This window comes from Giraffa tippelskirchi, chromosome 6 (assembly GCF_054371585.1).
Source record: "Giraffa tippelskirchi isolate mGirTip1 chromosome 6, T2T-mGirTip1v1.2.pri, whole genome shotgun sequence".
NCBI classification, from domain to species: Eukaryota; Metazoa; Chordata; class Mammalia; order Artiodactyla; family Giraffidae; genus Giraffa; species Giraffa tippelskirchi.
The window spans coordinates 52143526-52287704 of record NC_137280.1 but is presented as its reverse complement, the minus strand read 5'-3'; the positions used below and the strand labels follow the sequence as shown (position 1 = coordinate 52287704).

Genomic DNA, 144179 nt, shown 5'->3' with positions numbered 1-144179 from the left:
TCATATTATATATGTAAATCTGCTGGCTTCTAAAAAATTTGCTATTTTGGATCCAAATCCTATGTTCCATCCTTCCAGCAAGTAAGTAGACAAGATTATCAATAAATGAAAAATATAGATCTGACATCCTCCTCACAATTTTTGAGCTATTTTATTAATGTGAAATATGTTTGACAGAAAAAATATCTACAGTATAATTGCACATTGGCAAGGAGTCCAAAATTTGAAAGGATTTCTTTTAGTCTTGATGCATGGGATAAGTCCCATTTTGTGTTCAATATGCAACAGATATTGTGGGCTGTTCTAGTGCAATTCATGTTCAAGAGAGTTGCACTGAAATAAATACTTTTCAATGCTGGATGTATAGCTACTAGTTCAAGTCCTTTTCTTTATTTCTTAGAGAAATGGAATTAAAAAAACAAATGCCACCTGAAGGTAAATATAACATCACAAATGTGCCCAGGTCTGGGAGTTACTGGAATGGTCAGTTCCTCTAAATAAGAGAGCACTACTTTCAAATATTTTAGTTTAATCTAGAATTAGTAGGGATTCTAAGAATACTTAGAGTGCTTTAAACAAATTGTGTCCTCACCCTCATTAACCTTGACCCAAGATTATACTTCAAGAAGGCTAAAGACCTAAGATTTCACCCCAATTGTCTGAATTGTAAGATTACTTGTAAGAAACATTTTCTTTATATCAGGTTTTATCCTTTTAATTTGTCTGTAAAGACAATTCACCTATGAAATATTTAAATTCCAAATGGATTTTTAATGAATAGTTGACACCAATATGTGAAAGTCAGCATGATAGCCATTGCCATAACATAAAAAGCAAGTAAAGAATCAATAACTTCTGAATGTCTAGGGAGATAGTCTGAGGATCAAAATTGGCCTTAGAATGAAAAAGATTCATGTAGAAAGTCAGTTAAAATATCAGTCTATTAAAATGTTGAGCATAATTGCTGTGTTTCTTAAACTTGGGGACCTCTGAATCACAGTAGAATAAAATAGATAGAAACCAGACCGTGAAAACACTTAGGAAACTCATTCTGGACTTTAGCACAAAAAGAAATGCTCTTAATTAATTTGTTGGCATAATGAATCCAGATATTGGATTCCTATTATGAGAAAAGAGTCCTCTCTAAAACCAAGAAAGTATTACTTCAGCTATTCTGAAACCCAGAAGAAAATTTGGAACATAGTGAATATTATTTTTACTTGAAGATCTTTACCAAACCTAAACAGCAATGTGTCTGTCAATATTCTGGAAATTATCAATTGAATTAGTGGACTGAGAATGGGATTCCATTTAGGGTCTCTATGAATTGTATTATTTGGCATTGAAAATATATTGTCACATTTTTCAGTTGACAAAAGCAAGTTGCTATTTTTAACTCTGAGGTGACATCAGTTTGGAATAATCTGACCTCCTGCAATATATTTTACTTTTGTGTAATGAAAGTTATAAAGAGGATTTACTGACTTTTATTATTACAACTCCACCTCTGGTTCTACCCATTGTATTTCCTAATTATGCTCAGAGGATGGCTTCTTATCAAGGTGGTTTACTTATGAATAATGTTCTTTGTGTGGCTTTTGTAGTGGACAAGTTAGATTGCTTCTGACATCAGCTAGCAGTAAATTAGCTTTTAGTTCTAGAAGACTGAAAGATTTACTTTGTCAACATCCTTGCATTCAGATGAAAATAACTTCCTTTAGGTTTTATTTGCTTTTTACCTGAGGCACTGAATACTTCCCAGAGTTCCAAACAGGCTCCTAATTGCATTTAAGGAGACAAAGTATACTTTTCAATACCTCAGGTTGTGAAATTTGTTCTTTGTTTTGTTTTCAAACTTATTTAAAAAGATACTGATTAGTCACATTTTTTTTTTAACAAGAGTTGCACTTGGCTAGGGAGTTTGAACATGACCTTAAGGTGCTCAAGGATTCCACAAAAATAAATTCTAAAACATTATGTGAAATGATTTAAGTAAAAAGCACTGGATTCCAAGTAGATATTAATAGTCGGGAGAAAACAATATGGTGCATATGAGAGAGAAATAATCTTTTCCTTATGGACACTGTAACTGCAGAGAAATAATTCTGATGAAGTGGGATTCATGCTAATAGATTACTTGCTGGAAAATTTTAAGGATGACTGGTATTTTTAAAAAGCATATATGTTAGTATTAAACTTTCCTACTATTGTGTATGGAAATTGTAAGTTTTATTCTAAATCAAGCCTCTTTACTTCCTAAAGATTAACTGAAAAAATAGAATAGTGTATTTATTTGAAAGTACACTCATTATGGTGATTGAGGTTGTTAGGTGAGACAAACGTTTAGAATAGTTGCTGTTAACACTTTATGATTTTTGGTGGACTAATTCTTTGTAATCATTTGGAAACTTACTAACATAAAATATGTTAAATTTATTTTGTAACTTATGATTAAGAAGATCATAGCAAACATTGCCACTGTGTCTGGAAGAATTTCAGCTAAGGTAAGGGAAGGAAAAAAAAAAACCAAACTAACAATGTTAACTCATTTTACTTATTTTTAATTAAAAAAAATCTTATTGGAGTATAACTGCTTTCAGTGTTGTGTTGGTTTCTGCTGTACAACAATGTGAATCAGCAATGTGTATACATACCCTTCCCTCTTGAGCATCCTTCCCACCCCTCCCGCCACATCTATTTCCTCAACACTAGTTTGTTTTTGAATTTCTCAGAACTTCTCTTTGGTTGCACATTCAGCACAGGGTTATTTAGCGGGTCACACTGGTTCAAGGTAGCATGAAGTTATCTATGTGTTTTCCAGAGGTAGTCTTAAAAGTCATATTGTCTACATGAAAAAGAAATACTGAATTCAAATACTTTATTGAAGAAAGCATGTTCCTTCAATTTAAAAGATGGCGTTCTGCCAAACTGGATGATTCTTTTTCATTAAATGCAATAGTTAAACAATCTGTTTTGTATGTGTTCTGTCACCATCAAGAGTAGAGTCAATAGTTCATTGCTGGGCAGTGCCAGCCCAGGAGGAGACCAAGGTTCACAAGAGGGAAGGAAACTTAGACCAGGCATGCTGGACCCTGTGGAAGTGGTAGCAACAGCTGAAAAAGAGGACCCTTTATTTTGGAAATAAAGTTAAAATAGTTGTGGGAATTCCAGGGAAGTCTCAATCTGGAAGAGCATCCCCCAAAATTGATGCTTTTGAACTGTGGTGCTAAAGAACTCTCGAGAGTGCCTTGGACTGCAAGGAAATCAAACCAGTCAATCCTAAGGGAAATCAACCCTGAATATTCATTGGAAGGACTGCTGCTGAAGCTGAAGCTCCAATACTTTGGCCACATGATGTGAAGCGCCAACTCTTTGGAAAAGACCCTGATGCTAGGAAGGATTGAGGGCAGGAAGAGAAGGGGGCAACAGAGGATGAGACGGTTGGACGGCATCACCGACTCAATGGACATGAGTTTGGCAGACTCCGGAAGATAGAGGACAAATAGTAGAGGAGACAATATGACTTTTAAGACTACCTCTGGAAAACACATAGATAACTTCATGCTACCTTGAACCAGTGTGACCCACTAAATAACCCTGTGCTGAATGTGCAACCAAAGAGAAGTTCTGAGAAATTCAAAAACAAACTAGTGTTGAGGAAATAGATAGAGGACAGGGAAGCCTGGCATGCTGTAGTCCATGGGGTCGCAAAGAATCTGACACGACTGAGTGACTAAACAACAACAATGGTGGCATACAGCTTTCAACGTGCAGAGTAGGTTTAAAGAATGCCCAACAAGTGGACCAGGTTGTCCAAAGACTCCAACTGATGGATACAAGCCTAACGAAAATGCAGATGATGCCTGGCAGCTGAGAAATGAGTTGGCAGGTAAAGAGAAATCACAGTCAATGAGCTGGAAGGACAGGCATGTTTCTTCTCTGGACTTGACTGCTCTTGAGCAAATAATGAGTAAATGGTGGATCTAGAAGATCTGAGTGCAAAGTACTTGAAATAAAGGGTCCAAGAGGATAACAAGTTCAGGGAAGTTCAGCTCAATGACATGGTCATAATAGCAAATAGTCTTTATTAATTGGAGAAGGAAATGGCAACCCAGTATTCTTGCCTGGAAAATTCCATGGACAAAAGAACTTTGCAGGCTACAGTTCATGGGGTCACAAAGAGTTAGGGATGACTTAGCAACTGAGCATGCACTCTTTATTGATTATCTATTGTGGGTCAGATTTTGAGTTAAGCCATCAACACATGTCATTTACTTGGCAGGACTGCTTTAGAAAGTATTTTTATCTCATTTAGGCATGAACAGATGTTGAGTTTGTTTTTGTTTTTTGTTGTCATGGACAGAGAGTCTGTCCCGCTTCCTTCCAATGTAGCTCTGACAACTTGCCCCAGGTCCAGATATCATCCTGAGTATTTTTTTCTACTTTTGCTCTCTAAGTTGTAAAGATTGGGATATACAACTTGCTCAATGGCATTAAAAAATACTTTAACAGCTATATAGCGAAGTGACAGATTTTAGGTAGGTTTTTGTTAAAATACTTGGTGGATATTAAACATATCAGTTTTCCTTTACTATTTAACTGAACCTAGAATTATTTTAGTGTCAGTACAGTTCAGTTTAGTTGCTCAGTCGTGTCTGACTCTTTGCGAACCCATGAACCGCAGCATGCCAGGCCATCCTGTCCATCACTAACACCCTGAGTCCACCCAAACCCATGTCCATCGAGTGGATGATGCCATCCAGCCATCACATCCTCTGTCGTACCCTTTTCCTTCTGCCCTCAATCCTTCCCAGCATCAGGGTCTTTTCCAATGAGTCAGCTCTTCACATCAGGTGGCCAAAGTATTGGAGTTTCAGCTTCAACATCAGTCCTTCCGATGAACACCCAGGACTGATCTCCTTTAGGATGGACTGGTTGGATCTCCTTGGAGTCCAAGGGACTCTCCAGAGTCTTCTCCAACACCACAGTTCAAAAGCATCAATTCTTCGGCACTCAGCTTTCTTTATACTCCAACTCTCACATCCATACATGACCACTGGAAAAACCATAGCCTTGACTAGATGAACATTTGCTGGCAAAGTAATGTCTCTGCTTTTTAATATGCTGTCTAGTTTGGTCATAACTTTTCTTCCAAGGAGTAAGCGTCTTTTAATTTCATTGCTGCAATCACCATCTGCAGTGATTTTGGGAGCCCACAAAAATGAAGTCAGCCACTGTTTCCACTGTTTCCCCATCTATCTGCCATGAAGTAATGGGACCAGATGCCATGATCTTAGTTTTTTGAATGTTGAGCTTTAAGCCAACTTTTTCACTCTCTTCTTTCACTTTCATCAAGAGGCTCTTTAGTTCTTCTTCACTTTCTGCCATAAGGGTGGTGTCATATGCATATCTGAGGTTATTGATATTTCTCCCGGCAATCTTGATTCCGGCTTGTGCTTCCTCCAGCCCAGTGTTTCTCATGATGTATTCTGCATATAAGTTAAATAAGCAGGGTGACAATATACAGCCTTGAAGTATTCCTTTTCCTATTTGGAACCAGTCTGTTGTTCCATGTCCAGTTCTAACTGTTGCTTCATGACCTGCATACAGGTTTCTCAAGAGGCAGGTCAGGTGGTCTGGTATTCCCATCTCTTTCATAATTTTCCACAGTTTATTGTGACCCACACAGTCAAAGGCTTTGGCATAGTCAATAAAGCAGAAATAGATGTTTTTCTGTAACTCTCTTGCTTTTTTGATGATCCAGCGGATGTTGGCAATTTGATCTCTGGTTCCTCTGCCTTTTCTGAAACCAGCTTGAACATCTGGAAGTTCATGGTTCACGTACTGCTGAAGCCTGGCTTGGAGAATTTTAAGTATTACTTTACTTGCATGTGAGATGAGTGTAATTGTGCAGTAGTTTCAGCATTTTTTGGTATTTCTTTTCTTTGGGATTGGAATGAAAACTGACCGTTTCCAGTCCTGTGGCCACTGCTGAGTTTTCCATATTTGCTGGCATATTGAGTGCATCACTTTCACAGCATCATCTTTCAAGATTTGAAATAGCTCAATGGGAATTCCATCATCTCCACTAGCTTTGTTCACAGTGGTGCTTCCTAAAGCCCACTTGACTTCACATTCCAGGATGTCTGGCTCTAGGTGAGTGATCACACCATCATGATTATCTGGGTCGTGAAGATCTGTTTTGTTCAATTCTTCTGTGTATTCTTGCCACCTCTTCTTCATATCTTCTGCTTCTGTTAGGTCCCTACCATTTCTGTCCTTTATCGAGCCCATCTTTGCATGAAATATTCCCTTGGTATCTCTAATTCTCTTGAAGAAATTTCTAGTCTTTCCAATTCTATTGTTTTCCTCTATTTCTTTGCATTGATCACTAAGGAAGGCTTTCTTATCTCTCCTTGCTATTCTTTGGAACTCTGCATTTGAATGGATATATCTTTCCTTTTTTCCTTTGCTTTTCACTTCCCTCCTTTTCGTAGCTATTTGTAAGGCCTCTTCAGACAGCCATTTTGCTTTTTTTGCATTTCCTTGTCTTGGGGATGGTCTTGATTCCTGTCTCCTGTACAATGTCACAAACGTCCATCCAAAGTTCATCAGGCATTCTATCATATCTAGTCCTTTAAATCTATTTGTCACTTCTACTGTATAGTCATAAGGGATTTGATTTAGGTCATACCTGAATGGTCTATTGGTTTTCTCCACTTTCTTCAATTTCAGTCTGAATGTGGCAATAAGGAGTTTATGATCTGAGCCACAGTCAGCTCCCAGTCTTGTTTTTGCTGACTGTATAGAGCTTCTCCATCTTTGGCTGCAAAGAATATAATCAATCTGATTTCGGTGTTGACCATCTGGTGATGTCCATGTGTAGAGTCTTCTCTTGTGTTGTTGGAAGAGGGTGTTTGCTATGACCAGTGCATTCTCTTGGCAAAACTCTATTAGTCTTTGCCCTGCTTCATTCTGTACTCCAAGGCCAAATTTGCCTGTTACTCCAGGTATTTCTTGACTTCCTACTTTTGCATTCCAGTCCCCTATAATGAAAAGGACATCTTTTTTGGGTGTTAGTTCTAGAAGGTCTTGTAGGTCTTCATAGAACTGTTCAACTTCAGCTTCCTTGGTGTTACTGATCAGGGTATAGACTTGAATTACCATGATATTGAACGGTTTGCCTTGGAAACGAACATTCTGTCATTTTTGGGATTGCATCCAAGTACTGCATTTTGGACTCTTCTGTTGACTATGATGGCTACTCCATTTCTTCTAAGGGATTCCCGACCACAGTAGTAGATATAATGGTCATCTGAGTTAAATTCACCCATTCCAGCCCATCTTAGTTCACTGATTCCTAGAATGTCGATGTTCACTCTTGTCATCTCCTGTTTGACCACTTCCAATTTGCCCTGATTCATGGACCTAACATTCCAGGTTCCTATGCAATATTGCTCTTTACAGCAGCAAATCTTGCTTCTATCACCACTCCCTTTCACAACTGGGTGTTGTTTTTGCTTTGGCTCCATCCCTTCATTCTTTCTGGAGTTATTTCGCCACTGATCTCCAGTAGCATATTGGGCACCCACTGACCTGGGGAGTCCATCCTTCAGTGACCTATCTTTTTGCCTTTTCATACTGTTCATGGGGTTCTCAAGGCAAAAATACTGAAGTAGTTTGCCATTCCCTTCTCCAGTGGACCAGTGTAACTTTAACAATTATGACAGTTCATAAAGCACCAGGGGGAAAAAGACATTGAGTTAAACTAGCCAAGCATGGAGCATGGAGTCTGCTATAAATATCAGAGATGAAGTTGTCATAAATCACTAGATTCAGAACATAAAATACCCTTGTACATGAAGTGTACATAAACTGCTACATTTTTAAGTGACGTGTGCATCATAGCAGTACAGCAGCAAACTAAGCTTAGAAGAACTCGCCGGCTTTTCCTTTCAGTTATCAAGCATCAAATGTGTCTTTAACCATTGCTTATAAAACCATCATGAAAGAAAAACATCCTAAGTACAGACTCAGTTCTATGATGATCATAGGAGAGAAACTATATATGTACATATATATATATGTGTGTGTGTGTATATATATATATATACACACACATACACATATATATATATATATAATATCCATTACAGAGTGTCTTCTTGGAGATGATGAATAAAGAAGCCTGCATTTATGTTGTACACTAATTATGATATCATCTTTATCCAATAACTTGAGAAATCAACATTACTATTTTTGAACAAAAGATGGAAACAACTTGAAATTGTTTAGGTTGCAATTAAGAGTGCTATTCCTGTTAGAGCCTTGCAAAATAGATCCAGAAAGAAATAAGTGAGTTTATAAAGTATAGTTTGGTTATATGTGGACAAAGTCCAGTTAAAAATTTTAGAAACCATTCTCTGTCAGAGAGAAGTCAATTTCTATACACCCAAAAGAGTGTGAGTTTGCAACTGTCGATAAATACTATAAATCTATAAATACACTAATTACCGTATACCAAATGGCATAAATGACTTGTTTAATATTACTTAACTGCAAGAAAGATGTTTTACTGTCCACCAAAAATATTGAGGGTCTTTCCTGGTGGCTCAGGGATAAAGAATGTACCTGCAATGCAGGAGATGCGGGTTTGATCCCTGGGTTGGGAAGATCCCCTGGAGAAGGAAAAGGCAAACCACTCACCTATTTTTGCCTGAAAACTCCAGTGGTCAGAGGAACTTGGAGGCTTACAGTCCATGGGGTCATAAAAGAGTCAGACATGGCTTAGCGACTAAACAACAGCAAAAAAATATTGACTGTAGTTATTATATTTATCAGAGCCCTAAAGCTGAAAACCTAATGATTGAACAACATTCTCCAGGAACTAATACAAATCAGACACTTGTTTTCTAACCGTGTCTGTCAGTGAAATGAAGCTTAAATTTGTGTTAACGGAGATCTGAAAGCTTAAATCATCTAATCCAAGTAAAAAAAATTTTTTTTTAAATTAGAAGGTGGAGGGAGGCTCTGATTTCACACTGGTGTTACTTTAGGCCTAACTAGTAGGGAGAAAGACTTTCAGTACATTCTAACAGAGAAAAAGGGAAAAGAGAAATAAACAATGATGGGAAAGTGCAGCCACATGAAGACTCAGAAATCAATACATATTCCATATGGAGCACACTTGCATTGTTGCTTACTATGTAAAATGACTACATTGAAAGTAAGATATACATATCTCATATCCTTTTATTTTCCTTAAGATTTGCTTTAAAGAGCTAAGGATATGCATTCCCCTTACATGTAGTTAAACAAATAGAAGGATAAGGAAAAATGCATATGTAGACTAAATATTGTCATTTAAAAATAAAGTGAACATAATTTATTTAGTGCCATTATATTTAATCTCTAATTTAGGCTTCCCAGGTGACACAGTGGTACAGATTCTACCTGCCAGTGCAGGAGACGTGGGTTTGATTCCTGGGTTGGGAAGATCCCCTGGAGGAGGGAATGACAACCCTTTCTAGTACTCTTGCCTAGGAAATCCCATGGACAGAGGAGACAGGTGGGCTATCGTTCACAGGGTAGGTAGCAAAGAGTCGGACATGACTGAGCGACTAAACAACAATAATATGAAGAAAAGCATTACTAAGATGATAAGAATTCTGGGACTGTCCCGGAAAAACCTGATAGATTGGCTTAAACCTAAACTTTAAACCTAACAATCAAGACTACACTTTACAAGTAAAATAAAGGAGTCTGAGTGTTATACCCTTAATGTTTTATACATTTGCTTCATATTTAATGTGGTTTGTTATGTATTTATGTTTCCAAAAATGAAATGTATTTATATAACATGAAAGAAAAATTAATAAATAACACTGAATTAGTTACTGAAGAAATAACGAGTCAGGTGGATATAGCTGTGAAGTCAGAATTACTCATGGTTTTTGTCCTTAGTTCTGCCATCCTTGAACACTCAGCCAAGATGCTAAAATCTGCAGAAAGCACCTGGTCATCAGGTAGCAGCCAACTAGTTAACAGGAGTCTTGGAGAAAGTTCTCAGTTCCAATGGGACTTTCCAATCTTCAAGCAGTGACAGAAATTTCACTACTGTCATACAGCAGAAAGCCAAGTACTTTTAAACATAGATCAAGATTTTTTAAAAAATGGGAGAATTTCAGATATCAGTGTTTTAGAGATAAAATTGCCTCCTCAAATTGTTCTGGGTGACACCTCAACTGCTCATTTCTATGCCGTCTCACAAGCTTTACCTCATCAGGAAATTCCATCTATTGATAGTCTGTTGTAAAAGTAGCCATGTTTATTATTCACTCAGGTAAAACAGGGCAAATGAATCTATTTAATAGTAATTAAATGGCTTCTTATGAAGGCATTTTTATGTGCATTTCCAATAGAGATAACTTAGAGCATAGTCACAGAGTGATGAAAATGCTAGAAATAAGGAAGAAGCTTTACTTATTTTCTGTTTCTGATGCACATGTCAAATTATTTGTCCCCTCTATCAGTTAAAAATACAGCAAATATTAAGGAAAATGATAGAATTTTCATTAGCAAAAATACTTTTGAAAATATTAAGTTAATTACTAATTTTTATAAATTTTAATTACAATAAATACTTTTACTTTTGTCTAGCTTAAGCATGCAAATAAAAAATATCAAATAATTTGAAATGGTATTTAAACATATTCTGAAAATATTCTGATATATTTTTAAAATGTATACATTTGTATGCCTGTGTTCAATTTTTAAGATAACAGTTTGAGATGATATTCTGGGATCAGCATACAGAAGCACTAATGTTACCTGTATCAGTCACTTAAATTGTTTTCCCTCAGAGAATTCTTCAAAGAAACTTTAATATATGTATCTTTACTTTTTTCACATTTTATTTCAGAAACCTTCACTGGGTATTAAACTTCCTCAGAGACTTTCAACACTTTATTTTTCTCAAGTGATTCTATAACTTTAGAAAAGACACAATCCAATCTCTTAGAAAATGGCCTTTGTTATAAAAAATGTCCTCATTTCCTCCTCTAGAAAAGATACACTAAAAATAAACCTAGCTTTTTTGCTGCTTTCCTGTCTTCTTCACCATCTCTCTTCCTTCCTCCTGGTGATTAGTAGCCATTCAGTCATGGTTCTTTCACTGTCTTTGAGAATTGGTTCCATTATTTACAGTACTATCTCCGGAGCTGACATTTTTTTTCCATTTTCAATATTAAATATTTTGTTTCAATTTTTGGAACTGCAAGCCCAAACATTTTTCCTCTATATTTGTCAGTCAAAGGATTGAAAATCATTTAACCAAAATCAGTTGAAAACTTTACATACTTATAATAATTTGTATTGGTTACTACTGAACGTGGCAAATAGTCTATTTGATTCACTCAGCGCCCGTTACAACTCCGTGCTCCCATCCTTTCGTCTATGGTAAAGCTGGAAAATTAAATTCTAAAACCCCCGCCTCTTTCAAGGGCCTGGGGATACAATGTGAGTAAAGAGATGGCGTAGGTGAGAGGTAACTGATAAGCTGGTCACTGGAAAACAACGTGGTAAGTGCTCTGAGAGGAAGTGTATGTACAAAGGGCTCTGGGCACACATAGGAATATTTACCATTTCTTAACTCATTTCATGTCTACAATTTCTGGAGGTAAAGTTGATATAGGGATGTTCCTGGCGGTCCAAAGGTTAAGATTCCATGCCTACACTTCAGGGGACATGGATTTGATTCCTGGTTGGGGCATCACCGACTCCATGGACATGAGTTTGAGCAAGCTCCGGGAGTTGGTGATGGATAGGGAAGCCTGGCATGCTGCAGTCTATGGGGTTGCAAAAAGTCAGACACGACTGAGCGACTGAACTGAACTGAACTGAACCGGGGATCTAAGATCCCGAATGCTCTGCTGCATGGCCAAAATAATTTTTTTAAGTTGATATAAACACATTAATTATTGCCATGTGCCAACTGCAAAGCTTGTCCTGACAGCCTGGTGCTTTGCTGAGAAGGAAGTATGGAAATTTCCCCCATTGCTTACTTTAGTCCTGTGAATTTGAAGAGATCATTTTAAAATGGCACCAGAACGTGTTCCAAAATAAGAAACCAAAATCATTGTCCTTCTACTATGTTCTGTACTTTATTTCCCCTCTTTAAACTTTCTGTTTACAGATCCTTGGAGTCATCTTGAGTTCAATTCTTTCCTCATATCTAGGCTGTCACCCAGTCCTGTCAGTTCTTCCCTGGCACTGCACTGTATTTTTCTCTTCTAAATTCTTTCTTTTTCCTTGCATTAGCCAAGGATTTTATCTTAATATTAATAATACTGTAGTTGCTCACTCTTGTCCAGTTCTTTGTGACTCCATGGTCTGCAGCCTGCCAGGCTCTTCTATCCATGGAATTCTCCAGGTAAGAATACTGGAGGGTAATCATTCCCTTCTCCAGGGGATCTTCCCAACCCAGGGATTTAACCTAGGTCTCCTGCATTGCAGGCAGATTCTTTATGGGGAACCACGAGGGAAGTCCAAAGATCTTATCACCTTCACAAGCTTTACAAAATTTCCTGTCTGATATTTTGGATTCTATTTTGTCCTTCTAACTCCACCTCTATCATAGTCTGCGATTACTTTTGCTAATGACCGTCTCAAAACTCTGAAATATTGTGTGTTGCATGCAGAAGACTGGGTGATTGACCTTTATGCATCACTCCCTCCCTTGTTGCCTTAGAACTCTGCAAATGCCTCCCACCACAGCCTTGGTTGTGTAACTGGCTTTAGCAGTGAGATATGGCAGAATGAGTATGCTAGCCAGTTCTGCATCAAAGCCTGAGAGATCATATATCCTCCATTGATATCCTGTGAGCCTGTGGTCCATCAAGAGGAAAGCATGACCCTGGTAACCACTATGTTCCCAGAATTGACAGGAAGGGGCACACCTGAGCCTGAGCTGGAAGCCTGAAGTCCGGCGTGACCCAACCCCTCTGGTGATGTTAATTTTGATCACCCAGCCAATATGTTGTGCAATTTTGGCACTGTATTGTTACCAATCAGTAATCTGTAGGGAAGATTCCTTACCACCATGTAAATATACTCTTTGTATAAATTTTTCCTAGATTGACTACCCATTGATGGTTCTTGCTTGATCCGATCTTTACTATGATGGATGCAAAATTATTACCATTCCCTCCATATTTATCATTTGACTTTTCCTCCTATCATCTGCTAGTCTGCTTATCTGTCATCTATCTATCTATCTGTCTGTCTGTCTATCTATCTAATGTGGCTCCAGTGGTAAAGAATCTGCCTGCCAATGCAGGAAATGCAAGAGACATGGGTTCAATCCCTGGGTCTGGAAGATCTCCTGCAGTAGGAAAAGGCAACCTGCTCCAGTATTCTTGCTTGGAAAACCCCATGGATAGAGGAACCTGGCAGGCTACAGTCCATGGGGTCACAAAGAATCAGACATGACTGAGCACACATCTGTCCATACATTCATCAATCATCATCTATCCATCAATAATCTATTCATTATTGGTATGAACTGATATTCTTTCTTTCAATGGTTTAAATTCTTTAGTGTTCTTAATTATTTTGGTTCTCAAATTGTCCTGGATTTGATCAGTGGAAGCCCCTTCCTTCTGGGTCTTGTCTTTCACAAATGTACCCATCAGTTTTTAAGGACTAATTTAATTTGTGACATCAAAAGATGCTCTGTGCCCTGGTGCTGGGATCACCCTTTGATCTGTGGAGTGCTAGTTCCTTTTAGTGGGGGTGATATTAGAGATCATGTTTTAGGTGTTTAGTGTAGCACTATGCTTTTTATTTTTAAAACATCAATAATGCTTTTGGTGATAAAAGCATTAAATTAAAAACCATATTAAACCATATTAAACCATATTAAATTATGGTTAATGATATTTATATTGAATCATTTACATATCAATGAGCTTATCTGAAGATGTTCTGTACACATATTTTTAATATGAAATTGGACACCGATTTTCATACTGTCAAAGAAAAAATGTGTTTAAAAAAACTATGACTCCTGTGAATCTATTTTGTGCAAATCATAAGGTATCTAACCACAAGCTGCCTTGGAGATAATGTCTCACAAACGGGTCTTTTGTGGTCAGCCTCTGCTGTCTGCTATGGGATTTTTTTCAAAGTGAACCCTTTGCTTGGCTTGGCTGATGTGGCCACTAAGGTCTGAACTAGAGAAAAACGGGCTAAATTTTTAAGCTTATCCTTACTTAAGAGGAATGAGTCATCTTGGATCTGAATTACATAGGACCACAGAAAATATACAGTCTTGCTTTCTCTTGGCTGCATTGAAACAGTCATCTTAGGAATATTTTTTTCCCTTAATTCTTGGCAAAGTCACCAGGCACTGGAGAGCTGGCCGGAATAAACTCTTGTGGTAGAAATTCTGACACAGGTTCCAATCCAGGTACAGCCTCCTTTTCTCCAGCAACTGGGGAAATGAGACAGGACTGGAAGAGGTTTTCTACAACCAGGTCTGAATAACATCACACATAAAATACAGATCACGGTGTACAAATTCTCTCTTTTGATTATCAAGTTCTTTCTTTTCATTTTCAAGCTGCTTTTCTCAGTGGTGTTATAAAATTGTCTGAAGTACAGGAAAAATCTTCTTGGTTTTATTGCTATTTTCAGTGAATTATTTCCCTAAGCTTTCAAAGAAACTTTCCTTTTTCTTTATTAGTTAGAATAGTTGTGTTCTCATTTTCTTTAAGATTTTCAAAGCAATGATCAAATGAAAGTATTGAAAGTTTGATGAAAATCACTTGTATCATACAATTCTGGAAGTAAAACACTTTTATTAATATTACTCTAATAAACATCTTTCTGTGGCTTTATATTTTAGTAACATTCTGACATATCATGGCTTACTTTTTTGTATCATTAACAATTATTTTGACAGCTTTCATTGATTTTAGAGCATCCAAGTAGCCAAATTTTAAAAAATAATTTTTTCAACACTTGAATGCTCATAATATAATTTCTCATTTAAAGTTTGTTGGTATTGTAAAATGACTACAATATAGGAAAGACTAAGTCTAGACAATACTAAAATATTATAATAATATAATAATGAAAGTCAAAGTGTTAGCTGCTCAGACGTGACCGACCCTTTGCGACTCCATGGACTGTAGCCTGCCAGGCTCCTCTGTCCATGGGATTCTCCAGGCAAGAATATTGGAGTGGGTTGCCACGCCCTTCTCCAGGGGATCTTCCCAATCCAGGGATCAAACCCATGTCTCCTGTGTCTCCTGCATTGCAGGTGGATTCTTTACCCATTGTGCCATAGTTTTGCTTGGTTTCCATTACACACTTACCTGTTCTCCTCTTTAATGCTCTGACTACTCTTCCTTAGTCATCTTGTAAGTTGACTATTCTCTGCCCATTCCCATCACTCCTCAAGGTCCCATGATAAACCTTCTTCCATTCTCAGTGCACATATACTCTCTGCATAATTCTATTAGTTCCTGAACAAGGGTTCTTAATCTAGAATCCAAAAGGACATTCAGAGTATTTAAAAACATTGCTGTGTGTAAGTTCATTTTCACCATAGCATTCACCAGCTTCTTGAAAGCAAGGATGACAAAATTAATGATAATAATAATAAACAATGATTGATTTATATATACTATTGATTCCCATATTGTTATCCTCATTGTAGTCTCGCTCCTGTTTTACCACACTGAAATCTACCTGTACCCTCCAAATCCTCCTGGGTTCTTGTTCAGTGACTATTACTACCATCTGTATAGGGGCCCATGCTGGTAACATCAAAATTTTATGTGAGTCTTTTCCTTTTCCTTTAACCCATTCAACACATGCAATAGATCCCAGAGTTCTATCCATGCTACCATGCCAACATTTCAAGGGTCCTTCCACTCCTCCATACCCAGTTTAAAAGCTACCGATATTTCCTGCTTCTGTAACAGTTTTCTAAGTGGGCTCCCTGCTTCCAGACGTAGCCCCTTCAATCTCTTCTCCATCCAAGGAGTCTTTTCAAAAAATTAAACTGATTATATTATAGTTTAGTGTTAAAACTGGTGTTTGCTTCCATGATTCAAAGAATAAACACAGACTGTACCTTTGCATACAGGATTTTATGACCGTTCTCTGCAGGCATCAGGTAAGAATCCCTCATTCTCAGTCTGTGTGCTAGTCACACTACATTCCTAGATATTCTAAGATCTCCTGATCCTACCTCCATACTTTGACAGGTATTGTTCTTTCTCCTTGCAAAACTTGTTTTTTCTCCACCGTTCCTCTTACGTATCTTCATGCCTCTAGTTGGACCTTAGTTTCACTAAATGCGATCATATGCCTAATGGACAGAGATTAGTTAGACACATCTCCTAGGTAACTCCACAGTTCTCTATAAGTCCTCTGGCACAGCACTGTGCAGACCCTTTACCATCAATGTACCACTTTACATTTGTGTGATCTTCCACTGTATCTCTCACTCCAACCATCCCCAAATATATAGCCAAGTAAAATCAGTCCTTGCTGTGCAAATGCAGCTTTAAGACAAGCCGTGTAGGCAAACCTTCAACCAGATTGCCAATACTAAACTCATCTTATGGGGAAATTCTGGAGCTTCCACCTGACATTTCCTCTAATTTGTTTAAATGTATTTACCTGTTGTTTCTGTATGGCTGCAAATGTTCCAATGGCAGGGATAGATCCCCCCAAACTCCCACCCTGTGTCTTCTATTTCATCCCTAATACAAACCTGCCACAGTGCACAGTATATATTATACGATTCATAAGTTTTCTGAATATTAATATATGTATGACCTACAATTTCAAACAAAGCTGGGCTGCAGGTAAAAGTTTATAGTGAGTAAATAGAGTGCTCCTTCTAGTTAAAATACATTCACCAATGCCCCTTGGATCATGCAATTTAACAAGCCACAAATCCTAATTGTAAAGTTTTTTTTGCATTGTGACCACACATTCATTCATAGAAATTTTGTCAAATGCCTTCATGAAACCCACATGCATTCTGTCTACAACTGATATTACTACTGAACTTTCAGAAAACAAATAGAATGTGAAAAGCTCAGACTCTAGAGCAGCGTTCATCCCTGAATAGCACATAGACTAGGGAAACGTGTGTGTCACTGAACACCTCACAACGTCACAGGGGCCATAAGAGAGATCCAAGGAAAGTGATCTGGAGGAACAAGGAAACAAGGAAAAGCAACCGCCCAACTCTGCCATTGGTCCACCATTTTATTTCTTGGATGTATTTTGGAAGGAAAGCTATGATAAACCTAGACAGTGTATTATAAAGCAGAGACATCACTTTGCCAACAAGGGTCTATATAATCAAAGCTATGGTTTTTCCAGGAATCACATATGGATGTGAGAATTGGACCATAAAGAAGGCTGAGCACTGAAAAATTGATGCTTTTGAATTGCAGTGCTGGAGAAGACTCTTGAGAGTCTGTTGGACTGCAAGGAGATCAAACCAGTTAATCTTAAAGGAAATCAGTCCTGAATATTCATTGGAAAGACTGATCCTGAAGTTGAAGCTCCAATACTTTATCTACTTGATGCAAAGAGCTGACTCATTGGAAAAAAGCTTGATGCTGGGAAAGGTTGAAGGTAAAAAGGGAAATGGGTGGCAGAGGATGAGATGGTTGGATAGCATCGCCTACTCAATGGACATGAATTTGAACAAATTCCAGGAGATAGTGGAAGATAGAGGAGTCTGGCATGCCACAGTCCACAGGGTTGCAAAAATCAGACATGACTTAGCATCTGAACAGCAATAACATACCAATCTGGTTTCCAGTGATTACTAATTTCCTTTCCACTGGCTCACATCTCAAATAATTAACCAGTTCCTCTGGAGCTTTGCCCTAATTCTATGAGAACACAAATTCGAGGAATAAAAAGCATGGAAAGAAAAGATGATCCATATGTGGATTTGTTGAAGATATCTTCTAAAACTTTTTGAAAGCAGGGTAACATTTATTTTTCTCTACTGTTTCCTTAATGACTACTGATGGTAGCTGAGGGCTCTCTGGGACAAGTTCTTGCAGTACGTTTGAACAATTCATCTGGGTCCAGAAAATTGGATTCATTTGAAAACCCTCTTGCAATCTCTTCACTAATCTTTCAGTTTCAATTCCCCATCCTTGATATATTTTCTACTCTTTCCAGTCTGAAGATTATTCTCTTTGACAGGAAGGACAGAAATAAAATAGGAGGCTCCTATTTCCTTTCTCTCTTTCTTGTTTTGTTAACTTTATACCATCTGTCCATAATCAATAGGATTACTTTTTCATACTTTCCTTGGTCAGGACAGAACTATAAAACATGCTATTTTCGGCTTCTTCTGAATATTAGTCTTTATAACAGGATGCTAGACTAGATACTGAATGTTCATATATTAACATTTCCTTAGTTGTCACTTTTTTCTAGATTAAAAAAAAATGTTTCAAATAATCTAACATTAACTCTATATTCATTTGTAGATACTAGAATCTCATTTAGTGTTCATGTTGTATCCTCTTTCAGAGATGTCTAGCTGAGGTGCTGTAGGGCTAATTTTCCTCTAGGCACCATGACATTAAATGGGCAGGGGAAACTCTTTTTCTCTAGTTCCAAGGACACTCCTCTTTCCAGACGTCTCTCTCTCATCTTTTCATTAACAATAGAATTATTTTTCCCAGAGGAAGTACTGTAATCCCTTTAAGTGTCCTTCAAGAGATTTTCCACACAAATAAAGCAAATACATACGTATAAATTTGCAAATACACATGCTAAATACTAGCGTATTTGTATGCTGAGGCTGCCATAACACAATGTTACAGACTGGGTGGAAGGTAGACGTCTAAGAACAAAATGTTGGAAGATTTGATTTCTTCTAAGGTTGCTTTCCGTGGCTCGTGGATAGTTGCATTCCTCACTATGTCCCCACCTGATACCACTCAGTGTGTGTATATTGTCTGTGTTCTAATTTCTTCTTATAAGGAACCAGTCATATTTCATGAGGAACCCCACCCATACGACTTCAATTTACTTTCATTAACTCTTTAAAGACCCTGTCTCTAACTACAGTCACATTCTGAGGCACTGGGTTTAGAATTTTAAAATATGAATTTGGGAACTCAAAAGTCACCTCACAACAAATATTTTGCCAAAAACACAGTTCTCATATTTCCCTTAAAAATATATTTTAGTCATCTCTGATCTCTTAAGTTATGTATGTTGTTGTTGTTTAGTCACTCAATCGTGTCTGACTTTTTGCAACCCCATGGACTGTAGCCCACCAGGCTCTTCTGTCTATGGGATTTCCCAGGCAAGAATATTGGAGTGGGTTTCCATTTCCTTCTCAGGGGATCTTCCTGACCGATGTATCGAACTTGCACCGCCTGCATTGGCAGGTGGATTATTTACTATTGAGCCACCTGGGAAGCCCAAGAATTATATATATAAAAAAATATATATATATATATATAGTTCTAACTTTTTAAAACATACTTTTTTTGATATAAATGTGTCATAATAATCTTTACCATTCCTTTAATGACAAAAACGTTTTCAAATATAAAAAGGTATTTCAGTGAATAATATTGAATATAGGTCATTTTACATATAAGGAAATATGTGTAGGATATATTCCCAATAGTGGAATACAAATAGGGCAAAAAGGAACAGTGATTTAAAAATATTCTTTGTAATTAGTGTTGAATTGCCTTCCATATAGTTGTACTAATTTATATTTTCAGCAAAACGTATGAAACTGCCTTTGGGTTACCACATTGTTTAATGTGTGCCAATACATGTGAATGAAAACTATATTTTTTTCTAATTTTTTATTTTTCCTTCATTATAAGGGAGCTCAATTGTCTCTCATGTTTAGGAGTCATATATTTGTATATCGTTTTCCGTGATCTGCTTTATCATATACTTGGCAAAATTTGTACTGTTTTTAATTTTAATTTTCTCTTTAATTGAAAGAAATATCTTACACATTAGGGAAATTAACATTTAATACATTAAAGAAATTAACTTTGTCATGTGAGGCTGCAAATATTTCTCATTTGTCTGTTGTCTTTTGATATTTTTATTTTTGTTTGTTTATTCAAGCAGAACTATTATACTGTTGAAGTATTATATAGTTGAATTTATCAATATATTTTTATGAGGTTTCTGGAATTTTATGCTACTTAAAAAGCCTTCACAATTCTGAGATTATAAAAGAACTCCGTATGCTTATATTTTTCTACTAATACTTTATGTTTAATTTTTCATCTATAATTCTTGAATCTATATGGAATTTATTGTATGTGAGGTAGAAATATAAACTTGTTTATTTTTACCAAATGGCTAACCTATTATCCCAATGACTAGTTTACTTAGAATCCATATTTCCTGACTTAACTTGAAATGTTCTCTTTATCAAATGAAAAAAAACAGCCTGATATATTTAGAGGATTTTCTATTCTGTTCTGTCTAGTTATAAGCATATACTACTCTGTTTTTAGATAGTTAGCTTTATAATGTGGTTTAATAATTTACAGACAGCAGAGACATTACTTTGCCAACAAAGGTCTGTCTAGTCAAGCTATGGTTTTTCCAGTAGTCATGTATGGATGTGAGAGTTGGACTGTAAGAAAGCTGAGCACCAAAGAATTGATGTTTTTCAACTATGATGTTGGAGAAGACTCTTGAGAGTCGCTTGGACAGCAAGGAGATCCAACCAGTCAATCCTAAAGGAAATCCACACTGAATATTCATTGGAAGAACTGATGCTGAAGCTGAAGCTCCAATACTTTGGCCACCTGATGCGAAGAACTGACTCATTGGAAAAGACCCAGATGCTGGGAAAGATTGAAGGCAGGAGGAGAAGGGACCACAGAGGATGAGGTGGTTGGATGGCATCACTGACTATGGACATGAGTTTGAGTAAGATCCAGGAATTGGTGATGGACAGGGAAGCCTGGCATGCTTCAGTCCATGGGGTCACAAAGAGTTGGATATGACTGAGTGACTGAACCGAACTGAACAATTTATAAAGACACTTCTAGTAATTTTTTCTAGAATTATTATGTATATATTTAAAAACAATTGATCAGATTAACATTGGTGGGGCTGATGGAATTCCAGTTGAGCTATTTCAAATCCTGAAAGATGATGCTGTGAAAGTGCTGCACTCAATATGCCAGCAAATTTGGAAAACTCAGCAGTGGCCACAGGACTGGAAAAGTCAGTTTTCATTCCAATCCCAAAGAAAGACAATGCCAAATAATGCTCAAACTACTGCACAATTGCACTCATCTCACGCTCTAGTAAAGTAATGCTCAAAATTCTCCAAGACAGGCTTCAACCGTACCTGAACCGTGAACTTCCAGATGTTCAAGCTGGATTTAGAAAAGACAGAGGAAGCAGAGATCAAATTGCCAACATCTGTTGGATCATCAAAAAAGCCAGAGAGTTCCAGAAAAATATCTACTTCTGCTTTATTGACTATGCCAAAGCCTTTGACTGTGTGGATCACAACAGACTCTGGAAAATTCTTAAAAAGATGGGAATACCAGACCACCTGACCTGTCTCTTGAGAAATCTGTAGGCAGTTCAGGAAGCAACAGTTAGAACTAGACATGGAACAACAGACTCGTTCCAAATTAGGAAAGGAGTACATAAAGGTTGTATATTGTCACCCTGCTTATTTAATTTATATGCAGAGTACATCATGAGAAATGCTGGGCTGGATGAAGCACAAGCTGGAATCAAGATTGCTGGGAGAAATATCACCTCAGATATGCAGATGACGCCACCCTTATGGCAGAAAGCGAAGAATTAAAGAGCCTCTTGAGGAAAGTGAAAGATGAGAGTAAAAAAGTTGGCTTAAAACTCAACATTCAGAAAACTAAGATCATGGTATCTGGTCCCATCACTTCATGGCAAATAGATGGGGAAACAGTGGAAACAGAGGCAGACTTTGTTTTCTTGGGCTCCAAAATCACTGCAGATGGTGACTGCAGCCATGAAATTAAAAGAAGCTTGCTCCTTGGAAGAAAAGTTATGACCAACCTAGACAGCATATTAAAAAGCAGAGACATTACTTTGCCAACAAAGGTCCAGGTAGTCAAGTTTTGGTTTTTCAGTAATCGTGTATGGATGTGAGAATTGGACTATAAAGAAAGCTGAGCACCGAAGAATTGATGCTTTTGAACTGTGGTGTTGGAGAAGACTCTTGAGAGTCCCATGGACTACAAGGAGATCCAACCAGTCCATCCTAAAGGAGATCAGTCTGGGGTGTTCATTGGAAGGACTTATGCTGAAGCTGAAACTTCAATACTTTGACCACCTGATGTGAAGAACTGACTCATCTGAATAGACCCTGATGCTGAGAAAGATTGAAGGCAGGAGGAGAAGGGGATGACAGAGGATGAGATGGTTGGATGGCATCACCGACTCAATGGTAATGAATTTGAGTTAACTCCAAGGGTTGGCGATGGACAGGCAGGCCTGGAATGCTGCAGTCCATGAGGTTGCAAAGAGTTGGACACGACTGAGGGACTGCTTTGACTGGCTGACTGACCTCATTATGCTGTTATTTTTTTCCTTTTTGGGAATATAAGTGAACTTTCCATTTGTTTAAATGGGTATGTTTTTGTGTCTTTCAGCAAAGTTTTCTTCTTATAGATGGTTCCTATTACTTGTTAAATTTACCTTCAGTACTTCAGCTATTTCTTAAATTTATTTATTTATTTGGCTGCATCAAGTCTTAGTTGGGGCATGTGGCATCTTCACTGTGCCATGTGGGGTTGTTCACTGTGGTGCACAGACTCTCTAGCTGTGGTGCACAGGCTTAGTTGCCCTGTGGCATGTGGGATCTTAGTTTCCTGATCAGGGATTGAACCTGCATCTTCTGCATTGCAAGATCGATCCTTAACCACTGGACCACCAGGGAAGTTTCATGCATTTCAGCAATTTTTTTTCTTTTGCTACTATCAAAGATTTTTCCTCCTATAACTGGTTTTTACTTGCATTAACTAGACTCTGAAGCAGCTTTCCATATATTTTATTATGGTTCTTAGAGCACTATGATATTTTCTGTAATATGTGCAAGTTTACATATATTCCCATATAGAGAGATTCCTCCCTTATTTTTCTTGCTATAGCACTTAGCATAATACTGTATCAATACAGACATTTATAAACAATGTTTAAAATTTTTTCTATGTAGTTATGTTCCAGAATAAACTGAGATCTTGTTTTTAAAATAATGGTTCTATTTTAAAAATACCTGTTTTTTTTTATGTAAAGCATCTATGTTTAAATCTCTTGATCTCCCTGTTATTTAAAAATAAAACATTTCATTGATATATTACCATTGCTGTTTTACTTCAGAGAAAATCATAAATAAACATGAAAATGAAAGTGTGTAATATTAAAACTGACTTAGGAAAATAGAGTTCTTTAATATCTTTGGCCAAAACAACATCACAACAAGAAACTGATGAGTTTTTCTGTGGGTGCAGATGATCACAAACAAGCTCATTTTATTTCATGTTTACATCAAAATACAAATAATTGTATTAGTACATGCTCCTAATCCATTCTTGGCTTGAGAATTGTAAGCTCATAGAAAGAGAATTTGTTCCCAGAGCTTTTTCAGCTACAACACTCTCTGTGTGGACATGTGGGTACAGTTTCTCATTCTGGGACTTGTAATAGTTATTATGATGTATTATAAGAATAAGCATTGTTGAATAAATGAGCACTTTCCCCCTGAGGATACCGTAAAATATATGAGGCTAAATAATCTTAGTAGAAATTTTGGTTGCAAACTAACCAAATAACTTTATCACAATAACAGCTCTAACATGTCATTAGATAGTGTCTCTATGTGACTCATTTTTATATTATTATCTTTTTACATAGATCATCAGTGTGATGTAATTCACATTTTTTTTTTTTTTACTGATTTCTTACATTAGATAGACTTTTCTGACCAACTTGATTATAGACTCACTGATAGTAGGGTTTATTCAGGATATATCTTTTTTTTCCCTTTCTACAATATTCCCCATTCATCAGCTCCTACAGTTTAGAGTAGTTCTGAGCCCCCAGTAACCAAAAAAATTAATATTTGTTGGAAAACTTTAGTTTTGAGAAAATCAATTAATTAAAAGAGATGCTTTAGTGGGTTTTCTTTGGGGGAAGGGGGGCAGAAACGAATCACATAAAAATATTGAGTCTTTAGACTGTTTGTGCTGTGCTCAGTCACTCAGACATGTCTGACTCTTTGTGACCCCATGGACTGACTGTAGCCCACCATGCTCCTCTGTCCATGGGGATTCTCCAGGCAAGAACACTGGAGTGGGTTGCCATGCCCTCCTCCAGGGTATCTTCATAGCCCAGGGATGGAACTCAAGTCTCCTGCATTGCAGGCAGATTCTTCACCATCTGAACCACCAGGGAAGCCCTTAGACCATTTACTCCTATATTATTTCCACTTTCATCAAAAGTCTGGCATATAGACCTAGTGAAAGTGAAAGTTGCTCAGTCGTGCCCTACTCTTTGCAACTCCATGGACTATAGAGTCCATGGAATTCTCTAGGCCAGAATACTGGAATGGGTAGCTGTTCCCTTCTCCAGGGGATCTTCCCAACCCAGGGATCAAACCTAGGTCTCCTGCATTGCAGATGGATTCTTTACCAGCTGAGCCATGAGGGAAGCCCAAGAATACATCTAGAATGTTAATAAATACAGGGAAGTAAGGTGGTTTTAGAAAAGGCAGAAGAACCAGAGATCAAATTGCCACATCTGCTGGATCATTGAAAAAGCAAGAGAGTTCCAGAGAAACATCTATTTCTGCTTTATTGACTATGCCAAAGCCTTTGACTGTGTGGATCACAATAAACTGTGGAAAATTCTGAAAGAGATGGGAATACCAGATCATCTGACCTGTCTCTTGAGAAACCTGTATGCAGGTCAGGAAGCAACAGTTAGAACTGGACATGGAACAACAGACTGGTTCCAAATAGGAAAAGGAGTATGTCAAGGCTGAATATTGTCACCCTGCTTATTTAACTTATATGCAGAGTACATCATGAGAAACGCTGGGCTGGAGTAAGCACAAGCTGGGATCAAGATTGCCGGGAGAAATATCAATAACCTCAGATATGCAGATGACACCACTCTTATGGCAGAAAGTGAAGAAGAACTAAAGAGCCTCTTGATGAAAGTGAAAGAAGAGAGTGAAAAAGTTGGCTTAAAGCTCAACGTTCAGAAAACTAAGATCATGGCATCTGGTCCCATCACTTCATGGGAAATAGATGGGGAAACAGTGGAAACAGTGTCAGACTTTATTTTTGGGGGCTCCAAAATCAATGTTGATGGTGATTGCAGCCATGAAATTAAAAGACACTTACTCCTTGGAAGGAAGGTTATGGCCAACCTAGATAGCATATTTAAAAGCAGAGACATTACTTTGCCAACAAAGATCTGTCTAGTCAAGGCTATGGTTTTTCCAGTGGTCATGTATGAATGTGAGAGTTGGAAGGTGAAGAAAGCTGAGCGCTGCAGAATTGATGCTTTTGAACTGTGGTGTTGGAGAAGACTCTTGAGAGTCCCTTGGACTGCAAGGAGATCCAACCAGTCCATCCTAAAGGAAATCAGTCCTGGGTGTTCACTGGAAGGACTGATGTTGAAGCTGAAACTCCAATACTTTGGCCACCTCATGCGAAGAGTTGACTCATTGGAAAAGACCCTAATGCTGGGTAGGATTGGGGGCAGGAGGAGAATGGGACGACAGAGGATGAGATGGTTAGATGGCATCACCGACTCGATGGACATGGGTTTGGGTAAACTCTGGGAGTTGGTGATGGACACAGAGGCCTGGCGTGCTGCAATTCATGGGGTCGTAAAGAGTCGGACACGACTGAGTGACTGAACTGAACTGAACTGAAGCTCTGAGACTCTCAATGAAAAGTGTGCCCACACTTACTGCTGTACTATTTACTGCAACTGTACAATAAATTAGTATTTTTCTTAAATTTTTTAATTGAAGAATACTTGCTTTACAGAATTTTGTGGTTTTCTGTCATACATCAACAAGAATCAGCCATAGGTTCTGGCTGATAAATAGTATTATCAGTATTGCTCTGATAATATCATTATCAGTTTATCAATTTATCATTATTTATCTGATAAATAAATTAGTATTTCTACCTTAAAACAATAATCTGGCCTCTGGCTCTAAGAGCATCTCCTGTTTTAGACCAATGATCCCACCAAATTACACCTAAATAAAAACTAGATAAACATAGATAAGCAAACAGCTGTTTAATGAGTAAGAAAAGAATAGTTGCATACAACCAGGTTTTAAAGAGCCAAGATTTCAGAGAAAGGAGAAATGCTTTGAAGCTATGAATTCTCTGCTTTTTCCCCCCCTTTTGGTAATTTCTAATTCCTAAACTGCATCAAGTGAAAAGTGGTAAGTACAAGCAGAAAGCTTCAAGTTAGAAATTTCAGCAGTGTTTTCAACAGTCTCAGCAGTCAGAGGAAGAGAAAAGAGAAATGCATATATAGGGCTCACTAATTAGGAAAAGACCCTAGAATTCCTGTCAAACTGTGTGAAAGTCTGCCCAGAGCTAGAAATAAAAGCAGAGGGTACACAGCAGCTCTCACATAGACTGAAAACATTGATGAAATTAAAGAGATCATTGTTCACTCCGACTGTTTGTCAGAAGTAAAGCAAAGCCTCTCTGGAGGAAGATACTGTAATCCAGAGCGTCACAAAATGTCAGGACCAAACAACTGAAAATGAAGAGAGAAAATGAACAACAGAAACAGATCACCACATGGTCCAAGTATTGGAAATAGTAGAAACAGACTGGAACATAATAGGTTTGTGGACTACATTTCTCTGATAAAGTTCTGCGTCTGGTTATTTGAATTTCACCAGAAAATTAGAATTAGTAATAAAAAAAATTAAATGTACATTGTAGTCATAAAAAAATACACTAATTGAAATGTAAAATGCAATAAATTGCTGAAATGATAGAATGGGCACAGGATTTAGAAACTGGAATATAGCTGAGTGTAAAATATCCAGATACAAGCACATAGAAAGAAGGAAGAAAGAGAATAGAAATCACATGGGATACAAAGGCAAACTACAATGCACATATAATTGAAGTTTCACATTGAGAGGAGAAAGAACGGAATAAAAGCAATACTTGCAGAAAAGCATGCTGAAAACATTCCAAAACTGAAGAAAGATACCAAACTACAGATTCAAGAAGTAATATGAAACTCAAGCAGAATAAAGAAAAAACATAACTAGGCATTTATAAAATGCTGAAAACCAAACACAGAGCTTATAACTATCCAGAAGAAAAGGAACAAAAATAAGATTGTTAGTTAACATTTCAAAGAGTGAAAGCCAAAGGAAAATAAAACATCATCTTGAAAGTGGGGAACAAAAATAATTGCCAATCTATGCTCTGCCAAGATAGTCTTAAAAAAAAAAAAAAGATAAAGTAAACATACTTTCATACAAACAAATACTGAAAGAACTTTTTTGCTATTTGAATAATATTAAAATATATGAAAGGCTCTTTCATAACGAAAATGATCCCTGATGAAATAATATAAATTCAAGAAGGAATAGATAAACAACAAGGACCTACTGTATAGCACAGGGAACTATTCAATATCTTGTAATAACAAGTCTGAAACAGTATATATATGTGTGTATATATACATATATATATGTATATCTATATACAACTCAATCACTTTGCTGCATACCTGAAACATTGTAAATCAACTGTATTTCAATTAAAATGCAAAAAATTCAAATATAAGTAAAAAGAAGTGCAAGAAGGAATACAATGTATTACAGATCAACTCTGAGTCTAAAATCTCATGAAAATAGTTGTTCAGTTGTATCCTGCTCTTTGTGACCCCATAGACTGTAGCCTGCCAGGCTCCTCTGTCCATGGAATTTTCCAGGCAAGAATACTAGGAGTAGGTTGCAATTTCCTTCTCCAGGGAATCTTCTGGACCCAGGGATCAAACCTGGGTCTCCCACACTGCAGGCAGATTCTTTACCATCTGAGCCACCAGGGAAGTCCCAGTAAATATCATCAGCTCAAAAAATCCCAAATCTCATCAGTATATCTTTTATATAAAACATGGTAACACTCTGAGATATGATTCATCCTGAAGAAAAACTCCTCTTCATTTATGGATCTATAAAATTGGAAATTTTCTACTTCCACAATAAAACTGTAGGAGAAGCACAGACATTCTCATTCTGAAAGGGAGAAATTGGAAGGAATAAAGGAATCACTGGTTCCAAGTAAGTTAGAAACCCATCCAGAAAAATTCCCCTCACTTTCAAAACCTGAAAATAATTCTCTGTGGTTCCATGCTTCACCCTCTGGACCCACAGTGGCTCTGCTAGGCTTTATCCTCAGAGTTATCTTCCCTTTTCCTGAAGGGTAGTATACATTTGCAGGTGAGTAGGTCTATCAGCCATTTCCCACCTGAGAAAATTCAGAAATCTGACAGTGTTCTCCTTCGGTCTTGCTTTTGTTTATTTCAGTCCAAGTTGAAAATGTTTCTGCTGTTATAACATTCTCAAACATCTTATCCATCTCCCCTTTCTGTGATGGGCTCTAGGACATTGGACAAAGTCCTCCATAAATCTTTTCTGGAAAAACTCCATCTATTTATTCCTGGATTCTGCTGAGGTGGATCCACGTGTCATCCAGCTAATCACTTCATGCAAAGACAATCCAGTCATGCGCTTGAACTTCTTTCTAGGGCACACTTTCTCAACCATGAATTACTTAATTTTAGCATCCTTTGCAGTCTGAATATACCAAGAACCTCCCAAATCATCAAGTGCTGGTTCCATTTTGCTTGGCAATTTATCACTTTTTCTCTCACATTTTACCATAAGCTACAAGAAGAAATCTGGCCACACCCTCAACACTATGCTTGGAAATCTCTCCAGCTAAATATCCAGTTTTATCACTGATAAGTTCTGCTTTCCATACAACAGTAGGACATAATTTAGCCCAATTTTCCTACTGCTATGTAACAATGAATTTCCTTCCCTTTAGCTTACAGAAATATGCTCCTAGTTTCCTTCTGAACTCTCTCATCAGAAATCCCTTTAATGCTCATGCATAGGTCTACCAACATTTTCTTCAAGACAATCTAGGCTTTTTCTATCATGCTTCTTAAACTTCTTCTATGCAATGCCCTTTGACTAATTTTACAGACGCTTCCACAATTTTAGGTGTTTGTTACAGCATGACTCCATTTCTCAATATAAATGTAAGAGTTGGCTTTCTAGGGCTACTGTAACAAATTACTATGAAAGTGGCTTAAAGAGAAACTTAATCTTTCACAGTCTGGAAAGTAGACGTTTTCAATCAATGTGCCAACCTGGCCATGCTTCCTGAGAATACTCCAGAGGAGAACCCCACTCTGTTTCTTGCAGCTTCTTTTAGTCTTCAGCTATGCCTTGGCTTTGTGGTTGCATAATTCCAGCCTGTACATCGTTTCCTCATGACTTTCTCCTCCTCATTCTGTGTCTTCTCTTCTGTTTCTTAAAGGACTTTTCATTGAATTTAGGGTCCACCCTATTCTAGAATGATTTCCTCATCTTAACATCTTTATATTAATTACATCTGCAACGAGCTTTCTTTTTTTCTCTTATATAAAGTCACATGCACTAATTCCTGGGATAAGGACATGGACACATCTTTTTTGGGGGGCCGGGGCAGCAGTCAACTCAGTACAGCCTCTAACACATTTAAGTCCCCAGACTGTGACTTGATCATTAAGATATGTTATGGCTTTTCTCCTTTCCCCACTTTATCACTTTCTTTCTGGGATCATTTTCCAAATAAACTCTCTGAACTCTAATTGTTGTCCCAGGATGTGTCTTGAGGGGAATCCAAACCAAGGAATACAGGTGAAATAAATTATGTGAAAACGTAATATAACTTATATGATAGCATAACAAGTGTGAGAAGGTAAATGAATTTAAAATATTCAAAAATCTTTCATTTTTGATCTTCCTGGGTCAGGAAGAACCCTTGAGAAGGAAATGGCGCCTCATTCCCATATTCTTGCCTGGAAAATCCCATGGACAGAGGAGCCTTGTGGGCTACAGTTGAAAAAAGTCAGACACGACTGAAGGACTAACACTCTCACTTTTTAATAAGTCAAGAATAAATGTTCTGATCTCTAGGGTAAAAAATAAAAGAATGTAAAGCATACAGTTAATGCAGGAGGAAACTGAACAAAAAGTTCCTGATATTCTTTTCCTGAAAAGAGGGCACAGAAGAGGGGGAAAGAGAACTGAGAAGTGATAGAAAACTAGAGATAAAGTAGAATGACATAGATTTCAGTGCAAATACCTCAGCAAATGTGTCAAATGTAAATATAATTAATAGTCTAATTAAAAGATAGATACTGTCATAGTGGTTATTAAAAAATATATACTGTTACTATTAATAGAGACACACCTTAGAGACAAGAAAACAGAAAAGTAGAAAGTACAGAATGGGAAAAGGCATAATAGGCTAACATTGTAAGTAAATGAATATAGCTACACTAATCCTATAAAACAGATGGCTAAGCTAGAATCATTGGTAGAGATGAAACAATGATAAAGTATCGAGAATAGTTCTAAGTTCACAGACAACTAATAAAAGTGCTAATAAGAGTTTGTTCAATTTCTCTTTTACCAAACAAGGATGTTAGGGAAAAAAAACAGATTATCATTTTCTATCACCATCCATTTTATGAATGAGAGATTTTATAACACTAATAGGATGAAAATATTCTGAGAATAAAGAACATCCTTTAAAAAATTAAATTTATGAAAAACTCACTACACTGCCTATATTGTTTTTATTGTACTGCATATTAGAAAAGCAAATTTTGTTACAAACCCACTAGTATTTTGCAAATTGTCCTCTACCAATACTCTTTTCTCCATCAAAAACTATTAGCTTATCAGACTATTCATGTTTTATAATAATTTAAGCAATCTCATTTTAACTAAATAGTAAGCACAACAATGTAATACTGAATCTGTTTTTCCCAGTTTCTTGTATAATTTTGATTTATAAAATGAAATATTGTTAACTTCCCTTCCAAAATATTTGAATTATTTTAGCTTGTTTCATGAGTAGAATTCAAGAAAAGCATTTTACTAATTCTCAGTTTTCAGCTGGAAAATCTACGTTATTGCAGTTGAGTCTAACCATTATTTCCCTATAGTTTTTCCCCTCTTCCCAACCCCAAAATTCCAGTGCTTTCCAAAGATACCAGGATTTGATATATGTCTTTCATAATTTTACTTCCTTATCATATATATATGTATATAGAATTTAAAAGTATTTTTATAGATATGACATCACACATAATCACTCAATTGAAATTAATTGAACTTGGTCCTTTCTCTGAGGTACTTCTAAATGGACAGAATATCTTTGCATGTTTGATGGTTTTTCCCTTTATGAGGGAACAGTTATCGTAAACATTTCTTGTGATACGTCTAAACTTTTGTTTTCTACCAGCAAAACATACCCAAAACAAAACATCGCTTATTTGATCAGAAACCAGAGTCTTATCTGAAGAGGGAGGAAGTTTCCAGAGATGAAATCTCTCTAAAAAGTATAATCTGCCCATTGAACTGTATTGTTTAAGCGAGTGTACTGTCATCCATCTTAATCACAAAATTAAAAAAATGTTTTTGTGATTACTCTAGTTACTTGTCATTGAACCACCTAGCTTTAAAAGACTTACCTGAAATAATCAAATGTTTTATTCTGTGATTTGTAATGTGGTTTAAAGTCCCAATAGTCTCAGAAGTGGTGTTTACACAGTCCAAATTAAAATGTAAGCACTGGAGAACTAGATTAAATTATGTATCGCCTGTGTCTCTTCTTCAAAGTTCCAAACTCACATTGCCTTTGAAGTTGAGTATTAAACTGCCCCAGGTGATGCTGAGTTTTTCTTATCTGTTATAAACTGGTATCAGTATCTAGTAAGTTTTTTTTTTTTTAATCACACTTACCAAATTCATTTTCTGAGGTGTGCCAGAGCCTTGTTCTGAAGAGATAGGAAGCTTTCTTTCTCTTTTGTTAAGTAAGGATTCTACTTCAGAGTGAGAAAAGTAAGTCCTGGCCACCCCACTATACCCAGGCAAAGCAATAGGATGTTTGCCTATTTTTATTAAATTCTTCAAATATCCATAAGAGGCAGGTATTGTCTCAGATTTTATAGATGAAAGATCTGAACTCAAAACAAAGTTATTTCCTTCAGATCCCTCAAAACTAGATTTGATCCCATTATAGTTTACATATGTTGTGGAAGGCTCATGTGGGATCTTTTGGTGTTCCATTAAAAAAAATCTAGTCTTAGCCCCCTGTCATGATTGTTATCCATCATCTGTTGCCCACATTCCCTGCATTCTCCAAGTTGTGTCCCCAGCAAATGCTTTCTCTTTGTCCTAACGGGCTTAAGTGGAATCAAATATTGTAAAACCCAAGAGTGAAGGCATGGCTGGCTCTTAGACTCTTAGAACACTCAGGGTCTAAGAAGAATAACATTAACTTTGGCAGTGAGCTCAGAATCCAATCAAGATTTAGTGAGCGATGGGGGAGGGGGCAGGCTACCGTGATCCTCCCTCTCTCTCTCTTTTTTTAATATTGTTATTTATCATTCCAAATATATAATGACCGTAACATCATTTTAAATGGTGACACAGTATTTCATTATTTACTATATCTCTTCCTAGATTTTTTAAATGGCCCCCAAATTGTCACTTTATTCAACAAACACATTGCAATAAACATAATTGATGAATAAATGTTAGGTGACATCTTTATGTACTTAATAAAAGCAGTTTATTTTGTGTTGGTGTATAGTTGATTAACAATGTTGTGATAGTTTCAGGTACACAGCAAAGGGACTCAGCCATACCTACTCAGGTATCCATTCTCGTCCAGACTGCCCTCCCATCCAGGCTGCACATAACACTGAGCAGAGTTCCCTGTGCTATACAGTAGGTCACCACGATCCTCTCTTGCTTGGGTGTCAATTGGCTTGTTTCTTATTTATTCTTTCATGTCTGGACAGCTGCTTCCTGGGCCAACAGTCCTTACTTCACACAGGAATTCCTGCAGGCCAGATAACTCCTCTGAATTCTATGAAAGAATGCAAAAGTGTTAGTCGGTCAGTCATACCCACCTCTTTGTGATTGCATGGACTGTAGCCCATCAGGCTCCTCTGTCCATGGGATTCTCACTGGGGGCAGATTCTTTACAATCTGAGCCACTAGAGAGGTTTCCCTAGAGGAACCTGGTGGGCTACAGTCCACGGGGTCACAAAGAGTTGGACACAATGGAGCAATTAAGAACGAATTCTAAAATAGAGGGTATGTCATGATTATGTCAAACAAAGATTCATTTAACAAACGTAGCTTCAAAAATCTATCACTTCTTGAGGTATTTCTTTGGTGGCAATCACTAAGGTCTTTTAATCGTATTAATGTTTCACTTTTTAAAAGATACCGATTGTCTTCTAGGCTTCTCAGGTGGCACTAGTGGTAAAGAACCCATCTGCCGGTGTAGGAGATGCAGGAGACTTGGGTTTGATCCCTGGGTCAGGAAGATCCCCTGCAGAAGGGAATGGCAACCCACTCCAGTATTCTTGCCTGGAAAATCCCAGGAACAGAGGAGCCTGGTGGGCTACAGTCCATGGGGTTGCAAAAGTTGGACAGGACTGAACAACTAAACAACAAAAACAATTCCGTTTTTCATATCCATGTTTCTTACCTGTTTCTTTGTCCTTAGGATTGTACTATGCACATGGCCCTGGCCATACTTGGGTCAGAGACTTGACCTCTATCCTGCCTGTGGTTTTCTATATTGTGGTCAACATGGTGGTTCTAAGCCAGAGCTGGGCTCCTTTAAAAACCAATGTTTGGGTACCGCCCTGATCAGGAAAGAGTCAACTTGGTGTTTTACTCAGTGAAAGGTTATAGGAGAAGGTCTGCTTGTTCTGAGGGTGTTAACTGTGACAGAAAAGACAGAAAAGAAGGAAGGAAAATCTTGTTTTTGGCACAGAAAGCCTGTTCCAGGAGCCTGGTTGAGAGAACACTGTCAGCCCCAAAGGTGGATCTCCTCTTCTGGGGCTACAGCTCTGAAAGGGACAGGACAGCCTTCCCACTCTGGACTAGACCAGGTTACTTCTAACTGAAGGGTGATTTCTGGCTCTCCCTGAGGTGACTGTAAAGAGAGGGTTTGATGATACTGAGGAAGATAGAATTACAGAACTGGAATTTTCTGGTAATACAACCATTCAGTGACTCTGTTTTTGACTTAACCACAAATAAATTTGGGAGGGCTTGTTAAAAGTTCTCTTTTTTCTTAACAACAACGAAAATCAAGAAACTCCGACGTTTGAAAATATTGCTATGCTGTAGGACTGATTTCTCTCTCTCACTCTTCTGTTTTTTTTTTCACTCTCTTTCTTACTTTTGGAGGGAGGGGATTCCCTTTGATGTTATGCTCTTTCCTTGGCCCATATAGATACATAAAGACATTGTGAGATAACTGCTGCTGCTGCTGCTAAGTCGCTTCAGTTGTGTCCGACTCTGTGTGACCCCATAGATGGCAGCCCGCCAGGGTCCTCTGTTCCTGGGATTCTCCAGGCAAGAACACTGGAGTGGGTTGCTGTTTCTTTCCCCAAAGATTGTAGGTTTCAGGCTAATGTTGCTGAGTATCATAGACTTTCCATTTAAAGAAATAGATGAATCCAAGGATCAGGTTTCTGTAAACACTTGAAAAGCATATAGGATATATGATATATATAAATATATATTTAAACTCCACTGAAAACATTTTGTATTTAATCTTCCTTTTCTTCCTCCCTATACTGCCCCACTTTTCTCTTTTTCTCTTCTTTTCTCCCCACACCCCTGGTTTTTTCAGGAGCTGGGACACGCAGTTCTATTGAGATGTTTTTTTGTTTTTTTTCCATTATTCATTTGGTTTCTGTATTTCTCCATGCACAAGGTACTTTCACTTTTTTAAAAAAATGAGAAAAAAACAATGTTGTCAGTATCAATAAATCTGCATCCAGAGAGAGTCACTTCCTATCAAGGTTTCAAAAGTGCTTCATGGCTTTCCGATCTCCTGTCTGTGCTAATCAACTCTGATGTTTCACATACACAGGACACAGGATGCCAGCTTCTCCACCAGCTCTGCACTCTGGCGTTCCATTTTAGGAATGAGAACCTGGATTATTTATTTATAACTGCATAAAGTCCTGTTGTTAAGCTTCTCTCCGTGAAAAGCAGAGAGTGGTTTGAGCCAGATGGGGAGAGCCTAGGCAGGATGGTGGCTGGACTGTGTGGGAAGAAGAGAGCAATTTTACTTCCCCCAATAAATGAAATAGCCTAATTTGACCCTCCACTGGTAACATGATAACCGATTAATACATTCACGGGGAAAGATTATACCATCTGGTTTTAGAAAATGGAAACTAGGAGTCAATTGCACTTAAATACTCTTTGGGGCATTTGTTTTTTCCTCCTGTATAGCCAAAACTAAGTGCTTGTGTAGCAAATGAAACTTATAAAGAAAGACTGTGAAACCAAATTGGTTCATATTTGTAATGTTTCTTTAACTCGTATACATCAGATGCTGTAAGCATTAATTGCCTGACATAATAGTTGTGAGAAATAATTTTTAAAAGTAGTGATTTTCCCAGTCTCTTTAGATTTTCTTTCTCCCTGGTCAAACCTTAGTAACATTTTATTTTTTCATTCTTGAAAGCGGATCTAGGTGGTGTAACTTCCTTTATCTATACAAGAAGGCCATTCATTCACACAGCAGATGACACAGGTAGTTTTTTCCTCAGGACTTTTAAAGAGCAGTTTTAGCCCAAATCACATAAGTTATTGCTATCTAATAATATGCAATTTACCAAAATTCCAGCTTTTAGAATACATTAAAGTCCAAGAGAAAGCTACCCACATTTAGAAACTAGTGTATACAGATATCAGAGAAGGCAATGGCAACCCACTCCAGTACTCTTGCCTGGAAAATCCCATGGACAGAGGAGCCTGGTAGGCTGCAGCCCATGGGGTCGTGAAGAGTAGGACATGACTGAGCAACTTCACTTTCACTTTTCACTTTCATGCATTGGAGAAGGAAATGGCAACCCACTCCAGTGTTCTTGCCTGGAGAATCCCAGGGACAGCGGAGCCCGGTGGGCTGCCGTCTATGGGGTCGCACAGAGTTGGACACGACTGAAGCAACTTAGCAGCAGCAGCAGCAGCAACAGTATACAGATATGATGATAATCTTAAGGCTTCATAGTGATTATTGACTTGGAATTCAACTTCAGTATTCACCCTGCAAGTGGTTTGGAATGTTCAAAAGTGAAACAAGAATTGTACTTGTATAAAGTAGGAACTGGAATAAAATTGCTTCTTGAGCATGAACCAACTCTGTATCCCTCTAACATCCAAATATTTGGGGGAAGAAAGTGAGCCTAATATTCTGGAGTCAGTGGACATACTTAACTAAGATTAAGTATGATTTTTTTTTTAATTCTTACAAATGTGGACCCTGATGAAGACTGGCTTCTATTGAGCCCCACTGATTTAATTTGGGCATACTGTAATTTCGTGGGCTGGAGTAGAAACAGCGATTCGGTGAGGCCATCATAAGCTCATTAGAGACACACTGTGAACACTTAATGGGTACAACCCACAGCTTTTTGCATGCATTTTACAGTGATTTCCCTCTTGCCATGCCTGCTGCTTCCTGCTCTATGCTGTTGATAGTAGGGTCATTTCCAAACACCCCAGAAAATGAGAGGTATTTTTAAAAGAAGATTGAAGTCATCAAGAAACACTGAAAGCCAACATTTCAGGGGTGTGTGGTACACTGATGGGATAAAAAAACTTCTCATGTATTGTTAATCATGGCAAGATTGGTTAGCTGTTAAGTAGTGTAGAGTGCAACTAATCAAAAGCTCAAACATCCCACACAATGGAACAGAAATAATTGCTCTCCCTGAGCTTCTATTGTTTCCCACCTTGGCCTCCCCTGGACTAATAAAAGGTTTAATTTTAAATTATGTGAAGGAAATGTCAGCCGCACAAAGAAATACAAAATGCAGCTGCTTGGCTCACCATCAGGTAGAACACAGAATGGATTAGACCTTAATAGGCTTAAGAGAAATGAAGCCTAAACAAATCTAGACCAGCAGCAACCCCCACCCTAGCACCATGCATATTTTTCTCTTTACCCCTAATTGACAGGGCCACATACACACAAAAAGCCTGGGTTCCAACACCCTGGCCCTTCAGATGAGAAGGTTCTGATAAGGTATGTATTCTGTGCTTATGGTACCAGCTATGCACAGTGGGTGATTTGGTTCAAACAGAGACGTTTATTCTGATGCTTCACAGGAAGAATGGGGGAGGGGAGGGCACAGGAGACAAAGATCACTTAAAGGCTTCCTGCATTCAAATGTGTGGGGTTTTTTTTTTTCACTTTTACTATCTTCAAACAAACTAAGATAAATTTTCAGTCCAAAACTTGTTTTTGAAGTTTCAGTTTACTAAGAAGAAACTACTGCTACATGAATATATGGAGGACAATTCTACTGAAATCTTCTAAGTTGCGGATTTTGCAACATAATTGGGCTAAAATTTCAGATAACAACAGCAGAAATAAAAATATAAATTAGGAAAGTAAGCACAGTTAATATTTATTGTTCTAAACTTATGGTTACCAGGGGATAAGGAGGAGGAGGGATGAACTGGGAGATTGGGATTGACATGTGCACACTACTATATATAAAATAGATAGCTAATAAGAACTGACTGAATAGCACAGGGAGCTCTACTAGTACTTGGCAATGGTCTATGTGGGAAAAGAATCTAAAAAAAGAGTGGCTATACGTGTAGTGTATGTATAACTGACTCACTTTGCTATACACCTGAAACCAACACAACATTGTTAATCACTATACTCCAATAAAACTTTTTAAAAAAATTCATTGTTCTAAATAACCAAAATGCCACGGGAATTTTGGAAGATTTGATTATCATTATTTATTTTATTACCCATCCATGAATATGTATTATTTACTCACTACTTTCTTGTATTAAGTGTTATGGTGGTGCCAACTGCAGTAAATAACATATCTGAAAGAATGAGGATCTATTTCTTTTTTTTTTTCATACACAGTATTATAAAACATTCAGGGTTCATTCATACACAGTATTATAAAACATTCAGGGTTCATTTCCTTTAGGATTGACTGGCTTGATTTCCTTGCTGCCCAAGGGACTCTCAAGAGTCTTCTCCAGCACCGCAGTTCGAAAACATCAATTTTTCGGTGCTCAGCCTTCTTTTTGGTCCAACTCTCACATCGATACATGATTATTGGAAAAACCATAGCTTTGAGTATATGGACCTTTGTCGGCAAAGTGATGTCTCTGCATTTTAATACACTGCCTAGATTTGTCATAGCTATTCTTAGAAGGAGCAAGCGACAGAGAATGAGACGGTTGGATGGCATCACCAACTCAGTGGACATGAGTTTGAGCAAGCTCCAGGAGATGGTGAAGGACAGGGAAGGCTGGTGTGCTGCAGTTCATGGAGTTGCAAAGAGTTGGATGCAACTTAGTGACTGAACAACAAGTACTATAAAATAGATGAAGAGCAATTGTATGCTGTACCAAGTAAAGAGCCTGGACTGGACATGTCACTTACCCACTCCAGGCCACTCAAATGAAGGAGATAACACCTCCTTGGCTGGTTGTGAGAAAAAGAGAAGATTAATAGGTGTGTGAAGGACCTACCACAATCCTAGCTATATAACAAGTGCTTGCTGCTGCTGCTAAGTCACTTCAGTTGTATCCGACTCTTTGTGACCCCTGGACTGCAGCATGCCAGGCTTTCCTGTCCTTCACCATCTCCCGGAATTTGCTCAAACTCAGGTCCGTTGAGTCACTGATGCCACGCAACCATCTCATTCTCTGTCTCCTCCTTCTCCTTCTGCCCTCCATCTTTCCCAGCATTAGGGGAAATGATGAGGAAAAATTTACACTTTTCTCACAGTGTAACCCTGATCATCAAAGTATGTGCTAGAATACCGTATGCCTTCTAACATTTTATATCTTATATTTTCCTTCTCTTCCAGTCTTTCACCACATTGTCAGAGAATTATTTTTTCTAAACCACTATTCTGTTAATGTAAATTTCCTACTCAAAATCACTTGTCTATAGCTAGAATTTTCAAGTATTTTAAGTATTTTAAATAGAAAAATCCCTCACAAATTCACAATAAGAAGAAAAAACACTGTTTTAGTATTATAAACTATACATTCAACTTTGTAATATGAACTTATTATGAAGCAAGTACATAAGAACATGGGACTATTTTAAAGAATGTTAACAATTTTAATATTTCATGCATATATTTAAATCAACAGCAAGGAACGATAAAATCTGGTATTAGTCTCACCCCAGAAAGAAATTATTTTGAACTTTTGGTTGTACAGAATAGAAAAACTACTATTCACAAATACAAGCTGTCAAATGTTAATAGGTCTTTTTATGTAGCAGTTGATAGTCTTGTGGTTTAAGCAATTTAATCTGGAAACTTGAAAGGAATAGTGGTAAATTTTGTTTGTTTTGCAACTGCTAGTGTTTCTTCTGCATTTTGGCACAAGTCAGCAACTGAATCACCCAGATAATGTAAAATTTTATTTTGAGCAGACCAAAGCTTTTACAATTTGCAAACATATTATCAAAAAGATTCGGACACGACTGAGAGACTTACATAGCACACATTTTGACTTAAGTTCCACAGAATACTTCGCCCATGCCTGTTTCATAAATATATATACACATACATATTATTATTATCTTTTGAGATTTTTCATTTGGATGGAATATTTTGGTCTCTTTCTGCCCTCCCCAGCCACCCTCCAAAAAAACAAAAAGAACAATTGTCCATTGTGATGAGTAGTGTGCTTCTGGAATCTGAAATATCTGAGAGGGGATTTGCTTCTTCCTTATCTGTTTATAAATGCTTGGCAAGACACAAAATTCCAAGGACAATTTCCTCAAATTCTGTCTTCTGGTTTACTCTGTTGAAGATAAGAAATCTGAAGGCAGTCTATTATTTTCCTTTGTTAATCCTTTTCTCATCTCTCAAGACACGTACATGATTTTCTCCCTGTCTTTGGAGGTCAGCAGTCTGCTGGTTTATGCTTTAGCCTGCATCTGTCTTTTTGCCGTCATTTCTACTGATACCTGGTGAGTCTCTTCCGCTCCTATTTGGCCACTGAGAGCACTTTCAAATTGGCCCCTGTGTTCCCTGGACATACCCCATTCTTTGAGGCCCCCCACTCCTTTTTTTTGTTGTTGAGCACATTCTTACCTCTAACATGTCAAGATGCTCTAGGATCATCTCATCTCGTGTATTTGCTGCCCCAGCCCTGGAATCGATCATTTCTCCAAATAGCTCTTGTTCCTTTAATTGAAAGATAGTATTAGAAACCAAGTTCTGGGCATTAGGTGTGCCTGTTACTATTGGAGTCTGATTGTTTCAAGGCCCTCAGTGAACAGAGCTATGAAATGTATACTCACCTTACATATACAGAAAAACGTTAAAATGTTAGTCACTTAGTCATGTTTGACTCTGTGACTCCAGGGACTGTAGCCCACCAGGCTCCTCTGTCCATGGAATTCTCCAGGCAAGAATACTGGAGTGGGTAGCCATTTCCTTGCCAGGGAATCTTCCCAAACCAGGGATCTAACCTGGTCTTCCTCACTGCAGGCAGATTCTTTACTGTCTGAGCCATGAGGGAAGCCCCATATGTATAGATGTCTCTCATTATTTCTGTATCCATCTATCTGCATCTGTGTGAGTTTATAGTGAGGCCACTGAGTCTAATGCAATATCACATGGTTTGTTCTAGCACCTTTCCTAGACTTTTCTGTAAATGCCTTTGCAACAGTAAGAAATCTGACTCCCACCATCAACCACACATTTATTTATTTGTTTAGTCTCAATATAGTTATGCTGCAGTTTCATAATTTTTTTACCCATATCCCTGAAAGTGGGAATGGCAACCCACTCTAGTATTCTTGCCTGGAAAATCCCAAGGACAGAGGAGACTGGTGGGCTATAGTCCATGGGGTCACAAGGAACTGGACATGACTGAAGTGACTTAGAATGTATCCCTAAAAATCATTTTTTCAATTGTTATCATTGTAATTTTTTCTAAAGAGACTTTTAAAAAAATCACTTTAGAACAATTTTATTGTTAGGATGTTTCAGTATTTAAACTTACAGTTAATAATATGCTTTATCTAATGGAAGAGTATTTTGCTTTTATAAAATCAAGGATGATTAGCTTTTGTTTCCTTTGAGATGTTTACATCAACACTAATTCAAGTCAACCAATAACAGTGATAAAGGCCTATAAATGAGCGCAATTATCACAAATAACAGAACGATCTGCAATTTAAGGACCATGCTTTAACAAAATGGACAGCTTATATAGCATTGACCAATGTAATTTTGAAAGATAAGTTTCTTAATTATTATTACTTATTAAAATTAGAACAACCATTTGAGAACATTTAGGAAACAGTTTTTTTTCATCCTGTTTTCCCATCACATCATGTGTGGTATGGATGGACTGGGTAGGGAGTGAGGCTGGAGATGACTTAGAAGGGTGCTGGGTTTTATGATGCTATGGTGTCATAGACTGAACGTTTGTGTCCTTCCTCCCAAATTTATATGTTGAAACCCTAATCCCCAATGTGATGGTATTAGGAGGTGGGACCTTTGGGAGGATAATTGAAAGCAACTTTTTTGCTCATTTCTGTTCCTCTCTAATGGAGAAGGCAATGGCACCCCACTCCAGCACTCTTGCCTGGACAATCCCACGGATGGAGGAGCCTGGTAGGCTGCAGTCCATGGGGTCTCGAAGAGTCGGACACGACTGAGCGACTTCACTTTCACTTTTGACTTTCACGCATTGGAGAAGGAAATGGCAACCCACTCCAGTGTTCTTGCCTGGAGAATCCCAGGGAAGGCAGAGCCTGGTGGGCTGCCGTCTGTGGGGTCACACAGAGTCGGACACGACTGAAGCGACTTAGTAGTAGTTCCTCTCTAACCTTAAAATAACCTAATTACAGGAATGAGATCAATAGGTAATTTAACCTAACTCTCCTGAATGCACAGCATACCTTGACTAATCTCTTCATTCTCTTCCTAGATTAAAACATGTAAAGGATGAAGAATTAAGCAGTTAAAGAATGACTAGCTCTCTACCCTCAACAGACCCTTTAACAATCCTGCAGGCAGATCATGTAGGCAAAATGACATCTGAAAAGAGTCAGCCAGTTTACATGCAGTGGAGAAGGATGCAGAGTCCAACCTCTTGTCTTGATTGTTCACTGAGATTCTTTCCTTTCAACTGTCAGGACTGAGTAGAATCTTCAGAGTTGGTCTTGGGACATAAGTCCAACTTCTTCCCAGACTGAAGACTTTTCTAAAGTATCTTTCCTTTCTAATGACACTTGCCTCTCTATTACTGGCTTTTGAGTTTGGTTGCATAATAAGGTTTAGATTGGGTTATTAAGGCAGGACCTTCATATGGGATTAGTGCCCTTATAAGAAGAATGAGAGATTTCTCTCCCTCCACAAGCATGCACTATGGAAATGCCACGTGAGCAATCAGCTACGAGGTGTCCAACTGCAATCTAGGAAGTGAATCCACTGGCACAATTTTCCAGCATCCGGAACTATGAGAAATAAATGTCTGTTGTCATATACTCCCTGGTATTTTGTTATAGCAGCTTGAACAGACTGAGATAGTAATTCATGATTTCTAGATAATTTGTTAATTTATAAATTTTGGAAGTTAACTGCTGTCGTATTATTCAATTGCAACTACATATGTAAAATGTACTTACTTTACACTAAAATATCACTATATGTCATTTTGTTCTTTGGAAATTGAGGTATGTAAACAATGAAAATAGCATTAATCATCAATAGATCTGAGAAATTCCAAGTATAGTCCCATATTATGGTTTCTTCTAGAGTTCTGTATCAAGCATCCCACAAAATATAAGACCACGTGAAAATATCACATAAAGCAAGAACAATGGATGCTTTGTCTTGACTGAATTAGCAAATTGCATTTTCTGGTAGCTGACTCATATGACATTTTTGCAATGTAAGCAGCAGAAAGTTTAATAAACTCCTTCCGGATAAAGTAGCTTTTCCAACACATGTGACACACTCAAGTATTTGAATATCAACAAATTTAAAACTAAATCATGTTTTTAAAGATAACATTAAGTTGTTCAGTACTTGAAGACAGAAGTGTAAGGGTTTATTTTCATACACACTCTTATACTATATTGCAGAATTTTATTATTACTAGCAAGAATCATAGAAGCTCTTTTGAAAAATTCACTGGGTAAAGCATGGTGGAGTTGAAGATATTTAATTACAACTAAAAAGAATTCTCAAGAACAAATAAATAGGATCAAAATAATTTTGCCTGTGAATGATTTTGTGTAAAAGTAGAGTAAATTGATTTTATTTTGTATCATCACCATGGCCAACACCAGTTAAACTATCAAGTGACAGCAAAGTTGATTAGTCACATGAATTTGAGTGAACTCTGGGAGATGGTGAAGGACAGGGAAGCCTGGCATGCTGCAGTCCATGGGGTTGCAAAGGGTCAGACTTGACTTATCAACTGAACAACAACAACGACAACAACAACAGAGAGTTTAGATATCTTGATTTCCCAAACATCTTGCTGCTTTCAACACCCAAAAAATGAAGGGATGTATCTGGTGGTCTGGTGTCTCCAGCCCTTCACCAAGGAAGAGGGCTGGCTAACCTACTTGGTCAGAGTTTGTTTGTCACTTACGTCTCTTTTGCATTAATGAACTCCAGGTTTCCATCCATGAAGCTGAGATGGTTCTGTTAGCTTCTGTAAATCTGACCTTACAAATGTCAGGTTATGGCTTATTTATAACTGTATGACATGTAGAGAGAGGAATGTACATTCTGATGATGTGCTGTTTGTCTATTTTGGTCTTTGTTGATCCCATTTCCCTGTAAGATTGTTGTGGAAAAAAATGTGATCTTTATGCCAGATTATTTTAAAAGATACTATTTGAGCTTATCATATTGCAAATTTTTAGAAAACATTTTCAATGTCTTCATGTCTGGGGAGAAAATAATGTATTATACAAATATAAAATAATATAGTAACTGTATAATTTTAGTTACATAGATACAAAACTATATACTAGTTACTAGTGTATGTTTTAGTGTAGTCAATAGATAAGTCTAGTAACCATGGTTTCAGATGTGTAAGATGAACAAGTTAACAAGAGATTTTTGTTGTCCAAAGCTAGGGTACATATGATGCCATTTATGAATGGCAAAAAGACACCCCTTCTGGGAGGATGAATTACGAGAAGGCAGCCCCTCTTTCTGGCCAGTGTTGTTTGCCAAGCCAAGTTGGGCTGAATAGCAGTCCCTCTTCACTCTGACACGGGGACATGTGTGTAGGGAATAAAATGCCAACCACATACAGAGGCCCTGTGCACTTTACCAGAGGAGATGTGAAATTGTTTGTGACTAGCATGGCCTAGCTTTGAGTTAATTTTCAACATGATTTGCATCTGTTAATTAGATAATTGGTGACCTTATTTTGATTTATTATGAAGAAGACACAGAAATGATAAGGCAAAAATACGTAAAAACCATTTATTGGGAATTTTCAGCATACCTGGCCCTGAGTTAAACATCTGGCTCTGAAATTGAAAAGAGTGAATCAGAGCATTGATTTTTCTAATTATAAAAAAATTACAGAGAAGAATTGATTCCTCTTATCTTAAATAATAACTATGAAGATTAAGTAGTAAAGGCAAAAGATATAAATCATAAAGTGTTTTAAAAGCACATGAGTAATACTATATTTTTAATAGTTTAGGAATTATTACTTTTAATATGTATGAATAGTAATAGCAATATCCACAAAATAATAAATTATGCCTAACAAGAAAAGAAGAAATGGTTCAATGTCATGTTTGTGTTGAAAAGTGGTATAATTTAAGCCTAATAGTTTTATTCACTTTCAAAAATCAAGATTCTTTAGATCAGATTAGGAACTCTATTTTTATGTGATTTTTTAAAAATCCCCAATTATCAGCTTTTTAAGGGATTCTGTAAAATCCCAAATTATCAACTTCCCATATAGACCTAAGTTCATTATGTTTCCATTTACCTTTGAAACTCATCTAAGCCCTTTTCATCAAGACAATAATCTGAACACTTTGTATTTTCAGGTTAAAAGAGATTTGAGTACTTTAAAAATGAATTGTAACAAAATGATGATCAGTCTCTATGGATAATAGTATTGAGAGGTCACTTTTCACTTTTCTCCTCTATCTGCAATTTACAGATTCCCACAGTTAAGTCATGATTTTCTAATTCAATCAACAGAAAATAGTGTTTAATTAATGAACAATGAGTTTCTTAATTTTTGGCTACTATCTATATTAGCCCCAGCTAAAGAAAGTACATTGAATTCTGAATTGTGAATAAACAATACAAAATACATATTCATTTTGTGTGTCTGAGAATACTTGATATAGATTACTTACTGACTTCATTTCCTTCAATGAGTATTTTTTCATTCTCTCATTTTTATTTCATATCTATGTGTATCCATTCACATTTAAACCCAATCTCCTCAGGCTATGTCCATAAAAATTCTTACTGTGTGCTCCATATGCAACATATTTCAACAAATTTTTCACACCAGATCTGAATTATAAGCATGTAAAACTTTTGTGAACTGGGCTTTAAAATATCAGAAACAATACAGTCTATCCAAGTTGACAGCTGATATCTGATCTGAAAATAGTGTATTTCCCTTCAGATGTCGGTCTCTGTCACTTTGCATTGCATTGACATAAACTGCTTTGCAAGAGAAGAAAATACTGTGAAAAATAAAATTTTTTATAAATATAATAGCCAAAAAAAAAAAAAACCAAACAAAAATCAAGCTATTCCTTGTTTTTAATATCTGAAATTCCACCTCCCTACATGAGTGTGATAATCTGTTGCAACTGTTTATAAATGATATATTAGGCTCCTATTGTTTCTCTAACAAATTGCCACAAATTTAGTGGTTAAAATAACACAAATTGGTCTGGAGGTCAGAAGTCCAAAATGGGTCTCAATGGTCTAAAGTCAAGGTGTGTTGGCAGGGCTATGTTTCCTTTTGGAAGTTCCAGGAGAGGGTGGTATAATAAAAATTGTTTAGTCTTTCTTTGCCCCAGGTTCCTGGCATAGAGCTCTTAAAATGCTTGTAATCTCCTGAGTGATAAAAGTGTCTTTGGTATGCTAATGAGATGGCTCTGAACATCTCCAAAATAGCTTCAGGATGGGTGCTTGTCACAGGAAAGATCAAGCTAAGATTAGAGTTGGGATTTTAGCCCCACCAGTCTGAGAAGATGGAGACTGAATTTAATTGCTAATGGCCAATGATCTAATGAAGTACTCTTCAACCTCTATTTAAAATTCCTAGACAATGGGGTTTGGAGAGTTTCCTTATTGGTGAACACATCAAGACTGTGGGAGAGTGGCCAGTCTGGAGAGACTTGGAAGTTCTGAAGGACCACCACCCTATCCTTTGCCCTAAGCATCTCTTTCATGTGACTTCTGGAGTTGTATCCTTTACAATAAAGTGGTGATGGTGAGCGATCTTCCTGGAACTTCTCTGGTGGTCTAGTGGCTAAGACTCTGAGCTTCCAATGCAGGGGGTCAGGATTCAATCCCTGGTCAGGGAGGGAATTAGATCCTGCATGCTGCAGCTAAGGATCCCACATGCCACAACAAAGACCTGTGGCAGCCAAATGAATAAATATTAAAAAAAAAAAAAAAAAGAATAAATGGTGGGTTTTTTTCTGAGTTTTCTGAGCTGTTCTGGCAAATTATTGCACCTGAGGAGAAGTCATGAGCTCGGGAAACTACAGTCACCCAGACAGGACTGTCAGCATCCTGGACACTCCATTGCAACTGACGTCTGAAGTGGGCACATCTGCAAAATGGAGCCCTCTGTCTGTGGGGTCTGATCTAAACCTGAATTGAATTGAATCAAAATGCTGGACTCCTAGCTAATGTTAAACAACTGGGGAGCTATTCTTGGTAAAGACACCATATATTTGGTATCAGGGAACCAACCTCTCACTGAGAATCCATTTTCTTGCCTTTTTCAGCATTTAAAGCCTTGTGCTTTCCTGGCTTCATGGCCTCTTCCATCTTCAAAGCAAGCAGTGCCTGGTTTAGTCTTTCTCAGATCACATAACTCTGCTTTTCTGTTTCTTTTTCCACATTTAAAGGACTCTTGGCATTGCCTTGGGCTCAATGGATGATCCAGGGCAATCTCATTTTAAGGTCAACTATTTAGCAACTATCATTCCATTTGACACCTTCATTTCCTCTTGTAATATCTTCATGAGTTTGGGGGAATTAGCATGTGGATATGTTTGCAGGGGTACTATTTTATTTACTACAAATGGTGACAGCAAGGAGTAGGCTCTTTCATAGAAAATCATGTGATAACTGGAACATTCAACATATCACGTAAATGCCAGAAGGTTGTCCAGATTATTTTGTGATGCTGGCTTTTTGGTAGGTTAAATGACCACTTGAATATGTAAAGAAGAAAAACTATCTGCTAACCCCTCTGGAAACTCTGCTTCTGATGCTTGTTCTGTTCTGGTAACCTTGGACTAATCATGTCAACACTCTAAGTGTCCTCATCAGTGGGGATTATAATACCAGTCATCATTCAAGAGATGGCATCACTGACTTGATGTACATGAGTTTGAGCAAATTCCAGGCATTAGTGATGTACAGGGAAGCCTGACATGCTGCAGTCCGTGGGGTTTGGAAGAGTTGGGCACAACTGAGCTACTGAAATGACCGATTCAAGAGTCATTGAGAAAATGAAATGAAATAATATATGCGGAAATATACTGGGAATCCGGTAACACGTCATGCACTGCATTGTATGCTCTGAGCTTGGGGCTTCCCAGGTGGTGCCAGTGGTAAAGAACCTGCCTGCCAGGAGACGCAGTTTCAAGCCCTGGGTGGAGAAGAACCCCTGGAGGAGGGCATGGCAACCCATACCAGTATTCTTGCCTGGAGAATCCCATGGACAGATGAGCCTGGCAGGCTACATTCCATAGAATCACAAAGAGTTGGACACGACTAAGATGATTTATCACGTACGCATCATGCCATTAGCTTGAGCTTAGCAAACTCATAAAACAAGATTATTTGTTATTATAATACACTTTGCTATAAGGCTGTTGAAACTTCAGGATAAGTAAAAGGGAGGACACAATCCTCAAAACAAATGTTTCCATAAAACTGTTATATATCCCCTGCTCTCTACACCCCCTCCCACTTCCATGCCCTTGTAGCCCTCCTGCCCCAATCAGGTTTGAGAGAAACATAACCAAAAGGAACAAAATTTTGGAAAACAGCAGAAGTATCAAAATATGGGAACATTTATGGAGCCACTGTTTTTTCTCCTATGAAGAGAAAAAAATGATGAGAACTTAATAAGAGTCGTTAAGAATTTGAAGTCTCATGGCACAAGGAATGGTGACAAAATAAGAAACTAGCTTAAGGATAAGAGGTTTAGTTTAGACCTCAAAAATAACTCCTCCAAACGAAAGTCAATTGCAGTTGAAATGGGATGCTAAAAGAAGTTTTATATTTTCCTGCTTTAGAGGTCTTTTGAAGAAAGAAAATGAAGTTATTCTTACATCCTGTGAGTGGTAAAGGACTTTAAGTAATCTCCAACTTTACTTGAAAGGTAACAAAAATAGGTCCTTATGGAAGAAACATTTTCAGGACCAAAATATATTTGGCCTTTTTCATAATGATTTTGGCTATCCTTGAAATTCTATTTTTCCAAATAAACTTTTAGAACCTGGCAAATCCTCTTGTGATTTTGGTTAGAATCACTTCAAATTTAAAGATTATGTGTGGGACAAGGAAATCTTCTATATTGTGTGCTGCAATCCATTGACCTGGGAAGCTCTTCACTGACATGAGTTCTTTTTAATGTCCTTCAATAACATTTTATATTTTGTTTCATATGTTCTTGAACCACTTAGGATTATTCCTTCTTCAAATTGGTATCATGACTACCTAGCTTTTTTATAAAATACATGGTACAAAGAGTAAATAAAACACATATGGTAATGTAACAAGATAATGAGCAAGATAAAATGAATAAGAGGTCAAGAAAATGTATGTGATATCTAATTTTTTCAAAACACTAGAGCCCAAATTATATATGATTATGTATCCATATTATTGGGTGTGTACATGCTCGGTCACTAAGGCATATCTGACTATTTGTGACCCCATCGACTGTAACCTGCCTGGATTTTCTGTCCATGGGATTTCCCAGTCAAGAATACTGGAGTGGGTTGCCATTTCCCCCTCCAGGGATCTTCCCAACCCAGGGATCAAACCCAATCAAATCTGCCTTGTCCCCTGCATTGCAGGATTCTTTACCACTAAGCCACCTGGGAAGCCCATCCATATTATTCAGTTTGGTTCAGTCATTCAGTCGTATCCAACTCTGTGAGATCCCAAGAATTGCAGCACACCAGGCTTCCCTGTCCATCACCAACCCTTGGAGATTGCTCAAACTCATATGCATTGAGTCAGTGATGCCATCCAACCATCTCACTTTCTGTTGTCCCCTTCTCCTCCTGCCTTCAATTTTTCCCAGCATCAGGGTCTTTTCCAGTGAGTCAGTTCTTCACATTAGTTCAGTTCAGTTGAGTTCAGTCGCTCAGTCATATCGAACTATTTGCGACTCCATGGACTGCAGCACGCCAGGCTTCCATGTCCATCACCAACTCCTGGAGTTTAATCAAACTCATGTCCATTGAGCTGATGATGGCATCCAACCATCTCATCCTCTGTCATCCCCTTCTCCTCACACCTTCAATCTTTCCCAGCATCAGGATCTTACCAGTGAGTCAGTTCTTCACATCAGGTGGTCAAAGTACTAAAGTTTCATCTTCAGCATGAGTCCTTCCAATGAACACCCAGGACTGATCTCCTTTAGGATGGACTTGTTGGATCTCCTTGCTGTCCAAAGGACTCTCAAGAGTCTTTTCAAACACCACAGTTCAAAAGTATCAATTCTTTGGTGCTCAGCTTTCTTTATAGTCCAACGTTCACATCCATACATGACTACTTGTAAAAACATAGCTTTAACAAGACAGGCCATTGTTGGCAAAGTAATGTCTCTGCTTTTTAAAAATGCTATCTAGGTTGGTCATAACTTTTCTTCCAAGGAGCAAGTGTCTTTTAATTTCATGGCTAGAATCACCATCTGCAGTCATTTTGGGGCCCCCCAAAATAAAATCTGTCACTGTTTCCCCATCTATTTGCCATGAAGCGATAGGACCAGTTGTTTCCTGACGTGCATACAGGTTTCTCAAGAGACAGGTCAGATAGTGTTCATTGGAAGAGCTGACATTGAAGCTGAAACTCCAGTACTTTGGCCACCTCATGCGAAGAGTTGACTCATTGGAAAAGACCCTAATGCTGGAAGGATTGGGGGCAGGGGAAGGGGACGACAGAGGATGAGATGGCTGGATGGCATCCCTGACTCGATGGGCATGGGTTTGGGTAGACTCTAGGAGTTGGTGATGGAAAGGGAGGCCTGGCGTGCTGCAATTCATGGGGTCGCAAAGAGTCAGACACGACTGAGCGACTGAACTGGACTGAACTGAACTGATGGGACCAGATGCCATGATCTTAGTTTTCTGAATGTTGAGCTTTAAGCCAACTTTTTCACTCTTCTCTTTCACTTTCAAGAGGCTCTTTAGTTCTTCTTCCATTTCTATCCTAAGGGGGGCGTCATCTGCATATCTGAGGTTATATATCTTCTGGCAATCTTGATTCCAGCTTGTGCTTCATCCAGTCCAGCTTTTCTCATGATGTACTCTGCATATAAGTTAAATAAGCAGAGTGTCAATGTACAGCCTTGACATACTCTTTTCCCGATTTGGAACCAGTCTGTTGTTCCATGTCCATTTCTAACTCTTGCTTTTTGACCTGCATACAGATTTCTCAAGAGGCAGGTCAGGTGGTCTGGTATCCCCATCTCTTAAAGAATTTTCCATAGTTTGTTGTGATCCACACAGAAAAAGGCTTTGGCATAGTCAATAAAGCAGAAGTAGATATTTTTCTGGAACTCTCTTGCTTTATCAATGATCCAGGAGATGTTGGCTATTTGATCTCTGTTTCCCCTGCCTTTTCTAAATCCAGCTTGAACATCTGGAAGTTCATGGTTCACATACTGTTGAAGCCTGGCTTGGAGAATTTGGGGCATTACTTTGCTAGCCTTTGAGATGAGTGTAATTGTGCAGTAGTTTGAGCATTCTTTGGCATTGCCTTTCTTTGGGATTGGGATGAAAATTGATCTTCTCCAGTCCTGTGGCCACTGCTGAGTTTTCAAATTTGCTGGCATACTGAGTGCAGCACTTTCACAGCATCAACTTTAGGGATTTGAAATAGCTCAACTGGAATTCCATCACTTCCACTAGCTTTGTTCGTAGTGATGCTTCCTAAAGCCCACTTGACTTTGCATTCCAGGATGTCTGGCTCTAGATGAGTGATCACATAATCATGATTATCTGGTTCATGAAGATCTTTTTTGTACAGTTCTTCTGTGTATTCTTGCCACCTCTTCTTAATATCTTCTGCTTCTTTTAGGTCCATACCATTTCTGCCCTTTATTGAGCCCATCTTTGCATGAAATATGCCCTTGGTATCTCTAATTTTCTTGAAAAGATCTCTAGTCTTTCCCATTCTGTTGTTTTCCTCTATTTCTTTGCATTGATCACTGAGGAAGGCTTTCTTATCTCTCCTTGCTATTCTTTGGAACCCTGCATTCAAATGGGTATATCTGTCCTTTTTTCCTTTGCCTTTCACTTCTCTTCTTTCCACAGCTGTTTGGAAGACCTCCTCAGACAACCATTTTGCCTTTTTGCATTTTTTTCCTTGTGGATGGTTTTGATCACTGCCTCCTGTATAATGCCACGAACCTCTGTCCATAGTTCTTCAGCCACCTTATCTATCAGATCTTATCCCTTGAATCTATTTTTCACTTCCACTGTATAGTCGTAAGGGATTTGATTTAGGTCATACCTGAATGGTCTAGTGGTTTTCTCTACTTTCTTCAAGTCTGAATTTTGCATTAAGGAGTTCATGATCTGAGCCACAGTCAGCTCCCAGTCTTATTTTTGCTGATTTTATAGAGCTTCTCCATCTTTGGCTTCACATCACATCCATCTTTGGCTTCTCCATCTTCTTTTTTTTTTTTTTTTTTTTTAATTTATTTTAGTTGGGGGCTAATTACTTTACAATTTTGTAATAGTTTTTGCCATACATTGACATGAATCAGCCATGGGTTTACATGTGTTCCCCTTCCTGGGCTTCTCCATCTTCATATCAGGTGGCCAAAGTATTGGAGCTTCAGCTTTAGCATCAGTCCTTCCAATGAATATTCAGGACTGATTTCCTTTAGGATTGATTGGTTTGATCTCCTTATAGTCCAAGGGACTCTCAAGAGTCTTCTCCAACACCATAATTCAAAAGCATCAATTCTTCAGTTCTCAGCTTTCTTTTTAGTCCAACTCTCACATCCATACATGACTAATGGAAAAACTATAGCTTTGACTAGTTGGGCCTTTGTCGGTAAAGTCTCTTCTTTATAATATGCTGTCTAGGTTGTTCATAGCTTTTCTTCTGAGGAACAAGCATCTTTTAATTATTATACATTATCAAATTTCATGTTTTAATATCCTTAGCAGGAGATAGAAATTGTGGTACTGCTATAAGAGAAGGCCTTATATTTTAAAAAAGAAAATAATGCAAAATAGCAATAACAAGTGTAATCTGATTCCACTTGTGGTATCTGCACACTGCACAACTCCAAAGCATACCATCCCACTAGAATACAATGTAAGGGGCCTTCTTAGGTGTGTAAAAAAATCTATTGATTTGAGTATATAGGTATGAAGCAAAGCACAAATGGATAGTCATCACAAAGCTAATGTTGCTTATCCTTATCCAGAGTTGAGATTCCAAGTAGTCTTTATCTTTTTTCTTTACATAATATATCATATTTGAATATTTTAAAAGGAGTGTTTGTTGGGACCTCCCTGGAGGTCCGGTGGTTAAGACTTTGCGTCTCAGTGTCAGGGGTGCCAGTTTTATCCCTGATCAGGGAGCTGGGATTCTAGATGCCACAAGGCCAATAAGCCAAAACCTGAAACAGAAACAATATTATAACACATTCAATAAAATGTAAAAAATTATCCACATCAATCTTAAAAAAATTAAATACTTGCCTATTATTTATATCTTAAGCAAAAAACAAACCACAAACAACAGGTTTTTTTGTGGAGTGGGGAGGAAATAACAGCTACTAGAGTTAAATGGAGCTTTCCAGCTGGCTTAGTAGTAACGAATCTACCCGCCAATGCAGGAGATGCAGGAGATGGGGGTTTGATCCCTGGGTTGGAAAGCATTTTTGGAGTAAGAAATGACAACTCACTCCATTATTCTTGACTAGAAAATTCCATAGACAGAGAAGTCTAGCGGCAGCATAGTTAAACACCCCAAATTTATCCCTTTCCTCTTTCAGCCATCAGTCTACTTATTCTCAATGTCACTTAAGGAAGTTTTTGTTTTTCTCTTCCCGGGTTTAAAATGATAACCCCTATACTCTACTCTTTTGATGGTCTCCCTCCTAAAATGAATGTTGTCTTCAAAATGGTTGTTGGCACTATTTGAAATTCTATGTTTGATACTTTTTTTTTTGGCATCTAGTAGGGCAAACTGCCCTGGCCTCCCTTCTCTTAAAGCCTCTAGGCCAGCACATACCCTCATGGGTACAAAAGGGTAGCAATGCCATTGATCTCTGATTTAGTTTTGCAGTTTTGGAGCAACTTATCTAACTGGTACACAGGAAATACTGATAATTGTGTCTGTTTGGGGGAAATATACAATTTTAGGTTAACTTTTATTGTTTAGAGCCATAATATATGACTCACGTCCCTATTGCTAAACAAGTAACCCTTCATTAAATCTAAAGTGAGTAGGACCATGTAATCAAGAGCTGTAAAGAGTTTATTTACTTGGCCCTTTTTGTTGCTGTTTAATAGCACATTTGTGGCCAGTTTTATTGTTTGAAACATCTTTATAAACTATTACTTTAAACAGAAAATTGATTGTAATATGGTTATCTAAATTATCTTGTCATTAGATCTATTTTAAAATTTTTCACAGAGAACACTATTTTAGCAAAATTAAATAGAGAAAATTGTGGGCAAAACATGCAACAACGATTTATTTTGCAAAACAGCATATAACTGCTCTCTAATTACTAGCCTTTGAGGCATTTACAGCTAAATTAAAATCATCATTAGCTGTTAAATGTGTTTGCTTTGATTAGTTCCTGTTTTATGAGGTTTCAGGCTGGAGTAATTTTGTGGCATTGTTATTAATGAATTTAATGTTAAGTGGGAAAACAAAAAAACTTTTGTATCTGACATGTATCGACTCTGGAATCATCAGTTTAGATTTTGTCAAAAGTCACAGAGATCTTCTGTAATATGCTACCAAGTGTTGAAAATGACCATAGTCAAAGGAAAAGGTATCTTTAAAGGTAGTGTAATGGAAAAAGAGACAATAAAGCCTTAGTCCCTTAATCACCACAGCCTAATAATACAATATGTTATGGAAAGCTGGACAGACCTGTTCACAGCCATATCTCATCACTCTGTTAATTTGGACCAGTAACATAGCCCACCTACACTTGAGGTTCTTCATCTGTGAAAATGGGGATATTCACAACTTTCCTGAAGGGTAGTTTTAAGAATTATGTAAGTAGCATAGTGTCTGGTTCATCCACTCTTACTCTTTTCCCTTTTCTTTACAGATGATCTAAAGATTAGAAAAACAATTTGAAGCATCTATCCAAAGATAAGCTAATGGATTTAGTGTATTCATGCTATTAATACATTGAACTTTGGAGAGAGACATAGCTTGAGTATGAGAGCTTCCTATCTGAAATAGATCATGGCAGGAAAAAAGTATGTCTTTAATAGGTTATTGGAATTTTTGCATCAATGGGAAGATGGCTCTTTTCAAACATTATCATTTTATGATTTCTGGGAACATGCGTAATTGTATAAAAGCTTGTTATTTTCTTGCCACCCAAATCTAGGGATTAAGCTTCATTCCTTTACAGGTCCAGATGTTAAGGTATGAGAAAGGTGAAATAGAAAAAAGAAACAATGAAAAGGGAGTAAGGAGATGGACAAGTTATCATTGTTCCACTTAAAAGGTTATCACACCACTCATGCCAAGTGATTACTATTAAAAAAAAAAAACACATGTTTGTCAAGATTAATGTTCAAAATGTTGATATTATATTAGGCATTTATAGTTTATTCTAAAAATAACTACAGAATGAGAAAGTAAATCTAAACACTTACTATGCTATAGGAAAAACGGGTGGATTTTTGTGTGTGGCAGCCAACTGAACAGCTGGCCCTATAACATTCTTGTTCTTGGAGACATCTAAGCTCTCTGAAAGCTGTGGCATGCTTAATTATGAAATAGGAAGAATTGTACCTACTTCCCAAAGTTGGGATCACAGAAAAAGATAAAGAAAACAATAATGTGCTATTTGTGTTACTGATATTCTCTCCTACTTACTGGTGAAAAAAATTACACAAACAGAAAACAACCAGAAAGATTGCAGGTAGAAATGTCTCAAATGTTTCAAGGTGAAAGTTGAATGACTATTTATATTCATGGTGCAGATCAGATACTCAAGGTTCCTGAAATTTTCATAGGACCAGCCGTTATCTGCACTTGTCTCAATCCATGGGGTTGCAAAGAGTTGTACGTGACTTAACCACTCAACAACAAAGGGTGAAATTAGAGGCTTCCCTGGTGACTCAGTGGTAAAGAAACTGCCTGCCAATGCAAGAACTCTGGGTTGGGAAGATTTCCTGGAGAAGGGAATAGTAACCCATTCCAGTATTCTTGCCTGGAAAATCCCTTGGACGGAGGAGCCTGGAGGGCTACAGTTCATGGGGTCACAAAGAGTTGGATACAACTTAGTGACTAAACAGCTACAAGGGTGAAATTAATGAGCATTTGAGAGCTCTAGTTAGCATTCATTCTGATATGAAACCACTGCCTTTTAGATAAGAAAGGTTGAGGAGTAGCTCTCCATCATAAACTTTACACAGATTTCATATTAAGCTCTTTTTCCCTAAAATTTTAAGTTTTCCGTTTTAGGAGAGTAGAAGCATTTAAGCTCTTGTAGTGGCATGCAGACCGATGTAAGTGTTGTGTTTGTGGGAAAACTTGTTATTGGGAGGAATGCTTTGTGGAGCTGAGTCACGTGCTATATTCTACTGCTGAACAGAGTTTTCTCTGGTATAACTCAAGAGTCACATCCGAGAAATCTCAAGTTATTAAATACTTGAGCCACAAAGGCAACTTTAATTTTAAAAAAATGATTTGGATTGGAGAGCAGCAGGCTGAGAATAACAAAATAATTTTTCCTCCAGGGATGTTTGATAATAACGATTTTTAAAAAGTTATAAGTGTACAGCTTATCTAAACATGACTGAGATAATCCACTGTTTGATGAGTAATTCCAGATGTTTGTTAAATTGCAATCCATCACCACCAACACAAGGTTAGCCCAGCAATTCTTATATATATTCATGTATTCCTATATAAGAATAGTTTGCATAGGTTGACATATGCTTCATTTCTCTGTGAGATTCCATATCTTAAAACAATTTTTTTTGCAAGACCAGTGTAATGGTAATAAGCAACCTTGGTTTTCTGTGTATCATCATAGTTTATTTTCTTAAGAATTCTGTGAGGTTGGTACTATTACTAGCAACCAGTTTTAAAGAGTAAGCATCTGTGTCTCAGAATTAAAGTCAATTGTCAGTTTATCTGAGGAAGCGAGTTGGAGAGCTGGGAGTTAAACCCAGGCTGTGGTACAACCCATTTGTAGGTACAACACCTACCAATTACAATTATGATTTCCCTTTATTTTTTATTTCTTTCACTTTGTTTTCAGTTCATTTCAGTCACTCAGTCGTGTCTGACTCTTTGTGACCCCATAAATCGCAGCATGCCAGGCCTCCCTGTCCATCACCAACTCTCGGAGTTAACCCAAACCCATGTCCATCGAGTCAGTGATGCCATCCAACCATCTCATCCTCTGTCATCCCCTTCTCCTCCTGCCCCCAGTCCTTCCCAGCATTAGGGTCTTTTCCAATGAGTCAACTCTTCGCATGAGGTGGCCAAAGTATTAGAGTTTAAGCTTCAACATCAGTCCTTCCAATGAACACCCAGGACTGATCTCCTTTAGGATGGATTGACTGGATCTCCTTGCAGTCCAAGGGACTCTCAAGAGTCTTCTCCAACGCCACAGTTCAAAAGCATCAATTCTTCGGTGCTCAGCTTTCTTCACTGTCCAACTCTCACACCCATACATGACCACTGGAAAAACCGTAGCCTTGACTAGACGGACCTTGTTCGCAAAGTAATGTCTCTGCTTTTAAATATGCTATCTAGGTTGGTCATAACCTTCCTTCCAAGGAGTAAGCGTCTTTTAATTCCATGGCTACAATCACCATCAGCAGTGATTTTGGAGCCCAAAAACATAAAGTCTGACACTGTTTCCACTGTTTCCCCATCTATTTCCCGTGAAGTGATGGGACCACATGCCATGATCTTAGTTTTCTGAACGTTGAGCTTTAAGCCAACTTTTTCACTCTCCTCTTTCACTTTCATCAAGAGGCTCTTTAGTTCTTCTTCACTTTCTGCCATAAGGGTGGTGTCATCTGCATATCTGAGATTATTGATATTTCTCCTGGCAATCTTGATTCCAGCTTGTGTTTCTTCCAGCCCAGCATTTCTCATGATGTACTCTGCATATAAGTTAAATAAGCAGGGTGACAATATACAGCCTTGAAGTACTCCTTTTCCTATTTAGAACCAGTCTGTTGTTCCATGTCCAGTTCTAACTGTTGCTTCCTGACCTGCATACAGGTTTCTCAAGAGGCAGGTCAGGTGGTCTGGTATTCCCATCTCTTTCAGAATTTTCCACAGTTTATTGTGATCCACACAGTCAAAGGTTTTGGAGTAGTCAATAAAGCAGAAATAGATGTTTTTTTGGAACTCTCTTGCTTTTTCGATGATCCAGCAGATGTTGGCAATTTGATCTCTGATTCCTCTGCCTTTTCTAAAACCAGCTTGAACATCTGGAAGTTCACGGTTCACGTATTGCTGAAGCCTGGCTTGGAGAATTTTGAGCATTACTTTACTAGTGTGTGAGATGAGTGCAGTTGTGCGGTAGTTTGAGCATTCTTTGGCATTGCCTTTCTTTGGAATTGGAATGAAAACTGACCGTTTCCAGTCCTGTGGCCACTGCTGAGATTTCCAGATTTGCTGGCACATCAAGTGAAGCACTTTCACAGCATCATCTTTGAAGATTTGAAGTAGCTCAACTTGAATTCCATCACCTCCACTAGCTTTGTTCATAGCGATGCTTTCTAAGGCCCACTTGACTTCACATTCCAAGATGTCTAGCTCTAGGTGAGTGATCACACCATCGTGATTATCTGGGTTGTGAAGATCTTTTTTGTACAGTTCTTCTGTGTATTCTTGCCACCTCTTCTTAATATCTTCTGCTTCTGTTAGGTCCATACCATTTCTGTCCTTATCGATCCCATCTTTGCATGAAATATTCCCTTGGTATCTATAATTTTCTTGAAGAGATCTCTAGTCTTTCCCAATCTGTTGTTTTCCTCTATTTCTTTGCATTGATCGCCGAGGAAGGCTTTCTTATCTCTCCCTGCTATTCTTTGGAACTCTGCATTCAGATGGGAATATATTTCCCTTTCTCCTTTGCTTTTCGCTTCTCTTCTTTTCCCAGCTATTTGTAAGACCTCCTCAGACAGCCATTTTGCTTTTTTGCATTTCTTTTCCATGGGGATGGTCTTGATTCCTGTCTCCTGTACAATGTCATGAACCTGTGTTCATAGTTCATCAGGCACTCTGTCTATCAGATCTAGTCCCTTAAATCTATTTGTCACTTTCACTGTATAATCATAAGGGATTTGATTTAGGTCATACCTGAATGGTCTAGTGGTTTTCCCTACTTTCTTCAATTTCAGTCTGAATTTGGCAATAAGGAGTTCATGATCTGAGCCACAGTCTGTTCCCGGTCTTGTTTTTGCTGACTGTATAGAGCTTTTCCATTTTGGCTGCAAAGAATATAATCAATCTGATTTTGATGTTGACCATCTGGTGATGTCCATGTGTAGAGTCTTCTCTTGTGTTGTTGGAAGAGGGTGTTTGCTATGACCAGTGCGTTCTCTTGGAAAAACTCTATTAGCCTTTGCCCTGCTTCATTCTGTTCTCCAAGGCCAAATTTGCCTGTTACGCTTTGATTTAGTGACTTTTAAAAACAAAATATTTTCTTGGCTGTGCTGAATGGCATAGGGGATCTTAGTTCCCCCACCAGGGATCAAACCTGCACTCCTTGCATTGGAAGTGCAGAGTCTTAACCACTGGGCTGCCAAGGAAGTCCCCCAGTGATTTTTAATATAGAAAAGTAGAAAAATAATATAATCTCCACCTGTTTTATCTATGACTCTGATGTCACAGATGACATTTTATTTCAGGTCCTGTTTGTTTTTCATGTAGTTGCTTGTTGTTTCTTTTTTAGAAGTAAAATATAATAAATGAGTGGGCTTCCTGGGTGATGCCAGTGGTAAAGAATCTGCCTGCCAATGAAGGAGACATAAGAGACTCAGGAAGATCCCCTGGAAGAGGGCACGGCAACCGACTTTAGTATTCGTGCCTGGAGAATCCCATGGACAGAGGAGCCTGGTTGGCTATAGTCCATGGGGTCGCGAAGAGTCAGACACAACTGAAGCAGCTTAGCATGCATGCACATAATAAATGGAGTAAATCAAGCAGCAAGGGGACTGGCTCACTTGGATGGTCGTGCTGGTGGTGATTTTGACTAAGCGCTGTTCTTAACATTTTGCCAAACTGAGTAAAAAAATCTATTTCTTCCAGGTGGTATTTTCTACTTAATTACATTGTTTTTTTCTGGGTATGGTTTAACTCTTCAGGGTTTGGTTCGTAAAAATACTGTTGCACATTTTTCTTGGTTCTTGTATCTCTGGTTTCAAGATGGTGGCTCAGAACATTCATATGGCTGGCTCTTACAAAACACCATAGAAATGAAAATAGAGGTGTCTGAACGTGAATAAACCCACAATAGCAAATAGGAATGAAGGGCAACAGTGGACTGAAGTTATTAATATGGTTCTGGAAGACAAAAAACAGATGTGTGTATGGTGACAGATGAAACAAAGCAGAAATAACACAAACCAGAATAAACAGAGAAATAGTTTAAAAAGTGATGTTCAGGGCTATTTTACAGGAGGCTTCATGAAGACCCTCCAAAAACAGTCAGTAGGTATAAACAAGGGGCACTACCCAGGAAGGTGAAAAAATGGTCTCATCATGTGACAACATCTATGATGTGTCAGTCCAACCAAGGTCCCTTAAACGTAGCACAATTGTGAGCTCAAAGTTTGCACCATGAGAAGAAAACTGAAGGACCATCCTCTATCATAAATGAACCAATCTGCCTAGAAATAGCCAGGATTCTAGTGTGACTCTATAACAATGGAAATGTCAGAGTAAAGGTCTTATTCCAATCTGAGGTGCCCTTGCCTGCTGTCATATGCTACAGAAAAATAAGCAATTGACACAATCACCCACAAACCCAAGAATCAAATACTGTAACCATAATGTAAGAACTGAATTTTATGAAAAAAGGAAAAACTCAAAACCAGGAAAAGTTCTTAGAAATTAAAACTAAGACTGCTAGGAGTTAAAAATGGTACAGTAGTGACTAGAGCTATAAATAAAACTATCTCCCAGTTTTTAAACAGACAATTTCAGACTGAAACTATAAAAGGTATTTGAATACTGTGAGAAAACGTTGACATCCCTCTAGCCAGAGGTAATCTTTCAGCTTTCTTAGCTAAGTATATCATTATTTTTGTTAGTAGAATCTTAAATATTCCTCCATCCTGCACTACTGATTTTTCCCAGTCTAACAACCTTTTAAAAATTTAGCAATGCATCTTTGATATCTTTCTCTTTCACAAAAAGATTATTAACCTCATTTTTAAGCAGATTTTTACATATAATTCTTATACCATATAACTCGCCCATTTAAAGTATATGATTCAGTGATTTTTAGTGTAATTAGTCATGGATATGTGCAATAATCATCATGGTTAGTTTTAGAACATTTTTGTAGCCTCAGAAAGAAACCTCATATCACTTAGTAACAGCCCTTATTATCCTATCACATATCTTCAAACTGGGGCTTCCCTGGTGGGAAAGTAAAGAATCAGACAGTAAAGAATCTGCCTGCAAAGAGGGAGACCCAGGTTCAATCCTTTGGTCAGGAAGATACACTGGAGAAGGGAATGGCTACCTACTCTAGGATTCTTGCCTGGAGAATTCCATGGACAGAGGAGCCTGGTGGGCTACAGTCCATGGGGTCACAAAGAGTCGAATGAGACTAACAATTTCACTTTCATTCTCAATTAATCCTGAGCAAATGCTTACCTTCTTTTTCTCTACAAACTTCCCTATTCTGGACTTTCATATGAATGTGATCATATAATATATGGAGTTTTGTGACTGCCTTCTTTCATTAAACATAATATTTCTAAGGCTGATCCCAGTTGCTGCATGTATCAATACTTCATTTCTTTCTATGTCTATGTGCTAAGTTGTATAAAATGCTACATTTTGTTTATCCATCTCATCTGTTGACGAATATTTGGGTTATTTCTACCTTTTGGCTTTTACGGATAATGTTGCTGTAAACATTCACACACCAGTTTTTGTGTGGACATATGTTTTCATTTGGATGAAACAGCTGGGTCATGTGGTAATTCTATGTTTAATTGTTTGAGGAACTGTCAGTTTTCCAAAGTAGTTGCCCCATTTTAGCTTTCTACTGTCAGAGTCAGAGTAGGAGGGTTCCTACTTTGCTACATCTTTGTCAACACTTATTTTTATCTGATGTTTTGATTCTACCCATCTTGCTGCATGTCAAGTGGTACTCACTGTGGTTTTGACTTGATTTCCCTGATGACTAATGATTCCAGGCATCTTTCATGTGTTTATTGGGCATTTGTCCCTTTTGCTTGGAGAAGTGCCTGCTTTTATCCTTTGCCCATTTCAATTGTTCTACTTACTTTTTATTACTGACTTATGCAAGTTTATATATTCTCACCTGATATCTTTGGGTGGCCATCATTCAGCCTACTACAGAGTCCAACACTGACACTTTTGTGCAAAAATCGATATCCTACATTCTTAACTTTCAGTTAACAGTGTGCACATGACTGCAAAATCTCTAATTCCATCCTAGATGACTTCATAAGAAATTCTGTAGACCTATGATATTTATGAAGGACATATCTTGAATCCATAAGTTTTCAATATGCAGAAATGTTCAATTCTCTTGACTCTTTCCCAAATCACATTTCAGCAAGGAGTTTTGCATTTGTTGGACGTATTATCAGCCCAGAAATTAATTTGTTGTTTCTGTTCACTCGCTCAGTCATGTTTGACTCTGAGACCCTGGGGACTGTAACACACCAGGCTTCCCTGTCCTTCACTATTTCCTGGAGTCTGCTCAAACTCATGGTCACTGAGTCGGTGATGCCATCCAACCATCTCATCCTCTGTCGTTCTCTTCTCCTGCCTTCAATCTTTTAAAGCTTTCAAAAGCATCAGGGTCTTTTTCAATGAGTTGGTTCTTTGCATCAGGTGGCCAAAGAAGTTAGCCTAACAATTACCTGTCAATAAATCGCTAGTCATCACTAGACAAGAAAATTCATGCTAGTTGGACAATCATTGATATTTTTTATTAATTGCCTTAGGAATTTATGTAGAACATATATGTAGCCTCAATCATGTCAAATATAGGATTAATTTCAAGAATGAACGATCCAAACCTTTTGTTGTGGCTATCAGTATGACATTCTTAGGCCTTTTAATGTTACTTTACAGGGAAGATCCCCTAGAGGGGGGCATGGCAACCCACTCCAGTATTCTTGCCAGAAGAGTCCCATGGACTTGCAGGCTACAGTCCACAGGGTCACAAAGAATTGGACATGACTAAAGCAACTTAGCACACATGTACCTTCAATACAATGCTGTCAATTGACTTTATTTTTGCAGTTGTTTTTCACTGACACATATACACCCGCTGTAACAAAAATTACCTTGTATAAGCTCATTGAGGGTTACAGAATTGAAAAGCTACATGGATGTATGAATGTTGGCTGATCAATTTCTCTCACTCACTCTTTTCCATTAAGTGATTTGCATGTGTATGGCTGTCTTAAAACCTGTGCAATTCAAAGTTTTTCAATTGGCAAAATTACTAATTACCTCATGTCATGGGTCTTTGAATTTGCTCTGAACTAGTCAAAATTATGGATGTTAAATCTAATCACCCTAAGGATCTCTGGAAATAATGAATAATAACATTGCTTTACTTTCTATCATTCAGGGACATTTAGCAAGTGGAGCTTTCTCAGGGGAGAATTACTGAGCTGGTGAGAGTCTCAAGATCAAAATAGTTGAAGGATCTGGGATAAGAAGATGCAAAGAGATTAAATTACTGCCTTCAAATAACAAAAGTAGTTCCACATGGAAAAAGGATTACGGTTTGTTAATTTAACCTCGGAGGGTAGAACTAAGACAAATGAATACCACTTTTAGAGAATTCAGTTTGAAGAAGCACTTTGTAAATACTACAGCTGAACATTGTGGAAATGGGATCCTGTGACAGGCAGTGAGTTCTATGAACCTGGACATGTTCCATCGAGGCTGGCCAATCACTTCATCAGATAATGGGGGTGGTGCTGATGAAGTGTTAGAATAGATAGCCTTCTGGGTTTTCCTCACACCAAATATTCTAGCACGAGTTCACACATGCTATAAAACAATTAGGGCTTAATTTAATAATTACCAGAGGGCTGAATGTTATTCTTTGTAATGACATTAAAATATTACTGTAGCAAGAAATACTAGAATTCGTAATCTAATCTTCTGGTCCTTTCTGACTTAAGGATGTTATTGGCAGGGGTGTACGGGGGACAGTTCTCCCATATTTCATTCTAGAGAAGCAAAATTGAGCTATAATTGTCTTAAAGTGTTTCTGCAAAGTATAATTTTCTCATGATGTTCATCTATAATTACATTGATTTTTACAAAATATATAGTATATGTTAGGTGTCTCAACAAATGAAATGATGTTTTAACATGACATTTAGTCTTGCATACAAAATATGCTTTAAACTTCCAAAATCTCTTAAAATATCATAATATAATTCTCTAAAAATCTTTATGAAAATTTAAAATCTTTGATTCAATTTATACTTTTATATATGATCATTGTTTTCTTATATTATTGCATTTTATTTGCCTATTGCTACAGATTACTGTATTAGAACAAGTTTTAAGAGGCTGGTCTGTTTTTTAATCTTGGAGTTTTAGGATTTATACAGTGACTAATTTAAAAATAATAATCTTTTAGAAGTTTTTTCTTAGAATGCCAAGTGATGACCCCAGAAACAGACCACAGATATTATTTTAGTACTTTCAAGAATGTGGATACTATATTTTCAGAAAACTAAGTCCCCCTTATCAATTTATATAAACATTATGTGAGAGATGGTAAAGAATAAGGGAGGAAATAAGATGAATTTTTATATTTAAATTCTTGGTATAACACTTAGGTAAGTGTAGGAACTCAGGCAAGTCACATAATATCTCTGACCTTCAGTTTTGTAAAATCTAAAATGATATAGTAGTGCCCACCATATAAGGTCGCTGTAATTATTATAGATTTTATATGATGAATATAGAATATAAGAGTAAGAATGATATATAGAAATAATAAGATAAGAATAGAAAAATAACAGAGTGCCAGACAAACTTGCAGGAAATTGATCAGTGGGTGCTATTATTTTAGTAACTGCTGTTATGACTACTATCATAATGGGACTTGATTGCCTCTATCAACTGCCCTATCTCAGCCCACTACACTTCAGCAAGATACTTAAGAGAGCAGAGAAAAATCCATATTGGTTATCCCAGTTTCTTTGTCTTACAAGTAGAATTGCTTGAAAATGAATTTTTATAAAACCCAAAACAATAGCCTAGCTACTTGGTGTCAGCTCCTGAAAGTTAACACCAAAATGGGTAGGAGTAAAATGTCTCCAAGTCTTTATTTCTTTTAGAAACTTAGTGATTCTCTCACTCCAAATTTTGGTTCCCAAGCCAAAAAAAAAGTTCAAATCCTTAATGCACAAAATAAAACATCACTGTGCAATGTTTTATTTTTGATAATAAAAAATTGACTAACATATGTAGTTACTAACTATATATATATACTAACTATATATACTAACATATATAGTTACTAAGTTTTTTTACATATAATTTTTATATAATATTATATAATCCTTATTCTTAAAAATCTCACAACCATTATGAAGAAAAGTGCAAACTTGTAATTCCATTTAGCTCAATGCCAGTTGGGTCAGCAGCAAAGAATCCACCTGCCAAGCAGGAGACACAGGTTCATCCCTTGGTCAGAAAGATCCCCTTGAGAAGGGAATGGCAACCCACTCCAGTAGTCTTGCCTAGAGAATTCCATGAACAGAAGAATCTGGCAAGCTCTAGTTCATGGGGTCTCAAAGAGTCAGACACAACTGAGAGATTAACACACACACACACAGATCATGAAGAACTGCCGTTTAAAAAAAATAGTTAGAATTAAGCTATAGTAGGTAACATTTTAAAATGCAACTTGCCCTTTTCTTATATTTATTTTCTTTATGACAGAATTATAAACTTCTACCAGGAATCTGCATTTTAAAGAAATAACCCTAGAATAACCTTAAAGTGTTATACATTATGCTATACTTCTAATTTATAGGAAGAGATAGAATAACTCAAATACTGTCACTTATGAGTAAAGAAACAGTAAATATATTAAACAGAACTTCTATTTAAAAACTTAGAAAGTGGACAAACCAAAATACTTTTCATGATAAATGTATTTGATGATATATTTTAGTCACCAGAAGGATGAATTAAATAAAGAACCCAAGACTGAGGAGGCAGTAGTATGAAAGGTTGGTGGTTATGGTAGTAGCTTCCATTTTATGGGCAAGCTAAATAACTTCTCTGTCTTTAGGTTTCTTAATTGCAAAATGCGAATAATCCCAGCCTCTCTGTTACAGAGGGCTTCCTTGATAGCTCAGTTGGTAAAGAATCCTCCTGCAATGCAGGAACCTGGGTTCAATCCCTGGGTTGGGAAAATCCCCTGGAGAAGGGAAAGGCTACCCACTCCAGTATTCTGGCCTGGAGAATTCCATGGACTGTATAGTCCATGGGGTTGCAAAGAGTCGGACACGACTGAGCAACTTTCACTTTCTCTGTCACAAGGTTGCCATGCTATGCTATGCTATGCTGTGCTAAGTCGCTTCAGTCGTGTCCAACTCTGTGCGACCCCATAGACGGCAGCTCACCAGGCTCTGCCGTCCCTAGGATTCTCCAGGCAAGAATACTGGAGTGGGTTGCCATTTCTTTCTCCAGTGCATGAAAGGAAAAAGTGAAAGTGAAGTCGCTCAGTCGTGTCCGACTCTTAGCGACCCCATGGACTGTAGCCTACCAGGCTCCTCCGTCCATGGGATTTTCCAGGCAAGAGTACTGGAGTGGGGTGCCATTGCCTTCTCCGAGGTTGCCATGAGGTGTAAGTAAAAATCACTGACAATATGTCTAGCAAAATAATGGGCACTCTCAAAATGAAAGCTTTAGTTTACAAACTTGCCTTTTAAAATATCAAAGAAGACATTGCAAAAGAATCCAGATTTCAAGAAGGTGTGATCCTTGAGAGAACAGTCATTTGTGCAAAGAGAGTTTAACAGGATGAACCAGACTTCACAACAGGTCTGGTGTTTAGAGAGGAGTGTTTGTATTGAGTTCAGCAACTGTTATTGAATTTCTCTCAACAAATATGTGCCTTGGGAAAAACAAAGTCTGAATGTTAAGCTGAGTAATGGTCTCATTGATTCTCCAATAAGATACCTTCATAGGAAAACCCCTCTGAAAGATGTCCCCTCTGATTTCATGGAAGACAGCCTCACCGTTATGGTACCCTGAGGACCGAATCTCTCTGGGTGGGAAGCCAGTCACACACAGCAGCAGCAGCAGCAGTTGGAAAAGGTAGCCGAGCCTAGAGTCTGTCTTCAAAGAGCAAAGAGTAGAGATGAAGAGTAGATTACTGATTCTAGACCACATGTCAGACACTGCCTGGGGACTTCCTAAGTAGAGGTCAAGGTCCCACTGTTATACAGGTAGGGGTTAATGAGCTAGCAAATTAGGATATTAATATTAATGATGCATCCTTAGTACCCACAGGCTAATGAAGACTGAGGTCATTTGGGTTATATTAACATCAAACAAAGTGGAATTTTAGGCCAAAGGCATTTACCAGGATAAAAGAGAGCAATTTTATTGATTAAAGAAGATGAAATCTGTAGTTATTACCTGAGGTGAATAACATAGCATCAAAAATATAAAGTTAAGCACTTCTAAAAATTTGAGAAGCAATTGAAACACTTTAAGAGTATTTTTCAGTCTTTGACAGATAAAGCAAGGAAAAAAATTTTTAACTATTTTAGGGACTGAATGTATAATTCATGAAATCATATATAAGGAGTATATATATGTATATATATATACATACATATATATATATATATATATATATATAAAAAATGTGTGTGTGTGTATGTGTAATCTTCCTATTAGGAAATATTGGTACATAAAAATAAATATATAAAATAAATTCTAACGAAGAGAAGTTCTTCAAAGCAGAAAAGATACAGGCCATGTTTTATGAGGAAATGAATTGAATATATAATTAGTAACAAAAGGATTAAACATTTCCTAACCACTTGGAAATAGAATGTCAGAAAGTAACAGTAGTGAGAAGAGTACATACTAAAATCCCATAAGAAACATATGTACTAGTGAGAAAATACCCTTAAAGTTTTTAAATATTTAGATAATTAAGAAAAAAAATTAAGTCACCTTCATACATTAGAAAGGAAATCATAAAATAAAATAAAAATATTGGAAGAGAAAGCAGTTAATAGTGTTAAAAAAAAGTTGATGATTTAAATAAAAGAGAATAACTGATAAATAAATTCTGGAGTGTATAATTTGAAAGCAACAAAAACTAAACATATAAGATAAATGTGTGATAATATTATAAGAAACAAAAAATAGAGAGAGAAAAAGATGAGTTAGGTAAAAGAGACATTAAGCTGCAAAAGAGAAACATGTAAAACTTTCTAATAAATGAGAAAGTTTTCATGAAATGGATTATTTCATATTAAAATGCATTATTTTATCCCTGAGAGTTCAACTAAGATTGAGAAAAACTTTAATGGGATATAACTATACTGTTAATTCAAAAAACAAACCTTGTTTAGGATTATCTTTAAAAGATGTTTAAGTGAAGGATAATTGCTTTACCAAATTTAAATAAATAAAAGATGTTTAACTGAAGTTGGCTCATCAGTTTCAACATGTTTTCAGTTAATTATCTAAATATTTTCTAATATATATTACCTAATTGTAAATATTTATAATTCCTACTTATCTTTCACTTGTAAGAACTTTCAGAAAAATATTATAATGTTAACATTTATAAAATAAGTACAAAAACTAAAATAGAAAATTGAACTTACTATATTAAAAACCTAATAAAACATCATGACTAAGTAGGGTTTATGATGAACACAATGAGACATCATATTAAGAAGTATCATATTAAGAAGTCCAAGAACAGAATTAATCATTTAAATGATTTAATGTAATAAATTGCCTTGTTACAATATTATGATACTTCTGTAATATATTAAATAATAGATTTCAAATTAAGTCTATTATAAAGTTAAATCTAGATATATTCCCATTAAATTAAAAACCTAACAAGTTTTGTGATGCTCAGTTTTTAAAATACTTTGAAAATAAAATGTAAAAATAAAACATAAAAATCAGATGTGAAAATAAAACATGAAAACATATAAATAAAAAAAAAGGGAGTAGCCATAAAATTGGAAGAAAAATATATATGGTAAAATAATTGCCAAGCAAACAAGAGTAGTCAGGTACAAGGGAGAACAAAAAAATGTAAAAACGGGCAATTGCTATGAACAGGCAATTCACAAAAGAAATGTAGATTTCAGTAGACACATTTAAAGATAGCCAACCTAACTAGTGATCAAAAACAAATAAAATCAATAGGTAGATATTTTATTTATCAAATAAAAAGTGTTTAAAAATATAGAAAACCTAACATAGTGTGGTCAAAACCATGGTCAAAATGACAAGAAAAAAGGTCTTCATATACTTTGATAATGAAAACAAGAAAAGACAAGTTCTTTGGGAGAAAAGATTTCAAGAAAACCAAATACTTAAACTATGGGTTCACATTCAGAAGCTCTCCTCCAGACCAACAATTTAATTTTTTAAGAATTTATTCCAAGAGAAAACTCATAAATGTTAGCAAGCATGGAGTAAGAATGATTTTCTTAATCTCTTAAAAAACTAATTGAAATAGAGGGAGAGGTCCCATCTTAACCCCAAAGTAGGAGCTTGTTCTGTGGGCATAGTGCCTAACCCACATCCCTTACTAAAGACACCACATGACTTCCACTGAGGACCTGCCTAAAATGACCACTGGAGACAGGGGATCAATTCCTAGGTTGGAAAGATCCCCTGGAGAAGGAAATGGCAACCCACTCCAGCATTCTTGCCTGGAAAATTCCATGGACAGAGGAGCCTGGCAGGCTACAGTTCATGGGGTTGCAACGAGTCAGACACTACTGAAGTGACTTAGCAGGCATGCATGCAAGTTACTGATGGCTGACCTTCCTGTGAGATCATTGTACAAATAATGTCAGCTAATGTTTATTGAGTAATTACTATGTACTAGACATTGGCTACCCTGTGGCTCAGAGAGTAAAGAATCTGCCTGCAATGCAGGAGACCTGGGTTTGATTCCCTGGTTGGGAAGATCCCCTGGAGAAGGAAATGGCAACCCACTCCAGTATTCTTGCCTGAAGATCCCATGGACAGAGGAGCCTGGCGGGCTATAGTCCATGGGGTCTCAAAGAGTCGGACACAACTGAGTGACTAACACACACACACACAGACATTGTTCTGGGCTTCCCAGGTGGCACTTGTAGTAAAGAATCTGTCTGCCAATTCAAGAGATATAAGAGACATGGGTTCGATCCCTGGGTCGGGAATATTCCCTGAAGGAGGACATGGAAACACAATCCAGTATTCTTGCCTGGAGAATCCCATGGACAGAGGAGCTCAGTGGACTACAGTCCACAGGGTCACAAAGAGTCAGACAGGATTGAAGCTACTTAGCACACACACAGACATTGTTCTAATTGCCTTTTATATTTTACTGTATTTACATGTAAATAACCATGGGAGGTAGGTATTTCAATCATCTTTGTTTTAAAGATGGGAAAACTAAGACATGAATAAATGAGTAACTGGCCCCAGATAACTCAGAATCTATAATATATACCACTACACTGCAGCTTCTCCTAATACTGGTTATATGCAATCACTATTTGTATACACAGAGTTTATCAGAACATGACATTTTTCATAAGTCAATGCTCCCCATGATGCCTGTCTCTACTTAAGCTAGAGTCCCCAGGAAAACTCTTCAGAAGTACATGTATCACCTTCATGTAGTTCTGTATAGAATCCAAACACATGCTTTGGGAGTGGGTTGGAGCTTTCCTGGTAGCTCACACAGGAAAGAGTCTAGAGACCCAGGTTCAATCCCTGGATTGGGAAGATACCCTAGAGAAGAAAATGGCAGGCACGCCAGTATTCTTGCTTGGAAAATTCCATGGGCAGACCATGAGATTGCAAGGAGTCAGACACAACTGAGTAACTAATGCTTTAGGATAAAAAGGAAATATCAATCTATGAAGACCAAGTAGGGGAAAAAATTTGAGAAGCAGAGGGAGAAATCAGAGGACAGGGGTGTGAAAGAAATAAGAGAAGGTCTTCCTCTGGGTTGGCTATAGGTTCCCAAAGCTCTAGGTGAAATGTTAAAAGTAATTTCACTACTGCCAGGGTTCCAACTGGGGAGGTTAAAAAGAAAAAAAAAAAAAAAGTAGCTTTTCTGCATTCACATTTCTGGTCTCCATATATGTCCTCAATACTTGTAGTTATGGAGGAGAAAAATGAGTTGTCTCATAGCTGTTGGGCGTAAGGGGATTTAGATTGACCTTTGAGAGTTAAGCTTTAAATCATCATAACACGGGCAAGACTGGAGATGTACAAAGTCACCATAGAGAAACTGACTTCATAGCCAGCAAGATTTTGCAGATGCCTTTCCTAAAGTGTTTTTTGGAACATAAGTCCTATAAAAGTTCCTTCAGAAGAAAATCAAAGCCTCCCAGTACACACTGTGGGGACTCACAGGGCACACTGGGATATACTAAAGGCTCTAAGGAGTCCTGCAGGACTAGCATATTTGATTCAGGGTTTTCTTCATTTATTTGCTGATATTCTGCTTTGAGGACCTAAGAACCCTCAATAACATATGCTCACAGAAAGAGGAGATGGTAGAGGCTGGGTTATATTTAATGCTCTAAAATCAGTTAACTCTTCCTTAAGATGTCACAACATAGTAGAATGAACACGGGTGCTGGAATCAGCTGAAACGGGATCCCTCATGTTGTTTCTGCCATGTGCTAGCTCTGTGACCCCAAGTTCTTTAATCTTGTTGTTGTTCAGTCGCTAAGTTGTGTCCAACTGTTTGCGACCCCATTGACTATAGTCCGCGAGGCTCCTCTTTCCATGGGATTTCCCAGGCAAGAAAACTGGAGTGGGTTGCCATTTTTTTCTCCATGGGGTTTTCGAGGATCAGGGATGGAACCTACATCTCCTGCATCGGCAGGCAGATTCCTTACCATTGAGTCACCCGGGAAGCCCGATTTTCCCTTTACTAACCTGTAAATTGGCATAATAACACTATTTGTGGCTTCATAAATCCCCCCCAAATCACTAGCATCCTATGAGTCAGAAATAAGCTATTTTGCTGATCTTGTGGTATCCAGCAAGTTATTTTTGGAAACTTCCAATCATTTTTGCCTGTTACAACTGAATCCTGGTCTGGGAGCATGTGCCTAAGGATGGGGAGTTGACATAGAAACCTATGCCAGGTTTCTATGACCCCTTTTTCTTTCATGCCAGTACTTTCCCAAACCTTTATGTCTGTCACAGGCATGTTACTAACCACATACAGGGCCAGGGTAGGCTCTCCCCTTTGCAAAGCAAGCCAAGAATAGAGCAGGAAGTAGTGGGGTTGGGGTGAGGGGGGTTGCTGCTGTACTGGAGAACTTCGTTTATTTTCTCCTTATGACTTTCATTTTGATCTGTGCATAAATGCCAGGTTTAATTTTTAGATCCAACCCTCTACAGTTTCTTCTTCTACGGCTACTTTCATGAAACTTTAAAAAAAAAAAGTCTTTAGTCATATAAAACCCCAAGAGCTAGATTTCATACTTTATTTGGCTGCATATGGTACAGGATGGTAGAGGAGGTAAAGGAACAAACACAAACACTGGGAGAACACTAACGCAAGATCACATAGCCCTTAATGCAGCTTTTCATCTCCACTTCCATTACTGTAATGGAAATTCCTTAGAGATTTAGTTTAGTTTATTTAGATTATGTCATTTAAGAGTTTGAAGATAGTTCTAGTTTCACTTAAACTTAGAGCAATGTTTATAAAAACTTCTCTGGGCCTTAAAGAAACGGCTGATGCATTTCCATACCAGCCAACTTGGAATTAAAGGCAGACCAAACTCTCCTTACACCACTTAAGTAGATAATTCTCTTGGTAGGCAAACTAACTAGTGAGAAGAAGACAGCTAGGTTGGTGCTTTTTAAAAAAAACAAAACGAAACAACAACAAAACACTTATAGTAAAAAATCGTAGTTCTTTTAGATCACAGAGTGTATCTAAAACAAATAGTTGATTTAACCCCCTTAAACAATTCTTAGAATGATAAACAAAGGGTCTTAGCCATCTCCTGGTGGGAAGTAAATTTCTTTTTGAGAGCAAGTTAGTCTTTTGTGAGGAACAAGAATTTTTAAGGTCCCGAGGATACCATTTAGCAAATTATTGTAGCAGTTTCCTTAGTGATACCAGAGGGCCCAGAAAGATTTAATGAGCCTTCGAAAGTGCCAAAGTTACTTTTAGAGAGTAACTTATAACTGGAGGAATTTAGCTAACCACACTGAAAAGTTTCTTTGGATGGCTTTGTAGATCAAAGGCAGTTAAAAAAGGGATGACTTCTAAGTAGAGAAAAGACATCTCCATTAGGTAAGTTTAATTTTATCCTATCAGGTAGCATTGCTAACAATACTATATTTCAGATATAATCAGTTCAGTTCAGTCACTCAGTCGTGTCCGACTCTTTGCGACCCCATGAACCGCAGCATGCCAGGCCTCCCTGTCCATCACTAACTTCCGGAGTCCACCCAAACCCATGTCCATTGAGTCGGTGATGCCATCCAACCATCTCATCCTCTGTTGTCCCCTTCTCCTCCTGCCCTCAATCTTTCCCAGCATCAGGGTCTTTTCCAATGAGTCAGCTCTTTGCATCAGGTGGCCAAAGTATTGGAGTTTCATTCCAATATAATACATGGAGCAAAATGCCTTTGAACTGCTTATTGCTTGACTATATTTATTCTGTTGTCTTCAGATCAGTAAGAGTATAACTACATTCTTTCAAGACCTAAAAGATGCTTTTGGATCTAATATGTTAGTTTTTGTTTAGAGTGTTTAAGTCAGAATAAGGTAGTTTGGGTCATATTATCATATACAACTGTGGTTTGGTTTTGACATATACCTCTACCACCAAAGTTGAATCTGAATTACAAGTAGTATCTCTTAGGATTACAAGTATATTGAGAAATAGAGACCTTTCTTTATTTCTACATTTCAAAATTTAAGTAACTTGGAATAATTCTCAGTGTTGAGGCAAAAAAAACCCCAAAAAACGGCAAGCATTTTAAAATGAGGGTCAGTACTGAAATATTAGGCCTATTGAGGATCACCCTGAAGTCACTGGCATGATGTATAAATGCAGAATATGTATACACATTCATACATATATACATACAAATATGCTATATATAAAAAAATTATATATATACATATATATTAAGCCATTCTTCTGAAGAATGTCTTTGAGGAATATATATACCCTCAAAAAAAAGCCATACCAGCAGTGCACAAGAATTCCAGTTTCTCTATATCCTCATCAATATTTGTTATTTTTATTATTTTTAAACTAAGAGCCATTCTGGGGCTTCCCGGGTGGCTCAGCAATAAAGAATCCACCTGCGCTGCAGGAGCCACAGGAGATGTGGGTTTGATCCCTGGGTCAGGAAGGTCCCCTGGAGGAGGGCACGGCACCCCACTCCAGTATTCTTGCCTGGAGAATCCCATGGACAGAGGAGCCTGGCAGGCTGCAGTCCATGGGGTCACAAAGGGTTGGACATGACTGAAGTGACTCCACACACACACAATAGCCATTCTAATGAATATAAAGTATTAAATAAAATATTAGCCCATTCTCTATGTCTGTAAGCCTGTTTTTGTTTTGAAATTAGTTCATTTGTATCATTTCTTTATATTCCACATATAAACGATATCATGCGATATTTTGTCTCTCTCTGTCTTACTTACTTTACTCAATATGATAATCCCCAGTATCTTAGTACGAACTTATGGTTACCAGGAGGGAAGGGTATGGAGGAGGGATAGATTAGGAGTTTGAGATTGACATATACACACTGCTATATTCAAAAGAAATAACTGACATGGATCTATTTAAAAACTGGGAATAGAACTGCCATATGACCCAGCAATCCCACTGCTGGGCATATACACCAAGGAAACCAGAATTGAAAGAGACGCGTGTACCCCAATGTTCATCGCAGCACTGTTTACAATAGCCAGGACATGGAAGCAACCTAGATGTCCATCAGCAGATGAATGGATAAGGAAGCTGTGGTACATATACACAATGGAATATTACTCAGCCATTAAAAAAAATACATTTGAACCGGTTCTGCTGAGATGGATGAAACTGGAGCCCATTATACAGAGTGAAGTAAGCCAGAAAGAAAAACAACAATACAGTATACTAATGCATATATATGGAATCTGAAAGATGGTAACGATAACCCTATATGCGAGACAGAATAAGAGACACAGATGCATGGAACAATTTTATGGACTCTGAGGGAGAAGGTGAGGTGGGACGTTCTGGGAGAATGGCATTGAAACATGTATATTATCATATGTGAAACAGAACACCATTCCATGTTCGATGCATGTGACAAGGGCTCAGGGCCGGGGCAATGGGATGATCCAGAAGGATGAGAGGGGGAGGGAGGTGGGTGGGGGGTTCGGGAAGGGGAACATATGTAAACCCATGGCTGATTCTTGTCAATGTATGGCAAAAACTATTACAATATTGTAAAGTAATTAGCCCCCAACTAAAATAAATAAATTTATTAAAAAAAAAAAAAAATTAGGCAAAAAAGTGTTACCATTGCTTTCTGACATTCAGTACATTTATCACTTTCTTTTTTTCCTCAAGCCATCACCATTCTGGGTTTTAATTGGTCTTCCCTTAAACAGCTTAGAACTTGCTATTCAAAGTGTGGCCTGTGGAAGACTAGAAAAAAACGTCATCTGGGAGCTCGTTAAAAATGAAGACTTGAAGTGATCAGTCCAGAGCTTCTGAATCAGTATTTGCATTTCCAAAGTTCTCCAGGTGACTCATACACATGTGAAAGTTTAGCAAATACATAATAATCACTTCAGTTACTCCTGACCTCATCTTCAAGGTCTTTCCAACTTGTCCTTGTCCTGTGCTCACATTACAACTGTGGGACCTCAGTTAATCCAAGCATCATGCACTGCTGAACATTTTTAAATAAAATCACACAACCTGGAGGACTGTTGCAATGACAAAGTCATGATTTCAACCATATATGGACTACCTCCTTTTTAAGTGTCCATTTGTAAGTTCCATGTCACATTACCAAAAAAAAAAGCCTGATTTACACTGCTCTCCACTTTTATCTTTCTCAACCTATCTTGCATTCTTCTTCATTAAGAAAAGAGGAGTTGTTAGGTGCAAAGCCTCTCCATTGCCTCCTCAGTTGCAATCTCATCACCTACCTTCTCCTCCGTGATAGAGACAGAAGCATTCCTGTTCCTTCTGAGGCTTTACTGCTTTATCTCTGGTATGAGTCTCAACTCTTCCCATTTCTCCTTCAACCACATCATCAACCACTGCTTGTTTCTCACAGGCTTTCCATTCAATACCGTTCAGTTATAAGCCTGACTATTGACTTCACCGGCTGGGTTCGTTTTTCTGAAAAGATGTCAGATAACCCATAAGCAAATCATTTTGTTCTCTCGGAATTCAGCTACACTCACCTCCAGTTGTCTGAAGTGACACCTAACTGCCACCCTCTCTAAGAAATTATTCCTGACTGTGCTCTCTTCTCAAGTCAATTTAGTGCCTCGTCTTCTGAGTCTCCATTATTGTAGGGCATGACTTTTAAAACAGCATTTATTAAGCTGTATTGGTTGGATAGCTGAATGGACTGACTGAATGGACACCGGTTTGAGCAAACTCTGTGAGATAGTGAAAGACAGGGAAGCCTGGCGTGCTGCAGTCCATGGGATCACAAAGAGTTGGACACGGCTGAGTGACTAAACAACAACAAGCAGCATTGTCATTATTCCCGTGCTTGTCTCCAAAATCTAGAGAGTGAACAAATTAAAACAAGTATTCCTAGTAACTAACACCATTTCTGGCATATAGCGGGTGCTCGCAATGTTTGTTGAATGGCTGGATCCTGGAAGTCCACATTCTGCAGCCCTTAAGTCTTCTGGCCACTGGCCCAGCCCTGGTAGGAGCCATTTCTGGGCTTGACCTGCCTTGTCCTACAGCTTTTTGATGTGCCTTGCACAATGAAGTATTCCTGTGTAATTGGTGGGTGGGTTTTCCTTGGCAGAGGACAGTTGTATAAACTTTAACTTCTAGAAACTATGGTTTTCCTTCTTGTATATTAATTTCAAGTCTATTTTCCATTAAATGAGGAAGAAAAGTCTAGTTTACTTGTAATTTTAGTTAATGTGCCAAATATTGGGGGATTTATAGCTGCCATGTAAAGTCGGTTCTTTAACCTGAGTTTGAAGCAATTTCTTCAACATTTCCAAGTCTAGTGATTCTCAGGCTTTAATATGCAACACGATTACCTGGGGAACTTGTTAAAATAAAAATTCTGATATATATTCTATGTCTGTAGGACTGGATTGGGTATGAGTTTCTTCTTTCTTAACATCCTTTTAAGTGGTACCAATCTGCCGGACTGGGGACCACCCTTTGATTCACAATGTCAAAGACCATCATCTCATGTTATGAAATCTCCAGTTTCTTTGATGTGAATTAAATCATTTTATGGTTAAATATCCCTGGAAGAGAGCATGGTAACCTACTTCAGTGTTCTTGTCTGGAGAATCCCATGGACAGAGGAGCCTGGTGGGCTATAGTCCAAGAGGTCACAAAGAGCTGACCACGACTAAAGAGACTTAGCACACAGCACGGTTAAACACAGAAAGTCATGTAATGTATCAGTGATGATTGCTTAAAATTAAATACAAATTATCAAGTCGACAATTACTTCTCTTTCTGATAAATTAATATTTATCACAAGTTAGAGGAAATTGGTAAGAGAACACCAAAGATCATCTTTTTGTGTGTGTTTTAATACTAAGCAATTTCAAACTATGAAAGATTAGTTTGGAGTGATTTATGACTTCAGACTTGAAGCAATAAAATACAAGTTCCGAAGCAGCCACATTATGGGACACAGAACAAGGTCTTACCTTGTGTTTTGCAGCCTGAGTTAAAATGTAAAGCATGACTATAGAGGCTTATCTCACTGGAAATGATGCATGAGCACCTGTTTGAAGCGGGCTGGATGGCGACAGGATGAAGGGCAGGAGCAGGTACCAGGGCTTCTCCAGCACTTCTCAGGAGCGCAGTCTAAGACTGTGATGTCAGGCCATATGGGAGATGCCCTTGGGTTTGAGGAGTGCAGGGACCTTGTAGTTGAGCACGAGCTACCAGTGCTGGCTCTGGAGGTATGGCTCGGTATACTGGTCCTGATTTTTAAAGTAGCAGTGCGGTTACAATTCTAGAAATGGGGGCACAGTGAAATTTATTCAGCAGGGCAGGGGAAGATCCTAAGCGAGGGGACAGGATCCCCCAAACCAGGAGTTCTCAGTCCTGACTGCACAGAAAAATCACCTGGGCTGTGGTTCAGGTACCTCACTGCCTGGATCTCCCCTCACATGTTCTGATGTAACTGACCTATGGAAGGATAGGTTTAAGTTCCCCAGGGGGTTTTAATATGCAGCACAGACAGGAACCACAGCTATAAGTGTTCTCAGGATAAAAACCCTTCTTCCCAGGTGCGGTAGGAAGCCCCTCTCCACAGCTGGGCCTCTTAATTCCAAAGTGAAGATTCAGATGCACTCCTTTCTCTAGGACAGTGATTGTCCAGCCTTAGTGGGCATCAGGATCACCTAGAGAGCTCATAAAAACAGAGAGATTGTTCAGACCCAGAGTTTCCAAGTCTGTGGGTCTGGGGTGGGGCTGAAATTTGGATCTCTAACAAGCTCCCTGGTGGTGTTAGACCTCACTTTGAGAGGGAAACCTCACTTTGAAGACCTAGGGCAAAGCCTGCCTTTTGAGCCTTAATCTCAGCATGAAACCTACCTAAGTCTTATTCAAAATTGTACTGATTCCAAATCCAGTTATGGATTCTAGATGCAGGATTTTTTTTTTTTTTTTTGGTAATTCCTCCATTTTTTTTTTTTTTTTTTAAGTTTTTATTTCAGTATAGTTGATTTACAATAGATGTAGGCTTCATTGCCATGACTCAGTTCCCATCTCGTGTGCTGGTTTAGATACCTGACTTTCTAGTATTTCTCATTGTTTTCTAACTTGGAGATCCAGATATGGCACTTTCTTATTCAGAATCAGAAACCTTGGGCATCCCAAAGATGGTAAGCAATGGGTGAAGATTAACTTCTCACCTAGAAAGTTATCACTGATTGTGGAGTTGAGGAGAGGTTGGAGAAGGATGGCGAGTGAGGGCGGTGGTGAAAAGACTGGAGGAGACATAGACCAGGCAAAAGCAGTGACTTTGGGATGAAGTGAAGGAAGCAGTTCATAAGGTATTAAGGAAATTTTTTGACACAGTGTATTGACTGATGATTGTGTGATAAACTGAAGGAGAAAAAAGAATCAAGGATAGTTAATCATAATCCATGATTTATCAGTAAGATAACTCATAAGAAAATTTATTGTCACTAAACAATCTGATACAAAAATGATAAGTGTTCACTACATCTTCTATAAAAAGAGTCAAGGTAATCATACAATGTCTTTGTTTGACCCTGTTCCACTTTTACCTTTTCATAAAGTAACAGCCTAAAATATAGATGATTATCTAAGATGCCTTGATGTTTTTCACCAGGAGCTGTTACCATGTTCCAGTAAGTTAGAATTCTTGGGGGAAGTGCATTAATTCTTCCATGACATGAAGGAACTTCTATGTAGCTGAGATTAGAAACCTATCAAACCTCAGAGGAGAAAAGCTCAGAATTTCCACAGTGCATACCAGAAGACTATGAGCATTTTTTCAGGACAATGTGATTTCTCATTTTTAGCACTCCCTCCTAGCAAAATTTCAGATTGTCTCATTCAACTTCTTGGGAATGAACCCAATAAAATGGTGAATATGCTTAGTGAGCCAAGGAAAACACTTGAAGTTGAGTTTCACATTTTTGATTTTTTTCTTTGTTTTAATTGCTAAATGACTTCTTTGTCTTTAAACATGAGATTGGCATGAAATTAATAGAATGATCTAATCAAGTCTCCTTACTTTACAGTTCAGAGAATGCTGAGAAATGAATACTTGGTACTATGACTAAATTTTCACATGGCATGAATCCTTGCAATTTCCTTTGCATTTTCAGGCTAGAAAAATAGTACAGAACCAATAACAACCAAAGATGAGGTGTCAAAGAAAACAAAAGCTATGAAGTAAAGTATGTAGGTTTTTATGGAGCTGCCTGGAAATCAAAGTTGTTTGTATAATTCAGAAGAAGTAATCGGATCTGGTGTTCCCAAAATTCCTTAAAATATTCATCCAGAAAACAGGAGATGTACTCTGGCATCTTGAAACACTTTCTGTCTTATAAGGCTATATCTCCTCCAAACTGTGATCCAGGATAAAGCTACATGAGAGCAAAAGGAATAACAGTTGGTGGAAATATAACAAGATAAAATGTAAAAGACAGAAATATCCACTGTAAAATCCCAGATGTACAGAAGTGATCTGCAACTTCGGCAGTCATTGTTACATCTTTAATTTGAGTTTTTCATATTACCTCCAGAATTATGAATTACAGACTGTTGTAGAAAACATTCTTAATATTAGCAAAATTCACGATTTTCATTTTAAGAAAGTGCTAAGTGGGAGGTTATTGAAAGGAGGAAGGAAGATTTCTGGAAAGCCACTCCCATTTTTCCTCTGAATTAGTCGAAACTAAGATAATTCCAAAAAAACTTGGAAATTCAGTTATCATTGTAAAAGATCTACCTGCCTTTTGAGTCAAAGTTTCTCAGATTTCAAAAGTTTTCTTTGTGGTGCTGTCAGAAATATTCATGATAAATAACACATTTCATGTACGGTGGAGTCTCATTGTGAGAATTCTCAACTTTTCCAGAACAATTGAATACATGAAAAATTAGCTTCAAATGATTTTACCTGGAGAAGGTTAAACATTTGCTTAGCTTTTCTCTGCATTAAGAATGTACAAAAGAAAATGGAATATAGGCTAAAACCAGAGCAAGTAAAGAGGTAGTCACCTTAGTTTTACTTGCAATAAAGGTATAATGACCAGAAAGACCATACAATAAAACTTGCATTATAGAAAGACTGGTAGCTTTTATTCTACAGTTCCAAAGAGGCAAAAATTTTGTTTTGGGGCTGAACTTTGCAGCTTCTGACACTGCTTGAAAGTTTTGGAAGAACTTCTGTGGTTTGAGAATGACTGTAAAATGAGTTAATGTAACTCTGATCATTCCATCTTGTCTTTGAGAATCATTTAATTGACAGTTCTCTACAGCAACCAGGTTTTAAGGAAACCTGATACCTCAGAGAAGTCATCATAGACTTGCTGAAGTTCAGAGTTTGACAAGAATCTTTCTAGGTGGGTGTATGTTATAATGTCAGCTTTTTCTATCTGGGGATGCAAAACATGCAGTACTTGAATATCCACCAGTTTTGGTTTCTGAGGGGGCCTCCTGGAACCAACGCCCATCAGGTGCCAAGGAACAACTGTATTAAATATAAATGTTTCTCAAGGCAAAAAGGATGGTGACTGGAGAATGGTGACCAAAAATGAGACTGACACAAATTTAGAATGATTTGAAAGTTGGACCTCCAAGTGTGTTCTGAAGCAATGCTATCCCAGGGAAATAATAATGATGGTTCATAAAAAAGTACTTAAATACTTGGGATAGGAAAACACAGGAGAGTCATCATTTGATTTGCAAGCTTCCGTTAAACGGAGCTGCTCCTTATGCAATAGGATGAACTATTCTGTGGAATAATGCTGAGTGTGATCCTATTTGGACACATCTCGGATTGCTGTTTCCCATTCTTAGCATTTTTTTTTGTTTTTGCTCCTACCAGAAAAATTCTGCTTGTCCTCACAGTCTTTAGCACAATGTCTCCCTTAACATTTTCTTTCAGATTTCATTCACTTCTCACAATAACACTGTCATAATTCTTGCATAGCTGAAAATCATTTTAGTTGCATTTCTGGTGAGTGTTTTCATTACTAAGTTTTACAGGATTTCATAGGTCCATAAGGACCAAGTATTATGAACTCCACAGAGTGTACTATTATCTGCACAATTAGACAAAGAGGTATCAGTTGACAGATAATAATGATGATGATGATGGTGCCTAGTTAGTTTCATATTTATTCAACTATATTTTTAACTTCTCTTATGCTTTCCCATGTCTTACCTCTTTCAAGCCTTACAAAAATCCTCTAAGACCAGAAATCTATTATTATCTTAATTTCCTCTTAAAAGAGAACATTGAAGTATTTTGAGTTTCAGTGACCCACACTAAGGGAATAGGACAGTTGGGACTAGGGACAAGGAGGTAGAAGTTGAAGGAAACTTTTGAAACAAGAAAGATATTCACAAATGCACACACCCTTCTGAGTTCTCTAGATTATTGTGCAGTATTTGTATTTAAGATGGGGCAAGAGTGTTGGACTTGAATTATCAAGCTTCCTGGAATGTGTCTAAAGGTCTTGGGCCTCCATAGAATAAAATACTCGAAGCAGTGAAAATGGAAATCTCACAGCTGGGAACTATTAAGAACAAAAGAAAATGGAGTAGAATCAACTTTAAAATAATTTAGGTACATGTTAAGGACATTTTTGTATAATCAACCCCCCCCCCAAAAAAAGAATGCAAGTGTAAACCTTAAACTCCTTGTAGAGAAGTATTTTCAGAATAAAACCATAAAATACTCTACCCTTTTGTACTCAGTGTTCTGAGGTATTAAAACTAGATACCCTCTGCTCTGTTAAGGTTGCTTTATTTTTTTACAACTAACTAAAATGCTGTAGGATTAGAGTTATTGCTCTTTAGATACTAAATAATGAACATCCCAGCAGGGCAGTCTGTGAGTTACATATGATGGCATAACCATACATCAAAGCGATTCAAGTCAAGAAGCATGTATTACTTCCTGGGACAGAACACTCGCTTAAGATTACGGATAAAGAACATTCTCCGAAGCAAGGAATAAAAGCTCTCTTGACTTTGAGCAAAAGGGAACATTTTCTTTCAAGGATTTAAACACACCCTTGATCTTGTATCTTCCTTTCTCCTTTCATGGCTTTGATCTTTCCTATTATTATTGTGTTTTTATTGAAGTAGCCTTCATTATTATTTTAATGTCTCTTAAGTATCCCTTAAGTGCCTGTGTATATATTTTAAGTTCCTCAACTCTTCTGGGAAGAAGTTTGCTATGGATGTTTATTATAAATTGGTGAGATAAATAGTATATCTGTCAGGTAGTGAAAAATAATGACATTTGTCACTCTCAAAATGGCATGGAATGAAGGAATTATTGGAAGAAAGAAAGAACTACTCAAAATTTTTTATCTTAGGCTAAATTGAGAAATATTACTTTTCTCTAAGCAGATGATACACTTATTGGAAAAAGTGAGCATTCCCTGGTAACAAGCTTACTGATAAGCCTTTGCTGGAGAGAGCAGGCTGTTCCAATGATGGCTTCATTCAGTGACTGGATGGTATTTGAGATAGTAATATTATGCCACTGACCACAAGACTTGGCAGTTGATTTCAGAAGTAGTGTTGGGTCGTATTTAATAAGCAAAGTCATATGCACTTTTAAAGTCTTGTGAACAACTTTCACTTACTATTCAAGTTACAAAAAACCATAATCAGTAAATGATTTTCTAAAAGAGTTAGTATAATATAAGCAATACATTATGATCTGTCTGATCTGCAGTTTTCTCCTTCATTTTCTGAAGCTGCTTCTGTAAGGAATAATGAAAACCCTCTCTCTTTTATTTCTTTGCAACTCCACCTTAGCAGTCAGAGCAAAAGGGTGAATTTCCTGGTACTCTGATATGACTTGAGCAACTGTGGGGAAAGTCTGGGGATGCTGGCTGCCCCCTGGGACAGCAGGATCGAATCCAGCTAATGTTTACTATGCTACAGGCACACATTTATCTCAGCAACAGGTGAGAAAAGCTCTCTTGTTACCTGTTTGCCCAAGGACACGGAAGCTGAGAGAGTTAAGAGATCCCCAATTCTTGTTTCTAAATTCATAGGGCCTCAGCCGGTCCTACAAATTTAAGAAAAGATAATAGAGCCTGTTACACACAGTGAAATAAGTCAGAAAGAGAAAAACTAATTAACATATCGATATGGGATCTTGATTAAGGGTACTGCTGGACCTATTTGCAGAGAAGGAATGGAGATACAGATGTAGAGAATGGACTTGTGGACACAGCAGGGGAAGGAGGGAGGGGATTAAGAAAATAGCATTGACATATATACACTATCATGTGTAAAATAGATAAACTAGTGGGAAGTTGTCGTCTGGCACAGGGAGCCCAGCCTGGTGCTCTGTGACATCCTAGAGGGGGTGGGAAGAGAGGCTCAACAAGGAGGTGATACATATATATAATTAAGGCTGATTCACATTGCTGTATGGCAGAAACCAACAAAACATTGTAAAGCAATTATCTTCTAATTAAAAATAAATTAAAAAATCTCAGCCAAATAAAAAATATTAAAGGCTTAAAAGTGCTGAAGAGCAGATCATCAGTAAGTGGGAGGATGGAACACTGGAAACTTTAAACCTTTTTGCTTTGTCCTCCAATCCTAACAGGTGTTAGTATGTCTGGGCCATGGCCCTATATTTCTTAGCATAATTAACTTGAGGTCTAATCTCACTAGATACAAGGTACTCCACCAATATGGAAAACATCTGCAGGGGATAAATGGATAGATATAGAAGGAGGGCTTGTCATTGAAAATTCTTCCTACACCCTTTATACTTTTCGGTAAAGCTGCCTGTGAACCCACAATCACACACATCTTTGAAACTATTCAAGGCTTTCTGTTTGCTGCATATAAGCAGGGCCCAAAGCTTTAATGTCTGACTCAGTTTTAGTCTATTCATGAATACTCAACATGACTGCAATAAATTATAAAGCCTCCAGGTTCATGTGAATGCATGCATCTTAGGGTACCTTTTCTGACAGCAAAACCATGGTAGGTCTGTATTGAAGTACATTCTCTGTAGTGTGATTCCATTGAAAGTGAAAGAAGAGCTTGCAAAAGATGTAAGACTGCATATAATGATTGGCACAGGTATCTAATATCAGTGAATTATATTCATGGTACAGTGTGCCTGTATGTTACGTAGTTGGTTTGGTTGACATCACTATGCCTTTTCTTTCAAACTGTTCACACTCACAGTGTTTATTTCTGAGCCTCACCCATTAAGGTGAGATCCCTGTCCGTGGTCAAACCTTCAAAAATTGTTGTCTTTAAAAAGTTGATTTGGAATACTTCTGGCCATAAACTTTAAATATTTCCCCCCAAAACTATTTGAGAAGCAAATGTGGTTTTAATTTTCTATAACTATTTATCTTTTAGATGTGCAAAGTATTTCCTGTCGGTAGTTTATATTTCTATCCAGGTAAAAGGGGTTGCCTGTTGTTATGTCAAAAAATAAACTTTTTAAAAAAAGATCCTCTAGTGTTTGGAAATTATTCATTTGACCTTCAGTGACAAAGCTTATGCCTTGCAAATTGATTAATACAGATACAATATCAAATCATTTTTCATACAATTTTTTAATGTTTGTTAAGTGCTGGAGCAGTATGTAAACAGAGTATTTGGCATTTTTATTAGGCTGCGGAACTCAGTCATTTCCTTTGCAACAACATCTCATAAACTATTTTGACAGTCTAATAAACTATAAAAAGCTGTGGTAAAAACTGGCTCTGAATGTTATAACCGTACAAAATGGAAAGAGCAAGAGAAAACATCTATCACTGGGATTATTATCACTGTTGCTATGGCAACCTGGTTGCAATGGCAATATCTCCACGGTTCTGCTGTTTGTTATCATCTTTCTTGATTTTACATCATTGAAATTGTAGTAATTACACTGTGCCTGATGAAAAATGCATGCTGTCATGGCAACTAAGTCAAATATTCTTAATCATTTCACCTCTTCAATCTAAAATGTAATTGTTTGTCAGTAAAATAGGTTCTACAGAAGGCTTCTATGGACTTATGATTTCCTTAAGTGTTCTGCAAAAAATAGTGCTTTTAGGCTCAAGACCCTAAGCTAAACTAATAGCCTGAGATGGTAAACAATGACTCATTATAATAAGTAAGCAGCATTAATTGTGGAGTGACTTAGCCAGTGTGGTAAAATTATAAACCACAGTGACTCTAATATAGCACTTAAAATCAAAGACACAAGAGAACACTTTCAGTCGTCTTAATATCGTCAGTAAACTATTTGCATCAGATGTTATGTTCATTTTGCTATGCCCCACTTATATTTATGAGTCAATGTCTTCTGATGAATATCCTTTAGAATGTTTTCTTTGCATTGTGCATAAAGAAGGCACAATGAAAGATTCCTTTCTACAAATATGAAAAAAATAAAGTATTAAGATATAAAATGGATGCCCTTCTAACTAGAGCAGTTGGTTACAATACAAGTCTGTCAGCTCTTCCTTAAACGAATATATTTTGTGTAGTATTTTCCGAAGAGCATGATTTGAGGGGGTCATATCTATCTATGTATCTGAGTCATATGCATGTTCTATTAGACGAAAATGGAACAATCAATTTACAAAATTGTGCTGTAAAACGCCAAATACATCCTCCTGAGTGGGAATCCAAAAATAAGCTATGCGATTTCAATAATAACATGGAAACTATAGTACATATTTTTATAATTACCTATTCTGTTTCCTCAGAAAGATGGAATTTTTGCTTGAGTAGGAAAATTGAGTTAAAAATGCTTTTTTTTGATAATATTAGAGTTTTTATAGTTCAGTTCATATTTCTTTTGTTTAATTTTTGATGTAATGATGCTATAAATGAGAGCAGAAAAATATCATCGCAAGTTTTTTCAAGAATTTATGAGTAGTGTAGTTATCTTTATTTGTATTTTATTTGCATGTACTTTATATCTAGAAACACAGAATGAGTTAAATGTTATATCCTCTGGGTTTTTTGATTTGTGGGAAAATTTTATTGCAAATAGAAAATTGTACATTTCCATTTCAAACACAGCTAATCACTGTTCTTCCCTCTATATACCTATATTTCTCCTTTTTGTTAGAGTGACATTACTCTTTCAGGGCAAACAGATACTAGCTAACTGTAATATGATTAATCCATTTCTGCCAAAAGCAGAAGATGTCTTTGCTATTGTAAAGTTTGATTTTTATCAACACTGGGGGAGGGAAAGAGAAATGAAATGCAAGTATGCATTTTCAGAGCTCAAGTACCAATGTATTTACAAAAATAATAGTAATTTGATTGTGATGGTGATGGTTTGCTTCATCTTTAATGGATTTAATCATAAAATTGCGTTAAGACTTATTCATTGCTTCTACATGAAAACAAAATATTACCCAAATAAAATGAATATAAAACACTGATATGGAAAAAGACTTGTTATTAATAGTAAGTTTAGTAAAGTCTTTCCATGAAAATATCAGAAAAACACGTTTGAAAAATAGACTGAACTTGTTACTCAAACCCGCTATAAGTTAAAAAATTATGCTGCCAGTCCCTATTAACATGCATTATACAAATAAAAAACAAGCAATGAGCTTGGCAACTTTTAAGGAGGTTAAATAACATTATCAAAACCCTTGGAGTTGTTTAGAATTAGAAATGAATAAAGATGTCTGGTGAATAACTATCTTCAGTGTAAAGACACTAAAACTGCAATGTAACTAGGAAGGTAATCTTTGTTTAAGAATCCTAGTATTGATAATATTTTTAATGCTGCAACCAGTTTCCCCAAACCACTGCTTAATTTCCAGCTTCCTCAAGAATATGTGTATGGGTGGATGTGTGTTTTCACTAAAGTAGCAGTCACAGTTGCGGCCAAATCTCCTGTCCCCTCCTCTTGACTCCTCACCCTAAGGATATGATTAATATTAGACTTAAAGGTTGTTTTTATATATGTATATATATATATACAAATATTTATAATATATATAATATTGTAACACATGAACACACACACATATATATAATATATGTATGAAAAACGTTCGTGGCTTAGTATGATTAATACTAGACTTAAACACTTGAAAAGATGCTCAACATCACTCATTATCAGAGAAATGCAAATCAAAACCTCAGTGAGGTATCTCATGCCAGTCAGAAAGGCCTCCATCAAAAATTCTACAAACAATAAATGCTGGAGAGGGTGTGGAGAAAAGGGAACCCTCTTACACTGTTGGTGGGAATGCAAACTAGTACAGCCACTATGGAGAACAGTGTGGAGATACCTTAGAAAACTGAAAATAAAACTGCCGTATGACCCAACAATCCCACTGCTGGGCATACACATGGAGGAAATCAGAATTGAAAGAGACACAAGTACCTCAGTATTCACTGGAGCACTATTTACAATAGCTAGGACATGGAAGCAACCTAGATGAATGGATGAGGAAATTGTGATACATATACACGATGGAATATTACTCAGCTATAAAAAAGAATGCATTTGAGTCAGTTCTAATGAGGTGGATAAAACTGGAGCCTATTATACAGAGTGAAGTAAGTCAGAAAGAGAAGGACAAATATTATATGTTATTGCGTGTATATGGAATTTAGAAAGACGGTAATGATGACCCTACATGCAGGGCAGCAAACGAGACACTGGTGTAAAGAACAGACTTTTATACTCTGTGGGAGAAGGAGACAGTGGGATGATTTGAGAGAATAGCATTGAAACATGTGCATTACCATATGTAAAATAGATGACCAGTGAAAGTTTGATACATGAAGCAGGGCACCCAAAATCAGTGCTCTGGGACAACCCAGAGGGGTAGGGTAGGGAGGGAGATACACATGTATACCCATGGCTGATTCATGTTGATGTATGGCAAAAACCATCACAATATTGTAACTAGCCTCCAATTAAAGTGTCAATTAATTTTTTAAAAAGATCATTATATATATGTGTGTGTGTATATATATATATATATATATATATATATATATATATATATATGTAAGCATATTTTTATATATGGGCTTCCCAGGTGGCTCAGTGGTAAAGAATCTGCCTGCCAATATAGGAGACATGAGTTTGATCCCTGGGTCGGGAAGATCCCTTGGAGGAAGAAATAGCAACCAACTCCAGTATTCTTGCCTGGAGAATCCCATGGACAGAGGAACCTGGTGGGCTACAGTCCATGGAGTCACAAACAGTCCAACACAACTGAGTGAATGAGCTCACACATATTTTTATTTAAAAAAATATATATATGCACTTAAGAAAAAAAAGTTCATGGCTCTATATTAATTTAAAGTCTTTCTCTGGCTTCTTTTAGCATGAGCCTACCCCAATCACTGCTTCATTTTCTGTTCTCTAGTTAAAATTCCCACTAGAAATAGATTGGTTTGTCTCATTATCATTTGGACCTGATTTCCATTTCAGTCCTTCAGTCCTTGATGGCTCCACATGGCAAAGACTCAGCACCCTTGTTCCTGGGACACTGTGCCTCCTGTTCACTCAACTCTGGCCAGGTGGGGATGGGACCACCTGGCCAGAGCAAGACAGCACAAGGCTGATCCCTTGGCATGAAACTGAACTTTTATCTTGCCATCAAATACAGACTGTGCACAACTGTGGTACCATTTTGAGGCACTTCGGGTCTTGTTTCCTTCCGCAATCTCTGCCTATTTGGAGTGGCTTTCCTTTGAAGGAGCTGTCACGTGACAGACACTGTTATTTACATTATGAATCAGCTTCTTGATCCAGTTCCTAACAGTGTGAACCAACTCAGTTAGAATTGACACATCACACTGTAAACTCTGAGGTGATCTAGTTTCATGAGTGATCATTATTTTTTAAAAAAGATTTATTTATTTTTGGCTGTGCTGGTCTTCGTTGCTCTGCACAGGCTTTCTCTAGTTGAGGTGCAAGGGCTTCTCATTGTGGTGCCTTCAATTGTTGCGGAATATGGGCTCAGTAGTTGTGGTTCATTGGCCCTAGAGTGTCCTGTCTTCAGTAGCTGTGGGACACAGGCTTAGTTGTTCTGCGTCACGTGGGATCTTCCCAGACCAGGAATTGAACCACTGTCGCCCTCATTGGCAGATGGATTCTTAACCACTGAGCCACCAGGGAAACCCATGAGTGATCTTTATTATTTAATCCAATTTCTCCTCCCCTTCAGGAAATTATTCTCCTCCATTGTTCTCACTGTCAGTTGTGAGCTCAGGGAATTCAAATTAATTTAAAGGTTAGACTGAGTAAAACATAATCAGGAAGGTAAATGTTCAGGGAAAAGAGGGCAGAGAAAACACGTTCCAGGCATAAATACAAAAGATGCTTGGGTGTCTGCCATTTTGACATGATCTGTGTCACTGTTACCATTCTTTGGCATGGATAATCTGAAACTGATGAAAGTTACCCAAGAAGTAAAACTGTGTAGATGGAAAGCTAAGAAATTAGGAACATCAGAAGCAAATTCCAAAGGCTTCCCTGCAAAATTTGATTTAGAAATACAAATTAAGTAAGGTTTTTAGTTTTGTGTTAAACAGACACATTTGACTAAATAAATATTCTTCTGAAACTACAGGTATATCCTAAATTTTAGCTGCATCTCAGCCCTGGAATGTTTCCAAGTGTTTTCTTAAAATATACAAAAGCAGCAACAGCATGCAAGACAGGATATTTTGAACCTAAATAATTTATATCCTGTTGCTCAATCTGTGTGTGTGTGTGTGTGTGTGTGTGTGTTTGTGTTAACAACTTTTACATGGTGATAAATTTCAGGTATTTTTTAAAATTAACTAGAAGTCTCTGATACCTAGAGAAAAGTCCTAAAGATGAAATTTTCTCTTCATAAATTCCAGGGGAGTTAGTTTAGATTTCTGATTGGTCAATATTTTTATTGCTTATCATTTTCCCGTAACACAGACTATTAAATTAGTCAGAATTAAAGAGTACCACTTTGGAAAGTGTTTTTGTATCTGGAAATCAGGTTATTCACATTCTTATGAAATCTTCTCATAAAGCTAAAGATATAGAAGCTTGAAAAAAAAGCACATGCCTCTGTGACTCACATGTTAAATATTAAATATTTCTTACAGCCTCCAAGGCAAAAATACTATTAAGGTATTGAAAATCTGAGCAACCTTTCTGGGCCACATTTAAACTTCATTGATGGAGCTCTTAGGTCAGAATGAAACTTTCAGATTCAGTAATGTGAATTTCAGTTCACTGTATAACCTTCTGAGAAATGCCTGAAGGCTCAGACTAATAATACTTTTAATAAATGACAAGCTTTTTAAATATGTGGATTCGGTCTGGCATTTGTACTAAGAACATTTGAAAAATCAAAATCTCATATTTTTTCATTCATTTTCTACTGTATTTAGATTGGAGTCTCAAAATAATAACTAAGAAACTATTCTGTGACTTTAAAAATGTATACATTTAAAAGTTTTTGTTCTCTTTTTATATGTAAAAAATTTCTAAATCACAATGTAAATATGCAAGCCAAGTCAATGTTAGCACATTTAGTATCATTTCTAATCAGTTTCCATGTTTTTGCCACTAAATGGAGCTAAAACTGTCAGGTCATTCAGTTTTTATCATGAGACACACATGGCTTCTTTCAGTAACAGTATCAGGTAAATGAGAGGATTAATTTTCATGATATCATAGTTCACCTTCTAACAACATCTGGCAACATAACTTGAGGGTATTATACAAATACTCATAATGAATCAGAGAAGGACTTAAAAACTGAAAGCCAAGAGAAGCAAATCTATGTTAGCTGTCTTCTACTGCATTTTTATTAGAGGAATATTAAATATTAGTGAATTTCCTATTCTTGTTAGCTACCTGATAATGGAAGATCAAAGTCAGAATCTCAAAACTAGTACAATACATATGGCCAGCAGGTACATGAAAAAATTACTCAGCATCTCCAGTCATCAAGGAAATACAAACCAGAACCACAATGAGGTGTCCCCTCATACCCATCAGAATGGCTATTAAATAAACAAATAGATAACAAGTGTTGGTGAAGATGTGAAAGAAAAGAATCCCCCATTCACTGTTAGTAAGAATGTAAATTGGTGTAGCCACTGTAGAAAACAGTACAAAGGCTCCTCAAAAAATAAAAAAAAAAATAGAACTACCATATGATACAGCAATTCAATTTCTGGGTATTAGTGAAGAAAACACTAATTCAAAGAGACTTTTGCACCTTTATGTTTCTTGTAGTATTACTTACAATAGCCAATATATGGAGGCAATCTGTACCCATTAATAGATGAATAAATAAAGAAGATGTGGTATATATACAATTAAATACTACTCAGTCATAAAAAAAGGAATAAGATCTTGTCATTTGTGAAACCATGGATGAACCCAAGGGGTATTATGCTTAGTGAGGTAAGTTTGGCAGAGAAAGACAAATACTGCATGATTTCACTTAAACATGAAATTTTAAAGCAAAGTGAAACAAACAAATCGGCAAGTCATCAGTTCGGTTGCTTAGTCGTGTCCGACTCTTTGTGACCCCATGAATTGCAGCACGCCAGGCCTCCCCATCCATCACCAACTCCCGGAGTTTACCCTCCTGATTGCTCTACTAGTAAATGATAGACTTTTGTTGGCAGAGTAATGTCTCTGCTTTTTAATATGCTATCTAGGTTGGTCACAACCTTCCTTCCAAGGAGTAAGCGTCTTTTAATTTCATGGCTGCAATCACCATCAGCAGTGATTTTGGAGCCCAAAAAATAAAGTCTGACACTGTTTCCACTGTTTACCCATCTATTTCCCATGAAGTGATGGGACCAGCTGCCATGATCTTAGTTTTCTGAACGTTGAGCTTTAAGCCAACTTTTTCACTCTCCTCTTTCACTTTCAAGAGGCTCTTTAGTTCTTCACTTTCTGCCATAAGGGTGGTGTCATCTGCATATCTGAGGTTATTAATATTTCTCCTGGCAATCTTGATTCCAGCTTGTGTTTCTTCCAGCCCAGCGTTTCTCATGATGTATTCTGCATATAAGTTAAAAAGCAGGGTGACAATATACAGCCTTGACGTACTCCTTTTCCTATTTGGAACCAGTCTGTTGTTCTACGTCCAGTTCTAACTGTTGCTTCCTGACCTGCATACAGGTTTCTCAAGAGACGGGTCAGATGGTCTGGTATTCCCATCTCTTTCAGAACTTTCCACAGTTTATTGTGATCCACACAGACAAAGGCTTTGGCATAGTCAGTAAAGCAGAAATAGATGTTTTTCTGGAACTCTCTTGCTTTCTCGATGATCCAGTGGATGTTAGCAATTTGATCTCTGGTTCCTCTGCCTTTTCTAAAACCAGGTTGAACATCTGGAATTTCACAGTTCATGTATTGCTTAAGCCTGGCTTGGAGAATTTTGAGCATTATTTTACTAGCATATGAGATGAGTGCAATTGTGCAGTAGTTCGAGCATTCTTTGGCATTGCCTTTCTTTGGGATTGGGATGAAAACTGACCTTTTCCAGTCCTGTGGCCACTGCTGAGTTTTCCAAATTTGCTGGCATATCAAGTGCAGCCCTTTCACAGCATCATCTTTCAGGATTTGAAATAGCTCAACTGGAATTCCATCACCTCCACTAGCTTTGTTCATAGTGATGCTTTCTAAGGCCCACTTGACTTCACATTCCAGGATGTCAGGCTCTAGATGAGTGATCACACCATCGTGATTATCTGGGCCAGAAAGTCATAGGAAGAGAATAAACTAGTGTTTGCCAGGGAGAAGGAGGGTGAAGGAATGGAAGAAATAGATGAAGGGGATTAAGAGGCAAAAAACTTCCAGTTTTAAAATAAGTAAGCCACAGTAATGCAATATATAGAATAGGGGATATAGTCAATAATATTGTGATAACTAAATTATGATGGGTGGTAGCACCTTATCATGGTGATCATCTCATAATGTATTAATATATAAATGTCAAATCACTATGTTGTACACCTGAAACTGATATAGTATTTCTGTGCATTATACTTTGACTAAACAGAATCTCAAAACTAGGGCATGAATGAAGATGACAGAGAGGAACAATGAAAATATTTTCTTAAAAATCAAAAATTCATGTCTCTGATTCATGAAATTGCCTTCTTAAAAATAATTCTATCAGATCAATGATTTAAATCCTACCCAGGTCATGAGAGAATTAAAATTTATTGTGGGTTGGTATCATAGGATATAGGGCTTCCCTGGTGGCTCAGATAGTAAAGAATCTGCTTGCAGTGTGGGAGGCCGGGGTTCTATCCCTGGATTGAGAAGATCCTCTGGAGAAGGGAATGGCTACCCACTCCAGTATTCTTGCCTGGAGAATTCCATGGACAGAGGAGCCTGGCAGGCTACAGCCCATGGGGTTACAAAAAGTCCAGCGTGACTGAGTGACTAACACACTGATCATAGGCTATATACTTATTTTAAAGAAAAAAAAGAGTTTTATATCAAAGTTTTATTTTTATAATATCCTTTATTGAGATATAATTCACAAAGTATAGTTTACTCACTTAAAGTGCAAATTCAATGGTTTTTTAGTATAGTCACAGAGTTGTGCAACCATTGCCACTTTTAAAATTTATTTTTTTTAATTAGAGGATAATTGCATTACTATATTCTGTTGGTTTCTGCCATATATTAACATAGGTATACATATGTTCTCTCCCCATACTTTTGGGTTATGTGTATCTGTATGCTAAGTTGCTTCAGTCATGTCTGACTCTTTGTGAACCTATGGACTGTAGCCCACCAGGCTCTTCTGTCCAAGGGATTTTCCAGGCAAGAATACTGGAGTGGGTTGCCATGCCTTCCTCCAGGGAAACTTCCTGACCCAGGGATCGAACCCATGTCTCTTATGTCTTCTGTATTAGCAGGCAGATTCTTTACCATTAGAGCCACTTGCGAAGCCCATACATTTGCATTAGGTCTTCCATTTAACTGTTAAGAGACAGAAACTCGGAGTCCTGAGTGTCACCCTAAGATCTTCAGAGGAAAACCAAGGAAGGGATATGGAAACAACAGTTCCCTCGGAAGATTATATATTCCTAAACTCCAGGGGAAATATTCATATATTACCTTCTCTTCTGCAACTATTTTATAAATATCTTGAAAACACTGAATCAGTGAAATGGTTCAGTTTTAAGTGACTAACAACACAACCCAAGCTAGCTCCAGTGGAAAAAGGAATTAGTTGGTGGGTTTCAAGCAGGGCTGGCTTCAAGGCTCAAGGCTGGCTGCAGCCTAGATTTCTCTCATCTGACTTTAGTTTCAATTTTGCCTGGTGGCAAGCTAAGTGCCAGCTTTAGCTTCATTTTTTTCAGTTTCAACTCCAGCAGGAAAGAGTGGAACTTCCAGCCCCTTGAGTGGAAACTCTGGAAAAAAGCCCTGAGTTTCATTCCTCTGGTCCTATCGCAGGTGCTTCCATCCCTGGGGTGGGGCAGAGAGGAAGAGGACTCTGTATCCTGACTTTGGCCTGGATTATGTACTCTACTGGGGCTTCCCTGGTGGCTAAGTCAGTAAAGAATCCACCTGTAATACAGGAGACTCGGATTCAATCCCTGGATCAGGAAGATCCCCTGGAGAAGGAAATGACAACCAATCCAGTATTCTTGCCTGGGAAATCCCATGAACAGAGGAGCCTGGTGGGCTATAGTCCATGGGTTGCAAGAGTCATACATGACTTGGTGACTAAACCACCACTACCATGTACTCTACCTCTGAATTCGTACTGATGCATCTCCACCCTAGACATGGCTTCAAAAGTATAGGAAGCATGGATCCCCAAATGGAAACCAAGGTAAATGGCTGGAAAAAATAAAAGAACATGTGAGGTAAGCAGTCAACACAGAGCCACTACATTGTCAATGAACCATTTCCATATCACTTGAAAATGATCACACTTGCCTACCTTTCTAACTGCTTGTTTTCTACAACACAGGGAATTCCCTCTCAGTAAACCACTAACTCTTGATTCATGATTGCATTCAGGGAGTGATGTTTAGGTACCATAATCCGAGGTTTAACACAGCAAGTTAACTATAACAGGATGGGCCACAGTTGTGACACCAGAGAAAGGAAAGGTAACGTGCCTGACAACCCCTGGGTGTGTAGGATTCTCAAAGGTAATAATAATAGAAGGGCTGCGAGTAGCTTCAAATTACTTTTTCTTTCTAATTGGCAATTAGTTCTAATTAACTTTTAATTAATATTCAATGTTTTCTTTAACAAATGGAACCCTGATGAGATCACATCTGTTAATACCACTCCATTTCTATTTTGGTAGTCTACAGTTTTCCATTATGATTAGAGCAAGTGTAACTTCAGACAAAAAAAGTGATCACCTTTTAGCTAGTATGAAAAGGTGGCCTGCTTTAAAGTCATTGTGCTTTAAATGTGATTTTGGCAAAAAAAAATAAGACTATGAAATTGGATTTTGCTCTACAATCTTAAGAGATAGGATCAGGAATTAGAAGTTACAGCCAGCCACTTGTCTGTGGCCTCGGTGAAAATTCTTTTCAAGAATTGCAAGCTGTATAAAAATCCCCCTTTTATCTGTGATGGGCACACAGAACAGAATGTAGAAGGTAATACATAGAAAGATGCATAAAGATATCTTCCGGCTGGTTACTTTAGAGATAAACTTGAAGTTCAGAGAGAATTTTTATGCAATTCTATGCAACCAGTATTACTAGAAGAAACAAAAGTAGAAAAATCTGTAGGTATCTTACTTTAGAAAAAGTTGACCCGTGAAGAAAAAAGCTCGGCTTTATTTTCTGAAGCTTAGTTCTCTTAGCTTTCCAAAGTTCTATTGCTTTCAGCATGCTTACATCATTCAACAAATTTTTTTGTTTCATTCTTTAGGTCTTTAGTCCAGCTAGCATTTGGGTTTGTGCCTTACATAATCTGTCTTTGTAGCTGTATAGTGTGTGCGTGAAAGATTTTAGAAAATATGTAGATATGTGTCCTCTCTGATTATCTTGATTTTACCTTTGCTCATTAGAATAATTTTTCAAATATGCTTCCATGGTTGCTCAATATTAAATAAAACTGGAGCCCTTGTTCATCATGATGTGTGGATTAAGGAAAATAACTTCAGTCCATCAACTCTTTTCCCAATTTCAAGCAGAAGTCAGAGTGAGCAACCACAGACGCTTCTGGCTAATTTTTGGTTTGAACATCCAATTTCATTCTCCTTTATGAGAGGCCAAAATTCAAAACTTTGGTTTAAAGAAACAAAATTCAAGTGGGCTGACTATTCCTCTTGGAATAGTCAAGAGGCTATTGGCTGCAGAAATGAGGTTTAAGGAACTGGTTTGTTTGAAAGAAAGTTTGGCCCTTGTAGAGTAATAATTAAGATGGTTATAGGGTAAATGGGTTGCAGCTTGTTATTTTCTGCTTGAAAATGAAAAATAATTTGCCAAACCCCAAATTCTCTTTTCTGCGTTTGTCTTCTGTTGCCCAAGATACTTTGGAAATGTGAATAAAGTTTTCTGTAGCAAACCAACTGACATAGTTATAATAAACAGATGAAACCTTATGACTTAACAAAACTAATATTTGATGATTTCTTGGGAATTGAACCTTCTTCTTGAATACATATTTTTAGGACAGTACATTGTGTAGAGGAACATCATGTACTATGAGAGATATGTTTTGATAAGATATTTGATAAAATAATAACATGCAATTATTAATAAATTTTCTTGAACTTTACTAAACATTGAAATTATTATTATTATTTTGGACAGGGGACTTATGAAGAAATAAAGGGATATGACCAAGAATAAATCACATCTAGATTCTAATTATGCCATGAATTTCATTCTTCTAAACACTTAGGTTCAAATTAAATACTAAATTCTGATTTTCTGTTGATGAGATTCTCAATGATGATTCTTCCTGAATCTTAGGTTGAAATTTTCAAACAGCATTTAAAAAAAACTCTTTTTTCTTTAATATCTAAGAAGATAGCAGAGGTTTTCAGCATCATTCCCTTATAACAAATGGATGTGAATCTGCTATTGTTAATAACTTGATGAATATTGATTTTTAATATTTTCTGAGTGGCCCATAAAGAGGAAGTTGACATAACTATATAATATTTTAAGGATACTTTTAAAATACTTTACAATATTACATATAGACTTTACTACAAGTAAAGTAAAGATACAAAGATGAGTTCTTATGAAATATATACAGTAGAAAATATTTACACACTGAACATATTCTTTGCAAACTTTAAAATCCCCAATATTGTCAGATACTGGCTAAAACCAATCAACTAGGGAAGAAAAAAAATTTTTTATTAACTGCTTAACCAAAATACAATCTAACTATGATTACAGTGAAATTCAAAAGTCAAAAGAAAATGCAACACCAGAGAAAATTCAAACCATTATTTAAAAATTCAAAATAAATGTCAAAACCTATACAAATTCTAAGTAAAATAAAGTTTAAAAGTCAAAAGAAATTCAAAAGAAAACTCATTCACTTTTTCCTAATAATATCACTTTGGGGGGCTCTTCCAATAGAAATTATCAAACTGAAATAAAATCCCAGAAGATGTTCATTGCGAGAAATCTACAATAGCAGCAACAGGAAAATAATCCAACTAAAAAATTGACCTGTGACGTCTAATTACAGCAAATTATTATGAACTTAGAAAAATGCCTAAACTACTCAAAAATTGTATGAACCCTATATTATTATATATTACATGTGGACAAAAAGACTTGAGTTGATCAATTGAAGTGGAAATAAAAATTTTTAGGAAAATTTGTAGGTTCATGTCTCTTTTTTTAAAGTATCATTTTGTCTTAAAGTCTTACTTCCTTAAGAGTGCAAAATTTGTAAAATTAATTTAATTGATAATATTTAGTATGGTGCTGTAGGCATTTCTGTGTTATCTAGCAATTATAGAACTTCTGAAATTCACAATTATGTAATTTAAAGTTACTTGATACTCCATAAGCTCATTGATGAAGCAATCATTTATAACATGCAAAAATATATTTTCCCTGTGAAATAATATTATTAATAATTAGAAATATTGCACAATTACCATGAAAAGTAATAGAAAGAACATTGTTGTAAAAGTGACTAAAACAGACTTTAAGAGGGGAATTTTTTTTTCCTTAATGTTGGGGAGTGTAACTTCATTGGGTGGATGGAAACTTCTACGACAAAATGACAACTCTGAAGGAAACTTTTGGAGTCCCTTAAGGGGGTTAATTTCTTATTTTTAAAAACATGTTTCGCTGTTTATTAATACAAACATATGCTAAACATGCTGTATAATTCAGAATAAGATTAACTAGGTACTTCACCTGGGATGGAGTTTACAAAAGTTTTCATTATCAACATCTGTCATGATAGCTTTTATTTTCCAGGTTGGGTGTTTCTCCAGTTCACCAGTTTGGTTTAAGGAGTTAGCAGAGAGGCAATGTGAGACTTGTCTTTATTTGAAAGATACATTAAATTGAGCATTTTCGATTCAAAGAATTCCTCTCCCACCCTGAAAACATGCCAGAGCACCTGTCCTTGAGACAAGACCTGCCTAGGGATCACGTATCATTTTCTGATTATTTTTGCTTTCAGCTCTTTACATGTTAAGCACGATTTTTCTCTTGCAAACAACCCTCTATTATGTGATCAGAAAAACTGGAAAATATCCTATGACATCCTTTGTATGTAGACTCTAAAAAGAAATTATATAAATGAACTTATTTATAAAGCAGAAACAGACTCAGATGTAGAAAATGAACTTATGATTACTAGGGAGAAGTCTGGGGGAAAGCATAATTAGAGAGTCTGCGATGACGTGTACACTATGCTCTATTTAAAATGGATAACCAACAAGGACCTAATGTATAGCACAAGGAACTCTGCTCAATGTTATATGGCAGGAAGGATGGGAGGTGAGTTTAGGGTACAATGGATACTTGTATACCTATGGCTTGATCACTTTGTTAATTGGTTATACACACTAGTAAAGTAATGCTCAAAATTCTCCAAGCCAGGCTTCAACAATACTTTAACCATGAACTTCCAGATGTTCAAGCTAATTTTAGAAAAGGCAGAGAAACCAGAGATCAAATTGCCAACATCTGGCGGATCATCAAAAAAAGCAAGAGAGTTCCAGAAAAACATCTATTTCTGCTTTATTGACTATGCCAAAGCCTTGGACTTTGTGGATCACAACAAACTGTGGAAAATTCTGAAAGAGATGGAATACCAGACCACCTAATCTGCCTCTTGAGAAATCTGTATGCAGGTCGGAAGCAACAGTTAGAACTGGACATGGAACAACAGACTGGTTCCAAATAGGGAAAAGAGTACATCAAGGCTGTATATTGTCACCCTGCTTATTTAACTTATATGCAGAGTACATCATGAGAAATGCTGGGCTGGAGGAAGCACAAGCTGGAATCAAGTGTGTGGGAAGAAATATCAATAACCTCAGATATATAGATGACACCACTCTTATGGCAGAAAGTAAAGAACTAAAGAGCCTCTTGATGAAAGTAAAAGAGGAGAGTGAAAAAGTTGGCTTAAAGCTCAACATTCAGAAAACTGAGATCATGGCATCTGGTCCCATCACTTCATGGGAAATAGATGGGGAAACAGTGGAAACAGTGGCTGACTTTATTTTTCTGGGCTCCAAAATCACTGCAGATGGTGATTGCAGCCATGAAATTAAAAGACACTTGCTCCTTTGAAGGAAAGTTATGACCAACCTAGATAGCATATTTAAAAGCATAGACATTACTTTGCCAACAAAGGTCTGTCTAGTCAAGGCTACGGTTTTTCCAGTAGTCATGTATGAATGTGAGAGTTGGACTGTGAAGAAAGCTGAGCGCCGAAGAATTGATGCTTTTGATCTGTGGTGTTGGAGAAGTCTCTTGAGAGTCCCTTGGACTGCAAGGAGATCCAATCAGTCCATCCTAAAGGAGATTAGTCCTGGGTGTTCATTGGAAGGACTGATGTTGAAGCTGAAAGTCCAATACTTTGGCCACCTAATGTGAAAAACTGACTCATTGGAAAAGACTCTGATGTTGGGAAAGATTGAAGGTGGGAGGAGAAGGGGACAACAGAGGATTAGATGGTTGATTGCATCACCAACTCAATGGACCTGAGTTTGAGCAATCTCCGGGAGCTGGTGATGGACAGGGAAGCCTGGTGTGCTGTGGTTCATGGCATCGCAAAGAGTCAGACATGACTGAGTGAATGAACTGAACTGAACTGAACTCCAACATAAAATAAAAAGGTAAAAAAAGGCAAAGTTTGGATACAAGGTCAACTTTTGAGGGATAATTGTATTTTGTAATTGAAGGGGAACTGTACTGCAAGTTGTACATCTTGGATTTTTTCACATTTTTTTGATTAAATAAAGATGAACTGTTGGTAAGATGATATTCATAAAGTCATTTGTACTTGTTCATGCTCTATAAATATAATCACTGGATTTAATCACTGGATTTATTCACTGGATTAAAATAAAACTGTATATTATTCTGGTTAATAGACCACCTGCTATAACACAAACTTAGAAACCAGGATTTCTTGTTCCTGATTGGCCACTGAATAAATAATAAGGCAACTCTTTTAAATTAGACTGATTAAAAGAAACATTCCTTCAAACTTCCAATACAAGCATGAGTTTTAGGGTTCCCTCAGCAAGGCAAATAAGGACTTATATTTATGTTCATTAAAACACTGTGTCACTCTGCAGTGTTAGTTATATGTGTTTGCAAATGGATTTTAAAAGATACAAATAATGTGTGGCTTGTTAAACTTCTTGAAATACCATATTTTAGAAAAGGGTATAAGGACTGATAATTTCAAAATTGTCCAAAAAACCATTGCTTCCTAAAGGAACTGGTTGACAGGAGATGGTTTTAGCCAAGGTAAGTTGTTTTTCTGGTTGTTGATCTGCTGATTCTCCTTGTCACACTAGCAATTGCTGGTTTTCATGGTTTCCTTCACATTTGATATACACACCTATGTAGATATCACAGGCAGAGACATTTGAAATTGGAAAATCAGAAGCTCAGGAAGAAAGAGATTCCATCCAGATTACTTCTGGGCAAAGTTTGCACTCTGTAACACCTTACTGCCCTCATTGGTAAGATAAAATATAAAGTAAAATAAGATGAAATAAAGCAATGCAATCCTTTAAAACTGAAAAAGGAACTAAATATATTTCATAACTGCATTTTGCCCTCTGTGTTTTCATTTTTAGTGAAAAACCTTGCATTAACAACAAGCAGAAAAGTGATAGAACTATATCTATATCTTATCCTCCTTATCCCTAAAGTCTATGAGAATTCTTTCAAATAGCATTTTAATGAGCAGTCCTGTACCTCCACACGTGAAGGAAGAGCTGGTAATCATAGGGAAACTGTTTCGTTATCTAAAATGAAAGAGGACATCATTCTTTTCCCCTCAAAATAAAATATCTACCCTGTTGATCATTACATGGGTTTGAAGCCAAGACAGAGTCACACTGTAAAAGTCAGAAAAAGAAAAGACATTTAGGGCTTTTCCTTAGGGGATGTTCCCGTTGAGTTAGTCTCTATCATTTGTTCTCAAATGAAATAACATCGGTGGTCTCCATCAGGTACCTAGTTCACAATCCAATAGATGACACTGCCAGCAGCTTTGTCTGATGGCCTGAGATTCATTTTTCTCTAACCTTGACTCACTACCTTCGCTCTTGTGTGGATTAATTCTGGGTGCCGCTGCTGAAGCCCAGAAGGGCATCTGCAGGCTAGATTTTTTTTTCTCCAAGGTCCTATCAACAAGTGTCATCTTGGCCAGCCTTTGGAAATATTACAGGGCTCATTAACGTGGACAAGGAATGTGCATCTATAGATCTCGATGATCTACTTTGGGATTAGATTATTCCTTTTCTGTACAAGACAGATTTATAGTCTGTTATGGGAAAAATGTTTTGCTAGATCTTTTATCAGAATATTTTGACCTACTACTTTAACATTTGTCTCCAGGCATAGCCTCAAGTTCCACTGAGGTAAATGGGCAAAGGAAATCTTAATATCTTCCCTTGCAAGCTCTGAGTGACTGCGGGATGGTGTGTTGAGACCCCCAATATAAATCAGTGTTATCCCACTGGAGTTACTGTGACAACAAAAAGAAAGGGGCTCTCATTACTCCACGATGGAATATTCCTTTTGTGTGTATGTGTGTGTAAATTATAAATATTACTTTTTCTCACCACCTTCAGTTTTTAAAATGTGGTTTCACATTTCATTTAATGCTAAATGGTTCATTACATAGAGTAGCAACTCAGTTCTCTTATTACGGTGTTATCTTTCACTTTGTCAAAATATGTCTACTTGATAAGAAATCTGACAGAAGTTGCTTATGATGGGATCACTAACAGCCATCAGTTTCTCTCTAGCAAATGAAACTGTAACCATGGTGACGGCCTTTTTTTGCCAGAATGAAAATGAGACAGCACTCTGCTGCAGCCATTAGCAGAATACACAAATGTCCCTCAAGGCAAACATCTAAAGCAAATGGACTGCAAAGGAAGGAGCACTAATTTCTATTTATTTAGGATTTGTAAACCTAGCAGAGCAAGATATTAACAAAGGAACAAACAAAGAAAGCTTTAAAAATCCCTGCTGTTTGTGTTTTCCTTTTGGTTTATGAAACTCTTTGCTTCAAATCTCAAATACTCCAGTCTGATTTCCCTTCTCTAGTATTGAATAATACCAACAAAGTGCTTTTCCTCCACCCCCGGCTAGTTTCTGGGTTTTCATTCCCCCCTTGCATAAAGGGGAAAAGAGAACTTAATCAATCAAGTTGAAAAAGTACTTTAAATGATAAGGAGTTCCATCCTATATCTTTTAAATGTGTGTTTTAGGAAAAACTATCAAAAACAAAATACAAGATGTCCTTTTTCGTATACTTTAATTTTCAAAGAGGCATGCTCATTCTGATAAGGTGCATAGAAGCTGATAATAAGTCTATTCTAACACTATCAGCAATCAGCCATGGCTGTCAAAGACCTTTCAAGGGTCAGATCCTTCTCACTGTCTTCTTATTCACCATTAGATCCATCTCACCAGAAACTACTTAGCACATGCAGATCTTCTCTTGGTTTAGGTGGAATTTCTTTAGCCATCTATGATATTACAAAATGATTTTTAAAAAAACTCTCACATCAAAACCAAAATATTAGTTTGAATGGTTTCTAGGTCTCTGTCTCTTTCTTTTTTCATCCTCTTTCTCATGTCTTTTTCTGTCCCTCTCCCTTCTCCCTCCCTCCTTTCTTTCCTCTTCAACTCTTCTAGTCATTAAGCAAAAATAATATTTTTTTCCAGGGAGTGATCCAGTTTATTTGCTGTAAATGTCTATTTAACTTTTAAATTGTACTTTGATCTAAAGAATAACTGCCTTAAGTATATTCTAGGACGCTTACTAGACGCTTCCTAAAGCCCTGTGTATGGACATAGCATTTTGGAATACTTGCTGCCACCCCCAAAAGGCATACAAATATCAGGCTAGGGCAATGAGATTTTGCCCAGGAACTTATTCAGACGATTTGTGTTAGGAGAAACCCAGTAAGGGGGTCAGTCTAAAAATCTGAGGTTGTATTTATACAATAACCTGTGGAATTTGTCTGTCACTACAGTGTATCTACTCTGCATAGCCATCTCTCGAATTTTTTTTTTTTAATCCCAGTTGTTTACTGGGCAGATATCAAAGACCTGTACATTTTTTTTCTTGACAGCTGGAAGCATCTTCCTCAAAGTTCTGTGAATTGAAGCTGAGGTGTGGTGGACATAGAAACTTACCTCTGGATAGTCACTGATGGAGTAACAAGAAAGGGCGTTGTTGTTGTTGTTCAGGCACTCAGTCCAACTCTTTACTCTTTGCAACCCCATGGACTGCAGCACACCAGGCTTCCCTGTCCCTCACTATCTCTTGGAGTTTGTTCAAATTCATGTCAATTGAGTTGGTGATGCCATCCAACCATCTCATTATCTGTCATTCCCTTCTTCTTTTGCCCTCAATCTTTCCCAGCATCAGAGTCTTTTCCATTGCATCAACTCTTCGCATCAGGTGGCCAAAGTATTGGAGCTTCAGCTTCAGCATCAGTCCTTCCAATAAATATTCAAAGTTGATTTCCTTTAGGATTAACTGGTTTGATCTCCTTGCTCTCCAAGAGACTCTCAAGAGTCTTCTCCAGCACCACAGTTCAAAAGCATCAATTCTTCAGTGCTTAGCCTTCTTTATGGTCCAACTTTGTGTGAGGCATTAGTTTTGAGCCTGGGAAACAAGTTTAGTTTGCAGTGTTTCCTTTCTGGGAGTCGTCTTTCTATACTTACTGAGTTAGTGTTCTTTGTTGTGAAGTGAAAGCAAATGTACTGTAACCCATAACAGTAAGATCAGCTAATTTTTATCTCTAGCTTGCAACTTAAGAACTTGTTAATAAAAAATATTTATCTGTGAATTCACCAAATATACATTGAAGGCCTAATGTACATAAGATACAGTTTAGACACCAGCATATTAGATGAGATATGCTTTGCCTATAAAGCGATAAAAGTGCCACAGTTAATATTTTTTTATGTTTCACAAGTGCCAGGCACTGTGAGGTGGTGAGAACACCATCTTGGAGTCAGAAGAGCAGTAATAAAATCTGTTCTTGGATAATTATAATGAGAACAGAGAGCTAGAATTTTATAACGAAGCGAGAGGAGAGGGTCAGGTAGCTCTGAGATTTTGGCCTTTCCAACTCAAATATAAAATATGATTTATCATATGTAATTTGTTATAGGAATATCCATCATGATGTAATGGCAAATTGCCTGTGCTTACACCATTACTGGCTGTACTTGTGGGAAAGCTGAATGCATCCATGTGCTCAGTTTCCTCTCCTGTTAAATTACAAATACAGTAGTCCCTGGTGTTTAGTGCACATTCAATAAGTGTTAGCTATTTTGTTGTCCATAGAGTGAGATGTATTTTGAAAGATACCACATGGTGTGCTTTTCACAGTGATGTTTGGTGAATTTATAATTGTCTAATCAGCTCATTCAACATTGTAATGAACCTTTTGACAGAGTTTAGGTCAACACATTGCTTTCTTCATCCACAAAGGAAATGGCCACAGAATTAAGTGGAGTGCTCTGTGGCTTAGTCAGATGCTCTAACTAAGCAGAGCATCAGCTTCTCAGTCCTCCTGGACTGAGAAGAAGCAGTGCCTTCGCCACAGTGGGATTTCCAGGGTCTGCACTTTGCATATTACTGATCTCCACATTGAATCAAAAGCAGAAAACTGAACAGACGCTAAAAGATGCACATCAGGGCACATTTACACCACCTGAGAACTTTGATTTTCTTCTTGTAGGACAGACATGAGAAGGTTCTCTGTGAGGAACAAAAACAACACACGTGGCCTTATCTGTCCTTGGTCAATCCCAGCCCCATGAGCCTGGCGGGCTTCCTTTTTCTAAAGCAGCACTTGGCCACCCACCTCGGTCACACCTTAGCCATGTGGCAGGAGGTTAAGCCATTCTGCCAGCTCTGTGAGCATTTCTAGTTACTAAGATCACTCTCAATCAACTCATGAGAATGACCAGATTTCTAGTAATTCCCTGTGTTCTGTGTTATTTCAAGGGTAATATTAAATCACTGGATGCTCAAGTGAAGCCATCACCACATAGACCTGCAGCCTCATGCTCAACTTGGGTTAAAAGCTGCCTCTTCAGAGAGGAAGACAGGAGGCTGGCAGTCTGACATGCCTCGCTCTTTCTGGAGCTTGAGGGCCACTTTTGAAGTTTTAGTGCAACAGATGACTTTGTAAGGGAGGTGAATGAAAGTTCAAATTATCCATCCAGTTCTAAGTCCTTAATGACCAAGTATGTACTCCTTAAGAACACAACTGATTGCTTCTCTTTGCCACTGCTCCAATGCAAGAAGCTTCTAGAAGATCTCCATCTGAGGAGTTTGCTTCTGAGAGGCTGAGTGATATTGAGGTCTGAAAGCCAGCAGTAAATGTTCTTGTGCTTTCCAGTCCTCCTTTACCTAACTTGCCCTACTTTTTGCAACCTCACCGGCAAAAACTACTTTCTTATGATGCAGTCTAACTTCTAACTCACACATAGGTATAATGATAATTTACAGAATTTATAAAAAGAACTTGCTTTTTCAGAAACCACTAAAAGGAATGGGAATGGCTCAAGCTAAAGAATCTGCCTGCAGTGCAGGAGTCCCGGGTTCTATCCTTGGGTTGGGAAGATGCCCTGGAGAAGGGAATGGCTACCCACTCCAGTATTCTTGCCTGGCAAATCCCATGAACAGAGGAGCCTGGTGGGCTACAGTCCATGGGGTCGTAAAGAGTCAGACACGACTGAGTGACTAACACTAAATGTATCTCTAATGAAGTTATTATATGGGACTATCATCATTATGCTTTTGGGAAAATCAACTTTCCATGTGCTCCTAAAATCATTGTCCATTATTCTGAACTGTGAGGTTGTCCTGACAATGTACATATCGGGACCTCTCAGCTGGACATGATGGACACAAAGGAGACAAAAAGCAAATACCTCAACTAATTCACTCAGTGAGTGCAGCTCTGATTCCTACTGTACTAAATTGACTAGCCATGCAAAAAATAGGATTAACTGTCCAATTAGGAACTTGTAATTTTTTTTTAAACAATTGAAGTTGCCTACACCAGGAAGTTCTTAATAAAATAAGCCGTTAAATTAAAAAAATAGACAGTAGCTAAGTTGAGAAACTCCATTTTGTTATCAAATCACATTTCAACTTAACTAAAAGCAGTACCAGGCTTCCAGTTTTCAAAATTAATGAAGGCTACTCAATAAATACCTAACGACCATAAAAATCTGAGCCAAGTGCTATTTCAGACTGGTATTTATCTTAGGGGTAAAGTCTTATGGAAATCATAAAAGAAACATGTGCGAATGCTAAGTCACGTTAGTCATGTCCAATTCTTCGCATCCCCGTAGACTGTAACCTGCCAGGCTCCTCTGTCCATGGAATTCTCCAGGAAAGAACACTGGGGTGGATTGCCATGCCCTTCTCCAGAGGATCTTCTAGACCCAGGGATCAAACCCACATTTCTTGTGCCTCCTACATTGGCAGGTGGGTTCTTTACCACTAGTGCCACCTGGGAAGTCCATAAGTATGTTTATATGATGTAATATCTATTAAAATATTTTAAAGCATTTTTGTGGTTTTCTTGGCAACTTAGAAATTCATCCTTCAAGTAAACTGTTACCAACATATGAAAATGATGTATATTTGGTTCATATTTCTTAGTCATGAGTATTCTCTTTTAATGCTTGTTTCATCTTTTGAATTATTTACTTCTTTCTCTCTCCTCTTAAATGATCCCAACTTTTACCTTTATACATTGGTTCCTTGGTGGTGAATATTCACAGGGGTTGTATTAATGCTTTCAATTAAGACTAAAGGAATCAGTTTTCAGGAAGCTGAGCATTAGTAGATCTTAGATCTTCTGCTTTCACCTCTTACAGACTCTTCTGAGTCACAGGAAGATTGGAAACTTCAGCTCTTAGGGCCACATTCTAATCTCTTCTTAGTTCTAATTTTTCCAGAGCCAGTCAAACCCAGCTTGGATGATTTCAATAAAATCTTCTTCCTTTGGTTTGACTTCAGATCTGTACTTTGGGGGGGGTACACTTCTGCTGGTGAAAGTGAAAGTCACATCCGATTCTTCATGACTCCATGGACTATAGAGTCCATGGAATTCTTCAGGTCAGAATACTGGAGTTGGTAGCCTTTTCCTTCTCCAGCAGATCTTCCCAACCCAGGGATCAAACCCAGGTCTCCTGCATTGCAGGAGGATTCCTTACAAGCTGAGCCATCAGGGAAGCCCAAGAATACTGGAGTGGGTAGCCTATCCCTTCTCCAGCAGATCTTCCTGACTGAGGAATCAAATCAGGGTGTCCTGCACTGCAGGCAGATTCTTTACCAGCTGAGCTACCAGGTACCCAATGACAACTCTTGGCCCCTACACCACCCTACACTCCTGGGTTTTGCACATGACACTGATAGTTTTAATGAATGAGGCAGATAACCAACACTTCTACAGGACTTTTCATGATTAATAAGAAAGGACTCCAAGGACACCAATGTCATTCAATCTTTCTGCTCACAGATGTAAACGTGGTTTTCAAAATGTGTGCAGTTAAGCTCTATATGAAACATTTTGGTGACCTTAAAACCATTATAGCATATTTCTTCTAATTTTATTGGTCATGTTGATGATATTGCTGAATAGAATCCATGGTATGACTTAGATAATAAATGGCAGGCTATGGTTTTAACAGATATTTACGTTTTCTTAATAATTTCATACATTTAGCCACTTAACATGAAGGAGCCGGATTGAATAGAATTTGAGTACCTAGTTGAAAATGCTCTTGCTATTGTAACTCTAATAGAATTCATTTGTAACTACTAGACATGAGGTATATGGCTACCTGGTCATGCTATCCATTAAAATACTTCAAATCAAGCATTTGTCTTCCACACACTGTTTCCTAGAGGCTTAGAATAACACTCAAAACAAAAAACAAAACAGCACAGAGAATAGAGAACTGTAACAAGGGCCAGGTCTTGTCATAAACCTTATGAATTGTTTAGAGGTGTATTAAAATGTAATTTCATTTCATATTACTAACTCTTCATCATTGAGGGTCTTGCTTACATTGAATGGTGGGGATGGTAGACTCTTATAACTGCTTTCAGGAATATGGGAGAATTAGGAATGTTATTTTGTGCTTGGGGGTTGGCTAGCTGCCTCCCCAGGTAAACAGTGGAAATCTGTAAAGTTGGACTAAGGGATTGGAAGAGTAAAACACTAAATAGTAAAGAAACTGGTAATATCACAACTTAGCATTGTACAGCATCTTCACTACTTTTGATCCTTGGAGATTTTCTTTTCTTCTCTTGTTTTAAATATATATATAGTGAATATATGAATATATATATATTCACATAGTTCCTACTTTTGATCCTTGGAGATTTTCTTTTCTTCTCTTGTTTTAAATATATATATATATAGTGAATGCATGTATATAAACATATATATATTCACATAGTTCCTAGAGATATGAGATGATCACACTGTAATTGACCCATATGCTTTATTCTGGTAAGACTCTCACCACACTCTTCATCATAATTGCATGCATGCATGCTAAGAAGCTTCAGTTCTGTCTGACTGTGACCCTATGGACTGTAGCCCACCAGGCTCCTTTGTCCGTGGGATTCTCCAGGCAAGATTACTGGAATGGGTTGCCATGTCTGCCTCCAGGTGATCTTCCCAACCCAGGACTAAACCCGTGTCTCTAACATCTCCTGCAATAGCAGGGGGGTTCTTTAACACTATCACCACCTGAGAAGATCCACTTCATTATGATTACTTATCATCAATTAGGAGAAGTAGAAAAATGATAGAGAAGACTAGAGTGTAAGACTAATGCCCAAGGAAGAATACAAATATAGTACTCTGAGGACTCTGAAGACAGCAAGTTTTTCTGGAGGTACAAAGGGTTTAGCATTTGAAATGAGCCAGCCAGGCTCCTCTGTCCATGGAATTTTCTAGGCAAGAATACTGGAGTGGGTTTTGCCATTTCCTACTCTAGGGTATCTCCTCAACCCAGAAATCAAACTCGCATCTTCTGCATCTCCTGCATTGACAGGTGGATTCTTTACCACTGAGTCATTAAGCAACACAAAAAATAATTACTTTCTTGTCACCTTATACCTTTTAAAAAACATTTAGCAGTTCATGAAATCAACTTTCTGAGAACCACTAAGTGACTAAGAATTTTCTAGAGTAATGAGGGCCTGGTCTACAGTAATAGCACAATACTAGCTCAGTACTCTCTCTAAAACATCTCAATGTAATTCTATTACTAATCTCATTTTACAGGTTCCAGGGAACTTAGTACAACCTTCTCATATCTCTCCAACTCACTTTTTAGCCATTCTCTTTCTTAACAAAACTCCCCTAAGTTAAGGAGAGTAAAAAAAACCTAAAACTTTAAATGTATCAATATTCCTAAGTGATAGCTATTCTCAAGATGCTTTATAGAGCAAGTAGCAGATATAGTGAAAAATTTTAAACTTACAATTATCTCTGCATTTTATTTATCTTTTTCCCTCAGGATGACTAAATGGATAAGCCATGGGCTTTTTTGACCAAAGTTATTTCATGAACATGAGTTTTGAATATATATACATGTTATCACTTCACAAAAACATTTCTAATATATATAATGATTAATGAATATGTTTGGTTCAAAATTTAGTACTCAGTTAACTGTTTGAAATGTGGAATATATTTTATGAGGAAATAATATGATCACTGGTGGTTTAGTTTTCAAGTTTGCTTACAAAAGGCCGTATTTAACCCATGATGTGGCCAGGGCATAACATCCTTCCTTCTGGTCCTGGATAAAGAGAAGAATTGTTCATGAGAGGAAAACATTCAAAGTCCTTAGAAGTCAAGGAAGGCAAAATTATCATTTCAAAACTTCTAAATTTCAAAGATTTCCTATATATATATCACATTCTCTATGAAGCATATTGTTCGCCACTCTTTCTTTCAGCACTCTCATCAAGCTCCTTATGGAATGTGGTAATGAGGGCGAGGTATGGATTGGGAAATCTACATTTGTGCAGGAGTGAGTGAGTATGCCCTTCTTCGGGAAGACAGAAAGCATGGTCTTTACTTCACACTCAAGTGTTACATTCCAGTTTGACTGAGCCCTGTAATTGTGCTCTTGTTTCCTCAACTTGCCCCCTTTCCCTTTCTACTGGCACAGGCTCTTAGTCAATTCGGTTGCCACCACTTGAAGGTGAAGAGTAACCCTTTCCCAACCCACCTCCAAAATAACAAATTCTCTCTTGCCATCCGATTCACCCCTTCCAGACAGTCCCTGGGACTTATTCATCAGGGTAGGTTGTCAGTCCTCAGTCACTCCTGTTTGTTATGCTTATGCACAGAAAATGCGCTGAAAGATTAGATCCCACATGGAGAGAAAAGGAGACATTACAACCAATGGCATAGGAATAAAAAGGACTATAGAAGTCTGCTATGAAGAATCATATGCCACCAAATTGGGCAGCAGAAATAGGTAAAGTTATCCGAAGAAATATCTTCTTAGAAATATACAATCTACTACGACTAAATCATGAAGAAACAAAGTTTGGCTGCTAAGTTTCTCCTGTACATTATGATGCTCATAGAGTGTCCTCTGTCTTCTTAGCTTTGAGTGACATTATAAATGGTCATTCAATTACCTTAACCACAGTGGGCTCCTGGAATTGGGAAAAGGTTGTATTTCAGTCAGTGTAAAAACTGATAAGGAAGTAACAGGAATATTTTTTTGAAAATTAAAGAAATGGTTAACTTATGGTATAAAAGTATACAAAAAAATATGACCTTTGGCAGAAAATGTATTACATCAGATGTTAGGTAACTGTTCAAAATTTACATAAAGCAACAGACACCAGTATGACCACAGAGCCAACTTTCATTTTAATGTTTTTAAGATGCATTTTTATTTTCAGAATGTGAAGTCTAAACAGTTAGAACAGGTAAGAAAAAGCTTTGGACACAGATGGAATCTGCCTTTATGGGAAGAAAATGCTTTCACAGTCATATGTCTTTAAGGAGAATTGAAAAGGGTAGACCAAGTCTTCAGATTTGTAACAAAGTATGAAGTTGACCGATTATGTCAGGCTTATGCTCCTGTTCTACAAATTCCAGGTCACTATAGAATACTTCAGTTGAAAAGCTTTAGTCATGGTAGTACTTTGCGTTCCAGTTTCATGAGTATTTTGTGTTAGCCTGTTATTTGAGGACTTAACGAATGTCTCTGAACATATTTCTTACAGATGCCAGAGATCTGCTCTATCTGGAGACAACAAAGAGGTACCTCTTAAAAACCTGCAAATGAAGAAAGCAAGTTGCTTTCTGAGAGTGAGATCGCTCCTAGTTAATAGATTGCAAGAGAAATAAGTAGTCAATCTACCATATAGAGTTCAATAATAAGAAAAGGAGAAAACATAGAAAATGAAGACATAGAAAACCAAAAATCAAATAAGCAAATATGGATAACACTTAGACAAACCGTTTCTTGGGAGAGTGACCTGCCTGTCTGACATTTGCTTTCACTATTGCAAAAACATATACATTTGACTAAAGTTTTTCAAAATTTAGCATTCATCAAAATCATATGCAAAGGTTGTTAAAATATAGATCATTGGACCCGATCACTTAGAGTTCCTGAGTTGGTGGGTGTGGAATGAGGCTTGAGAAAACATATTTTCAACCGTTTCCCAGGTGATGCGGATGCTCTTGGTCTTAAACTGCACTCGAGAAACCATTGCATTCAGCCAGCAGAAATTGCTGCCATTAAACATTTAAACCAAATGAAAAATGAATATCTTTCAATGTGTTTATTCTTTGTTCTCTGTGAACTTGAAGAATATATCTTGCTTAGAAGGAAAAAAAATATGCTAAACAGGTCAATGTAAGTCTTCATTCAGCATTTATGTTGAGCACTGTAAGTCAATCATTTGCTTTTCTGGATTTATACACGTGGCTTTTGTGAGCAGAAGCATATCTAAGTTTCATTTTTGTCTTGATTTACATGATTTGTTGGAGAAAGTCCTTTAAGAAAAAAAATTAAAATTTTGATGAAAATTTTTGACATGGAGGTAAGTATTTACCTATAAAATAAATCACAACAAATTATGAATTGGAGAAAGCTTATAAGTACCACAAATATCCAACTTCCCAGGTGGCTCAGTAGGTGAAGAATCCTCCTATAATGCAGGAGCTACAGGAGACCTGGCTTCAATCCCTGGGCTGGGAAGATCCCCTGGAGGAGGGTATGGCAATCCACTCTAGTATTCTTGCCTGGAGAATCCCATAGACAGAGGAGCCTGGTGGGCTACACTCCATAGGGTCGCAAAGAGTCAGACACGACTGAAGTGACTTAGCGTGCACGCACACACCACAAATATCACAACATCCAGGAAATAAAGAATCTAGATTGCAACTCTGTACACTTGGATACTTCCTCTTTTCCACTAGTCACACACCCCTGTGCTGGGCTCCATAGCACACATTCATAGCTCCATAGCACACATTTGGGGATATGACCTCTGGTCCTGCACTTTCCTTATGAAGCCATGTGATTCCATGTAAGCAGCGGTTAGAATATCACCAGAAGTTATTCCCACTTAAATGATTAGCCAGACAAATGTAGAAGTGATGACCAGCCAATCTACTAAATATAATCTACTAAATATAATCTACTCCATCCAAACTAATTGGTGGATTCAACAAGATAATGGCCACATTTGGGGCTCATCAGTAGCGTATCTTGTATGACCAAGCACATGCGCCTACATTTGTAGAAATCCCACCAGCCTTTGACATTAGTAACTGGAGCACACTCCACTCTCCCCATTTTCACCCACACCTGTCTGTTTTCTCCTTAGAAGGTGAGCCAGAAAGTGATAGGAAGAAGCTTGAAGTTACCACAAAAGTGAAAGGAAGCTTTTGAAAGTTATCTCCATGACAACAGGAAGGTCAAAAAGAAGGTAAGCAGTGGAGTGGACCACCTGGGTCTACATTTCTACTTTCATAAGCTGTGAGACCTTGACCTTGTTATCAGTCCCTCTCTTGTTGAATTTATTCAGTTGCAAAATAGAAATAATAATGGTAGCACCCTCATAGTGCTGTCATAAAGACTATACGAGTTAGTATATGTAAAACCTGTAGAAGAGCACCTGGCACACGGTAACCACTCAATAGAAGTTTGCTGTTATTATTTGGAAAGAAAAAGGCATTTTAAAATGTGATTTCCAAAGCAGTAGCAGAGAGTTTTGGATTTATTTCCACTCTCCTCTTTTAATACTAAAATTAGCATCTTTCCAAGTCCAGTTCCTGGGTAACTGCTGTTGCTATTCTGGGGCCATCTGTGATCTTCAATAGCACCAAGCTTGGTGTTCCAATCCATGGCTAGATCACGTCACAACTCCTAGTGATCTGTTGTTTGTTTATTTGCAGAACTGGTCACAATTTGGCCTCTCTTTTTTTTTTTTTGTATAAATTGTCTACATTAGCTCTTAAAACTCTGCCGACATCTACTGGGGCGCCAGCATTTGGATGGGTGTTATAACACTACATTTTCTCTTCATTACAAGTCCTAAAAATAGGGTGCCACTGACTAATGTTTTCAGCCTTCACAGCAAGATTTGGTTTGTCAGGAAATGGTGTGGGAGTAGTTCTCATATGCACTGAAGGTGCAAAGTGCAAAACAAAAATAACTCAACAAGAGTTTAACAGCCCTTCTCGATGTACGTTATTTACAAAGGCCACAATCTGGAGTTCCAGGCAGAGCCTTGAGAAGCTCGGGAGACTCTTCAGGAACAGGAAAAATGCCAATATAGATTACACAGAAGGAAACATGGGATGAAGTAAGACAGGATTTAATCTGTCATCTCTGCTCTCTTCATCAGTATTCATGTCTGCTCAGGCATCAGTAGGACTTTGAGTTTAGTCAAACTTGGAAGAACTCTTCAGTAACATAATGCATAAAACCATATGGAGAAACTGCTAAACCATCGCTGCTTTCATTTTTATATGTAAAAATTTCCTCATCCTCTCTAGGAGGTGACTACTTTTCTTTCAACTGTCTCATTTTCTTATATAAAACAAGACATGTTGCATTAGTAAATCGTAATTGCATTTTCACTTTCTGTGGTTTTAGAATGTATGGTAGCAAATATTTTGCAAACACTGAGATGCTTCAGAATTAATCCCTACCCTTCAATAAAAATCTTAGATACTGTCAGAAGGCAGGAGAAAAACTGTCATATTCATTAATATCACAACAAAGAAAAAGACACCATTGACACCGGGTGCTTCCTTTATTCCAGTTTTAGTGAACATCACGTTCTTGCTTAGGCTAAAAATCTCAGATGCACATAATTAAGTAATTTTGCTGTATTTTTAAAAAATAAAAAATGTGTTGCCCAGCTTGCTGTTATTCTTGTCAATACTAGCTTAGAAGAAAATTTTTGCGCATCTCAATGCATTGAGGGTGAATTCTTTATTTTCATGCCGAGGAAATACAGTCACAAATACTTTGTTCAGGCAAAAGAAGATTTAGAATAGCTTTGCTTTATCACTGTTTGCAATGTACTTTTGGAGTTAATAGACTCACATAAATGAAATAACCAAAGACATTTCCCCCTTTGCATTTTTTTTTTTTTTTGAGTTGCTTCTCATCGAAAGTTTTTCAGTTTTACAGTATGGAAAACTTTCTCTTTGTACTTAAAAATCACAGAGAGAAAAACACACTATTATATTTGAGAAGCAAGGAAGATGATGGATTAAAGCAGATGTAGAGTGTTTGCAGTTATATAAGACTATTAGGGACCCTGCTTGTTCTGGTTTTTGTAATTTGTCCATGTCCTACTTTATATAACTCAATCCGTTGTGAGCCAAACGTGAAATAAGCGAATACACTATTCCATATTTCACTTTGTCAGCAAATTAAAAAAAAAATGTAGAACAAACACAATAGTCATCATGGCTCTTGAATAGAGAGGGAAGTACTTTTCAAATCCTAGGGACCTTTGAGAAACAGAAGGTTAAGGAGATCTTTTTTTTTTTTTTTTTTTTTACCACGAGCAGATGTGTTTGTTACTGTTGATGGACAAGCTTATCCATTTACTTCAATTAATAACAAGACTGAGCACATCAATACGTGAGCTTGTCCTCATGCCTTGATTTTTTTCCAATTTGACAGGTAATAGTGGGGTTGGGAAAATGTCACAACAATTTAGTCCTGCCTCACTGGCTTTAACTACTTCGATGACAATGGGAATGCGTCTTGCTAAGATTCCCTACGATTCATAATAACACTACATTCGGTGACTCTTCCAGAGGGTTTAAAATCTGTGACAATGAATGCTTGAAAATCACTCCTTTCATGGTTATTCACTTGGGCACTAAGTAAAATCAAGTTAAAATATTTATGATCAGTATGAAAATGTGGAAACTTTCTTTAGGAACTTGTCTTTTCACATTGAGTCATAAGTGAAACCAACTTTGTTTGACAAAAAAAAAGGCCATTTTATCATCCAGCAGAGCTACTAACCTCTTCTCATATTCTAAAAAGATCTTTTCTACAATCTAACAGATTTTGTCAGAGAAACTCTAGTGATTTTTAAAACCCTATGATCCCCTACATTTTAGCATTGGAGAGCAAATTATACCTTTGGCAAACTTGACAATGGATATTAAAATCTAATAATATCAGTAATTTGCTTCAGTGTTCACTGATCCAGTAAACACATATTTTCCTTTTAACATTGAAGCTTGACTGATTAATATCTGTACAAGAGAGGAGAGGAAAGTTAGAAATTTTTTTTTTTCAGAGCAAAAAATAAAAGCTCATTTATACTATTTCAGAGGCAGTGAAGTAGACATATGTAGCAGACTGCTTAGCACTGCTAAGCAGACTTAGCAGTCCATTTTGTTGTTGTTACTATTTAGTCACTCAGTCAGGTCTGACTCTCTGCAACCCTCTGTCCATGGAATTCTCCAGGCAAGAATACTAGAGTGGGTTGCCATTTCCTTCTCCAGGGGATCTTTCCAACCCAGGGATTGAACCTGGGTCTCCTGGTTTGGCAGGTGGTTTTACCAAGGAGCTACCAGGGAAGTCCATAGAGATGTGAATATCAGGGAATGCTCAGAGTGGATGCATCACAGCTTGTGAAGAGCAGGAACAGCATTATGTGCATCTTTGCAGCTCCACAGCATCTAACACAACCCTTCTCACTCATAAGGAACTCAACAAATGTTTTCTATCAAGCAACATTCTTCTAGACCCTAGAATAGACGTTACCAAGTGTCTTGAAAATAAATGTACAAAACTTCAAGCTTGTTGGAGTCATGGAGGACCACCATATTAATATCTCCCCCAAACTTATTTTCTTACCACTCCCACTACATTCTGTCTGTTAGCTCCTTTGTGAGGCTCTTCCTGACCCTGTGAGCATCTCCAAAAACGAGCATACATTTTCTCCTCTCTTTGACCAGAGTACCTGTATGTTGTACTTCCCTAGTGTCTCGGTAGTAAAGAATCTGCTTGCAATACAGGAGACCTGGGTTCAATCCCTGAGTTGGGAAGATCCCCTAGAGAATTGAATGAACTCCCACTCCATGGCACTTATTATTTTATATTTTAACAAGTTTTGTTTGTCTCTGTAACTACATTTGAGATGTGCAAATACTTTTTTTTTCTTGTTATAGAATCGTTTGATTCTAGAAACTAGAAATTTACTCTATTCTTGAGTAAATGTTCAGTAAATGAATTGCATTGAATTGCTGATCCTTTGGATAAATTTATCACAGTAGGACTACTACCTACTTACAAGGAGACAGGACAAAATAGAGCAAAAGTTAAAGGTTGTATTTGTTCCCCTAGCTGCAAACTTACAGATCTGTCCAAACCCCTAGTATCTCAGAATATGACCTTGTTTGGAGATAGGGTCTTTACAGAGGTAACCACGTTAAGATAAAATCATTATAGTGGGACCCTGTCTACTATGATTGGTGTTCTTGTGAGAAGGAAAAATGGGACACAGACAAGCACAGATGGAAGATAAACTGAATACCCAGAAAGAAAAAATGGACATCTCCAAACCAAAATGAGAGGTCTGGAATAGAATTTTCCATCACAGCCCTTGAAGGAAATTCAGCTTCCAACTCCTTGATCTGAGACCCCTCACCTGCAGAACTATGACACAATAAGTTTCTGTTGTTTAAACCACCCAGTTTGTGGTCCTTCATTACAGCAGTCCTTGCAAACTAACACAAGTATCCAGTTTTCTTTGCCCATTAAAAAGCAAAACTAGATAAAAAGTAGTTTATAATGGCACTGTGGCATTGTTTGGGAAGGTTGGTAATATAAAGACTCATATGTGACCTCTACAGAACAACAGAGAAAAGCTTGCATCCTTTTTGTCCTATAGAAAAACACAGTCTTCATGCTATGACTATCTTGCAGTAAACCAATGTTCAAATGCTTTGTTTAATATGAAAATAGATCTTCAAATAGGATGGGAAATTACATTTGCTGTAATCAATCAGCCCTCTCTGCAAAATAGATTATTAAAAATGCCTTCATTTGATTACCTGGGTGAAAATATAAATGGAAAATAACAAATCTAAATGCAGTGTAAGTATTGATAATGTGATGATGAGAGGAACTGTGTTCATTCCTAACATTAATAAATTTTTAAGTTGTATTGATGCCTACAATAATACAGATTTGCTATACTAACCATAATTTACTTAGGCTTATCAACACAATGACTATAGGTTAAATAAAGAGGTTGCTATTTTCTGAAATGAAAATAGTGACAAAGAAACAAAGAGAGGTATGTTTACTGAGATAGTGTATAATGAGGAGTGGGAAAAACAAAGCACACAAAAGAGCTTATTTTAAAATTACTCATTTAAAGAAACTGAAATCATATACTTGAAAGGACAAGGTTAGTCTTTGATCAGTTATACAGGTTTATTCTTCAAGGTTTTAACTTGATTCTAGTCTTAGAGAGTTGAAATTCATTTTCTTTCAGTAAAATCCTGCTTCTATTGTATGGGAAAAAAACAAACACAAGAATAAGAAAATATAGAAAGTTGTATTGGTGACACTATAGATGCTTAACTTTAAAATAGCTCATACAAATATACAATAACAAACAAAAAAATTCACTGGTGTCCAGATCATATTTCTCTAACAGAAAAATCCCCAAGTGTAAACACTCATCTATATTATCAAATAAGAACTCTGTATTCCAATAGGTGTTCTCTGTCATTTATTACAGTTGTTTTGTTGCTGCTAGATAAGCCATTGCTTCAAAACATAAAATAGAAAAGAATTAAAGACCATTAAGAAAGACCTCTGTGAAGAGTTATACCAGCAAGAGATTCAAGTGTAAAATAATAGAGAGCATTCATTTGATGAAAAAAATAAAATAATAAACCATTGTGTTATCTAGCTTCCTGTTTCCAAAATCACATTCTCAGTAATTCAGCAAATAATTATTGACCATTAAGCTATTTTATTATGCCTTTGTGACACCTACAATTAATATGATACTGGCCAAAGATTAGATCCTTTTGCTCTAAGATGGGAACAAGGTAAGAATGTATGCTCTTACCAATATTATTCATCAGGCTGCTGGAAGTTCAAACCAGTTCAATAAAAGAAGGAAAGTTAATGAAAGACATATAGGTTAGAAAGTTAGGAAAAAACATTGTCACTGTTTGCCATTGACATGATTGTCTACATAGAAATTCTCAAAGAATCTACCCCCAAAAATGTATTTCTATCCTCATAGAAATCATATCTTAGCTCAGCAAGATTGCAGGATGTAGGCTCAGTATGTGAAAATCAATTGGATTTCTGTATACTAACAATATGGTAAAGAACCCACCTGCCAATGCAGGAGATGTAGAGATGATCCCTGGGTCAAGAAGATCCACTGGAGAAGGAATTGCCTGGGAAATTCTGTGGACAGAGGAGCCTGGTGGCTACAGGCCATGGAATCACCAAGATTTGGACACAATTTAGCAACTGAGCATGCACAAATACTAAAAATAAGCATATGTAAACCAAAATTTAAAAGTCAGTACCATTTCAATCATTTGAAAGAAAAGAAAATATTTAGATACAAACTTAACAAAACACATACAAAATCTGTATGTTGACAATTACAAACCAGAGACACAAGAAATCAAAGACCTAATTTAATGGAGAACACGTCATGGTCATGTTTCGAAGATGCGATAATGAAGATGCTAATTCCCTCCCCAAATTTGCCTATAGGTTTAATTCAATTCCTATTAAAATTACAGCAAAGTTTTGGTAGATATAGACAATTTTATTTTTAAATTTATGGGGAAATGAATAAGACTGAGAATAGATAAAACAGTCTTGGGGAGAAAAAGGGAGAAATCATTCTAGCCAATATTAAAGGTCTATAGCTGTAGTTATCAATACAGTTTGATAATGGCCTATGAATACACACAGGTCAATGGTCTGGAGGCCCAAGAAATAGACCTTCACAAATATTTCCAACTGATTTTTCACAAAAACGAAAAAGCATTTCAGTGGAGGAAGGACAGATTTCAACAAATGGTTCTGGAGCTAGTGGACAATTAAAGGCTAAAAAATAAACCTCGACCTACACCTCACATCTTTTACAAAAATTAATTCAAAATTCATTAAAGATTTAAATGTAAAATATAGAAGTAAAAAATACTTAGAAAAAAAAGAAATCTTTGTGATCTAGGGCTAAGTAAAGCTTTCTCAGGCTCCACACCAAAAGCATGATTCATAAAAGGGGTATTTCATAAATTAGACTTTATCAAAATTAAAAAATTTTGTTTTTGTTAATACCCTGATAAAAGCATGAAAAAAAGCTACACACTGGAACATAGTATTTCCAAATCATATACCTCACAAAAGACTAGTATCTAGACTATATGAACACCTTTCAGTGTTCAACAATGAAAGAAAAAATACAATTACAAGATGGACAAAAGTCATGAGCAGCCATTTATTACAGAGGATACACAGGTGTCAAATAAAACATTGAACAGATAGAATTTTTGCACCTCATGAGAACATTCTCTAAAATCTTAACTTCTAAAATGTTGCAGACAGATGCTAAATTTCCAGCTTTTAAGACTAATGAATAAATCTTAAAGCAGTGTTTTTCAAACTGCAGATTGCAAACAATTAATTAAGTAAATAAAATCATTTCAGAGAGTACTAATGAGTACTTTTATTAACATGGAAATTAAAGTTTTATTTCTTTAAAAAAATCACAAAATAATCAAACCGATAACTACAGTAATCAATACTAGTACACACAAGTGATAAATAAACATTGAGGAGTCCAAGGATGGGACATAATGCCTAGTGTGCGTTAATGTGTATATATGTGTGTGTGTGTAAGTGTATTTGGCTACAGACACGTATTTAGCCTTCCTTACTCCTATTAAATCTTTGACAACTATAACATGGGAGATTTGGGGAAAAAAAAGAAACGTGGATCTACTGCTATGTGCAATAACTGTCGTTTTTTCCTACATCAGTGACTTTGCTATTGTTCACTGAGCACAAATACTGCCTTCAGAAAGGGCCTCAACTGAAAGCTTGGACATCAATAGAGCAAAATGTCTAAAAGGCCACTGTTAATAATGACAAAAATGAAGTTAAATGTACTTTAGAGCCTGTATAACCTTGGTAGCGAAGGCAAACTACAGGGAACACGCAGTCAGCTGGCAATTTTACACTCAATATCTAGTAATATACCAAGTATTTAATGAATCTCAATGGTAGTCTTAATAAAACACAAGGCAAAATTCTAGAGAAAAACAGAAAAAGAGAAAAAGAAGCTAAGGATGAGCAGCACTGCTTATCCACTGACAATCCCTTGGCTATCCAGAACCATAACAACCTCAGCACGGCTCCAGAATTAATCTTTTCATTACTTTTCATTGCTTCTCACAAATTCTTAGACCTTTTGGTTTGTCAGCCTTTGCTATAAGAACATCTCTCTCTTTTTTTTCACATTTCTATTTTTCTTCTTACCTGTTTCTGTTTTTTAAACCTATTACCTACCTTGCAAATAATAGAAATAGATTTCCCATGAATGGGAAATTAAATGCATGACTAAATGTTAAACTTCTTTGGCTTTTACATTCTTCAAACTATTACTTAGCATTAAGAAGTGTCCTAAAATGAATGAATCTGATTTAACTGGCAAAGGTTAAGGCCTATAAAATTAAGTGGGTTTTTATCACTCTGTATTCTTAGCCTCTTTTCATTCTGCCATGGTGTTAATACTGATGTATATTTATGCCATAGCTTTACTTCAGGTGAAACTGTAGCAAAATATTTTTATAAGGTTGTTTTTATTTTCCTCTGCTTTCGCACTTAAACTACGTTTTGCCATACTTTTCTTCCCTTGTTATAGAAATAGTTTTAAAAAGAGGAAATATAAAGAATCAAAAATGAAATGAAAAAACCTTATGCGTCTTTTCTAGAATCCTCCCCTGTGACTTTATGTTGAGCTGGATGATACATGGGCTTCCCAGGTGCCTCAGTGGTAAAGAAACCACCTACCAAAGCACTAAACTCAGGAGATGCCGGTTAGATCCCTGGGTTGGGAAGATCCCCTGGAGAAGGAAATGGCAACCCACTCCAGTATTCTTGCCTGGAGAATCCCATGGACAGAGGAGCCTGGTGAGCTACAACTCATGGAGTCACAAAGAGTCAGATACAACTGAGCACCCATACATGGATGATAATTACCAGTTGCTTTCTTCCTGGTGTTTCTGTAGTATTTATCAGTTCAGTCCAGTTGCTCAGTCGTGCCCGACTCTTTGTGACCCCATGCACTGCAGCACGCCAGGCTTCCCTGTCCATCACCAACTCCCAGAGTTTGCTCAAACTCATGTCCATCAAGTTGGTGATGCCATCCAACCATCTCATCCTCTGTCATCCCCTTCCCCTCCTGTCTTCAATGTTTCCCAGCATCAGGGTCTTTTCCAAGGAGTCAGTTCTTCGCATCAGGTGGCCAAAGTATTGGAGTTTCAGCTTCAGCCTCAGTTCTTCCAATGAATATTCAGGTAGTATTTATGGTATAATCTTATTGCAGTATTTATTTTCATTGCATTGTAATTACTTATTTACATGTTGGCCTTTACTGCTGGCCTATAAGCTCCCTGAGGGCAGGAAGCATGCCTTATTTGTGCTTTCTGCTAGCACTCAGCATGATAGCTAGGTTGGTATGGCATTTAATAACAGTCAGTAGAACAAACATCAACTTCTTTTTCTTTCTCTGTCTTCCTCCCTGGTTCTTGCCTCTCTTTATCTCTTTCAGATCTATTTATGTCTTTACTGTGCTACGAGGGCACTGTTTTTAAAGACAGGTCTATCTTTTATTTTTTTTTTTCACTTTTCAATTTCCTGTGACTCTATAGAAGAGATAGTTCATAATATGTCTGCTTTGTATTTGCCAAGTTATGTCACCTTGAAAAATTTACTACCACACAGAAAGGTTCTCAGGCCTCAATAATGGATGTCCCTTGTCAGGAGTCACAATAAGTTGTGCCTTTCTGGTAACTTTTAGTAAGTTACACATTGTGAACTACAAGTCCTGTTCAACGCTGAGTCATTGAAATTTGATTATTAACTTTGAAGAAATAATAAATATCTCATGATTTCCAAGTGTTCTTCTAAATATTTGAATGCTCCTTTTGGTTGCTTTAGAAAGCTAATCTGTATCACCAGAATATCATACATATATGATCCTTTAGATGAATCCTCTGCATCTCTTATAAAAGGTTGAAATTAAGAGTTAGAATTACATAGATACAATGCAAAACTTATTATTTTTAAGTGAAGACTAAGATTAAAATACATTAGCTGAATTGATACTTCTGTTCCATTTCTTCTCATACAAAATTATTCAGATTTGATTTTTATTCTTTAGGAGAAGTTAGAAGATACTAAATTTAAGTCAATTTTCTTGTAAATCTTTGTCAAGTTATTTTTGTATACCATTGATTTTTATTTTTCTTTTAGAATGAAAAGATGGAGAACATATAGATATCCAGTAGCTCTTACAAAGAGTTTCTAAAACATTTTGTTTTCTAAGACACTTATAGTTATTTTAACAAAAAGAAATGTTTGGAAGATTATAGTTTTCCTAAAATGCCCTACTTTTTCTCTGCTGGGTCTTAAAAGTCTCTACATTTTTATAGATCAAAAGGTTGGTGTACTGAAAGTTTAAAGATGTCAGAACAGTATAAAGCACACAAAGTAAAGTCCATTTCAATGAAGCGAATAGTTCTAATTGCTGAACTAAAGGTTTTAATGACAATGTCTATAAAAAATTTATATATATGAGATGTTTTCCTGAAAGCATCAACCAGTTGCTTGTGAGGATTCAAAGTCAATTCTTTCTTATTTCTTCAAATGGGACAACTTATTTCTATGTATAGTGTAATCACAGTTCTTGATTCATGCTAAATTAGTAACTGGAATAACTCTTTTAGACTTGTCCACTTAAAGAGTTCTAACAATTCAGAATGAAGATGAACCTGAGATTATTATTGCAATATACAGAAAATAGTATATGCTAAGTTTCTAAAATCTCAGATATACAATATATGACTGAAATATACACAGAATGAAAAAAACATATGCTCACAAAAAGTCTATACAGGTGATATATTACTTTACATTTTCTATGGTTTAAAATTTCTTTCTCTAAGTATTTAATCATGCTAGAGGAAAATTTCTATATTTACATGTGTTGGTATCACATTACATATCTTTTATAACATACATGAGAAACCATATTAAATTTGCCATGCATTGGTAGACGACAAAATTGCTGTTACTTAACTGTTAAGTTCAGTTGCTCAGTTGTATCTGAGTCTTTGTGACCTCATGGACTGCAGCATGCCAGGCTTCCCTGTCTATCACCAGTTCCCGGAGATTGCTCAAGTTCATGTCCATCAAGTCAGTGATGCCATCCAACCTTCTCATCCTCTGTCGTCCCCTTCCTTCTGCCTTCAATCTTTCCCAGTATCAGGGTCTTACCAGTGAGTCAGTTCTTCGCATCAGGTGGCCAAAGTATTAAAGTTTCAGCTTCAGCATCTGTCCTTCCAATGAATATTTAGGATTGATTTCCTTTACGACTGACTGGTTGGATCTCCTTGCAGTCCAAGGGACTCTCAAGAGTCTTCTCCAACACCACAGTTGAAAAGCATCAATCCTTTGGCACTCAGCTTTCTTTATAGTCCAACTCACATCCATACTTGACTACTGGAAAAACCATCACTTGGACTAGACGGACCTTTGTTGGCAAAGTAATGTTTCTGCTTTTTAATAGGCTGTCTAGGTTGGTCATAGATTTTCTTCCAAGGACCAAGCATCTTTTAATTTTATGGCTGCAGTCACCATCTGCAGTGCTTTTAGAGCCCAAGAAAATAGTCTGTCACAGTTTCCATTGTTTGGCCCTCTATTTGCCATGAACTGATGGGACCAGATGCCATGATCTTAGTTTTCTGAATGTTGAGCTTTAAGCCAACTTTTTCACTCTCCTCTTTGATTTTCATCAAGAGGCTCATTAGTTTTTCTTCACTTTCTGTCATAAGGGTGGTGTCTTCTGCGTATCTGAGGTTATTGATATTTCTCCCAGCAATGTTGATTCCAGCTTGTGCTTCATCCAGTCCAGCATTTCTCATGATGTACTCTGCATATAAGTTAAATAAGCAGAGTGGCAATATACAGCCTTGACATACTCCTTTCCCAATTTGGAACCAGGCTGTTGTTCCATGTCCGGTTCTAACTGTTGCTTCCTGACCTGCATACAGATTTCTCAGGAGGCAGATCAGGTGGTCTGGCATTCCCATCCCTTGAAGAATTTTCCACAGTTTGCTGTGATCCACATAGTCAAAGGCTTTGGCATAGTCGATAAAGCAGAAGTAAATGTTTTTCTGCAACTCTCTTGTTTTTTCAGTGATCCAACAGATGTTGGCAATTTGATATCTGGTTCCTCCGCCTTTTGTAAATCCAGCTGGAACATCTGGAACTTCATGGTTCATGTACTGTTGCAGCCTGGCTTGGAGAATTTTGAGCATTGCATGACTAGCGTGTGAGATGAGTGCAACTGTGCGGCAGTTTGAACATTCTTTGGCATTGCCTTTCTTTGGGATTGGAATGAAAATTGACCTTTTGCAGTCCTGTGTCCACTGCTGAGTTTTCCAAATTTGCTGGCATATTGAGTGCAATACTTTCACAGCATCATCTTTTAGGATTTGCCATAGCTCAACTGGAATTCCATCACCTCCACAATTTTTGTTTGTAGTGATGCTTCCTAAGGCCCACTTGACTTCTATTCAGGATGTGTGGCTCTAGGTGAGTGATCATACCATCATGATTATCTGGGTCATGAAGATCTTTTTTGTATACTTCTTCTGTGTATTCTTTCCAACTCTTCTTATTATATTCTGTTTTTGTTAGGTACATACTATTTCTGTCCTTTATTGTGTACATCTTTGCATGAAATGTTCCCTTGGTATCCCTCATTTTCATGAAGAGATCTCTAGTCTTTTCCGTTCTATTGTTTTCCTTTATTTCTTTGCATTGATTGCTGAGGAAGGCTTTCTTATGTCTCCTTGCTATTCTTTGGAACTCGCATTCAGATGGGTATATCTTTCCTTTTCTTCTTTGCCTTTGGCTTCTCTTCTTTTCATAGCTATTTGGAAGGCCTCCTCAGACAACATTTTGCCTTTTTGCATTTCATTTTCTTGGGAATGGTCTTGATTACTGCCTCCTGTACAATGTCACAAACCTCCCTCCATAGCTCTTCAGACACTCTGTCTATCAGGTCTAATCCCTTGAATCTGTTTGTCACTTCTGCTGTATAGTCGTAAGGGATTTGATTTAGGTCATACCTGAATGGTCTAGGGGTTTTCCCTACTTTCTTCAATTTAAGTCTGAATTTTGCAATAAGGAGTTCAAGATCTGAGCCATAGTCAGCCTCTGGTCTTGTTTTTGCTGCCTGTATAGGGCTTCTCCATATTTGACTGCAAAGAATAGAATCAATCTGATTTTGGTATTGACCATCTGGTGATGTCCATGTGTAGAGTCTTCTCTTGTGCTGTTGAAAGTGGATGTTTGTTATGTCCAATGCATTCTCTTGGCAAAACTCTGTCAGCCTTTGCCCTGCTTCATTCTGTACTTCAAGGCCAAATTTGCCTATTCCTCCAAGTATCTCTTGACTTTCTACTTTTGCATTCCAGTCCCCTATGTTGAAAAGGACATCTTTTTTGGGTGTTAGTTCTAGAAGGTCTTGTAGGTTTTCATAGAATCGTTCAACTTCAGCTTCTTCAGTATTACTGGTAAGGGCATATACTTGGATTACTGTGATATTGAATGGTTTGCCTTGGAAACGAACAGAGATCATTCTGTTGTTTTTTGAGATCGCATCCAAGAACTGCATTTTGGACTCTTTTGTTGACTATGAGGGCTACTCCATCTCTTCTAAGTGGTTCTTGCCCACAGTAGTAGTAGATACAATGGTCATCTGAGTTAAATTCACCCATTCCAGTCCATTTTAGTTCACTGATTCCTCAGATGTTGATGTTCACTCTTGCCATCTCCTGTTTGACCACTTCCAATTAACCTTGATTCGTGGACCTAACATTGCAGGTTCCTATGCAATATTGCTCTTTACAGCATCAGACTTTACTCCCATCACCAGTCCCATCCACAACTGAGCATTGTTTTTGCTTTGGCTCCGTCTCTTCATTCTTTCTGGAGTTATTTCTCCATTCTTCTCTAGTATCATTTTGGGCACCTGGGGAGTTCATCTTTCAGTGTCATATCTTTTTATCTTTTCACACTGTTCATGGGGTCCTCAAGGCGAGAATACTGAAGTGGTTTGCCATTCTCTTCTCCAGTGGGCTACACCTGTGGCTCAGTGGGTAAAGAATCCACCTGCAACATGGGAGACATGGGTTCGATCCCTGGGTTGGGAAGATCCCCTGAAGAAGGGAAAGGCTACCCACTCCAGTATTCTGGCCTGGAGAATTCTGCGAAGAGCCAGACATGACTGAGCGACTTACTTAACTGGTTCGTTCTAAAAATAAGGTGTCTGAATTTTAAAACAAGAGACTTTCAGTTGGCAAAAATACATTATTTAAAGCTTTCTTTAATATCCTTATCCACAGGGGCTCTGCCATGTGTCATATAAAGGAAAATGTAAAGATCAGACTTCTCCCCTCCTGGAAGCTAACAGTCTGCAAGGGCAAAGTTAATGTAAAGGACTGTAAGAGACAAACTGTTTAGCAAAGCTCCTGGTTAATTTGTTGTTCTTGTTGTTCAGAAGCTAAGTTGTGTCCAGCTTTTTGCGACTGCATGGACTGCAGGATACCAGGCTCCTCTGTCCTTCGTTATCTCCTAGAGTTTACTCATATTCATGTCCATTGAGTCAGTGATGCCATCCAACTATCTTATCCTCTGTTGCTCCCCTCTCCTCCTGCCTTCAATCTTTTCCAGCATCAGCGTCTTTTCCAATAATTTGACTCTTTATATCAAGTGGCCAAAGTATTGAAGTTTCAGCTTTAGGATCAGTCCTCCCAATGAATATTCAGGGTTGATTTCCTTTAGGATTGACTGGCTGATCTCCTTGCCATCCAAAGTACTCTCGAGGATCTTCTCCAACACTACAGTTTGAAAGCATCAATTCTTCAGCACTCACTTTTTTTATGCTCCAGCTCTGACATCTGTACCTGACTACTAGAAAAACCATAGCTTTGACAATACAGACATTTGTTGGCAAAATGAGTGATTAGTTTGATGAAGAAAATAAAATAATACAACAGGAATTTTGAAATGTTTTTGATCCTGGGAGACGAGAAAAGTGCCAGGGTAGAGAAGCAAACCTCAGTTATGTATGCAATGTTGGATATGAAGGGTTTAATAAAAGTTTACTTGTGAGATGGGGCTTCCCTTGAGGCTCAGATGGTAAAGAATCCACCTGCAATGTGGGAGACCTGGGTTCAATCCCTGGGTTGGGAAGATCCCCTGGAGAAGGGGACGGCTACCCACTCCAGTATTCTGGCCTAGAGAATTCCAAGGACTGTATAGTCCATGGGGTCGCGAAGAGTCAGACACGACTGAGCAACTTTCACTTTCACTTTGTGGGATGAGTTGTTAGGAGAGGTGGTGCCAAATATTCAATTGAAACTTGTTTGCTACTCTGTTCTAGAATAATCCTTGTTATTTGTAAACCTGTAGTAAAAAATCTTTTATCCAAACAATTCTGTATCAGTGGTGATTTGAGGAATGAACAGAAATGCATGTGTCCACCCTTGGGACAATGTGAGTGAGGTCATCAAGATCGCAGTTTCAGGAGGTGAGATAGCAAATGGGTTTCATAATTGAATGAGAAGTGAAAATTAAAAGCAGGACATAAATCACCCTCAGAGTATTTGGAAACATGCTGGGCTTTCTCTGGTGCATGTAATGGAAGCTTAAGCTTTTTGTTTGGATATTAAAGGGTGAGCTCAACATGCTAAAGATGGAAGAAGAGTGAGTTTAAAATGCCATTTGTTAGTTGCTCAAATACTTGCAGTACATAGCAAGGAAGCAATGTGTTTGTGTAGGACATAGTCGAGGGTGGGGTGCAGGGGAGTTGGTGACTGGCGGGGTCGGTGAATGGTGGGAGACAGTAGTAGACAGTAGACTGGGAGAGAAACAAAGTGTTTGAGATTCATGTGTAGAGAGCAGAAGAAAAAATTAAATATAATTTGTGCTGTGCATGCTGTCACTTCAGTTGCATCCAACTCTTTGCTGCTACCCTATGAACTATAGCTTTCCAGGCTTCTCTGTCCATAGGATTCTCCAGGCATGAATACAGGAATGGGTTGCCATTCTCTTCTCCAGAGGATCTTCCCAACATGGGGATCAAACCCATGTCTCTTATGTCTCCTACATTGAAAGGCAAGTTCTTTATCACTAGTGTCACATGGGAAGCCCCAATTTGTGCTGTACCTCCTTGCTAATTTATCGAAAGTATCTTTAGGAAATTTTGTCAGAACTGTTTTTTTCATAGACTTGATTTTTTTTCCATCTAAGATGAAGAAAGGACTTGGTCACTATGCAAAGAATTCATAAAAGGCAAGTGAACTTGGGCAACTCCCCCAGCTGTTCACCACCCCAAAGAGCAAAATGTGTGTAAAAGCCAAAAATAATAAGCAAAAAGCTTTAATTCATTCGTATTGTAATCTAATCTTTGTTCTAACAAAATCAAATTAAAATGTGGCTTGTGCTTTTCCAAGGAAATTTAAATAAAGTATTCTTGACTATTAGTAAACAAAATTCAGAGAAATATGTCCTGGTCTGTGTGCAGATTGGAAAAGAATTTCCAGACAAGAGGTGGAATGAGAGGAGAATAGAGTAATTTATTAGAGTGGGAGTTGCTGTTAGAACAGCAGGCTGGCTCAAGGGAGAGCTGACCCCTTTCGTGGGCTAGTAGCCAATTTTTATAGCCTCAAGACAGAGAAGATTACTACTGGAAGGGTGACATTAGATGATTGGTTAGGATGCTGTAGGGTGAGTAATAGGGTGGGTATTTTACCTAACATGAGATTAGGGATATCGGGAGGCTTATGGCAACGGTTGCTATGGGGTTTGGTTAATTCTAGAGAATTTTATCCTGTGACCTTGATATAAAGCTCCATACCTATGACCTTGATACTAGGGCTCCACAAAATAGAAAGTTGATTTTTGACAGATAGTCATATTTATAGGAAATTGTGCTCTTTTATTTAAAACACCAAAAAGATCAGTGTTTACACAGATCAACCGATATGACAGTTGTAATTGTAATTAAAGCTGGAGTTTTAAAATAAATATCAACTGCAACCAAGGAGAAGTACAGGTTAGGTAATGCATGTGTAGAAAAAAGAGGTGTAATTTTTAAAAGATTAAGCACATTTCTAAATAAAAATCTCTAAAACAAGGGATGTACTTTTACTACCATTGCAGTGGATCCATATGGATATAAAATTGAGAATATAAGTTAAAAATATGACTTACATATCTGGAAGCCCTCTGCTGTGTTAAATACTTAAGGTTAGTAAATTGGAACATTTGTGAAATTTTTACAAAGAGGCACTTAACAACATCAATTACATTTTCAAAGTATCAATATTCTCATAAAAATGGAAACTGCTTCAGATCACACCATAGCCTCTTCCCCACACCACCCTGGGAGCCAAAAGAGGTATTTTGTTTAAGTTTCTGTGTTATTAGCATGTCTTTAGAGGCTTCCCTGCTGGCTCAGTGGGTAGAGTGTCTGCCAGCAATGCAGTAGACCTAGGTTCAATCCCTGAGTCCAATCCCTGCATCAGGAAGATCCCCTGGAGAAGGAAATGGCAACCCACTCCTATATTCTTGCCTGGAGAATTCCATGGACAGAGGAACCTGGTGGGCTACAGACAATGGGATCACAAAGAATAGGACAGGACTGAGTGACTAACCCTTAGGGGATTCCTAGGTGGTGCTAGTGGTAAAGAACCCACCTGCTGGTGCAGGAGACATGAGACACGAGAAACTGGTTCGATCCCCAGCTTGTGAAGATCCCCAGGAGGTGGGCACAGCAACCTACTCCAGTATTTTTGCTTGGAGAATCTCATGGACAGAGGAGCCTGTTGGGCTACAGTCCATGGAGTTTCAGAGAGTCAGACACAACTGAAGTGACAGCACGCAGGCAGCATGTCTTCATCCATACCTTCTCTAAGCCTCTTAAGTACCAATGAACACAGAATACAGGCATATTTCTCATTATGCAAGCGGCCCTCCACATACAAATTCTAAAGGACAGCACAGTACAGCTGCATTCCACTTTTTTTAATGGTATGAATAGGGCCTTTAATATCAATACTGAAATGGAAGTGATTAGTACTATTTACTGAATTTTAAAGCACCTTAGAATGTTCAGCCAGACAGTTTATTTGATTGGCTGAACATGTGGACACCTCATTTTGGGGAAAAAAAAAACATGTTGGCACAGGCAAAGAAACAGCTATCTGGCTGCTTCGTAGACATTTACGAAGGATTTTAGCTGATAATTCTGCTTTTAAAAACGATGCTTGTAGAGAATAACATGCTCTTTCTAGTATCATATGGTCTTTACCTAATCACACTTCTTACTCTAAAATTAGGAGCATTGAGGACGATCATTCAGAATTGGCTCAGCTCACAAAAAGCTTTTATTCTTGTTGCCTTGATATATAGTACCTGATGCAGAAATTATCTATTTAGACAGTAGAACACTGATAGTACAACATCAATATACAAAGTAAGTTGCATTTCTATACCTAGGATAGAAGAATCTGAAACTGGAATTAATAATTTCATTTACAGTTGTATCCAAAAGAATAAAATACTTAAAAATTAATTTAACAAAAGTGAAAAATGTGTATGCTGAAAAATACAAACATCATTGAAAGATATTTAAATGTTATATGTATACATACATATACTCCAAATGTAAGTACAGATCAACTTTATCAACAATACTATCTTTAAATGTCAATGTCAACAGTCTAAATAACTAGTTATAGACACAGACTGATAGAGTGGTTAAAAAAACAGAACCCAACTATGTATTGCCAATAAAAAGCCCACTTTAAAAATAAAGATACGAAGAAACTAAAGGAATAGAGAAAGATGTACCATGCAAATTCTAATCAAATGAAAGTTGACATGGCTATAATTTCAGACAAAGCTGACTCAAGAGCAAGAATATTATCAGAGATAAAGAGGGCATGTAATCATAATAACAAAGGCGCCAATTCTCCAAGAAGATGTAACAATATTTACTGTGTTTGCGCCTAACAACAGAGCATTAAGACATGAGGCAAAAACGTATAGAACGGAGAAATAGACAAGCCCACTATTATAGTCATAGATTTCAACACCCTTCTATCAGTAAGTAAAAGATCCAGAAGGCAGAAAATCACAAAGGACTTAGTTGAACTGAACAGCAACATCAGTCAACCACATCAAATTTACATTTATAGAATATTTCATCCAACAACAGCAGAAAATATGATCTTCTGAAGCACACACGGAATACTCACCAAGAGAGGGCAAGGCTGGATCACAAAACACATCTTAACTAATTTTAAAGAATAAAAATTATACAATACATGGCTTTAGACTACAATGGAATAAAACTAGAAATCAGCGACAGAAATTTAGTTGTAAAAATCCCCAAATGCTTGAAGATTAAACAAAACCCTTCTAAATATAAATGATTCAAAAAAAGACAAAATTTAAAAATATTTTGCAATAAATGAAAATAAAAACACATTTTATCAAAATTTGTGGAAGCAGAAAAAACAAATCTATAGTGAGATTTATATAACACTGAATGCAGTTACTAGCAAACAATTGAAGTGTAAAATCAAGAATACATGTGTAGAAACATGAAAAAAAAGAAGTATATAAAATTGGATGCAAAGAAAGCAAACGTGAAAACTACTTAGATCCGAAGTCAATCAAAGTCAAAATCAACAAAAAAATCAGTAAAACCAGAAGCTAATTCTTCAAAAGACCAATAAAACTAATAAACACCTAGCTTAGCTAACTAAAAACTGTACAAGTTAATAATCATAAATAAAACAGGAATTACTACAGATCTGATAGACATTAAAAGGATAACAAAGGAATACCATAAACAGCCCAATGTTCACAAATTTGATGACCTAGATCAAATGAATCAACACACTGGAAGACACAAACTATCAAAATTCAATGGGAAGAAATATACAATCTGAGTAAATCTGTATTTATTAGACAAATTGAATCAATAACCAACAGCTTTTCAAAATAGCAAGTCCCAGGCCTAGATGGGTTTGCTGGTGAGCTCTACCAAATATTTAAGAAAGAAAGTGTACCAGTTCTCTACAACATCAGAAACAGAAGCAGAGGGAAAAGTCCTAACTTACCCACTCAGGACTACACTACCCTAATATCTAAAGCAGCAAAGAGCTTACATAAGAGGAAAGCTGTAGACCAATATCTCCATGAACACAGATGCAAAAATCCACAACAAAATATTAGCACATTGAATTTTTAAATGTATAAAAATAATTATACCCCATAAGCAGTGGGATTTATCTCAGGTATGCAAACAAGGCTATTTCAACATTTGCAACTAATTAATTAATATTAATTAATTACATGATTATATTAATATAATGTTACCATAATATAATTTGAAAAGTAATTAATCCATTACATCAACAGGCTAAAGAAGAAAAATCACATGATTGTATCTATAGTCCAGCAGAAACATTTCACAAAATTTAATACCGATTTATGATTTTTAAGAATCACAGTCCACAAACTAGAAATAGAGGAGAACTTAATCAATCTGATAAAGACTATCTACCAAAAACCCACAGCTACCATTATATTTAATGCTAAGAAACATGTTTTCTCATTATGATCAAAAACAAGGCAAGCATGTTTCTCCTTATCACTACTATGAAACATCATGGTGGAACTCCTACCTAATGCGATGAGAAAGAACAGAGAAATAAAAGATACACACATTGGTAAGTAAGAAATAAAACTGTTTTTGTTCTTAGATGTTTTCTGCTTCTATGTAGAAAATCCCAAAGAATCAAAAGAAAACTCCTGGGACTAGCAGGTAATTATAGCAAGGTTGTAGGACACATGGTTGATATATAAAAGTCAATTGCTTCCTCTATACTAGCAATGAACAATTGGAATTTGAAATTAAAAACACAACACCATTTATATTATCACTCAAAACCTGAAATACCTAGGTATAAGTCTAACAAATTTTGTACAAATATTATGAGCAAATTATGTACACAGAAGAAAAACTTTTGATCAAAAAAATCAAAGAATATTTTAATAAATGGAGAGAACACTGTTTAAACACATGGTTTAATCTTTAAATCCATATTTAAAGAAAAATAAGCAATATATTAGTATATAATTACAAATAATATATAATTATTTATCTAATATATTATCATTTATAATCAGTTCAGTTCAGCCACTCTGTTGTGTACAATTTTTTTGCCACCCCATGGACTGCAGCATGCCAGGCCTTCCTGTCCATACCAACTCCTGGAGATTGCTCACATTCATGTCCATCAAGCTGGCGATGCCATCCAACCACTCCATCCTCTGTCGTCCCCTTCTCCTCCCACCTTCAATCTTTCTCCGCATCGGGGTCTTTTCCAAAGAGTCAGTTCTTTGCATCAGATGGCCAAGGCTTTGGAGCTTCAGCTTCAGCATCAGTCCCTCCAAAGAATATTCAGGACTGATTTCCTTTATGATTGACTGGTTGGATCTCCTTGCAGTCCAAGGGACTCTCAAGAGTCTTCTCCACTACCACACTTCAAAAGCATCAATTCTTTGTGCTCAGCTTTCTTTATAGTCCAATTCTCACATCCATACATGACTAATGGAAAAACCATAGCTTTGCCTAGATGGACCTTTGTTGGCAAAGTAATGTCTCTGCTTTTTAGCATGCTGTCTAGGTTGGTCATAGCTTTTCTTCCAAGGAGCAAGCATCTTTTAATTTCATGGCTGCAGTTATGATCTGCAGTGATTTAGGAGCCCAAGAAAACAAAGTCTCTCACTGTTTCCATTGTTTCCCCATCAATTTGCCATAAAGTGATGGGACTGGATTCCATGATCTTAGTTTTTTGAATGTTGAATTTTAAGCCAGCTTCTTCACTTTCCTGTTTCACTTTCATCAAGAGGCTCTTCACTTACTCTTCACTGTCTGCCATAAGGATGGTGTCATCTGCATATCTGAGGTTATTGATATTTCTCCCAGCAAACTTGATTCCAACTTATGCTTCATCCAGCCCAGCATTTTGCATGATGTACTCTGCATATAATTAAATAAGCAGAGTGGCAATATACAGCCTTGACGTACTCCCTTCCCAATTTGGAAGCAGTCCATTGTTCCATGTCCAGTTCTAACTGTTGCTTCTTCACCTGTATACAGATTTCTCAGGAGGCAGGTAAGGTGGTCTAGGATTTCCATCTCTTTCAGAATTTTCCACAGTTTGTTGTGATCCACAGGGTCAAAGGCTTTGGCATAGTCAATAAAGCAGAAGTAGACGTTCTTCTGGAACTCTCTTGCTTTTTTGATGATCCAACAGATGTTGGCAATTTGATCCCTGGTTCCTCTGCCTTTTCTAAATTCAGCTTGAACATCTGGAAGTTCTTGGTTCACATACTGTTGAAGCTTTGCTTGGAGAATTTTGAGCACTACTTTCTAGCATGCGAGATAAGTGCAATTGTGCGGTAGCTTGAACATTCTTTAGCAATGCCTTTCTTTGGGATTGGAATGAAAACTGACCTTTTCCAGTCCTGTGGCATTATTTCTAATATAAACATATAATTATATATATTCAATTATTTGTATAATTATATAACTATAATTATTGGTATAATAAATAATATGATTATTATTAATATATTATGTGGATATAAATAATATTTATTGAAAGAACCCAAAGCTATATGTACTTCTTGGCAAAAAGAAGGTGAGAGTAAAGGTTCAATTGCAAAAGTATGAAAATGACGGCCAGGAAGAAGCTACAGAATGGGATGAGGACAGTGAACAGAGTCCTGGGCTGCATTCAATCTAATAGTAAAGTAAAGTAACGGGTTTCGGACAGAAAAGAAGACCAAGGGGAGGAGGGGTAGAACTGGGTAAGAATTTGTGATCTGAGGGAACAAACTTTCTAAGGGGAAAAGGGATAATATTTCTTCCTTTGCCCAACAATTTAATTGGGAAAACACACAAGTACATATTCACTCACTCCTTCCTGTTTGGGAGCTTTGAGCAGATTTAGATGATTTTGATCCCATTTTGATTCCAGTTTTGCTGTGACTGCAAGAGTTCCGGAAGAAAAAAATGATGGTGGATGACTGTCAGTCCTCCGTGTGACATGAAAGATCTCTGCAACAGCTCGGGCTTCATGACACCGGGCAGGCGGGGAGGAACAGAACTGCACTATTTATGGAGCTATCGTATTTCTTTGACTGCCCTTTATTATACTGCAAGTACAGTAGTTTTCACTTTCCCAAACTGGGAATCGTTCCAGAGGAATGCATCTGGATAGCATTTGCCCATTCCCCTCCCCAGAAAAAGAATTAGTCAGCAAGGACCCTATTCATAAAAACGAATTCCATCCATTTCTGCTTGAATGTCACGTCTTTATGTGGAAAAGTGTGGAGTGAGCCCCTTTTGCTACATAAAGAATGCTTTTTTTGTGATTAATGGACCTCCTCCCCCCATCCCCCAGTATGTAAGTAGACACCTCCTGATCACATACCTGAGGGGCCTCTAAGACTACAGACATGGTGAGGGGATTTGATGTGATATTTCTGGACTGAATTGTATCCTTTCTGAAAAGTGGATAATGTATAAGTTACCGGTTTCAAGAGACACGCATGCTTTTTAAACCATAGAAGATACTTAACAGGATATTTTGAACCCACAAACATAAAAATATACACTCATATTCCTGACTCTGTTGGATGTTTTAAGAGTCATTTCTATTAATAATCTGTAGTTAACAGATCTGAATCTCTCAATCTGGTGTTTTACTTCACAAAATTCTAATTCCCAGAAGTCAGGAATTAATCTTAATGGAGTAATATAGTTTTAATCAGCCCATAAGGTTGATAAATTGGGTTGATTGAAATACACATCATTAGACAGTGAATTTTGGCAGGTATTTAATAGTCACTGAGGGTGCCTGAGATTTATGGTCTAGCCACATTATTATTTTCATTTGGTTGAAGGATCATTTTAATGTCCTGTGACATACAGTATACCTTGCCTACCGTGGAATTTATTCAATGACAAAAGTTTTTAACATACTGTAAGTCCAGATCATTACATTTCAACTAAGGAGCCGCATAGATCTTAAGTGTTATGCTTTACTTCAGGCACTTCAGGGAGATGAGATATTTTATTGAAAATTTTTAATGCAGTTTCCAACTGTTGCTCTAAGGCCCTGCATAAAAGAGGCTCACGCTAAAGTGAACCTCGCCAAGCAAAAGACTGCATCACCTTTAGAAAAATAGGAATTTTAAAAAATATTTTGCCAGAAGAGCATGGTAGCTTATTCAAGTTATTATCACTGCTATGTTTGTGGTAGATGCAACTGACTCTCTAGACAGTTTTACACAACTGCAGTTAACACACATATGCATGCAACAAAGACCATAGGCAAATAACCTTTACATCTCCACTTGCCCAAGTATGGTTTATGCTAAGCAATTATTTATGCACTTGTTGTTCAGTGGCTAAATTGAGTTCAACTCTTTGCGACCCCATGGACTGCAGCACTCCAGGCTTCCCTGTCTTTCATCATCTCTCAGAGTCTGCTCAAACTCATGTCCATTGAGTCTGTGATGCTATCCAACCATCTCATTCTCTGCTGTCCCCTTTTCCTTTTGCTTTCAATCTTTCCCAGTATCAGGGTCTTTTTCAATGAGTCAGCTCTTGACATCAGGTGGTCAAAGTATTGGAGCTTCAACTTCGGCATCAGTCCTTCCAATGAATATTCAGGGTTGATTTCCTTTAGGATTGACTGGTCTGATCTCCTTGCAGTCCAAGGGACTCTCAAGAGTCTTCTCCAGCACCACAATTCAGTTCAGTTCAGTTCAGTCATTTAGTCGTGTCCAACTCTTTCCGACCTCATGGACTACAGCTCGCCAGGACACCCTGTCCCTCACCAACTCATGGAACTTACTCAAACTCATGTCTATTGAGTCAAAGATGCCATCCAACCATCTCATCCTCTGTCATCCCCTTCTCCTCCCTCCTTCAATCTTTCCCCGCATCAGGGTCTTTTCTAAGGAGTCAGTTCTTTGTATCAGGTGGCCAAAGTATTGGAGTTTCAGGTTCAGCATCAGTCCTTCCAAAGAATACACAGGACTGATGTCCTTTAGGATTGACTGGTTGGATCTCCTTGCAGTCCAAGGGACTCTCAAGAGTCTTCTCCAATACCACACTTCAAAAGCATCAATTCTTTGTGCTCAGCTTTCTTCATAGTCCAACTCTCACATCCATTCATGACTACTGGAAAAACCATAGCTTTAACTAGACGGACCTTTGTTGGCAAAGTAATGTCTCTGCTTTTTAATATGCTATCTAGGTTGGTCATAGCTTTTCTTCCAAGGAGCAAGCATCTTTTAATTTCATGGCTGCAGTTATGATCTGCAGTGATTTAGGAGCCCAAGAAAACAAAGTCTCTCACTGTTTCCATTGCTTCCCCATCTATTTGCCATGAAGTGATGGGACCGGATGCCATGATCTTAGTTTTCTGAATGTTGAGTTTAAAGTCAACTTTTTCACTTTCTTTTTCTCTTTCATCAAAAGACTCTTTAGTTCTTCCTCACTTTCTGCCATAAGGGTGGTGTCAGACACCTTAATTTATTTATCCTCATAATAATTTATCCTCACAATAATTGGGTTAGGCATATCCTAGCTCTCCCACATTTTATTGAAAGAAATTCTGGCTTCAAGAAGTCAGGTCTCTGTGTAAGGTCACATGTGACACCCAGGACTCAGTTCTAGGTACATCTGATATCAAATGATCCCCAAAACACATGATTTTCCTTAGGAGTAACCAGGACATCAAACTGCATAGTTGGCAGTCATTTGAGTTGCGCTTTCCTTTCTTTGGGTAGCTGAAAGTCCAATTTGACAGGGCAACTAATTAATGTGTTATATGATTACTTCTATCCAGCCAATAAAGAAATCTGGAACCCAGGTTGATGGAAAATTTACCTGGCCTTAGAAATACCTATGACTGATTAAGGTGCTGTCAGCCTCCCTTTCTGATTGACTCATGAGGCTCCAGTACTGTAAACTCCATATAAAATCTCTTTGGTTGGAATATTATGAATTATCTCAAAATATTCCTTCAGTAGTAACTTATCTGTCCAGTATTATTTTCTCTCTCATTCCTCCCAGATCATAGACCTTCCATGGGATAATGAAATGCTTTTATCCTAATCCATCTACCAACTTAGAGCCCCAGGAGAAATGCCCAAGAACCCTCCACTAATGCCTAACAGTATAATGAGCACAAGTTTTCTTCTGCATGACTGAAAAGTAAAAAATTCATTGCTGCCATTATTCTTATAAAATTTAAATAATTTGCATAAGGTAGTATGATTTAAATATATAACCCCAAAACCCAAACAAATAAACCAAAACCTAGCTTTCTGTCAATTTCCATTAAACAAGGCAGAAGGCATTTTGATTTCAAAATGTTTTGTAAGGGCGGCTCACTGGCTACATAAATATAAATGCACATATCTGAAATTCAAATGCTGGATTTCAAATAACCAGTCATAGGCCAAAAATGTTGGCAAGATCACTCACAGATGTTTCACAGAAATGGGGAAAAGGGAGGTCAACGTACTGTAAATACATGTAGTTGCCCAATGCTTCCCTGGTCAATTTCCTCCTCAGCAGAATACGTTTAGTATAATAAATGTTTCATCTGGGATGCTTTCCAGATTCTTCATTAAAATAAAAAAAGTAAGCACAGTTGTTCTTAGTGGATCTTTCTTCCATCACAGTATCAGTCACATCTCAGAAACATGCCGAAATGTGTTGGTGAGTACGAAAGGGTCATAAGAGAAATGAGAATGAAAAGAAAAAATAAATAAAAAATAAAAGAGGGTTATGGATTTTAGGGGGGAAAGCCCTCAGTTGTGGAATAAATTTAAGCTTTATGTCTCCTTGTCATCTGCTGCACGATAAACAATATATGAGGAATAAAATTTTATCTTTCAATTCCATTTGGCTTTGGTTTAGGCCAAAATGATCTCTCTTTCCTAAATTACTACTATATTTGCGGGCAATAATATCTGTGTTATTAGTTATTCTACCTTGTATTGTTTATATTGTTAGTTATTTTACATACACTGGAGACAGAGACTAGTCTTCTATTCAATTAATTCCTCATTTGCCTTGGCTGCTGTAAGAAAACACCGAATTGTCTGAACAATGGAGACTTATTTGTCTGAATTCTAGAGGCTAGACGTCCACAGCCAGGACACCAGAGTTGGTGTCTGGTGAGCGTGCTCTTCCTGTCTTGTAGATGGTCCCCATCTTATTGTGGGCTCACGTGACTTCTTCTTTGTGCTAGGATGGAGAGACACCGAGAGAAAGAAAAGGTGGGGAGGAGAGTGAACTTCCTCTATAGGATCTCTACTTACAAAGTCATCAGTCCCATCATAAGGGTCCCATCATCACACCCTCATCTGAACTTATTTGCCAAAGTCCTAATCTCCAAACATCACATGAAGGCTTCAGCATATGAATCTGGAAGGAACACACTCTGTACAAAACACTCATTTCACATAGCACAGTATCTTGCTCACTGAAAATACTATAAATATATGCAATCAGCTTATTGACTGAATTAAGGAGAACTCATTGACATAATTTTTATCATCAGAATTAAAATATTTTCTGTTCATTTTTCTGAATGTTTTAATACCAGAATATAAGAATCTGAGTGATGCTTAAGTAAGAGGGGGAAACTTTTGGTAAGAACCGCATTAGAAAAAAGACAGGTTTAAACATAAAAAATGAAAAGAAAAATACTTCAACATAAATGTCAGGCTCCCCTGTCCTTCACTATCTCCTGGAGTGTGCTCAAATTCATATCCATGGAGTCAGTGATTCCTCCAATCATCTCATCCTCTGTTGGCCCCTTCTCCTCTTGCCCTCAGTCTTTCCCATCATCGGAGTATTTTCCAATGGATTGGCTCTTTGCATCAGGTGGCTAAATATTGGAGCTTCAGCTTCAGCATCGGTCCTTCCAATGATTATTCACGGTTGATTTCCTCTAGGATTGACTGATTTGATCTCCTTGCTCTCCAGGGGACTCTCAAGAGTCTTCTACAACACCACAGTTTGAAAGCATCATTTCTTCGGTGCTCAGCCTTCTTTATGGTCCAACTCTCACATTCATACATGACTACTGGAAAAACTGTAGCTTTGACTATATGGAGACCTTTGTCAGCAAAGTAATGTCTCTGCTTTGTAATATGCTGTCTAGGTGTGTCATAGCTTCCTCCCAAGTGAGACTGTGAGTTTAATAAGTAATATACTATTTAAACTTAGAGTATTATTGCTTTCCTGAATGAATTTAAGCAAAAGCTCAGTGTCATTATGAGCTCCACTGTGAGGACATGGTTCCTTCCTATTTACCATCCAGACACTGGTATCAGAAGGACCTTCAAATGGCATTTGGTCCAGCCACCTGCCTAGAAAATTAGTTGGTTTTTAATAGGTCTTTAACAATTCTATAAAGTTTCTATAATATATTCTTTAATATATTGTTTCTCTAATGATTCATGATGTTGCACATCTTTTCACATACTTGTTGGTCATTCATATGTATTCTTTGCAGAAATGTCTATTTAGTTTCTTTTCCCATTTTAAAATTGTGTTTTGTTTATTTGCTATTGAATTATAGGAGTTCTTTATATTTTTGGATATTAATTCTTTATCAAATATACAGTTTGCAAATACTTTCATCCTGTAGGTTCCTTTTCATTTTGTGGATTGTTTCCTTTGCTTTGCAGAAGCATTTTAGTTTGATGTAATTCCACACATCGATTTTTGCTGTTGTTGCCAGGGAAATGCAAATCAAAACTACAATGAAGCTCACCTCACACTGTTATGGTGGTTAGTATTAAACCAAAACAAAAAGAAACAGAAGATAAGTATTTGCAAGAATGTGGAGAAAAGGGAGCCCTGTACACTGTTGGTGGGGATGTAAACTGGTGCAGTCACTCTGGAAAATAGTATAGAGGTTCCCCAAAAAATTAAAAATAGAACTTCCAAGTGATCTAGAATCTCCATTTCTGGTTATGTATGCAATTGTTATTGTTTAGTCACTAAGT

At 37.3% G+C, this 144179-nt stretch overlaps 1 long non-coding RNA gene across 1 annotated transcript; it reads right to left on the bottom strand.

Moving 5' to 3' along the window:
- Positions 1-32943: 32943 nt before the first annotated feature.
- Positions 32944-105881, bottom strand: LOC145508952 (uncharacterized). Its single transcript, XR_014055711.1, has 3 exons — positions 105327-105881; positions 40534-40626; positions 32944-33266 (listed from the first exon to the last, which is right to left on the bottom strand). It is a non-coding gene; the product is annotated as an uncharacterized LOC145508952 (long non-coding RNA).
- Between the last annotated feature and the right edge of the window lie 38298 nt (positions 105882-144179).